The following is a 144,179-nucleotide window of genomic DNA, read 5'->3' as shown; positions in this document are numbered from 1 at the left end:
AAACAGATAGAGACAGAGACAGAGAGAGAAAAAGAGGGAGAGAGGAGGAGAGAGGGAGAGAGAATGAAGAGGTGATGTTTGTTTGATCTTTTGAGTAGCCAGAATAATTTGTATTTTATGCTTTCAAAATTTAATATCTATAATACACAAAGTATTCTCACAAATTGAGAAGGAAAGTACTGTTAAACATTTTGAGACAAATATAATATTAATACATATACTAAAAAAATGAAACCAAAGTTATTATGAATATCAATCCATTGTAAAAAAAAAACAAAGAAAAATCTCCCAAAAGATTTATCTATAGTAATTTATCTAAAAAAATCAGGGCAGCTAAGTGATGCAGTAGACAGAGTACTGGCCCTTATGTCAGAAGGACCTGAATTCGGCCTTAGACAGTTAATACTTGCTTAACTATGTGACTTTGGGGAAGTCATTTAACCCCATTGCCTTGCAAAAAACAAACATAGAAAAAAATATTTTCTTAGACTCATTAGATTTACCCTGGGGTTGTAAGGATGGAGGAATCAACTTTAGAAAGGCAGTTAATATAATCACATTAGAATTGAGTCTTAGAAAACAACATGATTTTATTAACAGATACAGAAAATCCCTTTAACAAAGTACAACACTACTTTATGCAAAAATCCCTACCTACAAAACATAATCATCAACAAAGCATTTTTAATATAATAAAAATACCTACCTAAATCTAAATCTTAACATTATATGTAATGAGGAAACATCAATGTCCTCAATAAACAACTCAGTGGAGAAGAATTCTTTCCCCACTGTTATTTGACATAAATCTGGAACTACTTTTCTAAAGAGGTGATGAGGAAATAAAAACCATGATTATTTGGTGATGATGTAATGATTTACTTAGAAAATCCTAAAGAATCAGTAATGGTGCTATTTGAAACAATAGCTTTAGTAAAGTTAGCAGAATACTAAAAAAACCCTATAAAAATCAACAGTATTTCTATATACGAATAAGAGCATGGGGGGGGGGACTATAGAGTGAGAAGTTCCATAAAAACCAACTATAAATTGTGTAAAATATCTGGAAGTCATTCTTCTAAAAGACCATCAACACATTTATAGATACAATAACAAAATGTTCCTCAAAAGAATAATGAACAATTTAAGTAAATGGAGAGAGCTTCATTGCTCAAGAATGTGGCAAGACAATGGTAATGCTCCCTAAATTAATGTGTAGATTTAGTACTATATCAATAAAATGTCTGAGGAAATTTTACAGAGGTAAACAAAATAAAAACATCAAACTTTATTTGGAGGAACAAAAAATGTAGAAGGCCAAGGGAAACAATTAGGGAAAGTAGGAATCAAGACAATAATAGCACTTCCAGACCTTAACATCCATTTTAAGTAATAATCATCAAAACTTTTTGGGTTTAGTTATGAACTAGAAAAGTAAATCAATGTAGTGGACTGTATAGGGAAGAACTAAAAGTTATTGAATTAAATAATTCAGTATATATAAATCCAAGTCATAAATTGCTTAGGAAAGAACTCTATATTTGATAAGAATTAAAGAGAAAGCTGGGAAGCATTCCAGTAGGAAGTTAGGTTTGGAGCAACATTTTATACTAAATGCCACAATCAACTCAGAACAGATATGCAACATGAATTGTAAAAGTAATACCATGAAAAAATTGAAAGGTAACCTGATCAAGTACTTTTTTAAAAAAATCATATTTTGTTTTATTCTATTTTCCCTCTTGTAACATGCAAAAACTCAAGTACCTTTTAAAGTTGTGGCTAAACAGTGAATTTTTAACCAAATGAGGTACAGAAGTGATTACAAAAGATAAATTTGAGTTGGGTTTTTTTCACCTTATAGAAAATTTTAAGCAATAGACAAAAAAAAATGCTTTGCATAAGATTTATATAACTTAGGATAAGAAAGTAGTTAATTTAGGGAAAACTTTCTTTGTTTGTTTTAAAGATCTCTTATAAAGAGCTGATATTCAAGATCTATAGGCAACTAAGAAAAATAGTCCAAAAATCATTCTACCACCTATACATGGTCAGAGGACATAAACAATTTTCAAAGGAAGCAGGAGAAACTATTAAGAACCATTCTTTTCTCCCTTCCTCCTAATCCTCTTTTCTCCAGGCTAAACATTACAGGTTCCTTCAACTGTTCCTCATGGGATAATAAATTTAGTTACCTTACCCATCTTTCTTGCCCTCCTCTGAACACTAACCTTCCTATGGGTGTCTGTTTCTTTTTTTTTTTTTGCAAGGCAATGGGGTTAAGTGGCTTGCCCAAGGCCACACAGCTAGGTAATTATTAAGTGGCCACACTGGAACTCAGGTACTCCTGACTCCAGGGCCGGTGGTCTATCCACTGTGATACCTAGCTGCCCTGATGTCTTTTTTAAGAAAACAAAAAACAAAAAACTTCTCTGATGTTTTGCCACCCAACTGTCAAATTGGAAAATTTGAAAAAAAAGTGCAGGAATAATAAATTTTGGACAAGTTCTAGAAAGACAGGCACACTAATATATTGTTACTGAAGCTCTGAATTGATCTAATCTCAGAAGCTTTTTGGAACTATGCATAGAATGACTAAATTCTCATACCTTTTGGCCCAGGCATTTAGCTACTAGATATCGACTAAAGGAGGTTGATGCTGAGGATGAGGATGATCCCTATTGTATGCTAAGCACTTTACAAATATTATCTCACTTGATTTTCACAACAAGCATGAGAGTGAGGTGCAGTTTTTGCCCACATTGCGCAACTGTAGAAACTGAGACGAGGGGAGGTTAAATGACTCGCATAGGATCACACAGTTGATAAATACTTGAGACTAGGTTAACACTTTGGTCTTCTTGACAACAGACTCTACATTATATGTAGCTCCCTTCATTATCATTGCTCATTCATTTCAGTGCTGTCTGACTCTATGACCCCATTTGGGGTTTTCTTGGCAGAGAGACCTAAATTGTTTTGCCATTTCCTGCTCTGATTCATTTTACAGATGAGAAAACTGAGCCAAACAAGTGAAGTGACTTGCCCAGATTGTCTGGGGCTGCATTTGAACTCAGTTTCTCCTGACCCCAGGCTCAACACTCTACTGCACCCCGTGGCTGCCCAGAAGCTGCTGTATATTTAAAAAGAAAAGACTCAAATACAACAACATATTTGTGATACTTTATGGAGTAAGAAAGAACGGGAAACAAAGTTGATGCCTGTGAATTAAAAAGTAATCAAAGAAGTTGTAGTACCTGAATGTAATAGGATGTTTCATGTGCTGTTAGATGCTGTCAATGTGACGAATATAGAGATATATGGGAAACCCTTATATGAACTGATCCAAATTGGAGTAATCAGATTCGGGAAAACAATATATACAAAAACTAAAGTAATGAAAATGGAAAGAATAACATTTGAAAAACCATTGAAACTCATTGCTTTAAAATTGTATTGACAAATTTGTCCTCAAAGAAGAGACAAAGTACCTCTCGTTCTCCCTTTGTCTTCCTTCTTTGCAGAGGTGAGACTTTAGGTGTGGAATATAGTTATTATGTCAGACCTTTCTTTTTTTTTTTTTTTTTTTTTGATGTGCTGGCTAGTTTTGGGAACTGGTTTTTCTCCTTTTTTTTCTTCTTTGTTACAAGAAATGGTTCTCTGGGATTAGGAGTTGAAGTATTATGCCAAAGAACATAGGTTATTTATGTATGTATGTATGTATGTATGTATGTTTCTGCAGGGCAAACGGGGTTAAGTGGCTTGCCTAAGGCCACACAGCTAGGTAATTATTAAGTGTCTGAGAATGCATTTGAACCCAGGTACTCCTGACTCCAGGGCCGGTGCTTTATCCACTGTGCCACTTAGCCGTCCTGACATACGTAATTTAAAATTGAAATCTATCAATAGCAGGTTTTAGAGAAAGGTGGGAGGATAACAAAGAGAATGGTCAGTTGGACTCTTCTAGAATATCCAGAATAGTTTATACTTCAATGCTTTCATTCTTCCCATTTGATATTATAGTTCCTCTGAGAAAGGAATAGAGAGAAATATGGTTAATATTATTAATCAAGCATGGGTCAGATTCTCATTTTTTCATTCATTCCCCCATATCTGCTGAAATCATATTAACTTAAAAGAATGTTGCAAGTACAGACAAGATCTATAGGAAATAGAAAAAATAATCTGACCCTAATTTAATTCAAAATGCTGTTAATATTAAAAGGAATGGCTAAAAAGAAAATATATCCCCTCTCTATCAAATATGAACTGTTTTGCAAATTATACAGGTTAACCATGTGAGAAACAAAGCCCACACTGTGACATTCCTTTGCTGTCCAGTCTCTTGAAAGCTCTCTCCATTTTTTTGTCATTCAAAACGAAAACAACAAAATCCACACCCTCATCAAAGCCCCAATTTAAACACTTCTCATCCTCCACAAAACTTTCCTTGATTCTACCAGTATGAAATGATTTCTTTTTCACTTGTGTTCATAACAATTTGTCTTCCTTTTAAATACTATCTTTGAAGTCATAGTGGCCTAGATCTGTAATTTATCTTCTTCAGTTGTGTTGCATCCTCCATAAGATCTGAGTCTTATTTATTTTTTTAATTTCTCAGAGTTATCTTTGTAATTTTCAGAATGAAAGAATTTCAAAATTGGAAGTACACTCGGATGCCTTGTAGTCCAGGTCATAGCTGAAGAAGAATCCACTCTCCTACATACCCCAAAGTGCACATTCAAATATTCCTTGACACTCGACAATGGTGAAAAGAACCCACTACTCTCTGAGGTAGTTCAAAACTTGAATTGTTGCTTAGGGTTTCCTTTTACCCAATCTGCTTTTTTCCTTTTTGTAGCTTTTCCCTATTCTTCCTCTTTCCAGCCTTAGGGCTAATAGGACAAATCTAATCCCCCTTCCAGAGAGAATCTCTTGAATACTTGAAGGCAGTCATCCAGTTTGTCTTTTCCAGGCTAAATACCATCAGTTTCTTCAACTGCCATTCATATGGGATGAACTCAAGGCCCTTTATCATCCTGGATGCACTCTAGAAATTCCATTTAGTTCCTTCTAAAAATGTGGCACTCAGAACCGAGCCCATTGCTTTTTGAGTTGCTGTGAATAGGATACAGTGGGACTATAATTCATTTAACCCTGGACACTAATATCTTTCTTTACATTATTTTAATTTGCTGCTACATTATACTGTTGACTTACAGAACTTATGGGCAGATAGGTGATGCAGTAGATTGAGCAGTGGACCTGGAGTCAGGAAGATTCATCTCAATGAGTTCAAATATGGCTTAAGACTTAACTACCTGTGTGACTCTGAGCAAGTCATCTAACATTATTTGCCTCAGTTTCCTCATCTCTAAAATGAACTAGAGAAGGAAAAGGTAAACCATTTCTTTCCAGTATCTTTGCCAAGAAAACCCATCATAAGGTCATGGAGAGTCATGCAAGACTAAATTGACATAACAATTGACTAAGCTTACAGTCAACTTAAAACCCACAAGATCTTTTTTCAGATTAAATTGATGTCCAGTTATACTCCTCCCATTTTGTAATTCTTATGCTGATTTCCATATATTCTGAGACTCCAAGGGACCTTAGCATCCATCTAATATATTTCATATCTGAAACTAATCCATACTGTAACATATCTAACAAGTGATCATCCAGTCTATTCTTTAAGAACTTTAAAGAGGGGCAACCCACCACCTCCAAAGGAAGCCCATTCCTTGGACTTGAAATATTTAATCTGATTACTTTTAGTAAGTTTTTTTCCCTGACATCAAGCCTACATTTAACTCCTTATACTTTCTATACATTGTTCCTGGTTCTGTTCTCTGTGGTCAAATAGAATCAATTCTCTATATGATACTACTTCAGATGCTTGATAGTAGTTAATCATATCTATCACCCCTTCTCAGTCCTTGCTTCTCCAAGCTAAATATTACCTATTCCTTCAACTATTCTTCATATAACATGGACTCAGGTCTCATCTTGTTCGCTTTCATCTGGGCATTCTTTATCTTATTTATCAATTTTCTAGAGTGGAACATAATATACTAGATAATATACCAGATATCTGATGAAAGCTATCATCTCCTTGTTTCTAAAAATTAAAGTCCAATCTTTTTTCTGATCTATTATCTACTTATACCTCCACCAACTTATACTTGTGAAATTAATTTTTTTTTACCAAAGCATACAATTTTACATTTAGTCCTACTGAATTTTATTTTATTAGATTCACTTCAGTACTCTAGCCTAATAGATATTTGGATCCTGACTTTATTGTCCAGTATGCTAGCAACCTCTGTCACACCCCACTCCCTCCTCAGTTTTGTGTGAATTACAAATTTGACAAGCATGTCATATATATCTTTATCCAAATGTTAAACATTGCAAGACCAACCATATTCCTGAGTTTCCTTGGATATTTCTTGCCATGTAGGTACTGAATCATTAACTACTCTTTGAATCTAACCATTCAATAAGATAGGTTATGAATCCATCTAAGCTGTATTATTGTCCAATTCACATCTCTTCATTTTCTCTACAAGATAATAGGAGATCCTTTATTGAAAGCTGTGCTAAAATCTAGGCAAATCATTTATCTCCCCCTCTACTAGTTTGGTAATTCAGACGCAAAAGGTAAAATGATTAGTCTGTCATTACTGGATCCTGATGAAGCCATTGTGGGTCTCTGTAGCTATTTTCCCACTGTCTCTTTAATGATCCATACTTTTCATTTTGTTTGGAATTGAAGTTAAATTCACTGACCTATTGTTTGATGATTGTTCTCTTTCTTTTTTGAGAATTAGAAAATTTACCCTTCTCTAGGATTGTTCTGATATCGCTGCAAAAGCTTGGTGATCACATTCACCAGTTCTTTCAGGATTCAAGGATTTAGTGAATCTGGCATGGATGACTTGAATTCTTCAAGGGCATTTAGACTTTCACCTATTATCTCCATACTTATCTTAGATATCAACTCCTCAATCATTTTTGTCCTTTCCTTTCCAACATCACCTCTTTGTAGGAGAAAACAGAACTAAAATGAGTGTTGAGGAGGAGTACCTTCTCTCAATTGATAGTTATCATTGTATATCCCCCCCCCTCCATGTAAAAATCTCATCTCATCTCACTTTTGATACTCCTTTTTCTGGTAATATGGCAAAAACAAAATTCTTTTTCTTTTTTTTTTTTGGTGTCATTTTCTTCTCTTGCCAGTTTCATTTCATTTCAAATCTTATAATTCCTGACAGTTTTTTACAATAACATATCAGTGAGGCACCACAGGAACACTAGGCACAACAAACCACATCCATAAGGCCAAAGACTCCCACAGCATCCACATCACTAGAAGCCCTGTTTTCTATCAATCAGGCCAAAAGGTGAAACGGTTCTGGAAGAGGCAGTGAGAGGGATATCTTTGCATAATACTACCACATTATAATAAATATAATGTTCTAGTCAGATGACATGGTCATTTTTGAACATGAAAGACAACTATTATTATTATTATCATCATCATAGCATAATTTATTCTTATATTCAACTTCTTTTACCTGGGCTTGTTTTCATCTTCTCTGAATTTCCTTTTAAAAATCTAATTTGTTTCATGAGTTGCCTGTGCAGCCCCATCATTCTCTTAGACAAATCCAATTTTTACTCTGAAATGAAATTTTTTTTCTCTTTGTGCCTCTAGAATTTTGGTTTTAACATTTCCTATCCCTTTGAGGTTGATATCTCCTTCATGTATAGCATCTTAGTACCTAAGAATTTAACTTCTATTTTCTTTGAGCCCTTTAAAATTGGTTTTCCCCAAAGTATACATGGTACTTGCCAGTCTATACCAAAATTTCCTCTCAGCTATCACAAAGTCTATCAAGCAGTGATCCCTTTACCAGAGAGTACCCATAATTTCTATCTCAGAAACTTCTTTTTGAAAATCAAATGTAATAGAATACCACCTTATTGGTTCCTCTACTTTTTGAAAGAGTTCCAACAGATTTAAGGTTATTTGTTCCTCTTCTTTGACCAACACCACATCATCATTAAGATGAGCAGTAAGGGGGGGGGGGCGGCTAGGTGACGCAGTGAATAGAGCACTGGCCTTGGGGTCAGGAGTACCTGGGTTCAAATGCGGTCTCAGACACTTAATAATTACCTGGCGTGTGGCCTTGGGCAAGTCACTTAACCCCGTTGCCTTGCAAAAAAAAGAACAATAAGAACAACAATAAAAAACTAGCATGAATGTATAATTCTTGAAGGTTCGCATTGTTTTATATGTATATGTATATGTATATGTATATGTATATGTATATGTATATGTATATGTATATGTATATGTATATGTATATGTATATATATAAAATCATATTTGCTTCTTACAGCATTCCTGTGAAGTAGGGTTTTATCCCCTTTTGACAGATGAGAAAACTGAGACTGAGAGTGGTTAAATGACTTGTTCAGTATCAGTAATTATCTGAGCCAGGATTTGAACTCTGGCCTTATACTCCCTAGTTGCTACTTCTATATTATGCCTATTTGCCAGACCTGTGATATTTTCTCCAAACTCTTCCTCTATTTCCTCTTTCTATTCAGATAGTTTATACCATACTTCAATGACAATAATTTGTTTTTCCCTCCATTTATCTTTTCCCCAATAGTTTTCTATCATCCTTTTCCTCCAGATTCCTGCATTTCCTCATGAATAGAGGCACTCAAGAGGCAGTTAGATGGCTCATTGATTCCTGAGTCCAAATGTGTCCTCAAACACTAGCTATGTGATCCTGGACATGTCATTTAACCTCTGCTTGCCTTAATCCACTGGAAGAAGAAATGGCAAGCCACTGCAATATTTTTGCAAAGAAATTCCCATACACAGTGTTGATGTGCTATGATCTGCAGAATTATGAAGTCCACACAACTGAACAACTACAGCAACAATCCCACGATGCCCCCTTTTACATTGCCAGTTTATTTAAAATAAGGTATACTCTTCTGGAGTCAGGGTCTAGTTATGATAGATTCCAATGACACTGATCAGCTGAAGGTTACCTCCTTGTGGCAGATTGTGTTATTTCTTTTGTTTATTGCCTTATCTGTAGGGCTTTGTATTTATACATTTGAGGCTATAGATTTTACTGTGGGCTTTTTTTTTATTTTGTCAGCTGTGGACTTCTGGTTGTTTCAAATTCTATTTCTCTTCTTTCAAGGTAGGTACTAGTTGTCTGTCTTCCCAATCTATTTTTACGTAAAAACCCTTTTGATTAGATTTGCAAGGCTCCTGGCAAGTACATTCCTACCAGTCTTTGTTAATTGTACTTCATTCCTGGTCAGAATCTGTCATTCATATATGTTATGACATGTTCCAGAAGTCAAAATGCCTTTTACGAACACCACCTTCTTAACCTGCTGTTGACCCTTCAAATTAATTTTTCACTACTTGAAGAGTCATAAAGATTTGAATCTGAATCCTGTCTGAGATGCTTATTAATTATGTGACCCTAGAATGTCACTTACCCTCATAGTTTCAATTTCTGTATCTATAAAATAGGGATATGATTATGGAGCCTACTTCACACGATTGTTGTAGGGATTAAAGTGTGCTGCAAAACCTAAAGTACTAAATAAATCCTAGCACTTATTATTGCTGTTGTCGTCATTGTCATTAGCAACAGTGGGGAAAATACAATCTGTACCCCTATGTGTTTTTAAGTTTCCTTCCCAAGTCTTCATAATTATTGACAGTGCTATGGAGGTGCCTTCTGGCAGTATCATTTGTGCCTTAAATGAACCAGCAGAAGTGGGTATTTATTATCCATTTTGAAAAGTCTCGGGATATTTCCTGTTATGTCTTGGATACGTGCCCCAGGAAGGCAACGGTTCTCCCTAATTGTTGTTACCAGGTTGCCAAATATCACTCTGTCCTTTCCACAGAATAGCATGAGAAATTGCGTCAATTGCTTTACTAAAATCTGGGAAATAGTATCTATAGGATTTTCTTGACCTTCCAGTCTGAAAACCCTTGATTAAAAGGGAACAAGGATTGTCTGAAATGAATTGTTCTTAATAAAGCCCTGCTGGTTCTTTGTGATCACCACATCTTTTCTTAAGCCTCCCTAATTAGATTTCCAACCATTCAGAAGAAATCAGCCTAAAATTCCTCACAGGAAAAATCATTTGGAGAATGCCCTTTGCCAGGACCATGCTATACAGTTGGTTGGATAGCCCATTGAGTTAATCCATATCACTAAACAGATACTACAAATTGACAACGAACTGGGAACAAAATTGGATGCAAAGAAGAGACTGAATTGGCATTTGGGAAATTTTCTCGTTCTTTTCATGATTCTGGGGTGCTTGCTCTCTGACAGAAAATCCTGTTTTGTTTTAACCCTTGTGTTTTTCACAGTTAAATATGAAATCATAAGACACCAGATTCTGAAGACTCAAAATGGTTGGTACCCACTATTGGTGTGCTATATAGTATTATTACCGACAGTGACTTGAATCCTAAGAGTTGTATAAAACATGTCACCAGAGCTATGTGACCAGAAGAGGAAGTGGGCAAAGAGATAGCAGATGAAGAGCCTGACACAAAATACTCCAAGAACTAGAGGATAGTCTTCATTGATTAGTTGGATCGGTATGGAGATTTGTGGAAGAATACATCCCAAAACTGCTAAGCGGGTGATTGTGCTTTAGGTAGTGATCTCCAGCATTGGAAGACATGTTCATATCAATGAAATCATGTATCAATTGCATAACTGATTCCCCAAGACCTTCTATAGTACCTTTTAGAGGTTTAATTCATCACTTCCAGAGTCTATGGTGTACTTTGCTGAGTCTTTAATCCATGATGCAGATTATAGACAGTAACTGATTTGGTAGATGATTTTAGCTGTTGTCACTGAAAATTCCATCACTCTTAGGCCAACTTTTTCATCAGGGTGAACTTTTACAAACATTTAGCCTGGTCTCTAGAGGAACAATATAAATATTCACTGCTGGGCTCATGATTAAACCCTTTCCATTTTGTTAGGACCTACCAGAACTCACACTCCTTTAGCAATGTCTTCAAGAACCCAGGGTCATTTCCCTACTTTACAAAAGTTTCAGACTTTAGGTACTTAAAATTTGTTCTTTGGGTGGATGAATGAATGTCTTTTGAAGCATTAGAAACAAAAGCTATTTGTCAATCTAGGACTGTACTGTGGATGAATAGAATTTAGTAGGGTAGTTCCTAGATCAATTTCTTGAGTTTGTAGGGAAGTGATCAAGACCAGTCTTCAACACTGAAGAATTAAGGTTGTCTTAATTTTAAACTACTTGGTATTATTCCTCCACAAGGCTTCTTTTGGATCCTCCATTAAGTCTCTCATCACATTTTAATGCATTGTTGAATATATTATACTAGGAAGGGTTAAGACCACTCTGGTAGTCCAGTGGGTCATGTTAAATCATAAAGTAATTTTAATTATTTTTAAATTATGTTAGTGTATACAAAAATTGTTTGACCCTGAAAGAAGGGAAGTTGTTGATCTTATTGTTCTAAAGTCAGAAAAGACTAGATTTTCAATTATGGAAGGTGGAAGAAACAATTATAGAACAAAGGAAAGACAGGTTATTACTCTAGTTTGTGAATGAGAATGAGAATTCTGAAAATATTTTAAATGAGTAATTCATTTAACTAAATGGAGAGTAATCTATTTAAATTGTTTCTTTTTGTGTTTTTCTAATACATTGAAACTCTAGTATAGAAAGGAATGAACTAGTTTTCATTGATCATTTTATGACTGGTGGGAAGAAGGGTCTTTTACTTTAGTATCCATATTCCTTAATCTCTCTTCCCCACTCTGGATTTAAACTGAACCTAGAATCGCTACAATTCTCAGGTTGGCACATGCTGATGATGGAGTTGCTTTTGAAAGAGACTGGATATTTGGCATTTTCCATACAATGGATAGTATAGAAATTCCAAAATCTAAAGTATGCTAGCTTAAGCAGCTGCAAGAATATTTATTTTCCGCACTTTTCAAATGGTTTGGAGTTGACTCCCATCTAAAAAAGAAGGAAAGGGCAGCTAGGTGGCATAGTGGATAAAACACTGGCCCTGGAGTCAGGAGTACCTGGGTTCAAATCCGGTCTCGGACAATTAATAATTACCTAGCTGTGTGGGCTTGGGCAAGCCACTTAACCCCATTTGCCTTACGAAAATCTAAAAAAAAAAAAAGAAGTAAAGTTTATTTTTTAAGTGATTAGTCAAATTGCTGAATTTACCATTTTGATCTTCAGAGGATCTTGTTCTCAGCTGCATTCAGTTTTAATATATGATATGAGAATCTTCATAATGATCCAAACATGATTGAATCTCAGACCATTGTTTCAGTGCCTTAAGAACAAGAATTGTTTTATGTTTGATTAATCTCTCCCTGAAAATCAAAACTTTTCTTTGCTCTCCGGTGGAAGCATGAGGAATCAGTAAACACAGAGAAACACAAAGATTTTAGAATTTTCATCTCTTATCCTTAAAAGAGGATTTAAAAAGTCTGAACTGTTTACACCAAAGGAAGGCAACTGTTCTCTGTTGTAGGCAATTTGAATTGTTTTTCCAAAAATTTATGGTGATGAGTTATTAGGAACTAGTCATCTACTCTGATTCATTTTCCAAGTAACCAAAAATGTGCATTGTCAAAATCCTGAGTTATGATTTAGAGATCCAGTCTGATCAATAATATGGTCACAGAACACATGAAATTAACTGGCTGCTTATAAGGTGTGAATATAGACCTTAGCTTGTATTTATGCTTTCATCGCACCCAACTGAACAGCTCATTAAATAACTAGTGATTTAGCAGTATTCTTGATAATTCAGGCACCCTATTCCTCTTTAACTCCACCAAAGAAACCAGGCATATTCATATTAGACACATGATAAATATTTACTAATCAATATTAGATTTTGCGATTGGCATTTTTAAATGGGCCATATTTGATAAGTAAAGTACAATAACATTCCCAGTTGTGTGGCATTCAGCTGTCTCAACTTAACCTTGGTAAATGTGAAACATGGAAAAGACTTCTGAGCAAGGAAAATAGCTAATATAAAGCTCATGCATTTTTATATTGAAAAGTGAGACTTTTTTCTATATATTAAAGTCTATTGAAATAGAAATGTACACAAAATGTAACTGATTCAACATGCTTTTTTTTTTCCTTTTGTTGTCAGTAGGCAACATATTAGGGAACATTTGTTCAGAGATGCTAACACTAAAAAGTGACCAGTACAGTGAGGAAAAAAGTCTGAGGCTGTTGTTCCCACACCTGTGTAATCCCCAAAGATATTTAATGCAATGATATTTAGCACAGTAGGTGGCACTGATTACGTGTCACTTGTGTATCTGGAGAACATTTAATTATATTTATTATACTCTAAAAAACTTAGACAGTTAGATGTTTGTTAGATTTTAGATTTTCATCATTAATTTTAAGGTTAGTTACCTAAAAAATTCTTTTATATGGAAGAACTCATTCCCTGACCATATCAGCTTGATGAAGTTTTTACCATCCGCTCTCTCCTCCCCATGGCAGTGAACAATCCAATATAGGTTGTACATGTACAGTCATATTTAACATATTTCTATATTAGGCATGTTGCAAAAGAAGAATTAGAACTAAGGGAGAAAAAGGTCATGAAAGAGAAAGAAAGTAAATTTACTAAAGATACACATACATCTGTAAGTGTGTATATGCGTATGAATGTATTTGCTAGTAGTGGTGGAGAGGAATATATTTTATTCAGCATGTATTTTCATTTGAGAAACACCCACTCATTTCTAGTAGCAATAACAAGAGCAATGTGGAAGTTTATCACCAAGGTTGAATGGGTTGTCATGATAGCTGTTACTGTTTCAGGCATGGTTGTGCTGATAGTTTCTTTACTTCTGGGGAGATAGTACAAACACAATCAGAGACATCATGTGTTTCATGACGTCATTTAGTCAGTATAAAAGTTGCCATGGGTCCTATAAAGTAGAATACAATTTTATAGCAATTATGTGTCAGAATTAAAATCAAGAACCATTTATATAGATATGATGGAGGAGATAAAGATTTAGAAAAGATATAACCTCTGCCATATTTACATTTACATACATACATATATATATATATATATATATATATATATATACATATATATATTCTGTAACTTTAAGATTCATGACCTTCTTAGTGTCATGTATTCCTGTCTTTGGCAGTCTGATGTAGCCTATTGACTCTAGAATGGTATTTCTTAATAATATTACCCCCTCAATTAGATGTTAAAACAACTTTTGATACTTATTTTATTTTTAATTTTGAGTTTCAGATTCTATCCTTCCCTATTTCCTTTCTCTAACTCTTCCTTGATAAGCTAAGCAATCTCATGTAGGTTATATGCAAGCATGTAAAATGTGTCTATATTAGTCATTTTGTACAAGAAGACAAGCCAAAGAAAAAGAAAGAAAGAAATATCATGCTTCAGTTTATATTCAGATAATAACATTACTTTCTGATAGCAGGTTTCATCATTTTATCATGAATCCTTTGGTATTGTCTTGGATCATTATGTGACTGAGACTAATTATGTCTTCACAGTTCTTCAACACACAATTTTGCTGTTACTATATACAATGTTCTTCTGGTTCTGTTTACTTCCCTTTATATCAGTTCCAGGTTTTTCTGAAATCATCCTGCTTGTCATTTTTTTTTTGTTTTTGATATTTTAATTTTCCAAATTACACGTAAAAACAATTTTAACATTATTTTTTTAAAATTTTTGAGTTTCAGATTTTCACTCTGACTCTTTTCCTCCCATTGAAAAAGCAAATAATTTGACATAGATTATATATGTATAGTTGGGAAAAACACATTTCCATAAAAGTCATGCTATGAAAGAATACATAGAGAGTTCCCACCGCAAGAAAATAAAGTGTCTGCCTTCAGAATTTTCTTATATTATATTGTATTGCTGAGAATAGCTAAGTTATTCTCCATAGATCATCTTACAATATTGTTGTTCTTGTTTACAATGTTTTCCTGGTTCTGCTCATTTCACTGCATCCATTCATGTCTTTTGTCTTTCCATTTTTTTTTCTTTTTTTACAGAGAGTTTTCAATATTCATCCTTTTGCAAGCTTTTGAGTTCTTCATTTTCTAGTACCCTCCCCTCCTTCTCATGGAAGTGAATAATCTGATATAGATTGTACATGTATAATCATAATTAATATATTTACATATTAGGCATGTTGTAAAAGAAATAGAACCAAGGGGGAAAAGATTATGAGAGAAAAAGAAATAACATCTAAAACCTTTTATTTTCCTTCATCCTATCTTCCCCCATTTACATATTCTTTCTCTTTTCCTTTTATCCCTCCTCATCATTGTATGTTTTCTGATTACTGCTTGTCCTTTCCCCTTTTCTCTCCTACTTCCCTGTAGGGGAAGGGTAGGGTAAATTTCTAAATCCAATTGAGAATTTATATCATTCCCTATTTGAATTAAATCTGTTGAGAGTAAGAGTATAAACCTTCTTTCATCTTTCCAACTACTGTGATAGTTCCTTTGTGCCTCTTCATGTAGTGTTAATTATCCTGTAATGCTTCCCATTCTTGTCCCAAGATAATATTTTTTTTATTTCTCAATTGATTTATACCTGTTATGTACCCCCACTCTCTGTCAGAGTATACTCCTTTCAACTATCCTGATAGAAGTACAATTCTCAAGAGCCAGAATAATTATCACCATCATGATCAATTTATACACATACTCTCTATTTAAGCATATTCTCTTCAACTAATCTAGTAGAAATATGACCCTCATGAGAAAAAATACATAACTTCATGATCAATTTATATCTATACCCTCTGTTTGAGTACCCTTCATTCCATTGTCCCAATAAAAATGCAACCCTCATGGGCTAAAATAAATCATCACATCATGAACAGTTTAAACTCATACCCTGCATCTAAATGTGTTCCTTTCAGCTATCCTAAAAGTAATAAAATTCTCAAGAGTTAGAGGTATTTTCTTCTCATTTAGTCTTATGGAATACTTTTTTTTCTGTTCACTTCTGTTTTTTTTAATGAAATAACTTTAAATTTTCTCTGTTCCATTGAAAATTCATCTTTTCCCCTGAAAGAGCATGCTTAATTTTACAGGGTGGTTGAATATTGGATATAATCTGAGCTTCTTTGCCCTCTAGAATATGATATTTCAAGCCCTTCCATCCTTTAATGTTGAAGTTGATAAGTCCTATATAAGCCTGATGGTGGTTCCCTAGTGTTTAAATTGCTTCTTTTTGGCTGCTTGCAGTAAAATCTCCTTTAGCTGAAAATTCTGAAATTTGCCTATAGTATTCCCTTTAAGTTTTTATTTTTGGATTTCTTTCTAGGGTGTGATCAGTGGATTCATTCAAAGACCATTTTATCTTCTTGTTCTAGGGCAGTTTTCCATGATAATTTCCTACATGATATGGTCCAGGCTCCTTTCCTGTTTGTGACTTTCAGGTAGACTAATAATTTGTAAATTATCTCTCCTGGTTCTATTTTCCAGGTTGGTTGTTTTCCTTAAGAGATACTTTACATTGTCTTCTGTTTATTTAGCCTTTTCATTTATTTTGAGGGAATCTTGGATTCTCATAGTGTCATTAGTTTCCATTTGCTCAATTCTAATTTTTAGTGTTCTGTTTTCTTCTGTTTGAGAAATGAGGCCTTTAACAGATAAATACTGGAAAAATTTTCCCTTGGTTTTCTGCTTTCTTTTTAATTTTGGTTGCATTAGTATTGCTTATACAAAATATTCTAAATTTTATATAATCAAAATTATCAATTATACATTTTATACTGTATAATTTATATTTGGTCCTAAATTCTTCCCTGATTCATAGATTTGCCAAACTATTCCATGCTCTCCTAATTTGCTTTTAGTATTGCCTTTTATGTGTAAATCATGTAACCCATTTTGAATTGATATCGGTATATGGTATGAGACACTCTTCTATATCTCATTTCTGCCATATTGTTTTCCAGTTTTCCCAGTAATTTTTGTCACATCAACAGTTTTTTTCCTAAAAGCTTTGATTTTGGATTTAACATGGATTAGATTATTACGGTCATTTATTGTAATATCTTGTGCATATAATCCATTCTACTGGCCCATAATTCCATTTCTTAGCTAGTACTAGATTGTTTTGATATTTATTGCTTTATAATACACTTTGAGAAGACTTTTTGGATGGAGCCAAGATGAGGGTATGAAGCTAGGAAGATCCTGGAGCTTTCTCAAACAACTTTAAACGAAGCCTCTAAACAGACTAAATGTACAGAACCAGAGTGAAACAACTTGTGAACTCAAGATATTGTGGAGTAACATCAGAAGAGTTCACTCTCATGTGGGTAAAAGGGAAAAATATAACCCAGCATAGGCAGGAGAGCTAGGAACCCAGAGTGAGGCTCTTAGTCACAATACAGTTCAAGGTCCAGTTCAGCAGTTTAGACTATTGTAGCAGGTGGGACTAAGTTGGGTTACCCTAACACAGGGCACAAATTGCAAGTACCTTAGAAACCACAGTAGAAAGCCAGAGAACAGACCCTTGGACTCCAGTACAAAAAAAAAAACAAAACTTTTGACTATATACCTCCTATGCCACAGGAGCAGAACTCAACTATCAAAATGAACAAAAAACCAAAAAGAGTGCTAACCACAGAAAGCTACTATTCTGATAGTTATGAAAATGCCATCTTAGAAGAAGAAATCAGTGACAAAATATAAATATGTGAAGCCTCAAAGGGGTTCATGAATTGGTCTCAAATTTAAAAAGACCTGCTATGAGAACTCAAAAAGGATTTTAAAAAAACTTATTTATTTAAGGCAATGGGGTTAAGTGACTTGCCCAAGGTCATGCAGCTAGGCAATTATTAAGTGTCTGAGACTGGATTTGAACTCAGTTCCTCCTTACTCCAGGGCTGGTACTCTATACACTGTGCCACCAAGTTTCCCCATGAAAAAAAGATTTTAAAAATCAAAGAACGGAGCAAGAAGAAAAATTGAGAATAGAAATATGAGTCATATAGAAGAACTATGAAAAAAATCATTGAAGAAAACAATTCCTTTAAAAGAAAAATTGGCTAAATGGAAAAAGAAATCAACTCCTTTCAAAGTAAAATTGACTGAAATAGAAATTGAAAATATTCCTTTAAAAAATTGACCAATTGGAAAAGGAAGGCAATTCATCAAAAAATAAAATTAACCAATTAGAAAAGGAAACACAACAGCTAACTGAAGAAAATAAAACTGGACAATATCACACAGGAAATTATCATGGAAAATGCCCTAATGTTCTAGAACAAGAAGACAAATTACTCCTTGAAAGAATCTATTGATCACTCCCAGAAAGAGATATCAAAATAAAAATGTCAAGGAATATTATAACCAAATTTCAGAACAATCAGATAAGGGAGAATATATTGCAAGCAGTCAAAAAGAATCAATTCATAGGGCGGCTAGGTGGCATAGTGGATAAAGTACCGGCCTTGGAGTCAGGAATACCTGGGTTCAAATCCGGTCTCAGACACTTAATAATTACCCAGCCGTGTGGCCTTGGGCAAGCCACTTAACCCCATCTGCCTTGCAAAAAATATAAAAAAAGAATCAATTTAAAAATTAGGTAGCCACAGTTAGGCTTATCCAGTATTTATCAACTTCAAAATTAAAGGATTGTAGGGCTTAGAATATGATATTCCAGAAGGCAAAGGAGCTTGGATTATACCAGTGTTCAACCACTCTGCAAAATTAAGCATACTCTTTCTGGGGAATAGATGAATTTTCAACAAAATGGAGGACTTTCAAAATTATCTGATAAAAAGTTCAGAACTGAACAGAAAATTTGATCTTCAAATACAAGATTCAAGAGATGTGTAAAAAGGGAAATGGAAAGGAAAAAAAATAGTCAATAAGATTAAACTAGACAGTTTATCACTACCCAGGAGGACAATATTTACAACTCATATTTCTCTTAGGAACGTTGAAAGCAGCATACTTAGACAGAGGGTGTGGGTATAGATTGATTATAATGTGATGATACTTTAACTCATGACCACTGTGTTTCTATTGGGACAGTTGGAGAGAATGTACTTGGACAGAGACTGTGGGTATAACGTGATTATGATGAGATGATGCTTATCAATCAATCAATCAACACTTGAGAATTGTACTTCTAAGAGATCAGATGAAAGTAATATACTTTGACAGAAGGAATGTGTACAAAGCAAGTATAAAACAATTAAAACAAAAAGGGTAATGCTGGGAGAAGAAGGGAGAGGCATTAGTGGATTAAATAACACCACATGAAGAGGCACAAATGACCTATTATATTAGCCAGAGAGAAGGGAAATTGTGAACACTGAATAAATCTTACTACTAGCAGATTTACCTCAATGAGGAAACATTCCCAATCGAGATTAGAAATTCATCCTAGAAATAGGAGAGTAATGGAGAAAGGAAAACAAAGGACTGAAAACATGAGGGGAAAAGTAAAACTAAGGAAAAAAGTTAAAGGGAAAAGGTAGGAGAAAAAGGAAGTGGGCTGAGAGATAGGACAGATTGAGGGAGCAAGTAATCAAAAGTGAAACATTGGTGAAGTGAGATCATGGGAAAGGAGAAAGAAAAATACAAATGGGGGAGATAGGATGAAGGGAAATAGGAACTTTAGTAATCATAATTTTGAATTTGAATGGGATGAACTCTCCCATAAAATGGAAGCATTTGCATTTGCCCTAAAGGATTTTTTGTCATTTTTTGTTGTAAGATGTTAATTTTTCTCTTGCATTTCTTTTCCCAACTTTTACATTTGATTTTTTAACCCCTTTCTGCTCTCTTCTAAGAAGTCTTTCTGGACTAGAGACTGATTCATATTCTCCTCCGAAATTTCTTCCTTTCTGTCCTTTTCTTTCTGTTCTCCTTTTCTTAGCTGTATCCTTATCTCCAATGTAACATTCAGTAGGCCCTGATTTGCATTGACCTTTCTTCATTTTGGGGTCTTATGTTGGGGGAGAGGCTGGTTTGCAGACCTTGGGTGTTGAGAGTTCTAGAGCCTTTGCTCACATCCTGGCCTTTGGGGCAAGGTGTGAACACTTGGGACTGTTTCTGTATTTGTGCTGGAGAAAGTCAGACTTTCTCACAGGAATAATGAGGACTCCAGCCAGAACCTGGGGGACTTCAGTGGCTGGAAACACAGGGCTCACAGCCTGGGCCTTCCAGACCAGCCAGGTCAGCCAGATGGGTATACTGGACAGCCATACTGCAGCTTTCTGCAGAGGCTTCCCATGCCTTGGTTCTCAGGTCAAGTCCCCTGCCTCATCCTAACACTGGTGTTCTGGGTCTCTGCTCTCTACCCTGGATATGCCCACATTCCCCTGTGACAGACCTTGCTAGGAGATATTCCTCTCTATTTTTCTGTGAATTCGGTTAATCCAAAATCTATTAAGAGGCTTGAGTCATGTCAGTTCTGAAGGAGAGTCGGGAGATCTTAAAACAGTGCTTGGTTTCTCTCCTCCATCTTGGCCAGAAATCCTTTTCCAGTTGTTTAGATCTGACTTTAGTTTTGTGAAAAAGTGTTTTGTAATTGTGTTCATAAAGTTTCTGCGTTTATCTTGGCAGGTAGACTCTCATGTATTTTATTTTGTCTACCATTATTTTTCATGCATGACAAAATATTATTTTAAATGTATAAAATAAATTACACAGGATTTAAAAAGGAAATCAACTATATTTAAATGTGATTATCAGTCAGTATTTTTAAAGTTTTGGAACCTCAGGTTAATAACTTCTGTATTAGAAAAAGTATTATGATTTAATTTGGGATTAAAAATAAAATAAAACCTCTTTGTAGTATTATGGTTAAATTCAATTGACTTTATACACTGAATCTCACTGTAACATCTATTGAATATAATCTGCTGTGCTGCAATATTTGAAAAATGTGTTATTTAATTGTTGTGGGTATTCCTTCCACCAACATATATTTCAACCCTATATATTCTTTAAGAGGTCTTATGGCTTTAGAGATCCCTCATCGTGAGAACAGCCTCATTGTTAGTCTCATTCACAGACAACTGGTACACTATCTCTCCTAGGACCTCTATTCAAAATCTTTCCAGCTTGGTAGATCAATGGGAAATCTTCCTGGCTTTTGTTCAGTAGATTCCTTAATTTCATAAGATGTCTTGAAATTCCTAGGTATGACTAAAGAACTCTCAGTTTCTCTGTGTTAGGGATAGAATTTCTAGTAAGGACAACTATATAATGAGTTTCACATTTGTAAGATTTTGGTGAAAACATCATTTGTAACTCCCCCCTCCCCCAGCACTTCTTGCAGGGCTCTAAATCAACCAGATATCGAATGAATATTTATTGATTTCTTTGTTGACTAATTGTGTCACTAAGAATCACCTTTCATTGTAAACATCATGTACAGTGCTCTCTGTTTCAAGAGGAATTTGCAAAATCAACAAGAAACATCCAATTAATAATGATTATAATTACTTAAAATATACAGCACTATATAGTGTTGAAAGTATTTCTCCACTCATCATTTCTTTAGAACACCTGGATTTCATAGGGAGTGAAATTGCAGTTTTTAAAGTCAGATTATATACTTCCCCCAGTGCCCCCCAAGTTTGGGAATGTCATCTTCTTGTTCTACCAGCTACTTACTGGCATGCCAAAAACCCATGCAAATGCATGTGAGAACTGCTTTTCAACAGCATAGAGTATTTTCTGCCACCAAGTTTCCAGGCCAAATTGCAGGTATCTGTGATATCATCCCATTTCCCACTTCTCCCTGATACTCATTGCTGCTGCCCTTTGTCCCTATCTGCCTTACTCCTGGAATCTAGAACAGAAAGAGGAAGCTAGATGCTGCAGCGAATAGAGCACTCTAGCCTTGAAGTCAGGAGGACAAGAGTTCAAATCCAGACTCAGATACTTTCTAGCTGTGTGACCTTTGACAAGTCACTTAACACTGATTACCTCACATCCAGGGTCATTTCCAGTTGTCCTGATCTATATCTGGCCACTGGACCCAGATGTCTCTGGAGGAGACAGTGAAATGGTGCCTTAACACAGCACTCCCTCATTCAAATCCAATTCATGTGTTTGTCATGGCATCACCTTCCTGCTGTCATGGTCTTCTTCAAGAATGAAGGACAGGGGGCGGCTAGATGGCATAGTGGATAAAGCACCGCCCCTGGAGTCAGGAGTACCTGGGTTTGAATCTGGTCTCAGACACTTAATAATTACCTAGCTATGTGGTCTTGGGCAAGCTACTTAACCCCCGTTTGCCTTGCAAAAACCTAAAAAAAAGGACAAACATTTGAACAGAAATTACTGTTTTGTGTCATGGATACTTTGAGCAGTCTGGGGAAATCTATGGATCTCTTTGCAAAATCATGTTTTTAAATATATAAAATAAGATTACAAAGCAAATCAATTATATGAAATAAAGGCATGCTATATATATGCATATATATGCATGCAAGTCCATAGGCATACATACATGTAAATTATTTTTTTATGTTGTTGGATCCCAGGTGGATCTATTAGAACAGGTGTTTCAATCTTGTAATCTTATTTCATAAAGTTTTCCAAATGCCATTACTTTCCAAATGAGTAGTATGTGATAATGGTACTATATCTAAGGTTATTCCTGAGAATAAATCAGCAGCATAACTCATTCTAGTCTAGGTAACTCTGGTTTCCACTATTGCAGGCAATAAAAAGTTCTAGGTAGTCAACCATTTTAATAAAGCGCTAGAAGAAATGTAAAAATTGCTTCCTTTAGAGCACTCTACTTGAATGAGGTGATACTGATTGTCATCCACTACAGCCTGCTGTCTGGGTACTGAATTTATCTCTTTCTGATAGATAGAAGCCAATGAAAATTTCATTTTTGCTCAAATGAATAAGTATGTGTGCATGTCTTATTGTTTTAAAGATTGGACAAACTTGTTTATTTTTTTTACCATTTATGTTTAACTCCAAAATTTGTAATAATAATAAAACTTTTCATTCTCCTGTTGACCTTACATACCGGGAGACAGTTGCCAGTATTATGATTCACTGTGCATAAACCTTAGGAAGCTGTTGTAAAATCTCTAAATCACTGCTCGTCATGGCTAAAAATGAATAGTAGAGCAAAAATGCAAGGTTATAAAAAAATACTATCAACAAGTAAATGTCATGGAAATAGAAATTATTTTTCACTGAGCAGGAACACGAATAACAGAACATATAATAAATAACTTGTTACGATAAATTCAGTACAATAAAATAATTCATTGAAAGCTTGCGATAAACTATTCAGCACAGACCATACATAAATATACCTTAGCACGGTTCAAAATATCCCTTTACTTTAATAACAAGACATGTGAATTGCCAATACCTATTTGGATAACTCTAGAGGAAAACAGAGCTTGAGGCCTCTGCTATTACATGATGATATTTAATTCAAAAAAGGGAAAGTCCTGAATTTTAAAATTATGAATAATATTTTTGTTGTCCCCAGCATTATTCCTGAATCTGATATATAATCTTATTGTCATTACCTCACTGAGAAACAAGATTTCAAAACAATGACTGCTTGCTATTTTTCTCCTGCCTATAACAGAATCTTTTTAGGAGACATAGAAGTGGTGATTAGGTCTTTAAAGTGGTTATATGATTCAGTTTCCTGGTTTCTTGGAGTGGTATCAAAATCATGATCTATATTCACAAGACTACATAGGGATTTCATATTATATATATATATATATATATATATGCATATATGTTTATGTATATGTGTATATGTGTGATGGATGTGTAGGTGTGTATGTATGTATGTGTGAATAATCACTGATGTATTGGAGACTGTAAAATTTCCATCATTACTTTTTTCTGTTTTTGTTTTTGCAAGGCAATGGGCTTAGGTGACTTGCCCAAGGTCACTCAGCTAGGTAATTATTATGTATCTGATGCTGAATTTGAACTCAGGTCCTCTGGACTCCAGAGTTAGTACTCTATTCACTGTGCCACTTAGCTGCCCCTCCATCATTACTTTGTGAGAGACAGAAAGAGAAGAAATTAGTCAACATGCATTTATTAAGCTCCATGTTTGCAAGGCAGACAGGTACTAGAGATACTAAGAAAAATGAAAAAAATACCCTTGGCCTTCAAGAAGTTTACCTTCTGTGTGCGTGTCTGTGTGTGTGTGTGTGTGTGTGTGTGTGTGTGTGTGTGTGTGTGTGTGTGTGTATGGTGAATGAGAAGAGGAAGGGAAAAGGAGTTGATAGGGACAGAAAGAAAGTGGTGGGTGTGTGTTGAGAAGGGTAAATGTATACAATAGGGAAACAACTGAGTAATTGTTGTTTTGTTTAGTTGGAAAGTCAATTTTGCGATCTTTAAGACTCTTTGTGACCTCCTTTGAGGTGTTTTTGGTAAAGATACCTAAGTAGTTGGCCATTTCTTTCTCTTCCTCATTTTACAACTGAGAAACTGAAAGAAACAGGATTAAGGGACTTGCCACAGTCACACACAACTAGTAAAATTTGAGGAAGTATTTGAACTCAGGAAGAGGAGTCTTCCTGATTCCAAGTTTAATGTTCTATCCATCTAAGCAATTTAAATGCCCATACGTATATACAATGAATCATTATTTAAGGATAACCTGCATTAACAGCTAGGAAGGCGGGAGGATATAGTGTTTGCCAATCAAGGAAAGAAAAATGGTCTTACATTTTAGAAAGCTTTCCTACCAGGAAATTTGAAAGAAAAAAGGCTTTTAGTTCACCCTCATGTCTCTGGATTATAATTAATGAAAACTATCTAATCAAACCACTTGGGCAATATTTTCTTATTGGAGCATGGAAGAAGTAGATTTTCGCCTCTGATCTATTGTTATACAGCTACTTGCTGACTCTCCCCTTATTTTTTGTCCCTTAACCCCTGAGTATTTGGAATCCTAGTGGGAGCAGACAGATGAAAGTACAAGCATTTGACCAGGTCCTTTCAATACCAGCCTTGAAATTTTCAGATTAGCTCTGCAATCAAGGTGTGAACAAAGCACATTAACTAATCCTTGCAGTGTCTGGTTTCTCTGGGCCAAGCCTCTGGGTCTCTCATCTGGTCCTAAGGGAACAGTAAAAGACTGAGTACAAATTTTATTTTATTATTTCAATGACAAAATTTTTCTGCTGTGTAATATTTTTAATTGAGTTATATTATTTCATTGATTTATGGAAAAAGCAGCTTGTAAAACTTCTAACTTTAAAATAAGTGATTCTTAGAGAAAATTTTGAATCTTCCATTTTTATTTCCTATTTCCTCCTAAGTTTCTTATGAGACTCAAATATGCCTATATAGATGTTAAGATTATGTGAACAGTATATTGTATTTGCTCAAATATACTAGAAAGTTATAGATCAATTGTTCAATTAACAGGCATTTATTATGTATCTACTACATTTTAGGCACTGTCCTAGAAGGGTAAGTATACTAAAAAAAGGGCAACGGTCTCCATTCTCATGGAGCTTCCATTTTAATGGGACAGATAAAAAGTGCATATATAAATATATTCAGAAGAAAGATAAAGGGAATAAAAACAAGTTATTTGGGGTGGGGGTTAAGGAAGACATATAGAATGTAGTGCTTCTGTGAGATTCTGTGAGGCAGAGGTCAAGAGAGAGTACATTCCAGTCTTTGGGGCATAATCAGTCCAAAGGCATGGGGATGGCAGATGCGGTGCTATGTGAGGAATAGAAGATTGGTAACAGATTATAGTTAGCTTGGGGTCACATTATGAAGTGCTTTCAAATCACATTATTGCATTTTATATTGGGGTTTTTGCAAGGAAAATGGGGTTAAGTGGCTTGCACAAGGCCACACAGCTAGGTAATTATTAAGTGTCTGAGACTGGATTTGAACATAGGTACTCCTCACTCCCAGGCCAGTGCTTTATCCACTACACCACCTAGCTGCCCCTGTATTTGTTCTTAAAGACAATAGAGATCCACTGGGGTTGGTTGAGTAGAGAGGACTGATAAGGTTTGATTTGCACTGAGGAAAATCACTATGTCAGCTGTGTTGAGAGTTGATTGGAGAAAGAAGAGCCTTGAGGGCAGGAGATCAATTAGGAGGACATTGCATGAGGCCCTGTGAGAGGTAGCTGTGTGATGGAGAGTCAGTGATGGTATTTGTCCTTCATTCTCAAAGAAGACCATGATATCAGGGAGGTGATGCCTTGACAAATATGTGAATTGGATTTGAGTGAGGAAAGGCTATGCTAAGTCACCAGCCTCACTTTTTTCTCCAGAGGCATCTGAGTCCAATAGCCAGAATGAATTAGGATGACTGGATATAGCCCTGGATGTGAGGCAATCAAAGTTAAGTGACTTGGTCAGTCACACAGCTAATAAGTGTCTGAGGTCGGATTTGAACTCAGGTCCTTCTGACTTAAGGACCAGCTCTCTATCCACTTCACCTGAAGGGAGAACTCTTTTAGAGGTCAAAATGAAAATACTGGATAACAAATTGGTTATGTGATGTGTGGCAGAATGAGAAGTGGAGACAAACTTCTAGGCTGGGAACCAGGAAGACTGGAAGAATAGGGATACCTTTGGCAGAAATAGGCAAGTTTGGAAGAAAATTAGGTTCAGAAATAAACATAGTGTATTTTGTTTTGTTTTATTTTTAATTTGAGATATTTCTGGGTTCCCTAATTTTAAATATCCAATATGGTGATGTGGGACTGAAGCTCAGAGAAGAGACTAGGTTAGATCTATAAATCTGGGAGTCATCTGCATAGAAGTGTTAATTATGGAGACTGATATGGTCATAAGGAGAGAGAAGAGAGCCCTGGAGGGAAGCTTGGCAATTCACACATATTTGAGGGGCATAATGTGGATGATGAATTAGCAGAAGAGTCTGAGAGGGAATGGTCAAAGTAGGTGCCCCTTGACTGAGGAATGACTAAATGGATTGAGGTTCATGAATATAATGGAATATGACTGTCCTGTAAGATCAATGAATACAAAGAATACAAAGAAGTCTGGTGAAGACTTCTATGAGGGAGATTAATATAAGCAGAACCATTCAAACTATATGCACATAGATTACAATGTAGATAAATCCCCATGGTTTCATGCTTAATGTGTGATTATAAGGATGAAATGGAGCTTCAAAAAAGAGATAATCTGAAAAAAATACCCTTATCTCCCTTTTCTGTACTGGTAGGGGACTATGGGTATGAATTGTTCAGTTCTGAGGAAGTGATTTTTCCCTGCTTTTTTTTTCTTATTCTTACAAAGGATAGCTCATTAATTAGGGAAAGGGGAAGAATGCATTCAGAAATGAAGGCAATGTAAAAATAAGATACTAATTAAAATCTTAAAATTCAAATAAAGGTAATTCAAGTTACAAAGAAATCAGTAAACATACACACATATATATTTATATACATCTAGATATATAGTATATAAGTAGCTGTACTATATATCTTTTTATATCTGTATATCTATTTAGCTAACTTTTCAGAAACATGGCCACTACATAAAGTTAAATATATTTGAATGCTTCTTAAAGCATTTTCCCAAAAACTATTATCAATAAATAAACAAAAGAAAACACTGTGGACCAGAATGTAAAATTAGACAGGAAGAGACCCCCATGCACATGGAAGTTGTTGCCCCATATAGTAGTAGAGATGATTCTCTAAGAGGTCAACTTTGAATGAGGGATAGATCACACTGGTAATACAGATCCTCCTTTCCTAGACTTGGCTCCCCACCCCCTTTTTAAAAAACTTTATTTAATTTGAATTTTACAATTTTCCCCCTAATCGCGCTTCCCTCCCTACACCCCCCACAGAAGGTAGTCTCTTAGTCTTTGCATTGTTTCCATGGTACACATTGATCTAAGTTGAATGTGGTGAGAGAGAAATCATATCCTTAAGGAAAAAAAATAAAGTGTAAGAGACAGCAAAATTACATAATAACAGTTTTTTTTAATTACATAACAGTTTTTTTCAGACTTGACTTTTATAAACTTTACTTGGACTAGGAGAATAATTATTTGTTATTAATTTCTTTGATTATAGACTCTCATGTTTATAGAAACTTGTACTTTCTTAAGGGTTCAATTTCAATGTACCTCTACTATCTGACAAATAGGAAATACTTCAAGAAATCTGTAGACTGACTCTTTGCATTGGTAGCTTCTGAATGATGTCACTGTCTGCTAGTTCTCTTCATGGTCCTTAGTCTCTTTGAAATCATCCCTTTACCCTAATCGAAATGTTCTTAGGAATTTACTGTTTTTAGTGTTAGACTAGACTAGCTCCTTCTAGGACACATATATCTGCTGGCAAGCTGTGACGGGAAGGTTGCTTTGCTGCTGGGATTGCTGCTTCCAGGACATGGTGTTTTGGATGAGTTGATCCTTTGGGCTTGGTATTTCATGGGCAACCCTACAACAACATCCTCTCTACAGCTGCCAACTTTCACCTTGGACAGGTTACTCTTTCAGTTTGGCAGAGAACGACTTGCCCAGCTCCGGCAGAAGCCTGAATCTGTCACCTCAAGAGGTCTAAAATAGAACTCATTTTCTTCTATTCCATTCAAGCCTCCCCTTGTTTCAACATTCCTATTACTATCAAGGGCACTGATGTCCTTGGAATCACCCAGGTTCTCATCCTCGGTACCATCCTCATCTCACTTTTACTGTCCCTAAGCCTATTATAGTCTCTTGTCAAATTTGTCATTTCTACCTTTGCTACATTTCTCTTGGATGGCTCCTTCTTTCCACTCACATTACCACCATCCTAATATAGGCCTTTTTCTTTTACCTGGACTTTTTGCAATAACTTTCCTTGATTTCTTTACCTTGTGATGCCTCGCTCCAGTCCACCCACCAGTCATCTTCCAATGAGATTTTCCTTAGGGGTCTAAGTTATCGTCCCCTCCCTACAACTCAGTAAAGTTCAGTGGTGTCTTTATGTCCCCAGAATCAAATATGAAGTCTAAACCTATCCATAGAGTGGCTATGGAAAGAGGTAGCGAAACAGCCTTTGACAAGTTCATTTTCTTGGCTGGCCTTTTCATAAGCAGTAGTTTCTCAAAGCCTCCAATCACCCGAAAGGGCTTTTATCCTTACACCTTATTGGCTCTATGTTTGCCTCTTCAAACTTCAGCTCTGTTGAATTCTTTTTTTTTAGGTTTTTTTCTTTTTGCAAGGCAATGGGGTTAAGTGGCTTGCCCAAGGCCACACAGCTAGGTAATTATTTAGTGTCTGAGACCACATTTGAACTCAGGTACTCCTGACTCCAGGACCCATGCTCTATCCACTGCACCACCTAGCCGCCCCCTCTGTTGAATTATGATAGGGACATACTTTCCATCTAACTATGGCTCATCTTTTTTTGCCCATGTCCTCTCAAAGTAGCCCCTTGTCTATCATAGATATTCAGATAAATATTTAGTTGGACAAATGGCTACATTATCTTCAAAAAGTAAAATATCCACAATTTCTATCATTTTTGGAACTTAGTATTCTTTAAAAACATTTCAGGGTTTCTTATGGTCACTGTAACTGCTTGTAACCCTGCAAGGTCAGCTGTTCATTGTTAGAAATATTTAATTCACAAACAGTTTAACTTCCCTAAAAGCTATATAATGTTATTCATATCTTTTTAGTCTTTTGGATTTGCAAACCTCTGACCTTAGCCCACTCCACCTGGCTGGTCTCCTGTTGCTTTGCTAACTATAGTTCTTTCTGTTTTACAAATGGGTGAAATTGAGTTACAGACAGATTGAAAAGGTGTCTGCATCTAGCACAGCCAGTAGAGACCTGGAGAGAATGCCAAATGATTCCCTGAGCTTGGTTCCAGCTATTAACCAAGACGGAGAGTAAAAGAGTAAACCTATTTCCAAAGTGAATCAGAAAATTAAAACCTATCAGGGTGTTCAACTCCAAGTGGAATTCTGTGCCTCACCATTGTGGAACCATCTGAGTTGAAACATTTGGATTGTTCAAATGCATTGCATAGATCTGTATTTACAAATATAATAAAGGTCAAAATGGTAAGTTATTATCAGATGTCATTTTATTTGAACAGTCAGAGGAGAGTCTCTTTATCTTATTGAGCCTTTTTGCTAATTTGCTTTCCTGAATGTGGAGTTTGGAAGGAGCACCATTCTAACTACAGCAAAAAGGAGCTGACAACTAGGTGTTGCCATGTGAGAGTGCCTCTGGGTTGGGGTGGGTTCATTCTTTGAGGATAAACTGTGAATTCATTGTAGTTCTTATAAATTAAGTGCCTATTAGCAATGTTATCTTAAGCTGTACTCTACAGAACCCACATGTTCCTTATAAAGTAAATAAGAATGATAAAGGAAAGTTTAAATTTGAGCAATACTTCTAGAACACATGTTGTCCTTTCATTTACATTGGTCATCTCGCCCCCGGCCTGCCACCACTGACCTTTTCCTCTTCTCCTGAATTAGCACCCTCCATACTAGATCGTCTGGAATCCAAGTCCTCCTTACCTAAGAGAATCAGGACATTCTTGGCCTAGGCCCCAAACAAGTTGATTGGTAACTGGATGCAAAGGAACCCAATTAACTCCCTTTATCTACTGGCTGAACTTTGACCCTAAAAACCATTTTTCAAATTCACATCCTATATAGCCATCCACTCAGGCCATTTGCTTACCATTTGCCATAACTCTGGACCTATTCTCCCTGCCCTAGAACAACACTCCCTTTCCTGGTCACTATTTCCTAATGCCTATGGTTTCCCACTATTGAAATATCAACTCTTTGAGGTCAGGGACTGTCTTTTTTGAAAAATGTTTGCATCCTCAGCATTTAGTACAGTATCTGACATAATAACAAACATTTTATAAATGCTCCTTCATTCCTTCATGCTAAATGTACTAATTTTTCATTTTGAAATTTGATTTGGGATCATAGGCTTAGGATCATAGAGTTAGAATGAAAGGAATCTTCTGTCTTATCTAATTCATCTCTCTCATTTTATAAGGGAAGAAACTGAATGCTTGGACAAATGACATGTCCAAGGTCACATAGAGTATAAATGGTAGAATAAGGCTTTGTACCCACATCTTCTAAGAATTCCAAATCCAATTCTCACACTACTCTACCACAGCCTCTCTTTTTCCTAGAACTTTTCAATTCTTCCTTTATTTCATTTTTATATTTATATTCCTATATATATTCCATTATTTCAGGCATATTCCATTCCCCCAAATTCTCTTGAGCCAAAACATAAAACTTTTATGTTTTAAAAATATTTCACAACCAATAGTGTTTATACCTTAAAGCAGAAGTGTCAAATTTGGTCTATTGGCATTATATAGCACACAACTTTAAGTATAGCCTGAACCAGATTAAAAGGTAATGAAAAAATATTTAACAAAATAGAGAAGAATACAATAATAGGACATAGATAATGTTAACATGTGGTTTTCTAGGTCCGTCTGCACTTTGGGGATTCTTATGTAGTATTTATTGTCCCTGTTTCTATTTGAGTTTGGTGCCACTGGACTTTAGAGGATGATGAGAATATGAAAGATGTTTCCCTACTATGAGATGTTACCTGTTTAACAGCATGCATTTTCATTTATATGTCAGATCTTCGATTATATTTGGCAGGAACACCAGATGTGACTCAAGATCCCAAGACAAATGTTAGTAAATTTTTAATTTTTTTAACATAATCAAAAAATCTTTAACACTTATTTTACATTTATATATAATGAAAATATCAGAAATCCATGGGGGCTCAGTTCCTATGGCTCAGGCTCCTTGTCATTGACTCCTTTCTCTGGGTGGCACCAGTTAATGTTACATGCAATTTTAAACAATTTTTATAAGGAGCACAAGTGGATGCCCTAAAACTAGAAACAAGAAATATATTTATATACTATTTTGCACTTTTCACATTATTGTCCTCTCAGTATCTCTGACATATGGAGTGCAAATAGCACAAGATTTGAAGAAGTTCTATGACTCACCAAGGGTGAGACAAATAAGTTGGTCTTAGTGCCAAGCCCACGTCTTGGGTACTCACTTTCTGGATTCCTACAGAGAAAACAATCCCCTGAAAAAGGACCGATATCAAACAAATAAATACAAAATGAATCCAAGTCTTCTTCCTCCATGTAACTGTAAGGAAGCATAATTAGGGCAAGCAATCTAGAAAAAGAAAACTGCCACAGAATTTGATTTGATTCATCAATATGCATTTCAGAAAGACTCCAGGGAAGTCACCTATTGCTTACATGCTTGTGTTTCTCAGCAGAGAAAAGCCAGCTTCATAAATTTGACTGAGAATTTCCTTTTGCAGCTTGGACTGTCACTGCACAACTTTCATCACCCCCACACACAGTCACCAAATTCTATGTCCTCCTATTGCCTACCAAATAAGCACATATTCTTTACCTTGGTAATCAGTTCTTTCCATGACCTGGCTCCAATCAACACTTCCAGGCTAATGTCCCACTACTCTGCTTCCCATTCCAGTCAATCTACATTACACAGCATTCCCCAAATGTATTCTCTTAATTTCTGACTTCTATGCCAGGCTCCCATCTTTATTTCCATTTAGCATCTCACTTCTTTTTGGCTTCCTGAGCATTTGTTCACAGATGGAATCATTCATGCATTTATTCCATTCATTGTTTTAATAGGTAATGATGGTGTTCTTTAAGATGTAATAGTTCCATAATTAGATTCAGTTACTTACTTCAAATTCAGTTTCTTAGCCAGATATCAGGTGATTAACAACTTTGATGATTATCCTGATTTTCAGAAGAGTATGACTGTCTAAAGCTTCAGCTCTTTACAGGAAGACTAGGTCACTGATTTTAAGGTTCTGTTGCTACCCTCTTTTGCTTTGGTTATTTGGTAGCATTAGGAAAAAATAACAAAACTCTCAGCAAATAAGAATCCCAATCCTTGACTCAATCAGGAAAGGTGAAAGAGAAAGGTGTTGAGCACATGAGATCATTGAGCATTTTGAACAGCTTGTGTAATAATGGGGTATTCTGTGGGTATCTGTTGTCTTTATATAATGTCTTCCAGTGACTGGAGCATCCATAAGTACAGACTAGTGAGTATGAAGTGGAAGACATAGCAAGCATTCATTTTTACCAAATGTTTGTTTTTGCACCTTGTAGCAGGGTAGATAAGAAGTCAAGGGGAACAGCCCTTGTTTGCTCTTGGTAGGGATACAGAGTTACAGAATCTCTCAGGTTTCTTACAACCCTGAGATGCTTCTACTTCTGAATCTTTCCCCGGGACCTAAACATGAATCACTCCTATGATCTATTTGTCAAGAGGTCCTCTAGGCTATCTCCCAAGGCCTTGAATGAAGATGAACTTGATCCCTTATGGGGCAGTTTCAACTGAGGAACTTTCCCTTTGTAACAGGTCAAATTTGCCTGTTTCAGTTTCCACTCAGTCTTCTGTGGCCAAGGAGAACAAGTCTCATCCCTCTTCTGTTTGATAGCTCTTCAACAACCTCATGATAGCTATCAATAACAGTCCAAATTCCTTCTGTCCATTCTCATATGGTATCATGTTACAGTCTTTCATCATCTTGTTCACTTGTGTTTGGAAACACTCTACAATAACAGGGGAAGCAAAGTGGTGCTGTGGATGGAGTGCTGGACCGGGAGTCAAGAAGACCTGAGTTCAAATCCAGACTCAGACATTTACTAGCTTGGTGACCCTGGGCAAGTTACTTAACCAGTGTCTACCTGGGTTCCCTCATTGGCAACATGCAGCTAATAATAACAGCTACCTCCCAAGGTTGTTGTGTAAGGGAACTATGCTTGCTTCTTTGTACCAGTTGGTCATATTATAGATGGCATAAGTTGCATTTTTAACTGATTTCCACAAGTTGAGGTGAGGACACAAACAAATTGGCTAAAACTGTTTGCAAACCACAGTAAATACTGACATTTAGATAATTAAAAAAAATTTTAATCACCCATTTTGATGACTAATTTCCTCTTCCAGAAAGTTACTGCTAGTGTGCTACATGGTGCCCTAGGAATCCTTGGAAGTAGTCAATGTTTAGGGAAGATGAAGAAGGGGGACAAAGCAAATAGTTGGAGAGCAATTTGTCATGAAAATGTGATAGCATATATATATATATATATATATATTTGCGTGTGTGTGTGTATACATTATAGAGTATTCACATCTATTCTCATGGTAATATGAAGTACTCTCAAGGATACCTCTTATTCTTTCCAATTTGAAATTTTGAAATTTTGTTATTTACTTTCATTTCAATTACTTATACTTTTTAAGTTTTGTTTTCAGCTGTTAAGACAGACTTATGTCATGTCAATGTCAGCTTAAAATTCATTCAATCTTTAGTGAATTTACATAGTCTAGAAACTTTCTGGATCTTGAACCTGAGGTATATGTAACAAAGAAGGTGGGACCTTTATTCTCCAGGGAACTCTAAGCCTCAAATCCATTGGGCTTGTGTACAAATACCAAGAAAGTTCATACTGGAGGAACTCAGGCAAAAATCTGGATGCCCACTTGTCGGGGTAGTGGAAGAAATCTTTGTTCATCTTTGATATGGATGAGATGACCTCTGAGGGCTCTTCCATTTCTGAAATTTTTCTGATCTTGTATTTGCCAATAGTCTTTTAGGATATGCTCAAATCTGAGTGAGAGAAGCTTAGCTCCCTTTCCTAATTGGCACATTCTTCTTCTGTGTGCATTGGTAATGGAATAATTTTTTGCAGTTAAGTTGTCATCATTTTGATCAGATTTAAAAGTTTTAGTACCTTGTCAACTTTCATGACCTATCTATAGTGGTTAAAAAATATTATATCTCATTACAACTATTCTATTGAAGTCTTATTTAGGTATTCCTTTTTGAATGAATGAATATGAAAATTCCAACTTTCAAAAGAGAGATAATTTCTCTCTTTCAGTAACCTTTGACCCTTCATAAATCTGCATGAACTAAAAAATTCAGAACTTCTCATTTGCTCTACTGAATTAACGAGCTAGAATTTCCTTTCTGACTAAAACACCTGTGTCTCCTGACTACATCCTCTACAGTTATTGGTATCTCAACATTAACCATCTGTGGACTGTCTGGGGAATAAATACATCTAGTCATTATTTTTGCAGGAGGAATGGGAGCTTCACTTCTTTTTTGGAATTGTTTTCTTCTTTTCTTTTTCTTTATTTTATCTTATTTTCTCCTGTTTCCATGTAAAAAGAAGTTTAAACATTCATTTTTTAAAACATTGAATTTTGAATTTTCTCCCTTCTTCTCCCCCAAGTTCCTCTCATTGAGAAAGCAAGTAATTTGATATAAGTTAAAAATGTACAGCCATGCAAAACATTTCCATAATAGTCATGTTGGTAAAGAAAACATATACCCCCCCAATAAAGAAAGAAACCTCAAGAAAAATAAATTTAAAAAAGTATGCTACAATCTTTATTCAGGCACCATCAACTCACTCTCTCTCTCTCTCTCTCTCTCTCTCTCTCTCTCTCTCTCTCTCTCATTCTCTCTCTGGAGATGGATGGCATTTCTTATCATAAAGTCCTTCAGAGTTGTCTTGGCTTAAAGCACTACTGAGAAAAGCTGTCATTCACTGTTGATCATCCTTCAATATTGCTGTTACTTTATATAAAGTATATTTCACATTACATTGGCTCATATAAGTCTTTCCAGATTTTATTGAGAGCATCCTGCTCATCAGTTCTTATAGCAGAATAGCATTCCATCATAATCACATATTGCAATCTGTTCAGTTGCTCCCTAGCTGCTGGGCATTCCCTCAATTTCTAAATCCTTGCCACCAGAAAAGAGATAACATAAATATCCTTATACATATAAGTCCTTTTCCTTCCTGTTTTTCATCTCTTCTGGAATACAGACCTAGTAGTAGCACTCTAGGCCAAAGGGTATGCATGGTTTTTTAGTCCTTTGGTTATATTTTCAAATTGCTCTACAGAATGGTTGAATCATTTCACATCTCCAACTTTGAATTTTGTGCATTAATGTTTCATTTTCCTTAAATTGCCCTCCAATATTTGTCATTTTCCATTTCTCTACTATTAGCAAATTCAATAGGAATAGGGCAATACCTTACAATTCTTTTAATTTGCATTTTTCTGATCAATAGTTTTTTAGAACATTTTAATATAGCATTGATATAAGCATATAATATGGCATTAATTTAAGATAGCATTGATAGTTTCGTCCAAAACCTGTTCATGCCTTTGGGTCATTATTAATTGTGAATCTCTCTTTTTTATAAATTTGACTCAGTTCTTTTTGTTTGAGAAATGAGACCTTTGTTAGAGAAGTTTGTTTCAATATTTTTCCGTGACAGTTACTGCTACTAACTGTATTTTCCTCCATCCTATTCCCCTCTATCCCTGGTGATTCTATTCTCTTTCCTTTCACCCTATTCCTCCTCAAAAGTGTTTTGCTTCTGATTACCCCCTCCCACAATCTGCCCTCCCTTCTGTCACCACCACTCCATTTCTCCCTTGTCCTTCCCCTTCTATGTTCTTGTAGGGCAAGATAGATTTCTAAACCCAATTATTCCCTCTGAATTGGCTCATACTCACCTCCCTCCTTCCACTCCACTGCAAAAGCATTTTCTTGCCTCTTTCATGTGAAATAATTTACATCACTCTTTCTCCCCCTTTCCCTTTCTCCTAGTACATATTTCTCTCAGCACTTAACTCCATCTTTTTAATATATTATCCCTCCATATTCAACTCCTACTTATTTCATTCAGGAATATAAACAATGCAATATCATTAATCCCTTATGATTTCCCTTTCCTATTTATTTTTTTATACTTCACTTGAGTCTTATGGTTGAAGATCAAATTTTCTGTTCATCTCTGGTCTTTTCATCAGGAAAGTTTGAAGGTCCCCTATTTCATTGAATGTCCATCTTTTCCTCTGAAAGAGTATGCTCAGTTTTGCTGGGTATTGATTTTTGGTTGTAATCCAAGCTCTTTTGGGTTCCAAAATAGCATATTCCAAGTCCTATGATCCTTTAATGGATAGGTTGCAAAATCTGTTTCTTTCTAGTTGCTTGCAATATTTTCTCCTTGCCCTGGGAGCTCTGAAATTTGACTATAATATTCCTGGGAGTTTTTATTTTGGGATCTCTTTCAGCAAATAATTAGTTGATTTTTTCAATTTCTATTTTACCCTCTGGTTCTAGAATATCCTGGCAGTTTCCCCTGATAATTTCTTGAAAAATGAATCCTAGGCACTTTTTTTAATCATGCAGTCCAATAATTTTTAAATTATCTCTTCTGGATCTATTTTTCCAGATTAGTTGTTTTCCAGTGAGATATTTCACATTGTCTTCTATTTTTTCATTCTTTTGGTTTTATTTTATTGTTTCTTTATTTTTCATAAAGTCATAAGCTTCCCTTTATTCAGTTCTACATTTGAAGGAATTATTTTCTTCAATTAACTTTTATACCTCCTTTTCCATTTGGTCAGTTCTGCTTTTTAAGTCATTCTTTTCCTTGTTGGCTTTTGTACTTCTTTTCCCATTTGTTCCAGTCTGGTTTATAACATGTTATTTTCTTCAGTATTTTTTGTGTCTCTTTCATCAAGCTGCTGACTCATTTTTTATAATTTTCCCATTATCAGTCTCATTTCTTTTCCCAGTATTTTCTTCTATCTCCCCAACTTGATTTTCAAAATCTTTTCTGAGCTCTTTCATGGCCTGAGACCAATTCATATTATTCTTGGAGGCTTTGAATATGGGAGCTTTGACTTTGTTATCTTCTTCTCAGTGTTTGTTTTGTCCATCTTACTAACTTTCTCTGGTCAGATTTTTTTCTTCTGTTGTTTATTCATTTCCCCAGTCTATGTCTTGATTTTAATTCTTTGTTAAGGGTAGAACGCACATTGTCTCAAGCTTTTGGGTTTTTTTGATAACTTTTCAGAAAGACTTCTAGGAACCTTCAAATTTTCAACTCTTCCAAAATAGTGTGATCTAAGGAGAGGGTTTACTACTGCCTGTGCTCTGGTCTGTAGGGGACCACAAACAGTCCTTTCTGCCCTGGAACTGTGAGGGGGGTACCTCTTCCCTCAGGGCATCAAGCTCTCTTGTGCTATTGCTCCTTCTCTTCCTGGGACTGCAACCCACATCTGGATATGGGCAAAGCAACAGACTCCTGCCTCAGTGGTAGGAAAGAGACCCCTGTCATCTCCGGCCCAAGAGCTCTGGAAGCTGCTGTCACTGCCACTGAATAATAGCTCCCAAGTACTGCTGTTGGTCCTTTGGGGCCAGGTCTGCACTGCTGAGGCCTGTACTGGACTGTGCTTCACTCTCATGTGGGTATGACAGACTTTTTCCATTGACCTTCTAAGTTGTACATGGCAGTCTCTGGGCTGAGAGGTCTGGAAACCCTCTACAACTGCCACTGATTTGGCCCCCCTGAGCTGTCTGTTCCTGGATTGCTGGGCAGAGTTGGAAGGGGAAGCGGCTCCAGTTTGTTGGATGTGGCCAAAACTGCTCTGTGCTTCTCCCATCCTGGGGCAACAGAACTTTCCTGCTTTTAAGTTGTCTTTGGTTGGAAAATTTTTCATTCTATCTTTTTGTAGGTTCTGCTAATCTAGAGTTTGTTTAGAGTCATTATTTAAAGATATTTGGAAGGGATTGGGGGAGAACTTGGACAGGTCCCTGCCTTTCCTCTGCCATCTTGGTTCCACCTGGAGTTTCACTTCTAAAATATGACTTGTAGTCTTTTACCTTTTAGACTTGTCACTTAAGAGATGCATATCCACTTCAGCAAGTGAAAAGCAATTGTGATTATGCTATTACAATAACTCTAGAATGGGCAGGATCTTGAATTTGTTTTCCAGAATCCCTTCCTGCTACATTTGTTCTCAGCCATGCTTAGCCCACCCTGCTGCATGAGCCATCTGGCTTAATCCAAATGATAACTGACCTTTATACAGCATTCCAATTTCTATTGTGTTTACTCACATGGACTATAACATAAGGAGTTAGACCAAATGACCTCTGGAGGCCCTTTCCATTTGAACATTATCTGGTTCTAAAAGGCTCTTGCTCCATGAGAGTTTGGGGTATCACCACAGGATATGCTATCACTCTTTAAGGTACCTCCCATTACTCTATTCAGTTCAAGTTAATGGAGCAATGTGATTATCACTGTTGGTGAAAAGCCAGGATGAGAGAAAATAAAATCTTAGTATTTTTCATTGAATAAAGCATTTGTTGAATAAATGCTCATTGACTTGATAATGTTTTGTTAATTGAAAAAGGAAGATGAATAAAAACCATACTGCCCAAGTGGCATAATATTAACTTCTTTCAAGAAGTTCTAAGTTCCTGAGAACCTAAACATGGAGCTAGAAGGGACTTGAGGGACCACTGAGTACAAGACCCTCATTTTACAGTAGGGAAAACTAAGGAAAAGAAATGACTTTCCTAAGGTCACATAGGTAGTAATTTGCAGAGCTGAGATTTGAATCCACATCTCTTGTTAACAGCACTCTTTCCACTGAACAATATTGCCTCTTGAATTTTTATTTTAATTTACTTTAATTCTCTTAATACTTCTACTGTACCATTCAACTTTCTGTCTAAGGAAGGTGAAAAGGGAAAGTATAAAAAACCCTCTGATTGGTCATAATTCATGAGGCCAAGAAATCAAAAAACTTGGAAGCAACACATAAAATCAGATTTCCTCAGCCAGGCTCCTTTTTCTCACATAGCATCAATTGGCTAATGTCCTATCAATAAGCAGCAAATGAGATTGAGAATGTTGCTCCATCAGCTGACAGAAGATTAGTATATGTTTAACTCCACAAACTATTTTCAAATAATATTTGTTGAGACAACAAAGTAATTGTGTTCCCACTGCTTTGTTGTTTTGCTAACATCCTCTTGGTTGCATAGATGGTCAGTAAAAGAAACATAAGTCAGTAAAAGAAACTGAGGAAATCTGATTTTATGTGTTGCTTCCAAGTTTTTTGATTTCTTGGCCTCATTATTATGTTAGTATTAGATTATGTTAGTATTGTTGGCAATCAAAAAAAACATGGGTGGCAATCTGATTGAGCACCACCCAATCAACTTCTGATCTGTTTTTCATTTCTGTGTCATTCAACTGACAGCTAACCTGTTTCTAAAAGTATTTCCTCCCCTACTGCCCCTACATCACAATAAACTATAAATCTCTGTTTGCTCCGGCTCAGTGAGTGGAGACGTGGATTCTCAGTTCTGACTCTGCTACTCACTCCCTGTTTGACCAAGAACAATCTCTTCTCCTTGGACCTAGGTTCCACCCTCTACAGAACCAAGGGTTTGGAATGCATCTGTCTTTAGGGATCCTCACAAGTCTATGACTATGGATAGGCTTTGGACCTGTGATTTAATTAATATTGAGAATTTCCAAATGAGGAAATGCCCTCCACCAATGAAATTTGACACTTTTTCTGTAACTAAGTCTCAGAAAGTAGCCTAGGGCACTGAAATTGGTTTCTTCTTTCATCTCCTATGCTGTTTTTTCTTTCATGTCATACTCATTTACTGTGGATGTCTCCCAAGGCTCTGTCCAGGCCCCTTTTCTCTTCCAGCTATCTTATTTGTTGATCTCATCTGTTCCCAGGGATTCAGTTAGCATCTCTCTGCAGATGATTCCCAGATCCCTATATGGAGTCCTAGTCTATCTCCTTGGCCCCAGTCCCACATCAGTAGCTGATTAATATGATAGTATTATCTAGATCTTGTTTAAACCTTTTATCCACTGTTTGCTTCTGTAATTCCACCAAAGAGACTTTCTACCACATAAAGATAGTAGGCCATGGGGCATTTCAGTTACACACAATGAGCTCCTGGAGGATGGGGCACTCCCTTATAAAACAAGTCTTTTTTGCACTTTTACATATATTTTTGTTTTTTCCCAACAACCCTAGGAGGTAGGCAGATATCACTGTGCCCATTTTACAGATGAAGAATCTGTGATTCCAAAAAGTGGAATTTGATGATTTATCGAAGGGTCATATGGTGGACCTTGGGGTAGAATTCAGGCTTTTTGATTTTATGCTAGCAGGCCATAGAATCAACAAAATGAATTGGAGAAGGGACTGGATTTGTGCTCAGAAAGATCCTGCTTCAATCACTGAACTTCTCTCACCACATTTCCTCCATAGGTCAAATGGGAATGATAATAGAACCTCCCTGCTGTTTGGAATAGGAAAGGAAATAATATGTTTAAAGTGCCTTATAAACATTTAATTGATTCTTAAACGCCAGTTGCTCTTGTGTTTGTACTTGATTTTTTCTTCTTCTTTGTTTCTGCCCTTGCTTCTCCATTAGACTTGTTAAGGGCAGCTAGGTGGTTCTGCAATGGGTAGAGTCAGGGCCTGAGTTCAAATGTGGCCTCAGACACTAACTGTAAGACTCCAGGCAAGTCACTTAACTCTCCTTGTCTCAGTTTCCTCATCTTGTAAATGAACTGGAGAAGGAAATGGCAAACCAATCCAGTATCCCCAAATGGTGATATTGAACCCCCCCCAAAATATCTCTCCTTGATTCTTTACCCTACTTCACTATAGTTAGACTGAGGTGGAGTAATTACAATTCATGTTCCTGATGGAACTTGGAAAGGGGTTGGCACATTTCCTCCTCACAATCTTGTGGAGATGAGTGATCCTGCACCTTCTGTTCACCTTAGGGTCCCCTGGATTTAATAAATGACTCTTCATCTTATCTGGTTATGGCCCATGGCCTCTAAACCACTTCCCAGCAACCTCTTTAACATGGTCTTACTCTTCATTCTCTATCACAAAAATCCCAGAGCCCTTTGGAGCTGAATGATGAGACTTAGCTTGCCAAGAGTCGGGCCTCATCAGCACTTCCTCTGCTGTCCCCTGCTGGGGACCTACCTCCTCTGCTTTTCAGTTCTTCCTAATATGTTATCTTCAATAGAATGTAAGCTCCTTGGACCCACTAGATGGTGCAGTGGATAGATCAGCTGCCCTGAAGTTGAGGACCTGAGTTCAAATGTGACCTAAGAAACTTAATAATTGCCACTCCTTGAGAGCAGGGACATCTTCCTTCTTTTCTTTGTATCCCCATTATTTAATACAATGCCTGACAGGGTGAGGGATTAATAAATTCCCTGTCTTATCTATCTAGATACCTGTATATTGCATCTCTCTTCTCCTTTCTCTCTCTCTCTCTCTCTCTCTCTCTCTCTCTCTCTCTGTGTCTCTTTGTCCCCTCTCCTTATCTCTCTTCATGTTACTCTCTGTGCCTGTTTCTTTCTCTCTGTCTCTCTCTCTTCCTCTGTCTCTTTGTCCTCTCTCCTTATCTCTCTCTCTTCTCTCTCCATGTTACTCTCTGTGTCTGTCTGTCTCTCCCTCTGTTGCTTTCTCTCCCTGACTTTCTACCTCTCTATCTCTTTCAATCTCTCTCTCTCTCTCTCTCTCTCTCTCTCTCTCTCTCTCTCTCTCAGTTCCTCCTGTTTTTCAGCTAGTCCCCCCAGATCCTGTTGGGGCCTGCATGAGCCCTCTTCCCCTGGAGACTCTAGGTCATAATCCATCTGAGGACACTTGAAGAGGAGAGTCTCCTCTCCCTTCCAGCCTGAGCCCACTCTTAGGCAACTGAAATGGCTTCCCAGTGGGGCTATCCCAGCCTCAATCCCCAATCCCGACTGTAGTCCTTGTAGTCCCCATCTCTTCCCTGTGGTCCCCGTCTCTCCCTTGTAGTCCTGTCTTCTGTTGAGGAATCCTGTGAAGCTGCTTGAGCCTGGGAGAATTTAAGGAGTTTGCCCAGAGTCCCCCAGCCAGTGGGGGAGGTAGAGGGCAGGCTGGGGATTCTAGCTAATAATCACGTTTGCCCTTCCTTCTCAATGGGGAGCATGATATCATGGAGGTGATGCCATGACAAGCCTGGGAACTGGATTGGAGTGAGGGGTGCTGGGGACAAAGTCCCCAGCCTTGCTTTGTTCTCCAGAACCATCTGGGTCCAGTGGTCAGATAGGAATCAGAACAACTGGAGAAGGCCCCTGGATGACAGGCAATCAGGGTGAAATGACTTGCCCAAGGTCACACAGCTAGGAAGCATTTGAGGCTGGATTGGCACTCTCATCCTCCTGACTCCAAGGCCAGTGCTCTATCCACCTAGGTGCCCTCCAGTTACTCCACCAGACTATTTCCACCTGAATGTGGATGTGCCCCTGCTACCTACTTTACTTGGGTGTTTGAAGGCCTGGAAACTCCCTTTGTAGATTTCCTAGGACAACTCAATGGCAAAGTTAGCTTCCAGATGTCAAATGATTTATCCAGGGTCACCCACTCGATAAGTGGAAGAGTTATGATTTGCACTCAAGTTTTCTTGACCCCAAGGCAGGTCTCTGCCCACAGTGTTTCACTGTCTCTCATCTGAAGCCTATGAGAGAAAAAAGAATGTTCCTTGTGTATGTCAAGCAGCAATTTGTTAGCAAAGGGAAGTTTCTGGCTCCGTGTTAATGCCTCCTTACCTGACTTAAACTGAATTCGGCCTCATCAAAGCAAAGCATTGTTTGCTTTCAGGGAGCTGTTGGAGTGACAAATTGGCCTTGTAAGTTAGAAGAGGTGGGATTTCACTGACATTCCAGCTGTTGTTTGTCAGAGGAACTTGACTTCCCTGTTGTTGAAATGAAGGTATTTGTTCCCAGCTGTGTAATGTAATGGGCAGAGGATGGTGGAAATCAAGTAGTCAGAGACAATTTATGACTGCAAGTTTAAAAAAAAATCTTTTTTCAAAAATAAAAAAATCTTCTATTCATTCTGCCACACAAACACATAACCCACACAAGCAAATTCAAAGTTTCTTGCAATTGAAGGAAGTTGTCGAGTGGAGGAATAAGCCTCTTAACAAGATTGCGTTTGCTATTGTGCATGTTAGAAGCTGAACAAACAGAGATTGGACCAGGCTCTGCTCATTCATGTGCCTCCTTGAAAAAACAAATACCAGTTTAATATAAATGGAAATGAGGGCAACATTAGTGGGAACACAAATCTTGATCCATTGTAACCTAATAATGAAAGCCATACTTTTTTTTGAGGCCGGATGAATGGATAAAGTCATACTCTTTGGATTCGGATGCATCACTGTTTTAGCAAAGATTTGCTTCTCTTCCTCATTTTCCTTTGGCTGCCAAGATGTCAGGGACTGTCAGGATTGATGGGAAAAATTGTGAAATTGGGCTGAATGTGCCTAGCAGCCCTAAAGTCCAATTAGTCATCAAACGAGAAATTTGTTCAGTTTCACAAGTCAAACCAGAAAGCTGAGGTTACCCCCAAGGTTTCTTCAAACTCTTACTCTACGATCTTATGAGGGAAGGTTTAATAAATGATCTAGCTCTTATCTATCTATCCGAATGATTGAAAAATCATGGATTGAGTGTGTGCCGGGTGTCAAACCCTGTCCTTCTCCTCTGGATATACAAAAACACTAGCAAGAAGAGCCATGTGCATGCTAATGCCGGCAAGAACAAATACAGAAGACTGGTGCCCAGTCTTTTGGCTTCCATGATTATTGGGATTGGTGTTTGAAGTCCACTGGGGAGTAGATTGATACCCTATCCAGTAGCAGTGACAGTTTTGATTTGATTATGTATCTGGGACTGTAAAGGGGAGGGTAGATGGGAGAGACACAATGAATGGTGATGGAAGACTAAAATGGAAGAGTAAAATGAGTAGCTGGCTCAATACAGTGGGCCAAGCAGGAAGCAGTCGGATATACACATTTCCCTGTTTTATCCGATCTCTGTCAAGAGAATGTGGGCAATTGTTCTCTCATTTCTTTCCCCACATGAAGCAAGATTATTACCAAGTAATGTACTGCTCAGAAATATTCCTGAATTGATTAACTGATAGACAGATCAACTCTTTTGAGTTACAGTTTATTCTCCCTTGGTGCTTTACTAAGAATTTTGTTAAATGTGCATCCAAATGAATGAACTTGGTAAGAATACATTTTTTCTTAAACTTTTTTTTTAATGTATGATACCAACATCAGGAAACTTGAATTAAAAAAAAAATTGGTTTTGACTTTTGCATTAAGTAAGGCTATCAGCTCTTTGGGGGGGAAATGGAGTATGTTTAATAGAAGAGTTAAAGACTACTGGGAATTTGAAACTCAAATAAATAGTTGAAACTAAGATATCACAGTAAACTGAAATTGGCAATATTCATTTAGAGTTTAATTTTCCCAAGGTTCTTGATGTCATCATTGTAGACTATGCCTCTAAAGAAAGATAACAGCTCCTCTCTACCTATTTCATGAAGGAAGGCATATTTATTAAATATATCCTGTGTGCTAAATAGCTTTATAAATATTATCTCATTTGATCCTGACAATCCTGTGAAATAGGTTTTACTATTATCTCCATTTAGAGATGAGGAAACTGAGGCAGACACAGACTAAGTGACGTGCCAGGGTCACACAGCTAGTAAGTGTCCTGAGGCTCAATTTCAACTGAGGTCTTCCTGCCAACCAGGCCAGCATTCTATCTGCTATGCCATCTAGCTGCCTCTAGTGAGTTGTACAAATAACAATACCCCCAAATCACTATCTGATTGATTGATGGCAATCTGAAAACGAGCTTCTCCAGACCTCCAGTAATTTATACAATCTGTTGCAAAGCCCTTGGAATCTTTCCAGTTTGGTAGAACTTGCCAGAAACAGCCTTTGAAGACTTTGGGTCACCTCCATCCCATATAATAAGGCATCAGAGAGGGATGCAGTGGAACTGAGATTCTAAATAACTACTGAAATGAGAAGATGAATTCTCAGAGCTTTTCTCCAGCCTGGATGCACATTGGATTTAGGGATTTCCTTTTTTTTTAAATTGTGAAACACTTCCTCATCTCTAGGTTTTGAACTAGGGCTGAATTTGAAGCCTCTTTGAAGTTATACCTTTCTTTTCTAGTAATCTGAAAAATAATGTATATGTCTATTAGGGTAGTAATGTATATATCCATTAAGTAATTCCTATCACAAATAAAGTCCAATCTAAATATGAAGTCAGTCTTTTCAGAGTCTTGGTAGGAGAGAGTTTAAAAATAATGTATCCATTAACTCTTTTTTATTTTATTTTTTTGCAAGGCAATGGGGTTAAGTGACTTGCTCAAGTTCACACAGCTAAGTAAGTATTAAGTATTTGAGGTTGGATTTGAACTCAGGTCCTCCTGACTCCTGACTCCAGAGCCAGTACTCTATCCACTACACCACGTAGCTGCCCCCATTAACTCTTTGGAGTTGAGAGCTTATTATTTATATTTGGGCCCCCAAGCCTCTGAGAATTAGCACTAAATTTGAAATGCAGTTACTGAAGCTGCCTTCTTATCACAGACTCAAATTTTCCTGGAATATCTTGTCCTTATCACATTAGGAAAAGGAATACTGGAGAGACACACCCACAGACAAACTTGTTCTTCTCCAGCTGCCTCTCCATGGCTTAGCATATTGGGAGGAAGCCCAAAGATTTATAAGCATTAAGGGAATTTCCCCCTAGGCATCTGGGGTAATGCAGTGGTACCCTTCCCTCATCAGTTTTACTGGTTTCCTTCTAGACTCCTACTTATTCCATGAACAATCCAGTTTGCCCCAAAACCCAACAGTGGGACAGCCTAATTAATTTTGTTCAGTCTAGTAACAGCCATTTGGTAAGTATCTTTAGCATGACCTCTTCTTCACATGGCTCTAAGTTTGGTATTAACTACACAGAGCTGGCTATGTAGCTTTCCATCAAGTTTTGGGCTTGATGCTGATGCACTGAAACAGAAATGTACAGATAGGTAGCCTTTATGAAAGAGATGGCAAACCTATGCTGAGAAAGTAGTTCATGGCTTTGGAGAATAGAGAGGAATAATAGTAGACAAGATATCTTTCACTTCCTGGAACTATTTTGAAAACTAAATAATACTTCACCATAGTTGGATTCCCTAATTTTGCACCCCAGTAGAATGTGAGGGCCTTGAGGGCAGGGACTTTTGTTTTACATACAGGAGACACTTAAGAAAATTCCTGTTTAATTATGTTAAATTAGATCATTGCTCTTCAGCACCAGGATCTCTAAAGAAAAGGAACAGTTCCACACAACTTAAACCAATAAAGGCTTTATTGATAGCTTTGTTTTGACCATGATGAGTTTGAAATGTCTTCAGAACATTCAGTTTGAAATATCCAATGGGCAGCTGGTATTTGGGGACTCAATCTTAGGGGTGAGACCAGGGATCAAAATTTTAGGTCTGGGTGTCATCTGAAGAGAAATAATAATTAAACCCATGGGAGTTGATGAGGTCACTTAGTAAGAGAATATAATTAGAAAAGAGGATCCGGACAGAGTTTTAAGGACTCATTCATGGTTAGCGGCTTAATATGGATGATGATTTGGCAAAGGTTAGATACTAAGGTAGTCAGACAGGTAGGAAGAGAACCAAAGGACGTAGTGTTACACAAATCTAGGAAAATCATTTAGAGATGAGGAAGGAATACATTCCAGACATGGAGTCAGCTAGTGCAAAGGCATGGAGATGGAATATAAAGCTGTACACACAATTTCTCTCAGGAAAGTGGATTGATCCAGATTATAGAGCTCTGATTATTAGATGTTGTATGTTTTTATATAATGACACATAAAGGGATCTGGGCCCAATCTAAGCACCTCTAACTATAAATAGGCAGTCCTCCTTTCCTCGTTCCTGCTTCCTCTACTCCCACACCCCAATCTAGTTGCCTTCTGTACTTAGATGAATCTATGATCTCCTGAGTAATTAGGAAATCCTTCATTAAAATAGGTGCTCCTGAATTCAAATCCCACCTCAAACAATTAGTAGCTGTATAACTCTGGGCAAGTCACTTTGACCCTGTTTGCCTTAGTTTCTTCATCTGTAAAATGAGCTGGAGAAAGAAATGGTAAACCACTCTGGTATCTTTGCCAAGAAAAAGCCCAAGTAGAGTCTCAAAGAGGTAGACACATCTAGAAAGCTACTGAACAACAACAGTAGCAACCATGATATATTCAGCTCCAAAAATGATGCTCTAAAAAAGTGAAATTAGTGGTGTACTAGATATTCCCCTTTCTACATTTATGGTAAGAATGATAACTTGTACATTTTCGAATGCAATGAAAATTATGGACAAAAATAATACAGCCCTTCCCCGTAACAGGGTCTAATTGCTTCTTCAAATGGATGTATTGTCAAAGAATTGTTTTTGTGTTTGAATTGCTTATAAATTAACTATAGTTGATTTGCATTATTATTAAATAGATTTTGTACTTTTAATTTTGAACAGTCATTGAAAAATTATTTATTAGGCTCCCACTAAGCAAATACCATAGCTACTAATGCTTTAACTCCGTCCTGACTCTCTACAGAAGGAGTGGGAAATCTTTTTTTCTGCCAGGGGCTTTTTGGATATTTATAGCCTCACTTATGGGCTATATGTGGTCAAACATTTAATTAATTTACCCCTCAAAGGCGGCTAGATTTATTGAATTTCAAGTCCCACCTGTGGTTGCCTGGCAACATCACACCAAAGTTCCTGGCCCCTGTTCGATATCCTCTTTGGAGACCTTGTTATTTGAAGAAAATTTTTTAATATTATGAACAAACACACCCTATTCTCTCATTTCTGTGTTCCATATTTGATGTTTTAAGGTTTTTGACCCAGTTGGACACTCAGTGGGTACCATATCAAATGATAGACTTCTTGACTTAAGTGTCTCAGTACCTTTAAAATTACAATGGGAACACACTGTTTTCTACTGTCCCACCTCTTCTATCTTCCAGAGCCCTCTAAAAGGACTGTCTGTCATTTTAGGGAAAGTTTCCTAGACCTCTTTCCATTCAGTGGCTTCATGGATATCCTTCTGGCTCATTAAACATATTTTTAGTAAATTCTCATCTTTGGGGATTTTCTCTTAGCCTTCTCATTCTTTACTGATAAATCTTTCATCCTCAGACCTTATGGTCCTCTTGGTTTAGTCCTTCTACCTAATCCTTTTTTAAAATTTTTATTTCTAGATTTTATTTTATTTTACCACAGTTACACACAAAAACAAGTTTCCACATTCACTTTTAAAACCTTTCTAACTAATCTTAATGTCCTTTGGGTCATTTTAATTGATCTGCATGGCCCTAATACTCCCATAAGCATCTCACCTACAGCAGATAGTGTCAAATCTTTATTAGTACTCTAGCTAACAAAGTCATTTGATTATGTCAAGTGATAAAACACAGTAATACACCAACGAGAGAAGAGAGGATTTGTATGACGGGCCAGTAGAGCAATTCATGGACTTACATATGTTTAAAAAACAACAAAACATATGAGGGAGAAACTGCAAGGAAGTAAATTTTTTTTAAAAAGAGAAAATTCAGCTTATTTAGTCCAGAATAGCAAAACTTTGAGAAAAGAAGGTTAATGCAGTCTCGTCTCCCCAGTCTTCCTATCCTTCTGTGGATCACTATTGCATATTACCATGAACTTCCCTAATAACTGTCTAGTCAGTGAAACTCTTTGTCTGAGGATTCTATTTTCTTCATTCCATCACAACACCTCTCTCTCATGTCCCTGCAAAAACATTTCAGAATGATACTGTTCCATTCAATTAAGTTTTTTCCTCATCACCTTCTTAAGTTCTCTCTAAAATGCTAGACTTTGTATTCCAAATAATGTCTTCCGCTATCCAATAGGTCCTAAATACACCCCAGTGGCCCTACCTTTGGAATTACAGCTACAAGCTGAACTTTGAGTTCACAAAGCTGGACTTTGAGGATTTTTACTTCTGACCTCAATGAGTTAACTTTTTTGTTCATGGCACTGCTTCTGTACTTATTTAAATGAATTGAAGGTTAGTTCAAAAATCTGAAGAAGGATTATTAAGGAACTGATTAAGTCAATTAAACTGCTTGGGGATTCCTGGCTGCCGTGTTGTTGTTTGCAAGGAACCATAATAAGACAATTAGGATTAATTAAAAATCAGCCTGATTGATTAGGATATGTGAACCTGTACGTGATGTTTCCAGCGAATGCTCTGGGATCATCAACGTTGCCTCTCTGATCAGCCCTTGCCCTTGAGATTCAAGTTGATGGTTCATGCTAAGATAAGTTACATTACCTTTTTTGATTTTTCTACTCCAGAGATTTCCCTGACTTACCTCTGGAGGTAGAATGCTAGCAGGCTCCGGTGCTCCTGATTGTATGAGTTGCGTTTCTACTCTATTAACAAGACATATTTGGTCACATGTTTTCATTAGGATCTAGAGTAAATGTTCATGCAACAATGCATTCACCCTTGCTTCAGGATGCCTACTAAATGAAAGTAAATGAAAATTTAAAAAAAATCCTTAAAACATTAGGCAAATGGCTTGATGACTTCCTTACCCAGTGGCCTTAGCTCTCCTTGAAAGAATTGATCTATATATTCCTCTTGCAGTGAACATGAGTGAATTGAGGGACTTCATACTTTTTTTTTTTAATTTGGCTTATATCTCACTGATGTTAATAATTTCTGCACCCCATCGAATCCCTTTCCCTGAGGAAGGGATCAGTTTCACCCCTTTGAAGAACTGTAGAGTTTGTCTTTAGTTTTCCCTAGTTTCTATTTTAGACTCTTCCTTGGACTGTCTGGCCCCCTTAGTACACTCTTACTCAAACTTTTTCATGAAATTTCCCTTATTCCTGTTTCTGTGGATTATACTCACTGGGTCCAACTCTCAAGGCTGGAAATGATAAATGATAAGTTGTGATCCTTCAGTATTTTAATATTTCAATGGATCTAGGAATTCTTCAATAGTAGGAACTAACATTTACAGCACAGATGCCCTTTCATCCTCTTCTCCTCTTTCTGTGCCACTCTTGTCCCTCCCGATGTGTTAATGGAGAGTAATGGTTATAAACATGTCCATTCTGATCTGTTCACATCAGTTATATCCAGCTGAGACAGGTTTAAATTAGTTCAATCCAATACTCGATGTTTAAACAAGGTCATCTGCCCCAAGCCAAGTCTACCTGGTTCCGTTCAGTTCCAATCCATTCCAAGCATTTCAGAAAGACTCAAATTGGTTCTAATCAGTTCAAACCATTTCTGACCATTCTGAAGCAGTTACAGTCATGACTTTTGCCTCGACCTCGCTTAGTTACTTACTTCACATGAATTCAGGTACATTTGATCAAATGAGATCAAATCTCTTTGCTTTCCTTAAGTCATTTTCTGGGTCATTTGGGGTGCCTTTCCTTTATTTCCAGCTTGGTTCTCATTCTCAATGTTTGCTCCTTCAGTTTCTGCCTTTATTCACTTAATCCTTTGCCTGCTTAACTTGTTAGCTCTTCCTGCAGTCATAGGATCTGAGATTTGGACCTGAAAGAGAATATTATTGCACTTTGTAGATGAATAGACTGAGACCCAGAGAAGTAGAGAGTCCTTGTTCAAGGTCTCACCATTAATCAATAGCATTAATCATGTAGATTATTTATCAATAATTAAGCTCCAGATCTTCTGCCTCCAGATTCCCCTAGAATAGTTTCTAATTTTCTTTGTTAATACTTTTCCTCTCCCCTCTCCATTAGTTACATATCTAACTTGTCTGCCCTGCCCCCACGTAGTGTTTTTCCTCTCAGTAAATGCATATGCTCATCCATATTGTGGATAAACACACACACAGGGACAAAACTCACATTTACATTAAGTACATCTAAGATGATTTCTGTTTACTGTTATCCATCACAGCATACCTAATAGGCACTCAATAAATATTTGTTGATTCCATTTGATTTAATGACTATATGACTCTCCAGAGTGTTTTAAAATTAAATTGTTATTTCTTCCCTGAAGGTGGCCATTTCCTCTCCCCCACCCTTTTTCTTTTTCATTAATAGAACAGTGCTGATAGCACAAAACATTGGTTATGGGCTTATCTGGGGACTGGAGAATCTAGACTATCTAGATGATAACCCAAGATTTATATTTTGTGTTTATTTTTATTATCTCAATGACCTAAAACAGGGTAGGCACTGAAGACAATAAATACATGTTTAAGAACATGGATTGGATGGATGACTCTGTGCTCTTCCCTTGCCAAATAATAGAAGATAGGGGAATGATCCTGGGATCTAGGAGGGCTCATAGAGGGGTGTAAATGAAGTCAAACCAGTCAACAAAACAACTGGTCAGGGAGATAGGATGCTGCCAAACAAGCCCACATCACTGCATTCCAGAAGAGTAAAAACAGGTACCTACATAAATTTCCAATGGTGTTGCATATATAATTTTCTGGTTCAGTTCATACATTTTGGATATGTGAAAAAGAAACAAAGTGTGTTTGTGTGTGTGTGTGCATGTGTGTGTGAGAGTGTACATATGTGTGTGAGAGTATATATGAGAGAGAGAGAGAGAGAGAGAGAGAGAGAGAGAGAGAGAGAGAGAGAAAACAAGAGCACAAAGAGTGACCAAAGAGGCTCTTGTCTTTAGACAAGATTGAGAAATAGCCTGGTTTTTTCATATGCTTTTTGAAATAGCTGCTCTTTCTGAGTACCCTTTAAAGAAAAGATGGAAACTTTGAAGAGTCACTTTACAGGCTATGGAAAAAGTCCAGGGCTATTGGTAAGTGAAGTATGTTCTATATTCTGGAACATTTACAAATGCCTGTTGAATCCAATGGAAATTTTTATTTGTGTGAATTTGCTTGGAAAGTGAGATCACACTGATTAGATTGGAGAAGATTCATTTTCATTTATTATGTACTACTTATGGTAATTAACAAATGACAGGCATCAGATTTGTCAAAGATAGTCCTTTTCCATGACGACATCACATTAGATTCCACTTGTAGTCACAACACACAAATCTATAGTGTTCAGAAACCTTGATCACATAGGAGTGAAGGCATTTGGAATAAACTATGTATTGCAACAGAAGGCTTAGGAGCCTGCACATCTCCTTCTAATAAGAATTTAATCATCACTTGCATTTTTTTTTACTTTCTTGCTTGTTACAACACTGAACAATCTGCAAGAATGCCAAAAGAACTGGGAATGTTGGTTGAATCTTCATCAGCTAGCCTGCCAATTGGAAAGCTCACCTCAAGTGACATCTGCAAAGTAAAAGCAAAATTAATTAGAAACCCTCACTTCTGGAAGGTAGACAAACATGTCTTTTCTTATCTCGTCTCTCTGTCAACCATCTGCCTTCTGTATGTGTACGCAGGATGTAATGAACGGCAAGCTAAAACAAAAAATGCAGAGGCTTTACTATGAAGCGACAAGTTAATTAGAAACTGTTTATTTTGTTAGGGTATTTTAAGGGAAATTTATTAAGACCTGCTATGGAAAAAGCAGTTACCACTGACCTAAAATAAATGATGAATGAGGGGAAAGGACTTGCATGAAACCCCAATCCTACATAGTTCTGAACTGCTTCAGTCTTTAATTACTTAAGACATAGGATTCTGTCTTTTTTATAATATCATCTTCAGAATTCATGAAATTGTTGAGTTACTTTTTAAGACTTTGAGCAGACCAAGCAAAAGTTCAGGCTAGATTGAACAGAGAGCTCTATTGATGTGGCCTAGAATCTCAGAATGTCCGAGTTGGAAGGGCCCTCAGTGAACATCTTGTCCAATCTGGACCTGATGAAGAATTGCCTCCTCTCTCCAACATATCCAGAAAAGTAAGGTCTAGTTTTGCCCTTTGTGAGGGCTAGAGGGCAATTTCTGGGGTGGATCATTTTTTTTTTTTTGCATAGCTCTAGTAAGAAATTTCTCTTCATGCAACACTCATTTTTATCTCTTTGCAACACCTATGGGCTTAGGAGAACTATTCAAATCCCTGTTCCCTTTTCTAGTACTTTAGTGCTCCTGAGAATACCCCTATTATTTTCTCTGAAGCTAACCTCCCTCATTCTGTCCTAATAAGCAAAATATAGACAGCTCTCTTATCTGGCGGAGACATGAAATCAGTTTTTCTCTTCAATCAGGTGTTCTAGCTAATAGAGACTTACTGTAGGTGCCATATACCATTTTAGAGTTTTCAAACAAAGGGAAAAAAATCCAACTAATTTAATAGAAATCAGACTGAACATAATTCACGTTTTCATTGATGGTTCCAAGGGCGTATCAGTATCTTCTCTATGCCACCTCTACATAAAAGTCCTCTTATGACTGGCTCCCATTATTTTCTAAGCTCAAAGATTTACGTTTTGCCATTTGATTCAGTGTAACTTACTAGAAAAAAAAGGTAGAGGAGACTTAATGAAAAGGCCACTGAATTTGGAATCCAAAAGTCAGAAGTATTGAGTGCTAGTCCTTTTCCTCCAGCTTGTGAGCAAGTCCATTCATACCTCAGTTTCTTCACCTGCAAAATCTGGACATGGAATCTGATAATCTCTAACTGAAGTCCATTTCAGCTTTAATATTCTATTGATTTCTGAAGTTTTGTTTATATGTAAGTTGTTTCTGATGACCAACTTCATATAGAGAATTTGGTCTTTTGGTCTAAAGCAGTCCCAGCTCTCTCAGTCTTACTGCTCTTTGTCAGTCTGATCAAGTTTACTGACTAAAATCAGGAATCATGCCCTCTATGTCCTTTGGCTAATTTAATTCAAAACACACACACACACACACACACACACACACACACACACACACACAGACAGACTTCATTTTACTAAACTCTGACTTTGTAAACCCTAGTTCTACAGATGAGGCAGCCATGTTGCAACAGAGCTGCTTTTTTTTTCAGTTCTCTTAGCTGAAGCATAGGTAGTATTTTTACTGACTCATTTTCCTCAGGCCAGGAAATGTAGCTTGCTATGAGATAACCATGGAAACAGTTCATGCTGTGCATTCTTAGAACTCTGAGTATGTTCAGATATCATTCTGTTTTACCTTTCTAATCTCACATTTGAGAAGACAGGTGTATTTTTTAATTGTTGTTCCTGTTTTTTTTCTTCTGGCCAATGACGTCTTATTGCTTAATTGACATCCAAACTCGGCATGTCAAATCTATGTATTTCAGGTCTCTCAGAGTGAGTTTTAGTTTGGGGTAAATTACATTATTGATTTAGTAATTTGGTTTTAATTAGTTGTATTCACTTAATTGTTTCTCTGTCTGTCATGACACTTAAAAATAGGGTTGTGACAATTTATTTCACATGTTTGAAGTTTCAGTAGGTCTCAGTTTGAAATAAAAGTTCATTACTTCTACATGGAAACTTTGTCTAGGTATTTTTGTTTAAAAAATACTGCCCAGATCAATTTTTACTCAGAAGTCATTTTGGAGATTTTGCCCTCTAGAGCAGGTAGTCAATGTTAGTAACTAGGGGCATGACGGTACATATTTACTTTGATCATTCTTCTAAACATTGAAAAGACATCTATGATGAAGGAACTAAATGTTGATTAATATAAACTCCTCTTGAGATTCTTCAAATGTCAGATGCTCATTTCAAATATTAAAGGTTTTAGAATGATAAGCGTCATAGAAGAATTTAAAGACTTATTGGATTTTTTAAAATATTAAAACTGTTTTCCATTATAACTGTGTCAAATATTAACAAACAAGAATGTTTCCATATATGAAGAATAATAGAAAAATAATTATATATGAAACAGAAAATCATTTTTATATATAGCTTTTTTAAAAAAACATGATTGCCATGTACCACAATGGTGCCAATCCTTCTGCTTTGCTGGTCTGTGCCCTTTTTGAACTTTCTTATGCTCTATCTCCAGTATGTTTGGATCTATTTCATTGACACTTTTCTTTCTTTTTTTTTTTTTTTTGCTTTGGCCATCACCGTAACTACCCTTCCCTCTACCTCTCCCCACAAATCCCTTGCTTATAAAAAATATACCTTTAGTTAAGCAAAATAGAGCCACACACTGATCATGCTGACAAATGAAGTTTCATTCTCTAGCTTTAGTCTATTATTTCTCAGCCAGTAGGTGGGAAGCAGGCTTCAACATATTCATTAGTTTTCTGGAATTAGGACTAGTGATTGCATTGATCAGAGTTTTTAAGTCTTTCATATTTCCCCCCTGTTATAGTATTGTAGTCATTGTTCTCCTGGTTCTGCTGACTTTACTAATATCAGTTCAGAAAAATCTCCCTAGATATCTCTCAATCTCTATCCCTTTCTTTCCTTTATGTGGTGCAATATAATATTCTGTTACTTTGGTATGCCAAAATCTGTTCAACCATTTCCCACATGATAGACAAATATTTCATTTTCAGTTCTTTGCTAAAATGAAAAGTACTTTTATTTGTATTTTTATTTTTGTGCATTTTGTTCCTTCCCCTCTTCCTTTGCCCTTTTGGGGTATATGATCAGTAGTGGTATCACTGAGTCAAAGAGAATGCACAATTTAATTATTTGGGGCACATAGTGATTAAGTCATTGCATAGCTGCAGCCATAGTACATTAGTGGGTTCATTCAGTTATTGTCATTTTCTTTTTGCCAATCTGATGACTATGAGGTAGAACCCCTGGGTTGCTTAAATTTGCATTTCTCCTATTGGTGATTCAGCCTTTTTCCATCTGGATATTAATAGCTTGTCTTTCTTGTTTTTAGAACTGTCTTTTTGTAACTTTTGCTACTTTATTATAAATTTATAAAAGAAAGTTTTCTATAAAACTTGGCTTTTATCAGAGAAATTTATTGTAAAGATGGTTTCCTCCCACTTAACTGTTTCCCCTCCAATTCTAAATTCTAACTGATTTTAACACAAACATTTTGTATTAAATATTATGTGATTTAAATTGTTCATTTTTCTCTATTACTCTGATTGCTCATACTTTCCAAATGAACTTCCAGAGGCCATCCTGGGAGAAATTCTCCCGCTCTGCCCTGATTTCCATATGTTTATCCTCACTTCTTACTGCCTCATTTTTATACTTACTATAAACTGTCCTACTCATATCCCATTTCCCCTCTCGTGGAATGGCCATCTCCTTCTCTGATAATGTTAATCAAATCACCAGCACTAAAATGATCTCTGGACACAGCAAGTTACTTATTCTCTCTGTTGTTCTAATCACCTTCTTGGATCTTTCCTAGACCCTATCTCCCACCATTCTCAGATCTGTGTTACTTTCTCCATTAGAATGTAAACTCCTTGAGGTCTGAGATGGTAACACATCGGGATTTGTATCCCCAGTTTTTATTTGCGGTTTGACACATAATGCTTTTGACTCATCCATGTATTCTCTCATGATTTTTTCTATCTCTTTTGCTTAAGAAATTTTCCCCTGTCCATAAGTTGGGGAAGTTATTGATGGTATGACCCTCTGTACTGGGATCATAGGATTTCAAGTTAGAATGGACTTTAGAGATTCTGGAGTTTCATGTTAAAAGGCTATGTTTGTCCTTCATTCTTGAAGAAGACCTTGACATCAGGGAGGTGATGACATGACATGCATATGAACTGGATTTGAGGGAGGGGGTGGGTGAGCTAGGTCACCACCCTCACTTTCTCTTCCAGAGTCATCTGGATTCGGTGGCCATGTATGAATCAGGACAACTGAATGCGAGGCAGTCAGGGTCAGGGGACTTGCCCAAGGTCACACAGCTAGTAAGTGGCAAGTGTCTCAGGTTGGATTTAAACTTGGGTCCTCCTGACTCCAAGTATAGTGCTCTATACACCTAGCTGCCCCTAAGAGCCTATGTTATAGATGAGGGAGGTGATGGCTCTCCCAGGGCATAATTCTGACCTAGTGGTGTCATTATCATCTTTGACTTTCCCCCAACCACCAAAATCGTTGCCTCATGCCTGAAGTAGGACCAGTCTGTGTCATTACAAAGTACTTTTAGGTAGTTTCTTGTGGGTACTATGGAGAGCAGGGTACTCCTCACATGGGGTCCAGGTTGGCAGGAGAGCAAGCATCAACTCTAGAACCTGAACAAGGCTATTGGCTGCAGATGCCTGAGATTCAAGGCTGATTCAGCTTGTGGAGTATAGGAATTCAGAATCAAGTAATCTTCCTAAGATTAGGAAGTTAAAGTGCTGAGTTTGGGGGACTTGATGATTTGCCACACTCAGGCTGATTTTCTAAAACCTTAGGATTTCCATTGCATGTGCTTGGGTTCCTGACATAGTAAGGATCTACCATACCTCTCAATTTAGCATGGCGAAATGAAATGGTGTCTCATGTTGATGCCCCTAATCAACACCTGTCAATTTTCTCCAGATTGTATTTAGGAAACTGTAACCACTTCCAGTGATAATCTAAATCCCCACTAGTTCAAAGATGCCATCATGGAATCATAACATTTGTGAGTCAGAAGGTAGCATCTATTTCAAGTTGTACCAAAAAGAAGCCCTCACTATATTGTATCAGTCAAATGATTGCCCAACCTCCACTATGAACCCCTTGGGGGAACCAATGCCTCCTGGGGCAGCCCATCTCACACAGAACAGCTCTCACAGCGAGGAACTGTTTTCTTAACCCCTGGGCTAAATTTGTGTCTTTCCCATATCCTCCCATCATTCCTGATTCTGCTGTCTGTGGTGAATCAGAACAAGTTTAGTTCATCTTCTTCATGTCAGCTCATGGGATATTTGAAGATAGTTAGCATATCTTGCCTAAATCTTTGTTCTCTGGGATAGGTATGCTCATTTCCTGCCACCTGATCCTCATATGTCACCAACTGTGTTGCCCTCTTCTGTTTGTTGTCCAGCTTATTCAATGTCCTTCTTAAATCCTAGGGTTCAAGACTGAAGACAGCATGCTAGATTAGGGCAGAACAGAGAGATTCTCTCACCTCCCTCTTCTGGGAAACTGCCTCTCTTTATGAAGCCCAAGTTTGGATTAGCACATTTGGCTACCCTATCACCCTGCTAACTCATTGGATTCTAAGTCTAAAAAATCCCTCAAGTCTTTTTTTTCTGAAGAAGTTCTGGCTTTGGGATTTCTAATACCAATATCCTTCCAATGCCACTGGGTATCATGGAATCCAATGATTTTTGAAAGAATTAAAATAATGGGGGCAACTAGGTGGCACAGTAGATAAAGCACCAGCCCTGGAGTCAGAAGTCCCTGAGTTCAAATCCAGCCTCAGACTCTAGCTGTGTGACCTTGGGCAAATCACTTAACCCCATTGCCCTGCCAAAAAAAAAGAAAAAAATGACAAATGGACTCTAGAGAGATACAAGGGGAGCATTAACATACCTAGCATTTATATATTCTATTTAAGGTTTACATAGCAGTGTTCATGTCATTTCATTTGATCCCTGAAACAATCCTACAAAATAGGTTCTTTTATGATCCTCATTTTACAAATGAGGAAACTGAGACTAAGTAAAGATAATCATAATCATAACTACCATCATGTACCAGACATTTTGCTAAGTATTTTACAAATATCCCATTTGAGTCTTCACACCAAATTTGGGAGATAGCTGCTATTGTTATCCCCATTTTTGCAGATAAAGAAACTGAGGCATGTAGAGGTTAAATATCTCACCCATCAAGGTCACACAGCTCGAAAATGTCTGAGACCAGATCAGAATTCAGGTCTCTTTGATTAGTCTATTACTTTTATCTACTGTGCCTCCTCAGTTAAAGGTTATATTATGACATGGCATTAACATGACTTGTGCACAAGAAATGATATAAAAGACAAATATAACTTATGAACAAGAGAGAAGAGCTAGACAATCTGAATGGTCTACTCATAATTTCCAAAATACATTGAAGAAAAATGAGAGGAAATCTACTATATGGCTTAGATCCCATGTGGAATACCCCCCCCCAAAAAATAGTCAAATAATGAATAGGCTGAAAAGGCAGGAAAATAGACTTCATCATTTTCAGGAATCTTGACCTTGAAAGAACCATAACTCCACCAAAAATACCATGGTCCTTCCATCCTCCATCAAATCTCCCATTTCATGTATCTACAATCTCTTCCTTGGCAAGATTGAGAATGGACAAATTCAAAAATGATAGAGCTGAAGAGACTTTTTAGAGATAGTTGCATTAAACACTCTCATTTTATAGATGAAGAAACTAAGGTCAAAAGAAATGAAGTAACTTGACCCATATCACATTTCACTATACCATGGCTACTTACCCTACCATTATCACCTTTTCTATTATTTTCTCTATACTTTGCTATCTTCCTTCTTCACAAAAGACTACACAGCACAAGGGGAATTGCAAAATGGACAATTATCTAGTGGATGAGAACTGTATAGACAGGTCACAAAAAGGTCTATACATATGAGGGATGAGGAGAAGATTGTTTATGTTTTGTTTTATATTATACAGCTAATCATCAGATCTATCTAGAAATATGCAATTAGCAATTTCTAGAGAATTTCTCTAAGTAGTATATAAGATATTTGAGCCTACTCACTTCGCAGAGATGATTCAGGTACTATTTCTCTTTGGAGTTTTCCTATTAATGAATCTCTTTAGCTCTTGGAGCTTTCAATTGTTAATATTTTTTGTATTCCCCTTATATAAAAGATATTAGTTTGGATATTAGACTCCATATTTTCCCTTAAAAAACCTGTTGTAATATGCATACAGTTTCATGGCAGTGAGCTTATATTAAGGCATGTTATATATTCATTTGGCTGTTTATAGCCAAACAAACTACCCAAATCAGCTTCTGTGTGTGATTACTGCTTGTAATCATCTCTCTAAGGCTATGTACAGCTAATGATTAGAGTCACCAGAAGTCACTGGCATCCCTGGGAAGGGCATTTGGTCTGTAATTGGGGTGGGGGGAGCACTTTTCTTCTATGTATTCTCTTTTCTGTTAGCACACTATAGAATCACACAACCCTGCCTTTGGAAGGCTGATGAAAGATCTAGTTTGTTTAGCAGTTTCTGAGGCAAAGGGCAGTGTCAAAGAATAAAATAGTCCCTCCAAACAGAAATGAATGATACAAAAAAAGACAATATTCTTCACAGTTCCAAATGAGTAGGGCGACCTTCATTTGCCTTCACAGTAGACTGGGAAATAGGCAGCTACAAAAGACTCAGGCCTCAAGGCAAAGTTTCTCTGCAGCCAGAGTATACACGGAGAGACTTCAGTGCAGCCAGCATTGACCTTGTTGCTTGGTGACTGCTCACTCCAGTGTCTGATTCCTGGACATTCCCATTGCTAGCCCAGCCTCTATGGCTCTCTTTGCCTGGCTTGGCTGCAGTTGCTGGCTCCTCATTTTGACTTAGTGCTACACTGTCTCATTTTTCTCTCCCTTTGTGATCAACAATCCAGGCAGAAATCTCCATCAAACCTCTATCTTCCGGTTGAGAAAACTTATCTACTGGTCACCAGTTCCCCCATGTCTGCATAATGAGCCTCTCTGAGACTAGATTCTAAGAGGTTGGCGAAGTTACACTCAGGTTGGAGTCACTGATCACACTTATAAAATCAGTAGCACTGATCTAAACTGGCCAAGTTGTGTTGAAACGCAGTCTTGGGAGAAAACAAAATGAAGACAGCCTAGTGGAGCATATATTGGGTGTAAAGGGTTAAAGAGCACACCTGTTTCAGAAGGGCTTTTAGTCTTCCTGCCTCATTGCTAGCCTTCTTGCATTCTGGGCATGCCCAATAGCTAGAAGAAGTGAAACCAATGCAACCAATAGCTAGAAGAAAATGACAGAAAGGGAAGCACAGTTGACAAGTGATCAGACACTTGTGGCCTGAAGAAAGGAAGATTGAAAGGTGAATGAGTGATGGTCTTTACACCCTTGGAAAGTTGCTCTATAAGGGCTGTGATAGATAGTTCTCTATCTTCTCTACCAGGGGAAAAACAATCAAAACAGTGTTTCATTCTGAACACCTGGGATTATAGGCTTGGGAAAAGAGTATTTCCTGAGTTTGCTATGAACTTATTGGGGGAACTGAAGAATCTCTCCCCATGGTTACCCATCCAGAGTGGTTGTTCTCTCTGGCCAAGAAAGAAGGGAATGACTTTCCTTTCCTGAAGCTAAGTTATTACAAAAGTACACTTAGTATGTCAGATACTCTACTCAGGACTGGGTTTGCCAAGAAAAACAAAGCCCTGGGTCCAGTCTTTGTGAAACCACACATTGTATTATGTGCTTTTAAAGCAAAGAATATTTAGGATTTTGTGAATGAACAAATATGACTGGCAAGTCCAAGGGTAGGCAAACTACCTAGAAATGGAAACTTTCATTGAAGATTTTTGTTTGTATTTGGACAAGACCTATGATTTCCTTGCAATTGGGAACGGCTCTGTCAGAAAATCATCTCTACAAATATAGATAAGTATGTCCCAGCAAGATATAAATGCCTGGCCCTGGTTCCTGAGGTCAGGATGGGCCAGAAGTTAGACTTCAACTTAGATCTTCATGACTTTGAGACCAGTTCTCTATTTTCTCTATGTCACACACTCTCTCCAGGAAAAAAATGCTAACTTCCCTTTCCAATTTTTTAACATATGCCAATAGACATCATAATTTTTAGTTACTGGTCTCTCTGTTCAGTGCTGCATTCCTATAGTCCTAAAATAATGTCTTTTTGGAACACTAGGCATAGTATTAGTAATAATGACTGCTGACATTTATATGAGACTTTATTTAATTTGGTCCTCATAAACCCCCGATGAGTTTGCACAGTGGAAGTATTATCTCCGTTTTACAAGCGAAGGAACTGGTATACCAAGAGGTTAAGGTGGACCTTGCTTAAGGTCATATGGGAAGTCCCAGAGAATATTGAGTGCTGAACAAAAAAAGCGCTATGCTCATTACATCTGCAGCTGGAAGGTAGTTTTGGTGCCAGCTTAGTCCATGCCCCTCATTTTCAAGAGGAGAAAAATGAGACCCCAAGACAGGAAGCAACTTGTCCTAGTTCATTCAGGGAGTAAGAAGCCAAGCTAGGGTTTTGACTATGATTTTCCCATAGTTATAGCCAACGGTGACAATATTCACTATAGGGTAGACTTCAATGTAGCCTAGGTCCCTTAAGAAGCTCATCTAGGAGGGATAAATTACTGAAAAAGATGTCATTAGAAGGTGATTTCATCTAGAAGAGTCTAAAAGCTTAGACCCTTGGGCTAGTAGCAGAAGAAAGCCCTGATACAGTATCATTTTGCAGTAGAATTGAATCATTTAAAGGGTTTCCGCTATAGCACTCAAATGAGAGAAATTTGGCGAACTTCACACAGTAGACTTCAGGGTCTCATCTGAGTTAGCTTATGGAATCCCTCTGGTCTATTATAAACCTGAAAGGCCTGACCTTCTCACCTTGGCCACAGTAGTTGGATGCAGGCAAGAAAACATTGCATTATCAAGGTCTTTGCTATGGCTCTACAGACTCTTCCTCCTTAATGACAAAAAATGGTCCTGGAAAAAATGAATTATTTGGTAATTTTTGCCGTAGAAAGGTCTCATTAAATGCAGTATGGCACACTAGAAAGAAATCTGGATTCACAGTCAGAGAAACTGAGTTAAAATGTTGTTTTTGCCACCTTGATATAGTTACTATGCCATTCTGGGTCTGTTTCTTTAAATCTAAAATGTGAGGTTAGTCCTAGATGACAACTAAGGTCCCTTTGTAGGTCCAAATATGTGATTCTTTTACTATTTTTGTTTTACTATTTGAAATATTTTTACTGTTTGGTTTTATTTTGAATAAATTTTTAGTTCTTTTAAGAAATAATAACTAACATATAGTACTTTTGGTTTGCAAAATATATAGATAGGGAGGAACAAGCAATCTATTATATGCTAGGTACTGTGCTCAGTTCTTGACAAATATTATCTCATTTGATTGTCACAATTCTGGGAGGTAGATAATATAACCCCATTTTACAGATGAGGAAACTGAGGCAAGAAGAGTGATTTGCCTAGAGCTACATAGCTAGGAATTGTCTGAGGATGGATTTGAACTCTGATTCCTGTCTGCAAAGCAGCCTCTCTTTAATTTACATGTTTTCTTTTATAAGTTTAATATCACAGATGAGAATGATGGTATCAAAGTCATTTATTCTGTTCTTAGCAAAATTTTTGATGCATCACCTCATAATAAGATGGAGAGATATAAATGAAATTACTAGATTCCTAGCTGGTTGGAAGCCTGGTCTCTTATAGTTCCAAATCTAAAGTTCAATGTTAGCTTGGCAGGAGATTTCTAGTGGAGTGGCCCAGGGATCTGTGCTTAAAATTTTTGACATTTTGGCTAAAAGGTGTGAACAGCATATCTTGCTGTCTCTCTGTCTCTCTGTCTCTGCTTGTCTTTATCATCTATCTATCTATCTATCATCTATCTATCTATCTATCTATCTATCTCTATCATCTACCTATCATCTATCTACCTATCATCTATCTATCTATCTATCTATCTACCTATCATCTATCTATCTATCTACCTATCATCTATCTATCTACCTATCATCTATCTACCTATCATCTATCTATCTATCTATCTATCTATCTATCTATCTATCTATCTATCTATCTATCTACCTATCTATCTATCTATCTCTCTCAAGGAAGTTCCCTTCCTTCACAGTTATAGGAGTATCAGTGAGGGTTTTGGGGAAAGGAATTCTAGTACTGTATAGCTTACAAATTCCCACTGGTCTGCTTCCCTTCATTCATACTGGTGATACAATTTAGTCAGCCATACTTAAGTAGTTTTGAGAAATAAGTATTTATTATATGGTAGTATAAGGAGGCAGCCAATTGCTCTGTGGATAGAGTGCTAGGCCTGCAGTAAGGAGGACCTGAATTCAAATTCAAATCCAGCCTCAGTTACTTTCTAGCTGTGTGACTAGGCAAGTCACTTAACCTCTGATTGTTTGACAAAATGGAGTCATTGGAGAAGGAAATGGCAAACCAATCCAGAATTTTTGCCAAAAAAATCCTAAATGGGGTCATGGAGAGTTAGACATGACTGAAATGACTAAAAAATAAAATCTATGCCACATTCCCATGAACACATACAGAATCCAAGAAGTGAGTTCAACTCAGATAGTACATTTGTCAAGGGTGTAACTCCCAACTCTTGGTTTCCTGTAGGGTTTTTCTTCCCTCTCTGGGAGGCTCTCAGGAGATTCTCTTTCTGATGGAGCTTTTTTTTTTTTCATGGCTCTTTCTAGAATTTTGGATCTTCCTTTCCTCATTGCCTCTTGTATGTTCTTGGCTTCTGATGCAGACATCCCTAGCAGCTGCTACCATTCTGGGGATACTGCTAGGATTTGGATTAACAATTCTAAATGGAAATAGTCAGGTCTTGTTTTTCTCTCATTTCCAGTATTTGGAAATATATCGATACCCTTTCCACTCCAGTCTCCAGTGTTTATCTACCCAGAGATTTCCTGTTTTTGACACAAAATGTGAAGAAAAATATGTAAATTGGATGTGCCAGTTCTTTCAGTTCAATTCAGGAAGCTGTGATTAAGTGTCCCATGGACCAGTCACTATCTATACAAAGATATAAATGAAGCAGTTCCTGCCTAAAAGTGCTTATATTCTAAGGGGTTGTACCCCAAATTTTGGAAATAGTTGGATTCAGAACTGTGCCTCACAAAGGTTTTATAAGTGTAGGAGATATCCTTCAGTGTATTATATTTTTAAAACTGCATCATCTTTATTATTAACTTTTGTCTTTGCATTTTTAACAGAAAACATCTGTGAAAATTTTGCTCAATTACTTCAGTATATGATGCAGGTATGGCAGAATAGAAGGAGGGCTAGAGGAGGGGAAGAGGCTGGCTGTGGGTGAGCATGGTGATTACACTTCATCACTGGGAACCATTTGAACTGGAATAAATGAAAGAAATTGAAAAAAAACTGGAAACAAAATGAGGAACTTTATTTATCGAGTGTATCTGCTTTATGGAGCAGAAATAAATTGTCTTTATTGTGAGGAAGATTTGAATGTCATTTCTTTTAGATGTATTGGTTTGTTTTGATCTAACAGATGTGTCCCACAAATATTCAAATGCAGTATATCCTCTCCCCCCACTAAAAACAGATTAATTCATCAGTTATTCACATAAGGTCAGATGTTCTTTAAAAGCAGTTCCTGCCCTTAAGAAGGTTACATTCAACTGTAAGGTAACATCCCTTCATGAATGAAAAGGTGAAAAATAGTGAAATGTTTCATGATGAAACGTTACATGATAAATGAAAAGTAACTTTTTAAATCTTTGCTTATGATTGCATTAATTCTTTGGACTACATAATAATTTGGGGGTTCTTAGATACCCATTCATAAAACTCCATTTAAACCAGACTAGAAGGGGGCAGCTAGCTGGTGCTGTGCATACATAGTACCAGCCCTGGAGTCAGGAGGACCTGAGTTCAAATGTGACCTCAGCCACTTTAATACTTACTTAGCTGTGTGAACTTGGGCAAGTCACTTAACCCCATTGCTTTGCAAAAATATGAAATAAAATAAAATAGACTGGCAATGCATATGAAAATGTGCTAAACTTTTCTCCCCTTTTCTCCTGTCTGGAAAATCTAAGATACATAGAAGGGATCTCCCTGAAACTGACTTGACCTCTGGTAGGTCCTGTTGGATCTCTTCCATATGTCCCTCCTTCCCCCGCCCCCAAGCATTTTCAAGTTTTAGAAAGCATGGCCTCTTTTCTCTTCTTCTTTGTTATTCTTCTGCTTTGCTATTCTCTAAGTGTTCTGGTAATGATGGAAGAAAACTGGAAACAAAATGAGGAACTTTATTTATCAAGGGTATCTGCTTTATGGAGCAGAAATAAATTGAGGTGACTACTCAAGAAATCATCTGTTAAAGTAACTCCCAAATTAATGATAAACCAAATTGCATTTTCATGAGGAAGCTTTTCCTCCAGCTGTATGTACTCCATGGTAAAATGTAGTCATCAAAGAAAAATTTCTATTAATTTCTAATTCAGAATGATTTTCAGAAGCAATTTCCAATTAGGTGTATAAAATTTTTTGATAACTTCCTGAATCTTCACAAAAGGTTCAAATCCCCGGCTGCATGTACCTGTTACTTGAGTCCCCTACCAATCTCCACTTTACACTTCCCCTTTGGTGAAAGAAATGTTGATTGAGTTCTGAATATACACATATTTGATGAGAAGTAGCAAGAGTGGCCTTTCCACCTGAACCCAAATCAAGCCTCCACTGGCTTGGTATCTTGCCAGAATTTCCCTTCCTCAGCATTATTCCTTTTGGTTAAGGCAGGGTTATGCTGCTAGAAGGCCCTTAAAATTCAAATGTGTCACCTAGAAAGCCTAAAACATTCCACTTTGGGCATGATTAAACTCTTTGAATTTCCTGACGGTGGCAGGGGATCTTAGATTTATAACCGACTTGGATATCACAGACTTGGAAGGAACCTCAGATATCATCTAACTGATTCTACTTTTGTATAACCTGGGTAGCACTTATTAATTGTTAAGATTTTTTCCTGACATTCAGCTTAAATATGTCACTGCAATTTTCCCCTACTGCTAATCATTTGATCTCTTGAAGAGAGACAGAACAAACCTAGTGTCTCTACTACTGAACATCCTTGCAAATACTTGGAGAATGTAATCCCATTCTTTTTCATACCCTTTTTCTTCCTTTCTCCTATGTCCAGTTCCTTCAACTGTTCCACCTATATCATGATCACATGGTCATGCTATCTTCTTCCATGGAATGCACATACTGTTTTGTCGTGTCATTGTGTTTCTAACATTTGGGGGTTTAATAAATGCTTACTGATTGATGGATGACCTTTCATCATCCTGGCCGTTGTATTCTTGACTTTCCTTTCATACAACCCCCACATATTAGAGGTCAGGAAACACTAAAAGGAGGGAAAATGAATTGTTCAGAGTCATATAGGCAGCAAGGACCCAAGCTAGCACTTAAGTCCCCTTATTGTCAGAGACACTGGGGTGAGGAAATGTATCTGTGGTTCATTTTGGGAGTGAAGAACTTACCAATCTCTGATTTAGGGAAGTAAGAAAGGCCTAGACTTTAATTCTCAGGTGGCATAAAGTTTATAAGTTACTACAAAAAGGTTGCAGGTTAAGTTCTTTGGAGAAGCAGAGACTCTTCAAGGTCAAGTTGATTAGCAGAAGTTGAGGTTAAGAAAAAAAAAACTAAAGTGCTTAATACGAAAAAAAAGGAAAGAAAATAAGCTTAGATCAATATTGATACAGCTGCATGGAACTAGTGCCATATTGGACCAGTCAAGTTAAAAGATAAAAGGGAAAAGAAAAGCTTAGATCAACATATGTAACTACATGAAGCTAGGACCATATTGGTCCAGCACCATGTACCAGACCAAACTCAGATCCAACTTAGAGAAGAGGAGACAAAGCAACCCTGCAGGGAGTCAAGGAGAAAAGGACTCCTACTAGGGTGAATTTTTGCTAAAATGCATTTCTTTAGTGGGTGGGACAAGGTGGTACTTGAAGAGTGGTTTGGAACCTGGCTCCAGGTATTCTCCAATGCACATGCCACAGGAGTAGTCCCCAAGGAGTGGCTAAGACAGAACTCACTGAGCATGAGCAGCATTCTATGCACTGCATCCTCTTTTTTTTTTAGATTTTTTGCAAGGCAAATGGGGTTAAGTGTCTGAGACCGGATTTGAACCCAGGTACTCCTGACTCCAAGGCCAGTGCTTTATCCATTATGCCACCTAGCCACCTGCATCCTCTCTTGCAGGAGAAGAACACTCCCCACTGTACAGAAAAGTTTCTAAAAGATGACAATGTTTTTGACCCTGATTTGAAATCTTGTGCTGGGTTCAGTCCACCAGGCTGCCTTTCCAAGCTTGCTTAAATGATATGCACGCAAGTGATTTGGATAGAATGATGCTGCAAATGGAAGACTTGAGGGATTATTTCAGCAGCCCTTACAAAAGTTAAACCCTTGCCAGCTTACCTCTGTGCATGGACATTTGGAGTTGGTCTGTAACATTATTGAGTACCCACGATGTGGAGAATACTGTCTAAGGCATTTAATTAATTCTCTGTAAAATAGCCAAATTGCTTGAATCATCTCAAATTAATCCATTCTACTCACAGTACCTGCTGTGCATGGCAGTTTTACCTATAATCTACTTTGCTATGTGTGTGTGTGCCCAAAATAGAACTCTACTGAGAAAGGTACAAGAAGCCATAACTATAATTCGGCATTTATGCATGCATTTGTTAAAATACAATGTTTTGTGATTAGTGACCTACAGATCATCTGGTGCTTTCCTAACTGTCTCTTTGCCACTATTCCTTTCCTCTCATCTGCACTCAATTTTACCATTTTGTTCACTTCTGCATTACTACTTCTGGGTAACTAATCAATTTTTAGTCATCTGAAAGGAGCTACCAGGCAATAAGGTAGTTTTGTAATGAAAGTTTGTTGGGTTTTTTTGGTAATGAAATGAAAGTGCTTTATAAACTTTAAAGTGCTAGTGAATGGAAATTATTATCAACACTATAATGTTCTCTCCTACCTGAGTTAGACATTAATCCATTAGTCAACTTTTTAATGGAAGACGCTACTTATATCCACCTTCCTCCCATATCCTTCTAGTTCCTGGATATTTCTCTCAGATGTGTCCCCTTTTCTCCATTCATAACACAACTTCCACCTTAAGAAAGGACCTCATCTCCCTCTTTTTTTCTGGTTTTATTTTGGTTTTTGCAAGGCAATGGTGTTAAGTGGCTTGCCCAAGGTCACACAGCTAGGTAATTATTAAGTGTCTTATGTCAAATTTGAACTCAGATTCCCCAGTCTCCAGGACCAGTGCTTTATCCATTGAGTCACCTAGCTGCTCCACCTCCTCCCCTCTTATCTAAAATACTACAATGGCTCTCTAATTGGTTCTCTTGTCTTTCCTTTCCCAAATGGCAGTTGATCCTTCCAGAAGTCTATGTCAGACCAAGTTGTTCCCTTGATCCAGAATGTTCATTCTCTTCCTGTTGCCTCTAGAATAAAGTTTTATTCTTTTTGGCATTGAAAACCCTTCAAAGGGTAACTTCAGACTTCCTTTGCAGGATGATCATACATTATTCTCCCTGCAATTCTTGATTTCTCAATATACAACTTGACATTCCTTCTCCACTATTTGTGACTTTGCTCAGGCTGGCTCCTGGCTCTGGACAACTTGCCAACTTCACTTATGCCTCAGTTTAGCTCCTTTCAAGACTCAATTCAAGTGCTACTTCCTTTGAGAGCACTTTCATGATTTTACCTTCCTGGTGGTTACTTTACCCCCCCCCCCATCTCCAACCCTCCAAGCAAAGGAAATCCTTGAGGACAGGGACTGTCTCATTTCTGTTTTTGTATTTAGGGGTCTTAAGCAATGATTTTTGGTGCATTGTTTCAGAGGGATTGACATTTGATGTTTGAGATTTCATGAATTTTTCAAGATGATTTATTTAGTTCTATACAACTTGGTTCATTTTTAATATTTTTCTGTGGACACAATTAATTATTTAATCTGAAGGCATAGCTCATCTCTTCACTTTTATAATAATTAACCCCATTGAATATACACTAAAGGACAGAGGAAACAAAACCTCTATTGTCCATGAATAAAGACTCGTATCTTTGGGGTATACACTTTAGAGAAGATCAAGGCTCTTTGTATTTAGCCAAGAGCAAAGCTATATACTGACACTAATTCTTCAAAATCTACTATTGTTATGGTCAGTTGACTGAAACAAACCATTGATGATGTCTATGAGACTAATGGTATTATTTCTATCTTTTTTGATGCCATTATTGTGTCATTTTCTCTTTCAATCTAAGGCATTAATGTTTCAAGTTGATTAAATTTTAACATCTAAATTGCTCTTTTATGTTATATACCAATGCTAAACTTGTATCTTCCAATCAGAGCTTAGCAACTTTAGTTTCTTCCAGGCTTGCAGAAAATTCATGAAATACCCACAAGCACCTCAGAATTGAATGATTTTCTCTTTTTTCCCTTTTCCAAAGATCTAGGAGAGTCCTTTTGCTAATAGGATAGTTCATATAAATCTGGAAGGCATTTCAGGGACTATCTAGCCCCCCATAATTTTATAGATGGAATAAACTGAGACCCAGGAAGGGGAAATAATTTTGCCAAGTCATAGAGATAATAAGTAGAAAAGCCAGACTTTACACCTAGATCCCCTGATTACAAAACCAGCACTCTTTCTTTCCATCGTCCCATATTGTTTGGCTATTAAACATATGCTCCAGCAAATTCTACCATGTTGGAAAAATCTTTGCAGATAGCCCAACAATATACTTTATCTTCTGAGTATCAATCTAGCTACCTATGGAGAGACATTATTAAAAGGCTGACCACTTGGAAATCATTTTGGGGGGGTGCCATGGAATTCCACTAGACAAGGAAAAAATATTGACCATCAGTCCTGTATGAATTCCCCTATTATGATGAAATAATGTGGCAAAGTGGTGGGAAAGTAGATGTGGGTGTTAAGAATGACATAGTTTTTGGAACATCAATAAATTTCCGTTTGACTCTTAGTATTATGAAGGGGAGACCCTTGTCAAATGAGCAGTGAGTGGGCATATTACTGATTCAGCAATCTTAACATTATTGCTATAAACAAAAAAGAGAAGAGAGAAGGAAGTTACAGGATGGATGACTTGCTTGTAGTACTTGAAGAGGTAATGTTTGACATTCAAAACCCTTTATAGCCTGGCCCCCTCCTACCTTTCCAGTCTTCCTACTCATTATTCTTTACCATATATTCTTTGAGATCTAGTGGCCCTGGCCTCCTGGTTATTCCACAAATAAGACTATCTCTCAGCCTTGGGAATTCTCTCCTGCTCTTCTCCATGCCTGGAATGTTCTCCCTCTTCTACTCTGATTACTTACCACACGACTTCTTTTGAGTCCCAACTAAAATTTCACCTTGTACCAGAAGCCTTTCCTGACTCCTCTTAGTTCTAGGGTATTCCTTCTTTTAATTATTTCCTATTCATCTTGTATATAGTTGGTTTTCTGTTTATTTGTTTTCATGTTAGATTGCCCTCCTTTAGGGCAGGGGCCATTTTTTGCCTCTTCTGTCCCTAACACTTAACACAGGGTTTGGCACTGTAGGAGCTTAATTAATGTTTATTGGTTGACTGTTATTAACAGTGTTTTTTATTAAATGCCAAAAACATAGCAGGAAGCATTATTTCTTGGAATATTTGATCATCATGTATTGTTTGGCTAAAGATAAGTATTTGCAAGATGACTGTCATGACCTTGTTACAATATAGATTTTATTTGCTGAATGTGAAATGATAGAAAAGTTTTACAAAGAACTCAAGAAGGTCATCTAAATTAAATGTCCATCCACTTTGAAACTTCTTGACTTCATTATAAAGATGGGAAAAGTTAAAATGGGAAGGAAATATATAGTGATCAAAGATTTGAGGAACTGAAGACAGAATACAGAAGCCTCAGGATACTTTTCTTATGAGCACTTTGAGGATAGAATTGGTAGGTGCTGGAAAAAAAGAGCATGAAATGCCCCTGTAGAGAACAAAAAAGGTTATATTTTTAAAAGGAAAGATTTGTTATTGACGTGGGAGTGATTCATGAGTCAGCTTTCTGTGTACAGTCAGACCATGGACTCATCAGAGCTTTGATCAGAATTAGTAAAAGCAAGAAGAAGGAATTGTAATGAGAAAGAAATATGGCATACCATTGAAACAGTTTAATACTTAAATCAATGATTTGAATTTTTTAAGGGGAAATGGATAACAGAAGTGAAATCAATACCAGTTGGATGAGAAGATACATATATTATATATTATATATTATATATTATATATTATATACTTACATAATATATGTATAATATATATATATATATATATATATATACATATGAGACAGGCAATACAAATGAACAAGTTGGGCAAAATGGAACAAAAACAGGAAACCAGAGGTAATTACCTTTGAGAAATTACAGAGATCCTTTGCTGACCCCAAGTTTCCTTTACAAGCAAAAGCCCATATTTTTAATAACATTCTACCAGTATTGCTACATGTCAGTCCAACTTGAAATGTACCTTCCTCAGAAGAACTAAATATGACTGTCACACAGGAGGCAATGGAGTTTGTGAGCAGGTTGCAGAGCCTGAGGAATAACAAAAATAAAATGGATCATCAAGGATTTTTGTCAGAGGAAAGAAAGATGGACTGGTCATGTAGCAAGAGTGCACATTGACAGGTAGACATTCAAAGTACTTCACTGAGATCTCCAGAATGTTGTATGTATCACTTATGATCTGCTTCTAGGAGGATATGAGGAAGAGCCACATAGACTGATCATATACTGATGGGCTTTTGATCTGTATAGGCTGAAGCCTTTTCCAAACTGATATTGCAGATCATTTTAAGTATTTCTAAATTTCCTTTTCCTTTTTTTTTCCTTTAGAATACTGGCAAGCTTTTTAAATATATATATATACAAATAAGACTCTCAGTGTCATATTAGTCTGAATATAGTTTAGCATTTTCCATAAAATCTGGGCTGTATAAAATGCAAATGCAACACCATGTTATTTTATATATGTGTCTATATACATATAGTATATGAACATACATGTATATATGCATGTTTACCAGCTCTTATATATTTGCATATATATTCATACACACATACATGCATACACATGTAAACAGTTTGAATTTCAAAGAGCTTTTCTTTAGAAATGGGGCTGTCTTGGGAAGAACTTTGGAACCATCATAGGCACTTGATAGGATTTTTACATAATAATGTGTCTGACTTTCTCATTATATTCTTGCAATTATCCCCATTGGAAGCTGGAATTGAGCCTTCTTTATCCATTAGTTAATGATTTGAAAACAAATAAGTAATTCACTCAAAAGCTTAACATTGAAAGTGAGTCACCTTGTTAATGGAAGAATACCTTTGTAATGTAAATATTTGTCACTATTATAAGTTTGGGTTTTTTTTAAAGAACCCACCTAGGGTTTGACTTGCTTACATTTATTGAGTACAAAAGGGAATTGTAAAATGCTCTCATTTATCATGTCTAATTAAATTCAATTTGACAAATATTTGTTAAGCACCTATTGTAGGTACTTTAATTTACTAATGTTGGGGATATTTAAAAAAAAGAAATAATCCTTTTCTGCAAGAAGCTTATATTCTAAGAGAGAAACATTCCTCATTTCTTCAATTAATTTTTCTTTGAAATCCCTTCCTAAGCCTGGGCAGTTGGCTCAGGAAATTTTTATATCTGGTAAATAATCTTCCACCTATTCCCTACCTTACCTCTTTAGAAATTGGAGTGCTTTCTGTAGGGAAAAGGGATGACTTAAGATCTACAATCATTTCAAGAGATGTGTGAGGCATGAGATTGAGAGAAGTGGTAGTAAGTAGTGCAGTGTTTAGAGCCCTGGACCTAAATTCAGGAAGATCTGAGTTCAAATCAACCTCAGACACTTCCGGCTATGTGACCCTGGGCACTCTGGGAACTCTGTCTACTTTCACCTAGAAAATAAAGATGATATTAACACCTTCCTCTCAGAGTTGTTGTGGGGATAAAATGAGATGAAGCTTGCAAAGCACTTTGGATACCTTAATAAATTTTATTATGTTTATAAATATCAGCTGTAGCTGCCCATGGCCCCAGAGGTAGGATTATTGGAGTCCAGATCTCTACTGACTACACAATACTGTCCAGGTCTCTTTGTACAACACTCCACAGACTTCTTACCAATAGGAAGACATGTGTTGTTCTGAACATGTACTCCTATATCATGGGGCTGGTGATAAAGGACTAGCTTTGAAGTAAGGCAGACTTGGCATTTAATTTGGCCTCTGATCCACACTGACTGTGGGACTACAAGGCTCTTTAAGCCCCACTTTCTTCATCTATAAAATGGGAATATTCTTCCCTGTCCTGTCTACTTCCCAGGGTATAATCTAGGTAAAGTGTTAATCAGATGCCAGCTCTTAGGACTGATAAAGTTCTGTAGTCAGGGCTCAGGGCCTGCAGGATGCTCGGGAGCAGAGGGCTTGTAAGCCAATTCAATTCATCAGATGTGTATTAATCATCTACACTGTGTAGATAACTCCTCCAGGTGCTGGTAAAACCAAGAGAGAGAGATTGATATAGTCCTTGACTTTGATCAGTTTATAATCTTTAGGACTTCTTAAACATAGGATTGCTTTTATAAGATTTTGATGGTTGTAATTCAGTATAAATGGTTTATTTTGTAATCCCATGTATTTTATTTTATGCATTTAAAAACCTTATTGTAGGGGCAGCTAGGTGGCATAGTGAATAGAGCACGGGCCCTGCAGTCAGGAGGGCCTGAGTTCAAATCCAGCCTCAAACACTTAAACATTACCTAGCTGTGTGGCCTTGGGCAACCACTTAACCCCATTGCCTTGCAAAAACTAAAAAAAAAAAAAAAAACCCCAACCTCATTCTGAGAAGAAGTCCCTGGGCTTTGTCAGATTACCAAAAGAGTTTGGGACACAAATTTGGTTAAGAACCTCTGTCAAGGGGGGATATAAAGACAAAGCCAATGTATCCAGAAATGAAAGGCAGTAATGCCTAGTAGGTAGAGTTGGCCTCAAAATCTCAAAGCCCTGGGTTTGTCATTCAGTCAGATAGTCAATAAGCATCTGGCATGTGCCAAAACACTATTAATTGCTAACTGTAATGCCTACTTGCAGCATGACTCTGGGCAAGTCATTGAGTCTCACAGGCTCTAGGTGACTCTGTAAGATTATGGATTACAGAAAAGTCACCATTTTGCATTGGCGGAGGGATTTCCTTACTTAGGAGTTCCCTGTAACAATGAAATCTCAACTCCCTCTTGTGTCTTCACTGGCAGAGGGAATTTTTGCACCTAGGAAGTTCCTATACATTAGTATAGGTAATGGTTGTACCAGTCTATTGCAAGTCAGAAAATTGAGAACCTCTTTTTTCCCTGGTGCTTACCTCCTTCAGCCAAGCTCAGCAAGAAGGATTTAAGCAGCTCTAACTAGTTGTAAAGAAAGATTTTTCATGGATTGAGGGAGGATGAGGGAGGAAACAGTAGTAGAATGGGGAGGAAACCATGTTAACAAATTGCTTTAGAAAGAAGTTGTAATTAGTATTCTAAACATAGATTTGAGTTTCTTAAAATTGACCATACCCTGAGATTTCTACAGTGCATCTTGGAAAGTAGGGTGAACTCAAATTAGAGGATGTGCCATTTGGGGCCCAGATTTGGCAGGTGATTGAAAGGAAACAGCTAAAAGAATATGAACACCTGAAACTAATTTGAAACTCAGCATTGAGAGTGTACCACTTGAAAATCTATTTTAAATAATAGATGAAATAGACAATTTCTCACCATCTAGTCCATTTTGCCAGGCAAATTATGTGACTGGGAAATATACCAATTCCATTTCTGTTTCCCCCAAAAAACTTGTTTAAAATTTTGGAAAATAATTGTCTGGAGTTCCGTGAGCACTATGATTGATTGGTCAGGAGCTTAGACTGTGGTAGAAGAAAAACAGTCAGGACCACTTCTCATTACAGCTTTTTGAAAACAATCTGCCATTCCAGGATTAAGCTTCAAACTCTACTTTCTATACCTACAGACGTTCTAGCATTTTGCCATGGTAGAAAATATCTTTCCACCTTTGTTCCATAAGATCCCTTGTATTAGAGTTAATTATGAGAGAAGAGTGCCAAAGTCAGAGTCTTGTATTCAGGACTCAAAAGAGGTGGGACTAAAAGGAGATCAGAAAGATACTGTCTTTCTGAATGCTTAGAATTACAGCATTTTAGGTAGCATCAGATTATCTTTATGTGTCTATTTCTCATGAAGCTTTACTTTTCTTGATAGTCAGTTCAGCATTTTTCACAATTTCAAGATGTGGTCTATTGGAGCTCTCTCATCAATTTCCAAAAAGAGCAGACAGGAAATGAGTTTTTCCTTTTATTTATAATTGTTATCTTTTCATGATCAGTATGCTGTTTCCAAAACAGTACAACAGCAGATATTGCATTAAGCTCCCACATATTTTCATTCATTATTAATGTTAGGTGACATTCTTAAGGTTCATAAACCACTTTTAATCCTGATTGGAACCTATGAGATATTTCTATAGGTGCTATTGTCTAAATTTTACAAGGGAGGGCATGAAGTTCAGAGAGGTTAAAAGACTTGCCTGTAGTATCACAGATGTATATGACAAGAGGCAGGAATTTTTTTCTAAAACCAAGAGATTGTATTCCTTTATCTTTTAAATATATCTTATTTAGTTTTTAAATACTGCTAAGTCACATGTAATATATATATATATATTATATATATAATATATAATATATATATATATATGTGTGTGTGTGTGTGTGTGTGTGTGTGTGTGTGTGTGTTTTGCAAGGCAATGGGGTTAAGTGGCTTGCCCAAGGCCACACAGCTAGGTAATTATTAAGTGTCTGAGGCCGAATTTGAACTCAGGTACTCCTGACTCCAGGGCCAGTGGTCTATCCACTGCGCCACCTAGCCGCCCCTTCATGTAAAATATTTTTAACATTCAGTTTTTAAAAATTTGAATTTCGTCTGAAACAACTTTAAACCAAGCCTCTAAACAGACCTTAATGTGACAGAACCCACAAAAAACCAGAGTGAAATAAGTTCTCAACTCAAAATTGTGGAGGAACTTTAGTAAAAGTCTGTATCATGTGACTAAAAGGGGCATATAGTCCAGCCTCAGCAGGAGAGCTGGAAAGACAGCAGGAGACTCTTAGTCTCAGCTCAGCTCAGGTCCCAGATCAGTAGGCCAGTGGTGCAGCAGCATCTCAACCCCAGCTTGGAAGACAAAGTTCAAGCCCTTGGAAAACTGGGGCAACAGGTGGGACAGGGTTGGGCTAACCTAATACAGTGGAAAAACTGCTAGCACTTGAAACACAATAGGCAATGCCATAGGTAAGAAGTAAGCCAGGGACCCCTGTTCCTAGAAAAGAACTTTGCCCCAGGAATAGAGCTCAACTATCAAAATGAGCAAAACATCCAAAAATGCATGAACCATAAAAAACTACTTTTCTGAGAGGAGAAAAGTGGTGACAAAATGCAAAATGCAAAACTGTTCTTCACTTCTCTCTCTGGTGACAGGATCTGAATACTCATGCCACTGTCTTATACTTGCCCAGTCACATCAAATATTTGCCATTGCTGTGCCCATCACCTTTGTGGGTGAGGATGGGCGCAAATGAGAATATGGTAGGGTAGATATCTGTGGGGTCCACTGTCTCATTGGGGGTAAGTTCTCTGTAGAAATTGCACAGAACAGGTGGCACAGTGGATCGAGCCCTGGCCCTGGAGTCAGGAGGACCTGAGTTCAAATTCGACCTCAGACACTTAATAATTGCCTAGCTGTCTGACCTTGGGCAAGTCACTTAGGCCCATTGCCTTGCAAAACAAACAAACAAACAAAAACCAAAAGAAATTGCACAGAATCCTAGCCTTCATTGAAAGTGGAAATCCGTCATGTCCAACTTTACATAGGAAGCCACAGCTCTGCTTGAAATAGGGGTAGGCCTCAGAGTATTTCAAGGAGACTCATTCTATTTTGGGACTTTTTTTGATTAATAGTTTTTTTTCTCTTGCTAAATCTAAATCTTCTTTCCTGAGACTTCTACACTTTGTAACTGGTCCAAACCGAATGATTCTGCTCTTTTTGGCACACATGCTAACCCTTCAGATCCTTGGAGATAATTACCATCCCCACATCCCAACATACATGCACTTCTCCTAGGATAAGGATTTTAATACAAAATACATCCTGCTTATGTCTTTGAGGGAACTCCTTGGACAAGACATACCACATACCCACAAACACACATTTGAAAGAATTGTGGCTGTAGATTATGGTGCCTTTGTTCTCTAGAACTGAATCTCTATTTTCTTCCTGAGATCTGAATTTGTTCCTGGCTCAGTATGTGAATAGGACCCACTAGCAACTGCTCTTCTCCATAACTGTGATTTTTTTTCTTGAATTTCCTGATCAAAATTTGTTCTGATGTATTTTCTAGTTCATTATGGAGGGGGTTGGATTGGGGATCTAGAATAAATTTCTTCCTACTACTCTGCCATTTGGACCTCATCTCCTGGATCTTACTTAGTCTAAAATATGACTTAAAGATCATTGTCTGGACAATTTCCCAGATCTCTGAAATTCTATCTCCCAGATTATTCTCTACTCAACCTTGGCGGAAGGCTGACTCTGTCCAGGTGTCTCAAATACATCTCTGAATGCCTGACATGCAAGAAGAATAATTTCTTCCAGATGAATGTAGCCTATTACTTCACGTATGTTAGATCACATTCCTATTTGTGAGTGAAGACAACTGCTGTCCCTCTTGAAGTTTATTCTTCTTAATAGTAAAATGGATCTGAATTTGAAGTTTTTGATGATATTCTCTGGAGTATAAAATATATATGCAGAAGTAGTAGTAGTAGTAGTAGTAGTAGTAGTAACTATGCTATTTGCAGCTGGTTTCTTGTTTGACCCTAAAGAACACAATTTTAAAGTGAGAAATATACTTATTAAATTATAAATCACATTTACAAGTAGGAACTAAAATTTAGTATGAAAAATGTATGTATGTATGTCACTCTCCTTAGATTTACAATGATTATTTAAAATGATTTTATAGGTCTTTACATTTATATTAATTTAATCTATGCACAATGGACATAGTTTATCTATTATTCAAGGTATTAAAATTGGAATCCATGGACAAAATGCTGATTTGCGTAATGGGTCAGCCAAAAGTGATGTAGGAGCCCATTCAGATAAAACTAGGTGCTGTGATATTATCCCAGTGTATTATGATGAAAATATCTCTATATGGAATTGATAGGCAATACGCCTTCAGCCAGGAGCTAGGAGGCCATTGAATTCAACTCCATTCACTGAACAGAGAATGAAACTGACATCCAGAGAGAAAAAGTACTTTTGCAGGGTCACAAAAGTCCCAATTCATGTCTTCCATTTGCAGATCCAATGTTCTTGTCATTGAGTCACAAACATTGCCTTTAGTTTCCTTTTCAAAGGAATGAATAGATAATAAAATAAATAATGACCATAATAAAAATTATTTCCCACATGTAGACAAATATATGTGTTCTCTTCTTTCCCTTTCATGAATATTTAATATTATTACTCATAATTCCCTTAGATTAAAAAATGATCTTGCATCTCGTCATTCCAGTTTTTCATACATTAGAGGTGGAATGTAAACAGAGGCTACTCTGAAGGGTGACTCACCCCCATAGTTCCCTTCCAATCAGGAGTTGAAAGAAAGGAAAAAGAAAGAATCTGTCTTCTGAGTTACCTTTGGGATGGATTTTGGAAATTCTCAAATTTTCTCTTTCTAAATGCTTTATCTGTCTTTCTGTTCAATTAGGCAAGCGTTAATTAAACATTTACTTTGTCCCCCAAGTGTATTTTGGGGGTGCAAGGAATAGAGTGCAAGGGCTGAAGTCAGGAAGCCATGAGTTCAAAATCTGACCTTAGACTCTTATTAGCTATGGGACTCTGGGCTAGACATTTTACCCTATTTGCCTCAGTTTCCTCATTTGTCAAATGAACTGGAGAAGGAAATAGCAAACTCTATTATCTTTGCCAAGAAAACCCCAAATGGGGTCATGATGAGTTGCATATAACTCAAGATGTCTGAATGATAACAACAACAATAGATTCCTAGACTTTGAAGATACAAAAACATGTCAAAAGCCTGAGGCTAAGAGAAGAAAATATAATTGTGAGCAAGTAGTCTTCATCCAAGTCCACAGTTTTAGTCTTAACATTCCTTTTCCTGCTTCCCATTATTTCAGCAAGTCTGCCTGGGATTCCCATTCTAACAAACTGTTTTAGTGTTAACACATTGGGTTAGGAACCCCAAGCCTCTTTCTAGCTTGCGAGGCTTCACTTAAGAGGGAAAATTAAGAAAGATTTGTATCTATTTAACTATTTATCTATTATATGTGTATATATGCTTGTTGACAAAATAAAAAATTTTCGTCTGCTTCTCTCTAATATCGACTATAAATCTTTCCACTGTATCAATACTAACATCATGGAGAGGTGATCCCCATGCTTTATGAAAGTCTGTAATGTAGCTGATAACGTATAATTATTCTCAATGAGGAGGAGGCACACCTCCTCCCCAAAGGAATCCCTGACAGTTGTGACATGAAACAGACATCTTGCATCAGGAAAGGAGACTAGATATATGTTGTGACATCTTTATAAAAGAATATGACATTTCATTGGCTCCCTCCAATATTTTTTTGTTCCTTTTTCTAATTTCTATAAATATTTGCCCTAAAATTTCACTTTGGGTTAGCTGGACCCCCATGCATATGCATAAACAGCAAAACCTAGATAAACATATGTTAACTAACTCCATTTGTTGTTTCTTAAGAACAAACTCTGGAGGCTGACACAAGTTGGCCTAGTTCTGTTTGTTCCTTATTGGGGCAAATTCTTGAGATTATTACTTGTACTTTAATTCTTTATTAGGGTCAGACTCATGGAGGTTGTCAATGGATATGGATATGTGTGTCTCTGATTGTGAAATATAAATAAAACATTCGCACATTTTTGTTGTTGCTCAGTTGTGTTAGACCCCGTTTGGGGTTTTCTTGGCAGAGATACTGGAATGACTTGCCATTCCCTTCTCTAGCTTACTTTATAGATGAAGAAACTGGGGCATATAGGGCTAAGGGATTTGCCCAGGGTCACATCTGAGGTCAGATTTGAACTCGGGAAGATGAGTCTTCCTGACTCCAGGCTCCTCTGTGCTATCTAGCTGCCCAAACACATATATGTGTCATGTACATCATATATGTATAGGTATATTATTATGAGTACCTTAACTGCTCTTAGACCTATTTGCTTGAATATTTCAGGATTAATTCTTGAAAATCGTTCCAGTCCATTTTTTGCCTTTAAATGGGTTTTGTTCTTTGATAGCAGGCCTCAGAAGCCAGTTCTCTTTTGAGGGCATTGATTACATTTTTCTGGTATGTGTGGGGGTGTGGGTGACAAAATAAAAAATTTATTGGATTGGGGATCTCACCATTATAGATATTCCTTCCAGAGATGTAGATCATTACCTGTGAGTATACCTGTGGAGTATTTGGGGCTGTCCTTGCATCTTTCAAAATGATCAATCCATCTTCTTTTGTTTATACAATTTTCTAATGACATCTCCTGCTCTTTTAAGACTTGTGGCCCTGCTATGAAAATAACTTCTTTACACATGACACCTGAAGGCATTTATAAACTATTCCACTCTTTGGAAAAATGTGACCAGGTGATTAGCAGAGGTGGGGTGCTCCTGCCTGTCTAACTGCCTGTCTCAGAGTGGGGTTTCGCTCCTTAATGCTAGGGAGATAGAGCATTCTCTTTCCATTTTCCATTTTTCATCATTTCTTACAGCCATAGACATTTGGGACCAAGATGAGTCTGATGAATAATGGACAAGATTTTTTTTTAACGTTAAAACCATCTCAATGTGTCAGCTTCCCGAAGACTGGCTTTAATAAGTCATTATGGATCATTTTTCCAGGGCCTTTACTTTTCCTCTCTAAGCTTTACCTGGTCCCAATTGCTTTCTCCAGGAACATGGAGGCTACACTGGAGCACTTGGAAAAGCTGGATCAGAGGAGGGTGAGCTTTGGCCCCATCCTACCCAGGTGGAAGAGATTTGTGATGAGTAGGTCCACGTAGTCTGTAGATCTGACTGAACTCTTACCAGCAATTGCTACATTCAGCATCTGCTCACCCCAGAACTGACAACCTTGTTGATGAGATGAGGACATTTTTCTTCCTTTGCAAGTCACAAGGACTCATTTTCCTGAGAATTCTACTGTCCCCAAAAGGTTCACAGGTACATTATCCTTTTGAGTGCTCTCTCTATCCTCAAATATTCCGAGGGCACTTTCTTTGTTCTCTCCTATGACTCCTTCACTCCCTGCCTTATATTAGAATGCTCTGTGTGTGTTTTAGGTATTTTTTAAAAAACTACCTTTCATTGATATCTTGCATTTTGTTCCCCTTCATCTCCCACTGCATTCTATTTCCATTCCCTTCCAGAGAGGCATCTATTATAGTAAAGAATTTAAGAAAGAGGAGGAAAAAATCAGGAAAAATAAGCAATATATAGAAGAAACCTCTGACATTAAAGGCAGTGCCCCCCCCCCCCCCCCCCCCCCCCCCCCCCCCCCCCCCCCCCCCCGCTTCCCATCTCAGCAAAGAAGGAGCCATTCTCTCATTTCTTATTTGGGGTCAAGCCTTGTCATGGTTAGATTCATCTGGGAAGGACAGAACTGCAGATCTGAACTTGTAGGGAAAAAGCTCTGAGTTCAGATGTGGCCTCAAGATTCTTAGTGGGTCTGCGTCTCTGGGTAGGTCATCAGCCTTTATCTGCTTCTTTTCTCAAACTGGAAAATGAAAATAATAATAGCCCTGTTTCCTGCCCTCCTTTCCCCCCACCATTGCCCACAGGGTGGTTGTTAGGATTAAGTGAGATAATATTTGTAAATCATTTAACCTATTAAATGGGATTCCCCTCCCTCCCTTCTTCTCTTCCTCCTTTTCCTTCTTCCCCCTCTCACTCCTTCCCTTCCTCTCTCCCTCCCTCCCTTCTTTCTAAGCATCTTTTGGGCTGAGGTAGTTTTGTGGTGAACTTTAAATTCTGAATATTCTCCCCCCCACTTGAAAATAGAATCCTTGAGAAAATGCCTTCCTCTATTTGAATACAGACGTGATATTTGTCATTATAAAAAGTATTTGAATTTTAAAAAAGAATAAAGTGGAAGAGTATGTCTGAATTTTACTCATGAGATAAATAAAATTGATAGTTTAGATGTAAGCTTTCTTGGGGAGAAATGTCCTTCCTTCTCCCTCTCCCCATCCTCCAGGGCAGTAGCCACTCACAGGCCCACCCCACTGCTGCTCCACCCACTTCTTTGGACTGGCTCTATATCTAACTTGGCCTGGTTTTCTCTTGCTTAAACTGCCCCCACCCAAGACTTACCAACTGTATTGATACTAAACTTATTGCAGTTACCCTCTCATCTTGGTCTTGTGCATTTCAGAACTCCTGAGCTCAAGAGATGAGACTAGGATCCCTGCAAAATGGAATTATAGTCTTGCAACACCCTCCCATTCTAGATTAGATTTTTTTCAACCAGCTGTGTTCCCCTTTTAGCATTTGCACATTGCTATATGGAGTGTTCCCATTCATGGGGTGGCTTTCTGTGATTTGTTTTCCTTCCAAGGGTTGGAAAACTGTAGTAAAGTCCACAGTAAAATGACTTCTCCATCTACAAAACTTATATTGACTTTTATGCGATGTTTTCATTTGGCCCCAGGTAGCTAGCTTGGCGTATCCCTAAAGTTGTGTGCATTGACTTTTATCCTGAGTTCTTCAGTAATCTACCTTGAGTCAGTATGAGAACTCTGGTGGTTTACCGGCTCTCCTGGATGAGATGAAATCAGACTTCTGAAGCACTTCCATCTTTTGCAGTAGCTTATTGACTTCTTATATGCCCTGATATTGTTTATTGTTTTATATAAAGACACATTCCAATTTCAGTTGCACTACATTCAAAACAATTAGTTGGGATTCACAGCCCCCCCCCTTTATTTTTATTTTGCCTTCTGCCCCAGGTGCTGAGAGTGTCAGTGGAGACACAGTTGGAAATGACTCCTTTTTGGTGGAGAAAGAAGGGAGCAAAATAGTTACAGGTGTTTTAAAGTGGCTAATAGATATCAGAAACATATTAAAAGAACCTGAGATCAGGGCATCATAGGACTGGAAACCACTGGGAAATAACATGATTCAACAGATGGAATTTGTAGTTGTTTTAAATGAATTACCAATCTTGATTGTTGAATGCTCCCCTTAAATGAGGTTCCTCAAATCTCCACCCAGTGTTTAATTTATTTTCTGTTTCTCACTATAACACAGAAAAAGGAAATCAATACTGAGTTGCTATCTGCCATCCCTTAGCTAAGATTATTTTCAGTAGAGACCAGAAGAGCAACAGTCTGCTGCATCTTATTCTTAGTAAATCATGTCTTGTTTGTAGGCAGTAGGGAAAGTGGTGAAAATAGATGATCAAAACAATAATGAAAATGTCCAAGAGAACACCATGAGCCGATTCTACTGAAAAATTCGGCTGCTTTAAGGCAAAGGCAAAACTAAATGAGAGAACTTTAAGTCCCTGGATCTAAGATCTTGATATGGAGCTTATCATCAGTAGTCTTGATTCGAGAACTGTGAATAACTTTAGACTCTTCTTTATAGTACAACCTCTGAACTTCTAGCATTGTTTGATTCATGGCCACTCTTAACAGAATCTCCTCCATTTTCTGCCGACTGTTTATTTGCTAGCCAAAGGAACCTCCAAAGTTGGGCCCACATGGAAATGTCTTTTGTAACCCTCCTCCTCGAAGTAGACTTGGCATCATGTAATGTATTGAGGGAAGGAGTTTGGAATTCATTAATGAGGGTTCTGTTTGTAGTCCTATTGTGAAGGATCATCATTTATTAGCTTAAATAATATCTTAGGCCTTGATGAAGACTGTCCTTCCGGGAAAATATTGACTGAGGTTGAGCCTCCTGCTAAGAGATGTAAACTTATACACTTTATATAGGTACTTGGGAAATTCAAGCACATTATCTCTTCCTGACAAGTAGTAATGACTATAATAAACTAAAGGGACTTGAGTTTAAACAAACAATGATTCAAGTTGATGATAGAGACACAAATGTGTCACTAATTAATTTGTAGCTGGTCTAATAGTGCTATGCTATTCCCACACATTATCCAGAATGTGAAGCAAGCCAGGGCCACCTCTGGTAGCAAGATTTATCTGCATACAGAGTTTGGATCAAGATATGTAGCCCTATTCCATAACTAGGGAGTGTACCAGAGAACAGACCATTTCTACACTGGACTCTCAAGTTACAACCTGTCTTAAGTCCTATTTTTATTTACTTCTTGGAACCTTCCTTCTTTTGCTGATCTCCCCCTCCATTGGACTCTCTACCCCCCTCCCCCCAGACTCACATTACAAACACTTGGAGCTGTCTCAATCCCTGTTTTTCATTAATTGACCTGAGTCACAATAATTCACACATTAATTCACACCTGATTCACACATTAATTCACAACAAACCACACCTGAAGTCTTTCATGTCCTCAATATGAATGGTGATCAGAAGGAAGTGTCTCAAGCAGCTGATGGCAAAAATGGAGAGACTTGGAACCATGGAGAGGGCTCATAGAGGATTGAACAGAGTGGAAAAGTTGAAGGAAGTTTGGGAAAGGGGGGAAGTTGTGAGAACTATGATTTTGCTTTGGAGTTTGAGTGTGATGCAGAGCCAATATCTCCCCTATGCCAGGAAAGAAACCCCTGGGGAAGAGTCATAGGAAGGAAATGGAAAGTATGGGAAGAATAGGTCATACCGTGCTAAAGATCACTTAATTTCTAGTTTTTAATGCCTATTCTAACATTTTGTGATCCAAACTTTGGCCAGCTATTATGAACATCACTATCTCTCTCAACTGAGGACCTTGCCTCCTACTTTACTGAGGAAACAAATCCTTCACATAAAATTCCTTTTCTTTTCTCTTTTATCCCTTAAGCACTCGATATCATCCCCATTACTTTTCACCTTTTCTCTAGTCTCCAGTCTCCCTTTCTCCCAGCCAGACCCTAGTCCTCTACATGTGCCCTTGACCCCATTTCCTCCTGCTTACTCTAGTAGATTTCATCCTCATTTATCTTCCCTCATTTAACTATTCCTATCTACTGGTTCCTTCCTTATTCCTTCAAACATACCCAAGTCTTCTCCATCCTTTAAAAAATAAACATTCACTAAATGCTAATATCATTTCAAGCTATTTTCCCATGTCTCCTTTCTCATTGAGAGCTTCACTAACAGCTCCAATAACAGTGCCTTGCTGTGTCTATTTTCCCATAATCCCTCCAACAATTGTCAAATTTCCTTTTTTCATTATCATTGCTAACTTGATGTATTTGAGGCAGAAATTCAAAGTTCTGTTAATGTGCATTTCTCTTATTAGTGATTTATAGCATATTCAAATATCTATCAATACTTTGGATTTCTTCTTTGTTTATATCTTTTGGCCACAGATTAAGTTACTTGTACATCTAGCCCATCAGATCTTTGTCAGACATACTCACTAAAAAGATTTTCCCCAGGTTACCGTTTATATTTTTATTGTAATTGCATATTTTTGTAGAATTCTTTTTCAATTTTATGTAATCAAAATTATCCATTTTATAGGATGCAATCATGCAGAACCAATGACCTCTTAATTGTTAAATGTGATGTTCTTTACTCAATAGTCATGACCTTTCTTGAGCTGTTTGCTGCATTTGCCACTGTTGACCATTATTTCTTCCTCTATGCTCTCTTATTTTGAACTTTAAAAAATTTCTCTCTCCTGCTTCGTCTTGCCCTTTGACCATTCCTTCACCACTTCTGTTGCTACCTCTTCATCCATGTGTTGCCTCCTAATTGTGGATATATTCTAAGGTTCCTTCTTATTCTAAGCCCTCTTCCTTTCTTGGTACATTTTATTGATTGGCATCTTCATTGGAGTACACAGGTTTAACTATCATCTCTTTGCATGTGACCTACAATTCATATTATCTAGCACCTGAGTTTTAGTCCTGAGGCATCCATTGTCACATGGAGATTTCAAATTAAATATCTCAGAGACATCTCAAACTCAACTTGGCAAAACTAAATTCTTTATCTCTTCCTCTCCCCCAGCCTTCCTCTCTTCTATACTTCCCTATTTCCATCTAAGGCATTACCATCCTTCCAAGTACTCAGTTTTGTAATTGGCATTATCCTCTATGCCTCATTTTCTCTTACCCCACCCATCCAATCACTTGTCAAATCTTAATGTTCCTACTTCTACAAGATCTCTTGCATCTGACTCCTCTCTATTCCCACAGCTCCATCTTTGTTCATACTCCATCATCTCTCACATGGATTATTACACCAGCCTCCTCATTAGTCTTCCTGTTTCAAGTCACTTACCCATCCCACTTAGTTCATCCTCTGGCATTTTAATTAAACCCATGTGACTTGATTCTTGTTGTGGCCCTGCAGGTCTGTGCCATCTTGCACATAGTTGCTTCCATCCTAAAAAGGTAGTCTCAGCACATGCCCATTGTAAGGAAAATGAAATGGAATTCTTATTTATTTTGCTGAGAACTCACACTTTGAAAATGATTTATTGTTTACACCACATTGAGGAAGTCTGTCATAGCAACTAGTATACTGGTCCTAGAGAGGTCAGGAATATCTAGGTCCAAATCTGACATTTCTTAGTTGTGTGACCCTGGACAAATTACTTCATCTCTGAATGCAGCAGACAACTCCATAGGGTTTATTTACCAAATCATTAACTGGTTGAGATCAACTTTGGTCATGTCGGTGCCATCATTCCCATTTTCCATATTAGGAAACAGAGCAAATGACTAGTCTGATAACTCATTTTCAATAAAGCATGGTAAATGGACACCTTGATTCTCTTCCCTCCTCTGGGGCACTGTGAGCCTAGACATGTCTTCAGATTTTCCAGTGTTTTATTTTAAAGGCAAGATCAACAGACTTTCCATATCTTGGAAATATTTAAGATATCTGCAAAACACTTTAGAATAGTTTTAAGTTTTCATACTAAAGCTTAATTGCATGTGGACAAAGACATAATGGGAATGAAAAAGACTTGGTTCTGATGTTATGTGAATAGTAGTTTTCTTTACTGACCTAAAAAAATGACCCATGATCTAAGGCAGACACTCCTCTTAGTGCCAAGAAAATACTGTTTGGGAGGGAGAAGTTTCAATGAATTTATGCTGGCAGGAGGCATTGATTTTTAAGTGGATGATCTGTTTGACGCAACTTTTCCCCAATTGTCTCTAAATGAAATTGGAATTCACTGATTACCAATTCCAAGGCACAAGACTGTGCCATTTTGGGCCTTAGACTTGTGCAATGGCCATTAGACAAAAGGCAAAGTACTCTTTGAAAGCTTTGCTACATCAGTATAGGAAGATTGCAATTCTTAGGACACCCAACTGAAGACCTAGAACTACCATTCCCCTCCCCAGGAGATGCTGCTGTTAAAGTAGTAGCTTTATAATGGGTGCTTGCCTTGATGTGAGTGCTCATAAATCTAAGAAATGAGTCTGTATTTGGATGCAGGGTGAACAAGGGTTCTTCAATAAACTGGCCTTCTTTTAAACTAATGCAGTGCATTTGTATTGAAAAGCAATTATTAGAATTTTATTTTTTCAGCGAGGAGGATTAATCACCTACTTGAAATGATATTAATATTGGGTAATGAAGCTGCTGAAAAAATAGATGACTTTTTATAAACTCCACATCCTGATTTTATTATTATTTTAGTCAGGAGTCATTGTGCTAACATTTGCCGAGTAATTCATCATTATTATTCATATCCTTCATCATTGTTATTTATTCATTGAGAGCTGGTGTTAGGCCCAAGTCTACAAAATCTGCAAGACATAGTCCAAAATCAAAAAGGTTAGTTTAATATTTTATTCTGTGTAATCTAATTTAAGGGAATTGTCTGTAGTGAACAGCAATGTAATTATTGTATATGCGTATACATCTATGTATAGACACACATATATTATACATATACAAATATAGATACTTTGAGTTCCTATTTAAAATGCATCAGTGACAGGAGAATTACCATTGAAAATGTTTTACTTTCATTGGAGACTAATGCACTATTTTAACGATGCTTTGCTTTGTGACCTAATTAAGATATGAAAAAACCATAGAGGATCAGAGGCTGAATAGAATATGAGGGTTAAGTGTCAGTAAGGTTGATAGAGGGCCATTGATAAGTAGTATCAGCCTGGGGTACAGAATTAATTTTGTATTGCTGTAATTTTGTAGAAATATGTGTGTGCTAGATGAGTTTTTTTTTCCCCCTCTCATATTCTTTTTTATGAGTGACATGTTCTGGGAGGGGTTAGGGGATAACCATGAAAAATGATTGTGATATGAAAATAAAAATAGCCATAAAAATCAACTTTATAAAAGAAGACTGAATATTACTTTTCAGAGTATGATCTGAAAAGAGACTAAACTAAGCATATAATTTATTTTAGAGAACAGGAAAGGTCTATGATTAGAACTCATACTTCAGAGCATCAAGGAATCCGTCACAGGTGGTTTCACCACTAAGTCCCATCTCGCCAGTGATACTTCTTGTCAGTCATTTTTGGCTTGCACTATTCAGTCATTTTTCTATTCCTAGTGATCATTGCAAAATTTCCTCCATCATTATCTACTCATCACACTTGCAAAATAAGTTATAGATTTAATGGTTAGTGCTATTGAAATATTCTGTCAACTGTAAAGTTTTGATTTAGTGATGGTCTTTGGGTATTAGGAACAGGCAGTGAGGATCTTTCTTGTCATGGGCCATACAGCATGGCTCCGTGGCTAGTGGTTAAGGATGATTCTTTTAAGTATTCAAGATTAATTTGAAATTCTTCCTCTGCCCTCTCTTATACCTTTCATTGTTTAGTACTCATCCAGTTAGGTAGTGATTGGGCTTCTGACCAAGAGATTCACTTCCCTTTGAGATTGAAATATATTACATTTAGAATAATGAGATGCTGAGCCCATCCAAAGTGACCTTCAGGGTTGAATAGACCCTGTCTATTCAGTGATCAGTTTGAGTTTTAGAACTCATAAGATCTTAGTCTTGTATTTTAGATAGAAAGAAATTGAAGTTCAGAGAGAAACCCCAAAACCCCAGAAACATAAGTTTCAGGGTCAGAATTTGAACCCAGATCTTAGGATTACACAAAGAGTCCTTTTCCCATAGCACCACTCTGTCAGGCTTAGGGGGAGGCTTAAGGATTTTTTTGGATCAAACACCTCCCTGTCTGGTCAGGACAGTCAGTCACTGGCTGAATGTCTCTGACAAGCGTCATCCTCTGATTGATACTGAAAGAATTCTATTGACCAAGATCACACTAGGTACAGTGGAAAGACCATTGGATTTAGAGTCATAGCAAAAAAAAAAGGAAGAAAAGCATAGAATCATAGCAACTGAATTTGAATCCTAAACCTGCTATTTAATATCTGTATGACCTTGGGCAAGCCCCGCCCCTTTCTGTAAAATGAGACACTTCTGTAAAATGAGACAGTCTCAACTATCCTCCTATTAAAAAATTTTCTGTACTTAATTTTCAGCAAAAACTCAGATCTACATTTCAAATTATTTACATTTAAAATGAATTTATATGTACAGCATGTCCATAATATCTTATAGTAGTTTTTTCTTCTTGAAACCTCTCCTCTATTTTTAGTATTCATTTTCCCTTTCATAGTAGTAGTCAGTGTAAATGCATATAAGCTACTTCTTTGTATTATTTTTATGTCTTCCTAAATCTCTTTGTATTCCTCAAGCTTTATATTCCTCAAGTACTGGCATTAATATAACATAGCATATTCAGTCATTTATAGTATTGACCCTGTAGGATATTCCAAGTTCTTTGAAATTTCTTCTTATGCTAAAATTTGTGTATGTAGCTCTCATCTTTCCCTTAACATTCTTAGGATAAAGACCTAGAAATGGTATTATTAGATCAAAGAGAATAATAATTTTCTTGCTGTTTCCAGATGGCCCTCCAAAAAGATTAGATCAGTTTGTAAATTACACCAGAAATGTATGTGTGAACAGTTTTCTTTCTTTTTTTTTTTTGTGAGACAATGGAATTTAGTGACTTGCCCAAGATCACACAGGTAGTAAATGGGTCCTCCTGATTCCAGGACCAGTGTTCTATCCACAGTACCACCTAGCTGCCCCCTTTTAGAGTTTTTTCTACAACTGTGTCAGCACTGAATTTTGTCACTTGCAGCAATTTTAGACTCTTGTGTAGGTATAAAACAATTTCAGTGTGTGTTTTGCTGATTACTGGGGAAAGAGTGAACATTTTTTCAAGAAATATTTTTTTGATTTTCATTGTACATATTTTTTGTCTGTCAATCCAGTGGGCATTGTCAATGAACCCTTCAATGTTTTCCCTATAAATATTCATATATAGACATATTTTTATTTTTAATTAAATTATTTTCAAAGGTAGATTATATTTTTGAAAATTTGAAACCTGTTTTCCATAAATATTTTTAATTCTCTTTTCTTCTTACTTTGATTTAACTGCTTTTTGTCGTACAGAATTTAGTCTCATATAATCGAATCAATCTACTTTGTTCCTAAGTCTTTATTCTTTATCTGTCGGTCTATGACAAATTCCCAAGTCTCTCCCAGAATGTATTCTGGAGAAGCAGGATGAAGATAACTAGGTAGTGCAGTGCCACTTCTTGGGGACAGTAAGAAGACTGAGTTTAAATCCTGTCATAGATACTTCTTAGCTTTGTGATCCTGGGCAAGTCATTTTGACCTCTGTTTCCTTAGTTTCCTCATCTCTAAAATGAAGATGGTAATATCACCCACCTCCCTGAGTTTTTGTGAGAATCAAGTAATAAGATGATGTTTGTAAAGTATTTTACAAATATTAAAGCACTACAGAAATGTTTCTCCTCCTCCTCCTCTCCTTTTCCCTCCTTCTTCTCCTCATCCTCATTCTCCTTTATCCTCTCTTCTTCTTTCTTCTATTGCTATTATTATTGTTGTTGTTAAGCCTCCTTTTTATTTCTCCCTTCCAGCTTCTTGGAGGCGTTCTAATACTACTGCTCACTTGTTACTACTTGGTGTATAACTCCTGACTCTCAATCAACCAGCTAACATCACCCCAGCAGCAGTAAACAAATTAAATTCAATTAACTTTTATAGAGGGATATTTACTGAGAAAGTAAATGTGGACTGAAGTACAGTAAATTTCCAATCTGGTAATTGTCTCTTCTTTCTGTACACTTCATTTCCTGGGGAGAGTGGAATCACTCTTAAAGTTGTTACTATTAACATTTCCTCTTGGGAGTCCTTTTTTTTTTTTTTCCTTCAAGGAGCCCCCACCAGGTTTACTTGTGGGTATGGAATAGCCAATGGATGAGTTGCTCCCTTGTTTGCAGCACAAGGTTTTGAGTTCATTTGCATTTGATCGACTCAAACAGGTCATTCCTCAGCAATGAAAGGGGTTTTCAGTGAAAATCCAGTCCTTCCAGAATGTGCACTCACAACTAGTAGAAGACCCTTTCATTGCTTAGAAAAAGAAAATTACCCAGTTAACAGAAAAGAGATGATTTTCTTTCTTTTAGTTTGAATATTGTTTCTTTAATTATATTTAGTGATGTGAACCAGTTGGAACTTATATGCTATGAAGGGATCTAATTTATCTTTACCTTATTATTTGTTTACTTCTAAACCATCGATTTATTTTTTTTGGAAAAATCCTTTTCCTGATTTGTATTGCTTAAAGGTTTATCACACATCATTGCTATTATGTATTTGTTGTTATGGTATGGAAATTATTCTACATTTCTTTTTCTTTTTTTATGCCAATTAACAAAGTTTATATGAGTATTGCCTAAAATATATTTTAATACCTCCTAATCAAGTTCATTTTCATTGCCTTTTAGCATGTTAAAAAATTAACCATTGATATTATTCCTTACTAGGTACATAAATTTCTTTTGTTTACAAAGGAAACATGTATATTTTGATTGCTATATCATTAAATCTATAAAATATTTGGTGGCGTATTGTCAATTTTCCCATATTGATCTGAAACTTTTTGTTGTATATTTTTGCAAGGCAGTGGGATTAAATGACTTGCCAAAGGGCACATAGTGATTACTTAACTCTTCCTTAATTTCTGTTAATGGACTTTTCCACATTGCAATGAATAGTGGATAGAGAGCTGGCTTCAAAGCCAGGGAGACATAGGTTCAAATCTTGCTTGTGGCCCCTACTGGCTTAGACCCATCAATTAAATTCCTCAGTGCTATGGGAAACTCAAAGACTCTGAATTGCTGGCAAAGTACTGACTAGTATTAGTAAAAAGGATCTTTTCCTCTTTGAAATTTTTTATGCCAATGGAATTACAATCCCCATCTCTCATCTTTATAAAAGTCATATCTGTGTGTTTTCATTCACAGACTTTTTGTTATAAATGAATTTTCTTTTTCATAATGTTTCTTGATCTTTCTTGATTTTCATGATTCATATACTATATTTCCCCATGTATAAGATGCACTTTAATTTGGGGGCCCGAAATTTGAAAAAATGTATTCCATAAAGTGATTGAATTCAAGGTTTTATTCATCATGGAATTCAAGGACCTTCTGCTCCTAGCTTCCAGGCATCTTTTGGGGTATGGTCACATGCTTAGTCCATTCCGGGTCATGAACCTGAAGCACCAATTGTGTCCTCCTTGGAAATCAGTCCCTCCTTTTTCATCACAATTCTTCTGGCCTCCTGTTGAACCATCTTGGTGGACACAGGAATTCCAATGGCTCTTGAGTCTCCAATTCATTTCTTCAATTCCCTTTCAAACTCAGTCCATTTGACTGACTTACCTCTCATGACCTTCTTCTGCCCGGCAGTTCTCAGCCCCATTACTTCTTCCTGGAGTGTCTCGAGTTGTTTTTTTTTTTTTCAGTTGGGGAGGACGAGACTGACATTCAGCAGCACGATTTCCATCCACTTTGGCAAACCGGATCACTTGGAACTTGAATTCAGCACCAGATGAAAATCTTTTCTGAGCCATTTCTGGGCAGATGTGGCAAAATGTCACCTAACATACCAGTAACAAATGCAAAACAATGGGCGCACAGATAACAAGTATAAAAAAAGTGGGAAATGCAAGGAAAAAAATCTACAACCACTGTATAAGACACTCCCAGTTTTTAGACCCTACCTTTTTTGATGAAGGGTGGGTCTTACACATGGGGAAATAACGTTTCTGATTTCTCTAGGCTAATACTAGAACTTTTGACTATTGTCAAATCTTTGGTATTCTAATTTAAATTCTAGGTAAGTGATAATGTCATTTGCAAATAATTATATTTTATCTCATTTTTATATTTATCTCTTTATTTTTTGCTATAATTGTTGACATTACTGTCAAAAAGAAGTGCTATTATTTGGTACCTTTTTGGGGCTGATGTTATTAGGAGAAAACATAAACTTCTGTTTCTCTGAAAATGATTTGCTCTCCCCTGCATTTCCATATAGAAAAAATGTATTGTGTTGAGGAAACCTTTTCCCTATTTATCTTTCTTGTAGCAATTTTTAAAATCCAGAATGGATGCTAAATTTTGTTGAAGTGCTATTCTATATCTTTGGATAATATATTTTTCTACCTTTTTTCTTACATTTTACTTTGCCTAATATTAAAGTGTTCTTGTGTTCCTGGTTTACATACTGCTTGGTTGCTTTGTCTGTGCTTAATGTTTTGTAAAATATCAGGTTGTTTTTTTTTTCTTTCCTAGTGTTTCTTTGTCTATTATTTGTTTTTCATTTGTCTTAGTTCATTAGAGGTTCTTTTGTGGACCTTCCAAAGAAGTAGACCTTTTATTCTTTGTACATTTTAACTCAAAAGAGAAATTTCTCAAGTGGCCTAGGAGGAATTGTGAGAAACAGGGAAAGAGAAGAGGGAGCAAAGAATATAGCAGTGGCACCTTAGCCGAGTTAAAACATTTCCTAGCAATGCCACTGTCTCTAAGTTTTCACATGGAGTCTAAAGCTTCTCAGTAGCCACAGTTACCTGAAGAATTGTTAGGCAATGCTCAGATCTTTGGAGGGTTTTGTTCTTGAATGAAGTGATCTTGAGGGGACAGCTAGGTGGTGCAGTAGATAGTGTACCACCCTAGAGTCAGGAGGACCTGAGTTCAAATGTGGTCTCTGACACTTGATACTTACAACCTGTGTGAATTTGGGCAAATCGCTTAATACCATTGCCTTGCAAAAAATGGAAAAGCAAAAAAAAGTAAAAGTAAATAAATAAATGAAGTGATCTTCAGACTTGGCAAGGAGTCAGGGAGGGGATGATTCATAGAAGAGGTACCTTCTGATGAAGTCAGACTTTGAGGAACTCCTCCAGTTCTTCATACAGAAGAAGTAAACTGTCCCCTTCTGTGGAAGAGTGCCACATATTTTATAAATTGGAATAGAGACTTTGCAGCATTTTACTGGTTTCCTATCCCAGCGTCCCAAGTAGGAGTCCCTCCAGTTAGAAAGGAAGCATAGGATATAGAAATTTGCAGAAGGAAAGATTCTTGAAATAATGGGATTTGAGAGAATATTCAGTGCAGGGATAAAAGCCAGGAGAAGGAAGCATCTTTATAGCACAGGCAGTCTGTCAGAGAAAGACCAATCCCTCAAAAAAACATAGATTTTTGCCTACCACGGCTTTCTTCCTTTTTATTAAGATTAGCCCATAGGGTGGCTAGGTGGTACAGTGGATAGAGCACCGACCCTGGAGTCAGGAGTGCCTGAGTTCAAACCTGGCCTCAGATACTTAATAATTACCTAGCTCTGTGGCCTTGGTCAAACCACTTAACCCCATTGCCTTGCAAGCAAAAGATTATTCCATAATTTTTCTCTTATCTTCTAGTGATTTGCTTTTCAATTTCATTGGTATATTTGTAAAAAGAAAGTTCTTCATTTTATTACTCTTTAAAAAGATTAATTCATTTTGTTTTTTTCTGTGCACTTTGATAATTGACCACAAGAAATGCTAGCGAGAATTCTGGGACTTCACTCAAGTATGAACTGTATCATGGAAAATTTTTTGCAATGACACACTTAAGAGTATGGGGCATTTGTCTTTCTTCTGCGGTTAGGTAATTGCTGTCTATCCTTGAAGTATGCTGTTACCAAGGAGAATTAAGTGCTCATTTAAAAATATGGAAAGTCTTCAACGTGAAGACATCTTCACATGTTGTGAAAAATAGATTTCATTTTAAGAAGAAAAAAGCAATAAGGGAATCTTGACCTATGTTAAAAGGCTGACAGAAGAGTGTAATACAGTAAGGAAAGGGAGCGAACTCTGAAAATAGGAAAAAAGGGAGTCCTTCTGAGGGAGGAGGCAATCCCTTCTAGGGAATGAAAATGTGGGTCTGTAAGAACCATCAGGATTTGCTGTTTCGTTTGAATCCAAACGATATGTCTGAAATGAATCTAGAAGGCATTTCTAAATTTTAAGAAGTCCTGAGCCAAAAATGGAAGGCACTCGTGATATGCCTGAGAATTTGTCTCTGCTGCTGATGTGAGGTTCAGAGAATTTCAGGATCAAAATGCAGTTTTGAGGATTGAAGAACTCCCTACCAAGGTAGCATTTGGAACTTCATTTGGATTTTTATACTACAGCTTAAAATAATAGGATTGATGGGCTTTTGGTCAGGGTTGTGGTCCATATAACAAATGTTAGTCAAAAAAAAGTTGTTCTTTTTTTCTGGAATTGCAGATTCATAAAATGGGATTTAAACTGTTTAGGAAAGAGGAAGGAGAAAAGTGTCTCCATAGAATAACTAAAATTTAGGAAGAAGAGCAGCTTAGATACATATAATCAAATTCCAGAAAGAAAAATTAACACTAGCTCCATAATTTAGGTCCAAATGCAAAAAGTATGTGTAAAATGGAAGGTAAGGTTATCTTAAGATGCTAATGCAGGAGGATGGTCAGTAAATTTGACTTCTTAATGACCACTAAATCGTGGTGGGATTATACTTCTAACCAAAATATAGCTTAGAAAGGTTAGATTAAATAAAAGGGGTAGATGTGTCAGAGAAGGGGATGCTAGTATCGCATATGAAGAATTTATAGTTATATGAAGATATACAGGAAGCAGATAGGAGAGACATGGTGGAGAACATTGAAGTAAAAGGCAGAAAATGGCATCAGCTCTGTTATTTGTGTATACCCCAGACCGCTTTGACAGGAAGAATAGCATGAGCAGTTGGGCAAGCAGATCAAGTGTCTTGACCGGAAGCAGTGCTATATTACTATTTAAGAACTTCAATTATCCAGACATCTACTATAAGTCTACATCTATCAAAAAGCAGAGCATCTACTCATTTCTTGGTTGTCTTATAATTTGTTATTTCAGAAGGGGAAAGGAATTACAAGAGAGACCTTTTGGAACTAATTCTGAACAAGAGAGAGAAGCTAGTGGCTTTGGTAGAAATGATGGGAACCCTAGGGGAAGTGTCCATTTCCTCCTAGTTACTGATGTTAAAAGAGAGCAAATCCAGGCATAGTCTGACATGAATCCTAGATATGGGGAAAATAGTTTTCAAAGAAAGGATAGGATGCCATGGGCTAAGATACTACAGAGTAAGAGAGGCTAGGAGGGATGGGAAGCTCGTAAGAATGAAATTATGAAAACACAAAGAAAACCAATACTGAGGAGGAGGAAAAGGGGAAGTTGTCTAAGGAGACTTATGGAAGTAAGGAAAGGAAGGTAATGTTAGCTGAATACAAAAGTGTGTCACAGTCCTATAAGATAGTGATAGAAGGACTAAATCTCAGAATGAACTGAAGATGAGAAAAAATACTAAGGGCCAACAAAATAAGGTTGGGGAGGGTTTTTTGGATGAATATAAAAAAATATAGCAAAACCCTATAAGAACAGCATGGATAGGAATGAGATTAAGGAAGGGGTAGAACTACTGCTTTTGTTGGATGGAAGGATGTTAAGGGATGAGAGAATGAAGACAGGAATACTACACTTATTTTCTTTCTTCCTTCTTCGATTTAAGTGTGCCCTGGAACTAATCTATTGCAATTGGTGAGTGAGTACATAAATGAGTGAGTGCAAACTCACCAAATCCAATTTGCAAACAAATGTCTATCTGCCCTAGATATAGTTGTTTCATGTTGTTTGTCCTTTGTTCTGGAAGAGGACCATGACGTCAGGGAGGTGATGCCATGACATGCAAGTAAGTTGGATAGAAGTGGGGGTGGGGTGGGGAAGTGTTGCAGAGTAACCAGCCTCACTTTCTCCTCTGGAGTCATCTGGTTCCAGTGGTCAGATAGGGATCAGAATCTCTTTACAACATCATAATCACAGATCTGGACTAAATGGTCTATGTTATTTAAGTGTTTTTTTATGAGAATTCTCACCTGAATAACCTGAGGTTCCTTTCTATGTTTCATGGGAAACTTTTTTTAAATAACAAATTATTTGAAGTTTTTTTAATGGCTTTCTGCCTTCCAAAACCCCAAACATTTTGATTGTAGATGAAAGTTACATTTGTAAAAAAAAATGTATCTGTACTTTGATCACCTTTGCATTCTTTGAATGTTCATATATCTCATAGACCTCATACCAACTCCTACTCTCACATGTATGTTTCAGATCCTAATAACATAGCTTCAAATCCCCCTTGGGCCTCTAGGGGTCTGCCTTTAATGCTAGAAGTCTCTAGTAGTATGTTTCTTCCCAATATTATTGTTTGAGAATTTTAGTTAACCTTGTGTAGCTTTTAAAAAGAACTATTTCCCAATAAGGTTTAGTAAGAACAATTGGTTTCTAAATATCCCCTTGAATATCTGTGGCACATTCTTCTACAAGAACATAAGAGTTCAGGGAAAAGAGATATCAGGCATGAAGATCACATGTGACAGTGGGATCTACCACAGTTCTTGGTCACTAGAAGTTCTTTCATTTGTTGAGTGTTAAAGAAGTTCCCCTTTAGGATTGGTATAGTTCTTTGTTATGCTTTTCTTAGAGTTGTGACTCTCCATCTGGTTTATCCTTGACTTCCAGTGCATTCATTGTCATTAACTGGTCCGTGCTGCTAAGATACGTCAATCCTAAATATAGGGTTAAAATAAAAAAAAAGAACAGCAAAATATAGATTAGACATGAAGGTTTATTCTGTCTCTGGGCTTTACCACCCTTAAGATGGAGGCCATTTATATACATACATACACATACACACACACACACACACAGACAGAGAAATACTTATTAGCAACTCTTTTCTAGTGGCAAAAAATTGTAAATTAAGGGGATGTCCATCAGTTGGGGCATGGTCCAACAAATTGTGGTATGTTATTATGATGGAATACCATTCTTTTTTTTTAGGTTTTTGCAAGGCAAATGGGGTTAAGTGGCTTGCCCAAGGCCACACAGCTAGGTAATTATTAAGTGTCTGAGACCGGGATTTGAACCCAGGTACTCCTGACTCCAGGGCTGGTGCTTTATCCACTGTGCCACCTAGCCACACCAATACCATTCTTCTTTAAGAAATGATTAGCAGTATCCTCTGAGAAAAACCTGGAAAGATATGAACTGATTCAAAGTGAAATGTATTGTGTACAAAGTAATAATGCCATAAGATGTTTAGCTATGAATGACTGTTATTCTTAGCAATATAGTGATCCAAGACAATTTTGAAGGGCTTTTGATGAAAAATGCTCTTCGTCCCAGAGAAAAGAACTGATGGAATCCGAAGGCAAATTGAAGCATCTTAGATGGAGGCCATTTCAAAAAGAAAAGACCACATTTAGACTTAGATTTACTTTTAAGTAACAGCAGAGAATAGAGAAAATCATTAATCTTTTTTGTGACCTAAGCTTGAATTGTTGCACAATATCTCTGCCTAAAACTGCTCTTCAAAGATTGTCATCCTTATGCAATATTATCAAATCTTTTGTCTCTTTCTGGCAGCATAATTCAAGGATCTTGCTAATTGTCTTCCAAAATTTGTAATTAACATAGGGAGCAATACCTTGGAATCTTAATTTCTAATTTAGTAACTGATATGTGAACACTAAGTACTCTCTAAAGAAACTAATCTTTTACCAAGAAATATAGCTATGAGAAATGATTATACTTCAACGGCTACCAAAGGGAAAATGGTTATTCTAATATTTTCTAGAATAGATCTTCAAAGGTCCCAAGGTTCTTCTTTACCCCAGGGCAGATTCAGAGCTGGAATGGGTGAGGAGGAGAGTAGTCCAAATTAAAAGCCAAGGCCTTTTCTTCTTCCCTCCCCACTCTTTCAGACAGTTTCTCAGTGTTTTAACTCAGTTACCCTGCATATTCCCATTTGTTTGAATCACTCACTTCTCATGTCATTTGATAATTTATGGATGAGTCCTATAGTATAACCAAGTTTCCTCAGTTCATTGAACCCTTCATTCTGTTTAATATCACTTCAAGTGTAAGTAATTTTCAAGCTTCATCTAAAGACATTGCTATATTAATCTATAATTTTTATTTGGTTAAGATACCAGAATATCTTATCATTTATTTCAAGTGGTGTTAGCGTGGTTCAATGAAACAAATCAGTCAACCCCACTCTTTAACTGAAAAATTTAGGTTTGTTTTTTTTTGCAAGGCAAATGGGCTTAAGTGTCTTGTTCTAGGCTACACAGCTAGGTAATTAAGTGTCTGAGGTCGGATTTGAACTCAGGTACTCCTGACCCCAGGGCTAATGCTCAAACAACTGTTGCACCTAGCTGCCCAACTGAAAAATTTAGAAAGATTCTGATTGGTACTTTATATTACATAATTTCTTATTCAACTCTTTGTCTTTTTTGGAGGAGTTATCTTAATATTAAAATTTAATAATTGTGTTTCAAAGAGATGTGAATTTTGAATTCTTTCCATGCTGGAGTGCTGTGAATCCTTTCTACTTTATTTTGGTGAGAATGCAATCTACTTTGATTTATTTTGGTAAATTATCTCCAAATTTTTCTATTAAAACAGTTACTATGTCATCTGTGAGTCAAATTAATGTTTAAACTTCTTAATGTTCAAAAATAATTTTCCAAATTTTTTCTTCAGTACTTATTTTGCCAGTTTCATAACTTTTCAAAATTGTTCGCATTTATATTTTATTCTCATTGCTCAGTAATCTTGACTCAATTATATATATGTGTATATATATATATATATATATATGCATGCTGCTTTTGTCTTCTTCCATTGTTGTTTTAAAATACTCTATATTGTTTTGCATTTATAGAGGTTCTCAGAATTCATTTAAGAGTGTAAAAATAGATTTGGAGTCTTAGAATTTGTGTGGAAGTTCTGCAATTGTTACTTATCTTCTGAGGGGTTGACCAATGACATTATCTTTCTGGCACATAGTTTTTAAGACTGTAAAAGGAAGGGCTTTTATATGATCAGTTTGTTTTTTTTTTTATTTCAGGTTCTTGGACCCTTAAATGATCTGTGGATAAATTTTAGGGACTATTTGAATTTGGATGGAGATAAATTGCATTTTGTCTACATAGACCTTTTAAAAATTTCACATTTTCTTCAATTAGGAATTTAAAAAAAATATTTTTTGAGAAAGGGTCCAGACTTCTAAAAGGGTCCCTCATGCAAAAAAAATGAAGAACTCTTGGACTAGATGGTCCCTAGAATCCCTTCCAGCTCTAAATTTCTTATGTTTTTCTTTTTAAAAAAAATTGGAATCTTTTTTTTAGCTTTAATTTCCCAAATGCCCTTATTATCTTTTCACATTTCTTCCATTACTTTTACTTAGATCTAGTTTGAAATTCTTCATTAGCTTTATCTTTTGCTTGCTTTATTCTAGAATTTCTTGGTCAAGGTACTTTTTCTTTCATTTGCTCATTATTTGGACTGCTGACTTGTTTCTCCTGTCTCTTTACTTTTCCTTTATATGTAACAATTTGACTGATGATTTTAGGTTCAGGATGAGATACCTCCTTGCCCAACCCCTCTCTTCCTCACCCCCTCCTCCTTATGCAATTGTGATGATGAGTACCAGATAACCATCTGGTCTATTCACTTCTGCTCTATATGATCCTCAGGTGGGAGAGGAGGGTGAAGCTGAGATGATTAATTACAGTCAGAAGTTTATGGTCCTGTGGTTGTTGCCACCCTTATGGGATATCACTTCCTCTATAATTTTTGCCTCCATCTAGTCTCAGTGCACCCATCCCAGTAGTGTGACAGCTCCTCTAGTTTGCTCTGTGTCTCATTTCATCACCATGGAATTTATGATGGGGCTAAGGGAAATAGGGGATTTTAGCAAATATACAGAGGTGGCTTCCATATTGTAGTAAATGTTCTTATTTTTCCCCCAAAGGAGGAATGAAGTATAATTTAGACTAGATGGTCTCTGAGTCCTCTTTTGAAGGATAATCAGAAGGATTGATTACCTACTATGTGCCAGGTACTGTGCTAAGTGATTTTACATATATTACCAGCTTTGATTCCTCCAGACTACTCTAAAAGATATAGGTGCTTTGGTATCTCCATTTTACTGATGAGGAAACTGAGGCAAATGGATGTTAAGTGACTTGTCTAGTGTCACACTTTTGAGAGCTTGTGATTTTTTTATGTGAAGTTTGAAAAATATAGGTTACTGAGTTTGGCTTGGCATGAGTTATCCCAATCTAATATTAGCAAAAATGTTCCTGAAATTTTAGGTCACTTTAAGAAAGGCTTAGTGTAGAAATATGATGTTCAGTTGTGATTGCCATACTTTAAGCATTGAAAAATTGAATGATGTACCGGAATGATAATAGGTATTGACATCATTCCATAGGAGAACTGGTTAAAGGAAGTATGGCAGCAAACTATCTTTAAGAGTAAAGATATAGGGAGCAGTTAGGTAGTTCAGTGAATATACAGCACTGGCCCCAGAGTCAGGAGGACGTGGGTTGATATCCAACCTCAAACACTTAATACTTACTTAGATGTGTGACTTTGGGCAAATTACTTAACCCCATTGCCTTGCAATAGCCAAAAAATGAAAAAAAAAAGAGTAAAGATACAGGAATTCCAAACCAATGGAACCTTAATAAATTTCTGTCCATCTTCTGTGACTTACCACTGCAATGTCCCTTCTGAGAAGGAGGGGGTAATAATAGTTAACATTTATATAGTTCCTACTATGTGCTGGAACTCTGTATGCTAGGCACATGATAAGTATACTTATGTCATTTGACCTTTACAAAAGTCCTGGGAGAAAGGTGCTTTTATTGTTCAATTTTTACTGATGAGGAAACTGAGATTAAAGGACTTGCCTGAGATCACTCAGACAGTGTCAGAGGCTAGATTTAAACTTAGGTCAACTTGACTCCAGGTGCAGTACCCCATTTTACCATATAGCTATCTATGGGTCTACTCTACCAATTCCAGAGAATTTGGAGATTTGTGCTTCTAAACATTCTTTCAATATCAAAGTCATCAAGGGAAAAGAGGGAACTATCTCAATTCCTCCCAATCCTACTTGGCAAATGAGTCTCTGTCTTGAACTCTTTTAATAACTCCTTTGGAATTCATATGCCTTAGTAGTTGGCTATCACATGCTTCAACAAACTTGAATCACTGTATTGTCAATGCCAGAAAGTAACCTGAAGAAATGCTCCTGTGCCCACTTCCTCCAGGAACATATACATTTGCTGCAAAGATCAAATAAATACACTGGAAACAAATATTTCAAAATATTAAGTAATTAAGGCTGAGATTGGAGTTCAGAGGAGTTATTGTAATTCTTTGAGTTCCCTCACCTCTTTTTGAAAACACCTCCATCTTTAGATGGAGATAGCACTAGCATACTAGTTACCTTAGAGAGATATTAGAAAGACGAATGAAGTAACCTTTGTAAATGGTTTTAAACTCACAGGGAGGAAGGCACCGGAGTAGTAAACAGAAGAGGAGAAAAGTGTAAATCAGGGGAGGTTTGGTTATGAAGGAAAGAGTAATAAATCATTCCTTTGTTTACTTGCATTTTCTTCTGTATTTAATGTGAAAGTTTTTATTCCTTCTTCCATTTCAAATACCTGGTGTTTAAGCTGACACAAATAACAGTAAATTACACTGAATTATCCTATTATGTAGGACCTTTAAACAAACACAGTAGCTATTTTTAGCCTGGCCTTTATCTTTAAAGGGTCTTAAAAATAGAATAAGAAACAATTCTTAGCTTTGGGCCGTGATAATAAAGGGGAAAACTCTGGGATTGTGTATTCTTTAGTCACTGCTTAATTTCTAGTATATATGCGGCAAAGCATTCTTTGTTAAAATGGGTTCCATTCTACTTCATTGAATTATGAGTCACTGAAATAACTTGTCCCTTAATATACCATTGAAGAGGATAGAAACAGGACTTATTATCTTCTTGGTTTAATGATCCTCCAGGTGAGGAAATGTTCTCAGCCCTTTTGTTGTAATTCGTTGTTATTATTCTCAAAGAATTGCCAATGACATCATGAGGGTGAAGTCTAGACTGGGAAATGAATTTGAGTCCACAGTCTCAATCTCTCCTCCAGTCATCAGAGTCTAGTTACAAGACAAAAGGGAGGACCCCATCTTTTCCATAAATTACAGTTTTAGAGAGTTGCTAGCATACTGAGAGATCAAGTGGCTTGTCCAGGATCATATAGTCCAGTATGTGTCAGAGATAGGATTTAAACCCAAGTCACAAAATGAAAGTAATGTGATATGTCAGAGAGTTTCTGAAATCTTGTCTTCTTTTTAACTTTGGAGGGTATGTGTGTATGTATGAACTGATGGTGGGATCGGAGGATAGGAGTCATATTAATAATGACAAAAACAAAATTTATCAAGTACCTTCTGGGGCAGCTAGGTGAAACTAGGTGAAACTGCAGTGGATAAAATTCTGGACCTTATCTTCCTAAGTTCAAACTGGTCCCAGATACTTTATGGCAATGTGACCCTGGGAATGCCATGTCACCCTGATTGCCTCATTTTCCTCATCTGTAGAAGGGAAGAGTAAGCTATTCCAGAATCTCTGCCAAGAAAATCCCAAATGGGATCACAAAGAGTCAGTCAAGACTGAAAACCACTGAGCAACAAAAAGTCATCTTCTCTATACCAGACACTGTGCTATGCTCTAGCCTATCAAACTATTATATTAAAGGAGAAGAAAAGAGAGCTCCAGACAAAACCTTGACAGATAACTATGATTAGAGTGCATGATCTGGAGCAGGATCCTGCAAAGTCATTAGAGAAGGAATGTTCATATTGGTAGGAGAAAAACCAGGAGAGAGTAGTGTCCTGAACACGTAGAGGACAGTTTCAAGGAGGAGAAAATGATCAAAAGTGTCAAAGGCCTGAGAGGTTGAGGAGAATGAGGAATTAGAAAAGACCATTGGTCTTGGTAACTGAGAGATCATCAGTAAATTTAGAGAGAGCAGTTTTAGTAGAATGATAACCCTAGCAAATTACACCAGATTTGATTCCATCATGGCTTCCCTATTGTTTGAACCTTGCCTTATCGTGTTTGCTCATTTGTTTGTTGCTCTTCCAGGCTAAGCACAACTCTGACAATGGAGCATATAACTCGGAAAGTTTCCATGCAGAGCTACAGTTCTGTTCCTTTGTGCTTCCTAATGGTCAGTCAGCCAATAAACATTTCTTTAGCACTTTACTATATGTCAGGCACATATAATAGATGAAGATGCAGACATATATCTTTGAGTCCAGGAGAGAAAAGCTCATAAACCAAAAGAGCTAAAGGAAATCATGGACAAGTTGGGGAGATTCATTTCCTTTGTCTGTTAAAATCTCAAGAATCCATTTCAATTTTTCTCCGCTTAATCAGAACTATACCCAAGAAAGAGAACAGTGGATTTTTGTGACTGGAAGGATGATTTGACAAATAACATGAGCAAAGCACACTTCAACATAACTGTGGTCTGTGGTGAATATTCGGCTCTACTGTTGGCTCTACTCATTAACAGACTTAGAGCACTCCAAAAGTAGTGAGTGCTTCTAAATATCTGGAGAGAAGGAACATTACAAAAGTTAGTTCTTTATACTCCCCACAGAACTGAAATTCAGTTATCTGATAGAAGCAGAATGAAAATTGAAGTATCCTTGAAATCATGCTTGTATAAGGGGTTTTTAATTGAATTCTCTTTATTTTTTGTATTCCTGAAAAATGTCAATTTGAATCCTTGGGCTCAAACATGATTGTCCTAAGATGTGCAAATCTTTTATTTTGTTCGAGCTGGCCAGCTCATAAAGCCGCTACTCAGAAAGTCACAGGACTAACTTATTTCAGAGAAACCCCTTGTTTTGACACTTAACAGAGTACAATCTTATTCTACTTAAACAAAAAGTAGGCGAGACAAACATCCTCTCACTCAGAATTTGACTGAGCGAGCCACAATTCCTCCAACAGGCAATATATTTATTATGTGTAAAAACAAACAAAAGAAAAATCTTTCTCAGTGAAGCTTCTTATGGGTTTTTCAATCCAGCATCTTCATTTCTTAGACCAAACATTTTATACAATTAACTTTCTTCTTCATCTCTTTTAGGGGAGGAGGTCAATTTAATTATTTCAAAGTACCCTTGGAATTCAATGAAAATGAAACAACTGGATATTAATTTAACTATATGAATGATGAAGTTTTTATGTTTTATGTAGAGCTAGCTAGCTAGATGAATGGATAGATGTGATATTAAAACTGTGATGAAATTAGACCCAAGAGGGAAAAGGTAAGAGAACAATGCGAGTACTGATTTTAATAGTTACACTATTTTATCTCTAACTTTTTCCACTGTCCAATACCTTTTGGATATGGGAGAAAATGAGTAGAACATTTTTAATACTTCAGAGGAATATGATCAAGAATGATAAATACCCACATTCAGAAAACATAAAAATAAACCGTGTGAAAAATAAATTTGCTAAGAAGGAGTTTGTGTAGAATCTTTTCTGCCTTAGATGCAGTATGTTTTAATATCGAACAGCCCCACTTTCTCTAGAGCTGGTAATACACAGTAGAATGCATTAACTGTTATGATTGTTTAAATTGATTTTACTGTTTATCAGCTCTTATTCAGCAAATGGCAAGGATGCTGATACAGCAGGGTCCTGAAGGCAGATTCATCCTCACAGATGCTATCAGCCCTCTAATTCTGGGTAGGTCTATCATGGAAGTTTCAATATTTAAGCCACCCCCCCCCCAAACCCCTCCAAATCCAACAATTATAGTAGATAGACGTGTGTTTGTGGTTTTGTATATGGGGGAAAGTGAATGCCCGAGTAAAATGCTAATGTTATTATTAAAAGATACAGAAAATAAGTTCGTATTCATTGGCAGAAGTATTCAAGGATTGTCCTCTATTAATAAGAACATGGAGGCTTAAAGATGCCTCCTATCTTGGCTAACTAAATATTACTTGTTATTGTTAAAATTTGCCCATATTTATAATTCATGACAAGTTCCTAGAGAGTCATAACTAAGAATACTGGAACACACAGTAAGTCTGATATAGAGGACAGAAACTATAAGAAACCTGGAGGTCTTTTCACCATAGGCATAGCATGGACTGTACACTTTGATCAGGTGCAATTATGCTGTTATTTTAGAGGAGTGAGGGCAGGCTTTTGGCACTAAATGGTCATCCTCCATAACTCATAGTTTGTCATCACACTCTTTGTCATCTGATATGCCTTCTGTGGGCTGGAAGTTTTGCTTTTTCTAGGATGTTGGTGCCAGAAGAGGATGAAGCATACCCTCATAAATGTTTGCACTTGGAAACTAAGCCCCAGTTGCTTCATGCTAGTCATTGCTCTGGATTTTTTCTTCTTGTAGGAAAAAACATTTCATTTATGAATGCATTTTTATGTTGAGTGCAATGTTTTCCATACCCTTTTGTCTTGGATTTGCTTTCCCCCAGTCATTTTTCCTACCATCTATTTTGGCCATACTAAATTTGAATTTGTATGAGTCTCATTTCTTCCACCTGCACAGATAATTGAAAATGTGCTCTAATATGACTGCAGCTGATGATGTAATATTTGGGAAAATTACTGCTTTCTTTTTCTTTGTAAATACTGACCAGGTTTTTTTGTCATTAAGTTGGTTGTTATATGACTAGTCAAAATCTATATACATAACTACCTTAATAAAGGACATATACCATATACCTTAGGCCTCAAATATATATATATATATATATATATATATATATACATACATACATACATACACATACACATGTGTGTGTTTTTAATTCCTGACATTTTAGAATGAAATTAATGAGTTAATCTGACATTACTGTGTGTGTGTGTGTGTGCGTATGTATGTGTATGGTATATGTGTATGTGTGTGTGTGTGTGTGTGTGTATATGTGTGTGTGTGTGTGTATATATATATATATATATACATATACATACATATATAGACTAAGATTCTTGAAGGCAAGGGTCATATTTTATTCTACCACCATTATTTTTATATATTTTTTCCTATAAGGCTTTCATTGAGAACATTCTGTTTGTCATTTCTTCTAACAGTATAACTTTTCATCATCACGTACCACAATTTATTCAGACATGCCCCAATTGATGGGTATCTCCTCAATCTCTAGTTCCTTGCCACCAAAAAAGAGCTGCTATAAATCTTCTTATACATATATATGTATGCCTTTTCCTTCTTGTTTTTCATCTCTTCTGGAATATAGACCTAGTAGTGGCATTGCTAAATCAAGGGGTAGGCATGTTTTTATAGCCCTTTGGGCATAGTTCCAAATTGATTTACAGAATTGTTGAATTATTTCGCAACTCCTCCAATAATGCATTAATGTCTCATTTTCCCTATATGCCCTCCAATGCTTGTCATTTTCTCTTTCTGTCCTGTTAGTGAATTCAATAGAGATAAGGTAGAACCTTGCAATTGCTGCAGCCTTCATTTCTCCTATAGTGAATTAGGACATTTTAAAAAAAATGATTTAAATAGAAAATATTGATAGCTTCATCTGAAAACTTCACATCTTTTGATCATTTATTAACTAAGAATGACTCCTCTTTCTCATAAATTTGACTCAGTTGTCTTTGAGAAATAAGATCTTTAGCAGAGAAACTTGTTTCAATATTTTTTCCCACAGTTCCATTGCTAACTGTATTTTGCTCCATTCTATTCCCCCAACCCCATTTATTCTATTCTCTCTCTCCTTTCACCCTGTCTCTCCTCAAAAGTATTTTGCATCTGACTGCCCTGTCCTACAGTCTTCCCTCCCTTCTATGACCTCTCCCATCCCTTTTCTCTGCTATTTTTCTCTAAGACAAGATAGATTTCTATACCCAATTGTTTGTGTATGCTGTTCCCTCTCTGAGCCAATTTTGATGAGAATAAGGCTCACTCACTTTCCCTCCCATCCTTCCTCCTCCATGCTACAACAAAAGCTTCATCTTGTCTCTTTTATGAGAAATAATGTTCACAGTGAAATAACTGTTCTAGCTCCCCCTTTCCATTTCTCCCGGTACATTCCTCTCTCATCCCTTAACTCCATCTTTTTAATATATTATCCCTTCATATTTAACTCCCACCTGTGCTTTACCTATATATGTTTATTTTTCTGATTGCTGTAATAAATGAGAAAGTTCATATGAATCATCAGTATCATCTTCCCATGCAAGAATGTAGGCAGTTCAATATCACTATGTCCCTTATAATTTGCCTTTCCTGTTTACCTTTTTATGCTTTGAATCCTGATGACGATCAAATTTTCTGTTCAACTGTTTTTTTTTTAATCAAGAAAGATCAAAAGTCCTCCATTTCATTGAATGTCCATTCTTTCCCTGAAAGAATACGTTTATTTTTGCTGAATGGTTGATTCTTGGTTGTAATCCAAGCTCTTTTGCCTTCTGGAATATCATATTTCAAGTCCTCTGATCCCTTAATGTTGAAGCTGCTAAATCTAGTGTTTTCCTGACTGTAGCAAACAAAGGACTCATGATAAAAATATGTTATCAACCTCTACAGAAAGAATTGATAAATTCTGAATACAGATCAAAGCATACTTTCTTAACTCTTCCTTTTTCTTGAATATTTGGGGGAAAGAGTTCTGTGTTTTCTTTGACAGTTTGAGTAATATAAAAATATATTTTGCATGGCTGCAGATGTAAACCCTATGCTACCAAACTGCTTGTCTTCTCAGTGAGGGTGGAAGAGAAGGTTAAAGGGACAGAATTTGGAATTCAGAAATTTTAGAAATGAAAGTTAAAATTTGTTATCGTGTGATATATATATATATATATAAAGTTTCACATAAAAAGAAATAAAAATATGATTAATATACAAAGTAATGGAAAGTTCTGCATGAACTCGTAATAATTGAAGCAAACTGATCCGAGGAAAAAAATATACACAATAATTACAGCTTAAAGAGAAGGAATAATCACAAAGCAATCAAGAAAAATTTGAAAAATATCAAAGAAGAAGCATGGTCCCAAATATGACATGTGAAAAGAAACTATCTCCTTCCTCCTTTGCAAAAGTAAGAGGTTTATGGTTTTTGGAACATTGCATTTATTTTCAGTCTTTTTCAATGTATTAATAATGCCCCCAAATTGGATAATTTTTCTCTTCTTACTCTGCTGAGAAGAGCTAAGTCATTCACAGTTGATTATCATACAGTGTTCCTATTGCTGTGTACTGTGTTCTCCTGGTTCTACTTCAGTATTCATGAGTTCATAAATGTTTGCCCAGTTTTTGGAAATCATTCTGCTCATCATTTCTCACAGAAGACTCACGGAAGGAAAATCCTAAAAAAGTTAAATATATATGGGGTTTTTTGTTTTATTGCTGTGCTTGATTTACAGTGACTTTATGAATATTAAGCAATTCATTTTTACTGCATCTTTATTTGCACATTTGTTCTTAGGTTGCCTAAGTAATTTAAATACAAATAAAATGAGTGTAGCAAAAAATAAAGCAAATGCAAGGTTACTTTTCAAATAATGATATGAAGCATTTCAGCCCTTCTCCAGAGTATATTGACTGTTAAAACTTTGTCTTAAAGAATACTTTGCCACTGCAATCATAAAGATATACACATTGAGACTGTATATTCCACAGATACATATGGTATGACATGTAGCATCTATGGGACATCTGTTTTTACCACAGTCATTGAGTACTCCAACCGTAAAAGTATCTGTAGTAAATATACCTGTGGCTGGAACCAATTATCCCTTTATTGCCCACCATGACAAGTGAATATGTAGGCTGATTCTTTGCTTAGACATGGAAATTGTTTAAACACTGGCCTTGGGATATCACAATGTACCAGAAGTACATGTAAAACATGTATTAAAATTCCATATCCCCTTAATGGTCACCTCAGACAAAAACAGATAACTCTTCATATTTTAATTGGTTCTACATACCATAAAAACATGGTAAATAGAGAAATTCAACTAGAAATAACATAAAGCTGTCAAAAATTGTAAACAGAAACTATTTGTGTGATAGCATGGATGATGAATGCTCTACTACATAAATTTTAGAATGAGCCAGACAAATGTTATAAGACTGATCAATTTTCCCCTCCTCCTTTTGCTTCATCTTCGTATCTTTGGGTGCCTGAGGTCTACCGTGTCAAGTTGTCTCCCAGTTATTGCATTATTAGTGTGCTGTCTTTGTATAATTCTTCACTTAATGTAGCAAGTTCAGCAATGACTTCATCAAAAACTGTCTTTGCAAGGGATCAGACTTTCTTTGGAGAGTTCAGGATTTCATAATAGAACACAGAGAAGTTCAGGGCCAGACCCAATCTTAAAGGATATATTGGTTTTGCTGATTTTATGTGCTTCTTGATATGCTTATTGTGACTGATCTACTATTGCTTTCTTATCACCACTAGCAGCAGCCTCAGCCAAATAATGGTCGTAGTCTCCTTTCATTTTCAAATAGAAAACTTTGCTTTTGTGGAGCATTAGCAATCAAGAACTTTTCCAATAGAGACAGTACATCATTGCAGATATCTCTTATTTCAGCATCAATTTTCTCTCTATATCCTTGGACCATCTGCTGTTTTTTTTCTTAACACCTTCCTTCTTTTGTTCAATAAGAAACAACCCTCCACGATGACCTTTGGAGCTCCTATGACATTTTTGTAAACAAGAGAGAAAGGATTCCTTTTCTCATTGTATAATTCAGCTCCTTAGTCAGTTACCCATTTCATGCAAGCTGCCATGTCATCATCTCTCAGGCTGCTCAGCCAATTTGGCCCATTGCACCAGCTCATTTTTATCCATGACTGAAAGTTCTGTGCCAAGAGTGAGTGGTGGCAGTGGATGGACAGACAGATGGACAGGGGTTTAGTGGTCTCTGGGCAGGGGCCTAATTCATTGTTTATTCTCAGTTTATTGTGCACAGAGCCCTTAGAGCGTAATTTAATAACCCTATTTAACTACTTTTCATCAAGGCTCTCTTGCTATTTTCTTGTTTCAGACCTTGATTGGTATCTTTGATTTTCTTTTAATTCAGCTCCTTAATTTTTAGTGTTATCAAATATTTTATTTTACAATTATTTTAAAAATACCTGTTTTTGGTATCTTATATTTCTACATAGTCTGTATTTCCTCCCTCCTATCCCTTGTATTCCTTCTTTTCCACTTCACAGGGGATCATCTGTATTTACACACACACACACAAAAGAGAAAAAAAGTCAGCAAATCTAATAAATACAGTAAGTAATTAGTATATGCAATGTTACACACCCATGGACATCTTACTTCTACAAGGAAGTAGAAGGACGTGTCATTTCATATTTCTTTTGGGTCAAGAACCTTCTTTTTAATGCTTTTAGCAATCATTATCTTTCACTTTGTGATTATTTTTTCTTTCCATTTATCTTGTTGAAATTATTTTGTGCATTGTTTTCTTGGCTCTTTTTACTTCATGTAAGTTATTTCATGCTTCTTTTTATTAATCATATTTTTCATTTCTTAAAGCACAATATTACATTATATTTATATATCAAAGTGTGATTATCCAACTGACAGGTATCAATTTTGTTCCTACTTTTTTTTGTTTGTTTTAACCACAAAAAGTGCTTTATGGTAGTACTTTTCTTGGTATGATTGACCTTTTGGGGGTATATGTCCTCTAGGGAAATATGAATCAAAGTGTATCAACATTTTAGATACCAGTAAGGTATTATTAGTGTGGCCATCCTTTCAATACTGATTATTCTTATCTTTTACCATCTATATCAATTTTGTGGGTGTGAAATGAAACATCAGGGTTGTTTTGAGCTATATTTCTCTTATTACTTATTTAAGGAATTCATCCATATAATTATATATAGTGTATAGTTCTAATTTTGAGAACTGTTTGTTCATATCTTTTGTTCATTTAGGTATTGGGGAAATAGCTTCTAGTCTTATATTTTCTTATATATTTCTTTTGGATATCTATCTATCATTAACATCAAACCCTTAAATAAACACTTGATTAAAAAGATTTTTTATTTCAATTCTTTTCTTTTTGTTTGTGCAAAAGCTTTTGAATTTAATATAATCAATATTACCTCATTAATGTATTTTTAAATTTTTAATTGCTTCCATCTATTGTGTGGTTGAGAACATATTTTCTAATCCAGGGGTGGGGAGCCTTTTTTCTGCCAACGGTCATTTGGATCTTTATAAGATCATTTGCAGGCTATATTTGGTAAAGTATTTTAATTAGTTGAACACTAAAAAGCTAACAGATTCATTGAAATTCAAGTTCTTGGCAATATCAGACTAATATGGCCTGCAAGCAAGAAGTTCCCTGCCCCTGCATACTGTAGCTGTGAGAGTTATATTCTCTGCTTGCCTTCTAAGTTTTTAAATGATATAACATTTATTATCTGTGTTGAATTTATTATAGAATATGGTATAAGGTATTGACATATACTTAATTTCTGCCAGTATGTGTTTCCATTTTCTCGGCAGATTCCGTCCAATGGAGAATTCTTTACAATGCACTTTGTTTCTCAGTTTATCAAATACTGGATTATTCAGTTCCAGTATTTCTGATTCTTTCTTGTCTATTACGTTGATCTTCTCTGTATTTAAAACTTGAATTATATGGTTTTAAGTCTAGAAGTGCTATTCCCCCTTTAATCCTACTTTTTCATTATTCCTATTGATATACTAGATTTTCATGTACTCCAAATGAATTATATTATTATTTTATTGATTTTTGTAAAATACTTTCTTGATAGTTTGATTGAGATAGCACTAAAATTGTAAATCAATTGATAGTATTGCTCTTTTTTATTATCTCAGCATGACCAAGTATGAGCATATTAAGTATTTCTCCTATTTAAGTTCTCTTTTTAAGGAATACTTTGCAATTGAGTCTATACTCTAAAATTATTTGGCAGGCTTTGATAGATTGATTTTCCAATATTTTATGCATTTTATAGATATTTGGGATGCTATTTCCTTTTTTGAATTGCATGTTGGATTTTGTTACTATTATATTGAAATGTTGTTATTATTTATTTATTTATTTATTTATTTTGTAGCCAGAAACTTTACTGACATTATCTCATTAAGTTTATTCTCTAAAATTTTCCAGTTTAAGCCATTATCTCATTAGTAAAATATGATATTTTTATCTCCTCCTTGCCTTTGTGTACATCTTTAATTTCATTTTCTTATCTAATTTTATGGTTGAAATTTATATAACCATATCAAGTATTATCAGGGAGAGTGGACATCCTTAATTTCCTGCCAAATGTCCTGGCAAGGTTTTTAGTGCATTGGTATTACTTATAATTTTTACTTTTAGGTAAATAGCTTTTTTAAAAAAAAAACTATCAACTTCATTCCTCTATGCTATCAAATATTTTGTTTTAAGCATAATTCAATTTCTTGGGTAAATATTACTTTATTTCATCATCACAAAAACCCTGTGAAATACTTTATTTTATTTTACAAAGGAGTGGTTAGAAATCCGAGAAAGGTTAAGTTGTTTACAAACTATGGTCATATAGCTAGTATGAATCAGAGGTAAGATTTTTCCTGATTATAATTCTTATACTCTAGCTAGTATGTCATCAGGCTGTACTTTTAGGTCTATTTTTCCCTAAAAATTTATTTAGATTTGTGTTTTATCCTTTTGTTTATATTTCTGTGAAATTTGTACAACTTTGAGATGTGGATACTAAAGTCATCTCCTATTATTATTGCATCATCTAGCCCACTTTTAAACTCTTTATAAGTCTTTGTATTTCAAGCATATTTCTTTTTTTCCAAGGCCATGGAGTTAAGTGGCTTGCTCAAGGCCATACCGCTTAAGTGTTTGAGAAGGGATTTGAACTCAGCTCCTCCTGACTCCAGGGTTGCTGCTCTATCCACTGTGTCACCTAGCATCCCCTTCAAGTGTATTTTTTAAAAACAGCATATGGTTAGATGCAAGTTTCTAATTCATTCTATTACTCTTCTCCATTTTTCACATGGATTCATTCCCTGGATGTTTATGGTCATGGTTGTTCTTATTCTTTTATGCTTTTCTTTTTTCCTTTGTCCCCACCTCACACTTTACAAAGAAGAGAGTGATGAAAGACAATGTGCTCAGTCATAATGATCTATAATGAATCCAGTCTGCTTTTGTCCATGCTTCATTTTTCTTTCCCTCACTTAGCCCTATCACAGATTTTTGACATTTCTTTCCTTTTTTACTTCTTCTTCACATTTATACACATGCAAAATTTGCTTTTCTTTTGACAAACTCATCCATCAATCTTGCCGATTCCTTAATCATTTTTTATCTTTACCTTTCTCCCCTTCCCGAGCTCCCTTTCTCTCCTTTTTTCCCCTCCCCATTTCCATAATTTAACCTTATTTTATCTAGTTCATATGATAGTATGCCCACTGATTCACCCTTTACTTTGTTAATCTTTTTCAAATTTACCCTATTTATGTTAAACAGAAACTTTCCCACACTTGTCTTTTTCTTTTAGTGTCTTATTTTGCCCTCTCTTTCCATTTTTCTCTTATGACAAAAATTCCCAAATTTCTAGGTTTTCTATCTTATTTAGTTGTTATCTTAAATATATAAGGATTCTGAAGGAATACTTTTTTTTTTCTTGTGCTATTAGTATATAAACATAAAAGGGCAGCTACGTGGCACAGTGGAGAGAGCACTGGTCCTGGAGTCAGGAGGACCTGAGTTCAAATCCAGCCTCAGACACTTAATTACCTAGCTGTGTGACTTTGGACAAGCCACTTAACTCCACTGCCTTAAATGAATAAAATTTTAAAAAGTATATAAACATAAAATTAGCCTGTGGTTCCTTCTAATTGATCAAATTTATTGACTTTTCTGTGTTTGTCTCTCTTCTTTTGTTTTCATTTCAGATTTTCTACATGGATCTGCTCTTTTCATCAGGAATATTTGAAAGTTGTCAGTTTCATTAAATTTCCATATCTATTTCTAGGAGGATTACGCTCAGCTTTTCATGGTAAGCTATTCTTGGTCATGAGACTGTATCTTTTCCATTTGATATATTATATCCCCAGCTCTCCTCTTCTTCATATCTGTCAAGTTTTCTGTGATCTTGACTGTGACTTCTGGCATTTTAACTCTTTCTTTAGGAATATTTGAAGTTTAATTTTTTTTCTTTAACCTATTGGACTTTGGTTATTATGTTCCTTAGAGTTTTTATTTTTTTCTTCTATCTTGATCCATATTCATTGTACTGATCTTTTGACATCCTTGCCTGCATAGGTGTGTGCAAACTGGACCTCCATTTATTCCACCAGGTTAGCCAGAACCTGCCGTTTTGCTTCTCAGAAAACTAAAGAGATACCTTAGAATTCTGTGGCAAGAACAATTGATTGACTCATGTATCTGCATATCCTTCTTTGTGTATGCCATCAATGGTTGGTCTCTCATCTGTAGACCCTGAATGCTTCTATTCTGAGTAGTGTGTAACGATTACCTTAAGATCCAGAAGTAGATGAATTAATTTTCTTCTGACATGAGATGATCTTCATGAAACAATATACTAATCTTTCTTGTTATTAATCTGAAAATTTTACTTGACTAGGTATAGTAAGTATGTTATTATTTAAGGTGATAAATTAGTTATCTCGAAGGTCCCTTCTAGACTTAAATCCTAAGTAAAGACTTTATCTTTTTCAATCAAATCATTTCTAAAGATTTTTTCCACATATGGATTGTCAAAATTTTAATTTATTTTTCAGTAATGAATTTGTTTTGACCTATTATAAAAAAATGGACATTGGCCAAAAATATAGTCATTGTTGAGATAAAAGATTTAAGATTTTCTAGAAATATTGTTTTCTAAATTGGTTCCCAGAAATAACTACTCTCTAGCTCTTTGTGATGTTTAGATTTAGGTAGGTTTAGTGCCCAAGAAAACTTTTTTGATCTTTAGTTTCTGTATCCGTTTCAGATTCTATGTAAGAATTTTATTATTTATATTTTATTATTACTTATGATAAGTCTGATTCAGACTATCAGAAATATAAGTAATATTAGTTACTTGATAGCAAACCCACTCATGCAACCAATCCCATCCATATTATTCATTAAATATGTCCATCCAACTTTAGCTTGAATAAGCCTCTAATAAGAATAAAGGGACTATATACAAAGACTTCATTTTTCTTTGGTATATCACTAATAATTAGAAAGCTTTTTTTTCCTCAATCCTATTTGCAACTTCTACTTCTTGTAGTTCTTTCCAATGACAAGCAGAGCCAAACTAATCCTTCCCACACATAAATCCTTCCCCGTGAATAAATGAAAACACTTCTCATGCCCTCATCTCAGTCTTTTCATATCCTATTCAAATACCCCATAGTTCTTCATTCTCTCTCCTATTCATGGACTCCAGTTCTTCACTATTCACTCTCTTCTGCCCACACTGCAATTTATTTATTTCCTAAAATAAATTCTGTGTCTGACCTGACTAGAATTGCAGAGTGGAGAACCTCCCTTGTCTCAGGTACTGTCCTTCAATGGTGTAAAAGATCATATTAGGGTTTTTTTTTTGGTTTCCCATGTCACAATGCTCATTTTTACTGAGTTTTCAGTTCAATGAAACTCCTGAATTTTATTTTTCAATTGTGAGCAATTATGGAACTATTACTCTTTTATCTTGTACTTATGAAGCTAGGTTTTTAAAAAGTCAAATGTGGTGTTTTATGTTCTTTCCATTAAATTTAATCTCATTTAACTTAATCCATTGTTTTGAATTCTGATCCTGTCTTTCAAAATATCAGAAGACTATATGGAATAGTGAAAAAAATGTTGGGCATATAATCAGAAGAGATATTGGTCATATACTGTCTCTGTAACCTAGTAGTTATATATAACTTCTTAATTTCTCCATTTCCTCATCTGTAAAATGGGAAATGATTGTGCCTATAGTTTTTACCTCTTAGGTTTGTTACAATAATTGCATAAGAATATATTTAAAGAATATTGAAAATCTTAAAATTTTATAAAAATTTCAATTATCATCATTAGCTATCCTTACTGTCTTCATGTGCTTTTCACATTTGATAAGTATTTGATCTTTGTCTTCCTCTAAGACATTGACAAAAATGTTGAAGCATTGAACAAGGGAAGATCCCTAGACACTCTCTTAGAGACATTCTTCTACTTTATGTCATCCATTAATGAATACTCTTTGGGACCTATCATTTAACACTTTAAAATCTAGTTCACAACTCTTTATCCTGTCCAAGAAGAGGAGCACAGAGGAGTCTTATAAAATGCCTTTTAATTCTTGATATGGTACTTATTTAATATTCCCATGATCTATTAATCTTGTCAGGTAAAATAACTTGAATTGTTCTTGTTGAAGTCACACTAATTTTAAGTGATCACAGCTTCATTTTCTAGAATATTTCCTAGAAATTTGAAGCAAGCAATAGAGTTTTCAAACCCCTCCTACTTCTTTTTTGGGGGTGGGATTTGGTTGTCGTTTTCTAGCACTTTCTTTTTTTTCTTAGTAATGTTTCTTTTTAAATTTTTTTTATTATTTTTTAAAATTTTGTTTTGTTTTTCCAATTACATGTTATGAAAGTTTTTTTTTTCTTTAGCATTCATCCACTTGCGTATTTATAAGTTACATTTTTCTACCACCCTCCCTTCCTAGCTCCTTTCAGTGGCTAACAATTGGGTAAAAGTTGTACATGTATATTTGTGTGTAAATGTTTCCATATTAGTCATTTTGTGTATGAGAAATTAGGACTAAGGGAAACAAAAGAAAACTATGAGAAAGGAAGGAAAAATATGAGCAATTTTTAAAAAGTGTTCATAGGATTAATTCAGATTCTGTTTTTGTTTTGTTTTGTTTTTTTGTTTTTCCTCTGGATGTAAATGACATTGTTCATAACAGGTCTCTCTAGGTTGTCCTAGCTCTCTGAACTGCTGAAAGGAGCTGCATCCATCATGGTCGATCAACTCACAATGTTGTTACTGTATACAATGATCTCTTGGTTCTGCTTCCTTCATTCAGCATCAGTTTATGTAATTCTTTCCATGTTTCTCTAAAGTCTGATGACCATTCATGGTTTCTTATAGAGCAATAGGACTCCATAACATCATATACTAAAACTTGGTCAGCCATTCCCGAAATGATGGGCATTCCTTCATTTTCCAATCCTTTGCCACTTCAAAAAGAGTTGATATAAATATTTTTGAACATATGGGACTTTTCCCATTTTTTATGATTTATTTTGAACATAGGCCTAGTATTGATTTTGCTGGGTATGAACGATTTTATTGCCCTTTGGGCAATATTGCGCTTCACAATGATGGAATTAGTTCTCAACTCTACCAACAGTGCATCAATATCCCTATTTTCCTACAACCTCTCCGATATTGATCATTTTCCTTTTTGAGTCATTTTAACCAATCTGATATGTGTGGGATGATACCTCATAGTTGTTTTAATTTGCATTTCTTTAATCAATAATGGTTTAAAGAGAGCATTTTTTCATATGATTATATATAGCTTGAATTTATTCATTTGAAATTTAATTTTAATTTTGAAAAAATATTTCATTCTCCCCCATCATATGTAAAATAATTTTTATCCTTCATTTTTAAGAATTTTGAGTTCCAAAATCTTTTTCTTCCTCCTCTTACCATTCCTTGAGATGACAATTAATTTGATATGGGTTATATACATCTGTAATCATGTAAAATATATTTAAATACTTCTCATGTTTGAAAGAAAACAGATGAAAAAATCTCATTAAAATAACATGAAAAAATAACATGAAAATAGTATGTTTTGATCTTTATTCAGACTTCATCAGTTTTTTCCTCTGGTGGTATGTAGCATTTTTCAACATGAGTCCTTGGAATGGTCTTTGACCAATGTATTTCTGAGAATAACTAAGTCATTCACAGTTGATAATTGTTTATTACTTTACTCTGTACAGTTTTTTGGTTCTCCTCACTGTACTCTGCATCAGTTCCTTTAAGTCTTCAAGTTTTTCTGAAATCATTCTGTTTATCATTTCTTATAGCACAATATGATTTTTTACCTAAGCTTGTTAAACCATTTCCCACTTGATAGTCATTCCCTTAATTTTCAATTCTTTGCCACCACAAAAAAGATCTGCTATAAATATTTTTGTATGAATAAGTTCTTTTCATTTTTTTTTGTTTATATCTTTGGGATAGAAAACAAGGAGAGGTCTAGATCAAAAAGTGTGCACAATTTTATATTCCTTCTGGCCTTATTCCAAATTGCTCTCTAGAATGATTGACCCAGTTCTCAACTGCACTAATCGTACATTTGTGTCCCACTTTCCCCACATTCTCTTTTGCAAAGTTTTTCATTTCCTTTTCTTTCAAAGTCAATCTGATAGGTGTGAGATGGTACCTCAGAGTTGTTTTCTATTTGCATTTCTCTAGTCAATAATGTTTTAGAAATTTTTTGTGTGACTACTGATAGTATTAATTTCTTCTTGTGAAAACTGCCTTTTTATAGCCTTTGATCATTTTTCATTAAAAAAAACCTTCTTCTGTTAATTTGAGCAGTTTATCTTTTTGTAAACATTTCACTTATATTGTCAAATTTGTTGGCATATAGTTGGACAAAATAGCTCTGAATTATTACTTTAATTTCTTCCTCATTAGTGGTGAGTTCACCCTTTTCAGTTTTGATACTGATAATTTGTTTTTCTTCTTTAAAATCAGATTAAGCAAATATTTATCTATTTTATTAGTATTTCATAAAAATAACTCAATTTCATTAGTTCAGGAGCTTTCTTTAAATTTTATTAATTTCTCCTATGATTTTCAGAATTTGTAATTTAGTATTTAATTGAGGGTTTTTAATTAGTTCCTTTTCTAGTTTTTTAGCTATATTCCCAATTCATTGATTATTTCTTTATGTACTTATTTATGTAAGCATTTAGAGATATTAAGTTTCCCCTAAAAACTGCTTTGACTGCATTCCACAAGTTATGGTATGATATCTCACCATTATAATTGTCTTGGAAGAAATTGTTGATTATTTCTATGATTTATTGTTTTATCCATTCATTCTTTAAAGTTAGGTTGTTTAGGTTCCAATTTATTTTTAGGTTTTTTTTCTTTCCATGACCTATGTAATTTTATTGCATCATGATCTGAAAAGGATGTATTTAATATTTCTGCTTTTCTGAACTTGTGAGACATTTATGGCTTAGTACATAGTCAATTTTTGTTTAGGTGCCATGTGCTATCCCCATACAGTTTTCTCCAGAGATTTATCATATCTGAGTTTTCCAAAATTCTGTTCACCCTCTTAACTTCTTTCTTGGTTATTTTAGGGTTAGATTCATCTAATTCTGAGAGGGGGAGGTTGAGATCCCCTAGTATTATAATTTTGTTATCTATGTTTTCCTGTAACTCATTTAGCTTCTCCTCTCCTCTAAGAATTTTGATGTTTTAGCACTTGATGCATATATGTCTAATATTGATATTATTTAATTTCCTATGATACCTTTAAGGAAGATGTAATTTCCTTCCTAAACCATTTTAATGAGACATATTTTTTCTTTTTATTTTTCTGAGATCAAGATTGGTACCTCTGCTTTTTTTTAGTTCAGATGAAATATGATATTTTCTGTTTTAACCTTTTACCTTTACCCCCATGTGAATCTCTCTGCTTCAAATTTGTTTCTTATAAACAACATATTGTAGAATTCTGGTTTTTAATGCATTCTTCTATCTGCTTCCTTTTTATGGGACAGTTTGTCCCATTCACATTTACAGCTATGATTACTAATTCTTTTTTCCCCCTCCATGTTAATACTTTTCTCTTTTCTTTCCCCTTATCCCTCCTTACCAATGTTTTGCTTCATACTGCTGCGTTTTGATCAGCCCTTCTTTCTATCTGCCCTTTCACCTTTCTTTTCCCATTCCCTTTTTACTTTTCTTTTCAACTTTTACCTTAATTTTACATTCACCTTTACTTTTACTTTTACTCTCCCTTTTATTAGTTCTTTCTTTAACCCCCCCCCCCCGCTTTCCTTTAGGGTAGGGTAATTTTTTTAAATTTATTTACGGCAATGGGAGTAAGTGAGTTGCCCAAGGTCACACAACTAGGCAACTATGATGTGTCTGAGGTCAGATTTGAACCCAGGTCCTCTTGAGTCCTGGGCTGGTGCTCTATCCATTGCACCACCTACCTGCCGCAGGTTAAATTTTTAAAACCTTATTGTGATTGCATGTTATTCCCTCTTTGGGCCAAATCAGTGCTCACACCCTCTCTTCTTTCCCTCTACTTTTACAGGTCTTTGTGCCTCTTCATACTGTATCATTTATCTTCTAATGCCTTGACTTCTCCAAGTATAATCCTTCATTTAATGTCTTAATTGTTTTAAATCTGTCTTGTGCCCACAACCTCTGTCCTGAGTGAAGTACAATATTTAAGAGTTGATTGATTGTTTGTTAAGCCTCATTACCTCATAGTCACTTCATACCTACAGCCTCTGTTCAATTATATACCCCTCAACTGTCCTATTAGAAATATATTTTTCAAGAGCCATCAGCATCAGCAAATTATAATTAATTTAGACCACACCCTCTTTCCAAGTGCTTTCTATAGAAATAAAAACATAATGTGTTAAAGTATCATGTAATTCAAAATCACTTCATGATCCATTTATACCTCTCCAAGGCACTCCCTCTAACTCTAGCTGAAGTATCAATATCAAATATCAATTAAATCACTTCATGATCTTTTTATGTCCAAACCCCCAAGAACACTTCCTTCCTTTGTAACAACAGAAACACATCCCTCATTAGCTACAGTATCACATAAAGCAAAGACACTTCAAGATCCATCTATACCAACATCCTGTAAGTATACTCCCTCCAACTGTATTCATACCTCATGAGCTAAAGTATTAGCTAAAACATCATAACTTTCATGACCATTCTATACCCCATACTCTCTCTCTAAGTATGCATCTTTTAACTAATTGAAAAGAAATACAATTCTTAAGAAGTGTGTTGTCCTCCCATGTAGTGATGTATACAGATTAATGTTTTTGACTAATGAATTTCCCCTTTCTGTTCACCCTTTTATGCATCTCTTGAGTCTAGTATTTGAAGATCAAATTTTCTATTCATTTCTGCTCATTTTACCAGATAATTTTGAAATTCCTCTATTTCACTGACGAAAGTTCATCTCCTCCCCCCCAAAAGAATATGCTGAATTTTGCAGGGTAGTTGATTCTTGGTTATAATTCAAGCTCCTTTGTCCTTCAGAATATCATATTACTGACTTCTGATCTTTTAATGTTGAATTTGATCAGTTCTGTGTAATCCTGACTGTGCTTTCTTGGTATTAAAAGTGCTGTTTTTTGGCTACTTGCAGTGTTTTCTCATTTAACTGAGAATTCTGAAATTTGGCTACAATATTTGTTAGAGTTGTTATTCTACATTTTCTTTCTAGAGGTGATCAGTGGATTCTTTCAAGGACTATTTTGTCATCTTCTGGGATATTAGGACAGTTTTCCATGATAATTTCCTCCATGATATTTTCCAGGTTCTGCTTTTGATAGAGGTTTTCACATAGATCAATAATTTGTGAATTATCTCTCTTTGATTCATTTTCCTGGTCATTCCTTTTTCTTATGAGGTACTTTACATTCTCTTCTATTTTTTCAGCTTTTTGGTTTTGTTTGATGGAATCTTGATGCCACATAGAATCATTCATTTCCATTTGTTCAATTCTAATTTATAGGGTTTTATTTTCTTTAGTTGACTTTTGTATTTCCTTTTAATAGTAGGTTAATTTTTTTAGATTTTTGCAAGGCAAATGGTGTTAAGTGGCTTGCCCAAGGCTAGGTAATTATTAAGTGTCTGAGACTGGATTTGAACCCAGGTACTCCTGACTCCAGGGCCAGTGCTTTATCCTCTGCGCCACCTAGCCGCCCCTAATTTTGTTTTGAGATGAGTTGTTTTCCTTTATTAGTAGTTTAACTTTTACTTTTTGATTAGTTATATTCCCTTTCGAATTGGTCAGTTTTACTTTTGGATGAGTTATATTCTTTTTCAAGTTGGTCATTTTTTATTTTATAAGGAACTGATTTCTTTAGTCAGTTTTTCATAATTCTCCTGCATGGTTCTCATTTCTTTTCCCCATTTTCTTCTCCCTCTCATCTTTGTTTTTTTAATCCTCTTTGAGCTCTTCCAAGTGGTCTTTTTGGATTTGAGGGCAATTCATAAATTCATTTCAGTCTTCCTATATAGTCATTTTGTCACTGCTTTCCTCTTTTGAGATGACATTTTTATTATTCCTCTCATAATAATAGCTATAGAATAATAGCTATCTATGTTTAGTGCTTTTTTTCTTTTTTCTTTTGCTCATTTTGAGAAAAAGTTATTTTCCTGGGGCACAGGGGGCTATAGTCTCAAGCTTTTTGTGCTGATCCTGGCTTATCACTTGCTTATGTAGCAATCTGTTCACTCCTTTAGGATAGACCTGGTCTTTTGCTTGCACATTGTGCTTTCTATGTAGCGGTTTGGTCCCTGTATTAGGATAGTCCAACCCAGTCCTCTCTGCTGCACCAGTGTTCGACAGGCTCAAACTAGGTCTTGTAATTTGGGGTTGGGATTATTGCTGTTGGTCTCTTGTACCATTGACTTTGCTGAACTGGGTGAGCTGCAGTATGACTAAGAGCTTCCTGTTGGCTTTCCAGCTTGCCTGCCTACACTGGGTTATGACTCTTTTACCTAAAAGAGAAACGTTTACTGAAGTTTCTCCAAAATATCTTGAGTTGAAAACTTGGTTCACTCGTGTGTGTGTGTGTGTGTGTGTGTGAGTGTGTGAGATCTGTAGCTCAAGGGTTTTGTGTAGAGGCTTCATTTAAATTTATATCCAGAAAAGCTCTGGAAGCTTCCTAGCTTCATGCCTCCAACTTGGCTCTTCCCTGGATGTATCTATCAGATTGTGTTGATCATTAATGCATAATAATGTAGTGTGAAATATGGTATGACTAGAGCACGTTCCTTTACAATGCTTCCATTGATATTTTTGATCTTTTTTCCAGATGAATTTCATTGTCATTTTTCTAGGTCTGTAAATTGATTTTTTTGTTAGTTTACTTGGTATTGTACTCAATAAGCAAAGAAATTAAGGTAGAATTGTCATTTTTATTATATTGGCTCAATCTACCCATGAGTACTTGATATGTTCCCAGTTGTTTAGATCTGACTTTATGTGAAGAGTATTTTGTAACTGAGTTTATATAGTTCTTAGGTTTGTCTTGGCAGGTAGACTCTCAAGTTTTTTTTTTATATTACATGCATTCATTTTATTTTGTTATATATTTTTTGCAAGGCAATGGAGTTAAGTGGCATGACAAAGGCCCCACAGCTGGGTAATTAATAAGTGTCTGAGGTCAGATTTGAACTCAGGTATACCTGACTCCAGGGCCAGTGCTCTATCCACTGTGCCACCTAGCCACCTCTAATTGCATTTATTTTAAAGTAGAATTTCTCTTTCTAACTCTTGCAGGTGGACTGTTTTCTATTACATAGAAATGCTGGTGATTTAAGTGTTTTTATTTTATATCTTATAACTTTATAAAATTTGTTACCTATTTCAACTAGGTTTTTAAATGAGTCTCTAACATTCCCTGTTATTCAGCGGAGTGAAGACTTTGTTTCCCTGTTGCCTATTCTAATTTATTTAATTTCCGTTTCTTCTCTTATTCCTTCAGCTAACATTTCTAGTATAATATAATATATATCTATAATAATATAATATATAATAATAATAACAATTCTAGTATAATAGAGGTGATAATGGGCATTCTTACATCACTTTTGATCTTACTGGGAAGAGTTTTTCTCCCCTATGCTTGATGATGGTTTAAGGTAAATATTACTTAACATTTTAAGGAAAATTCTACTTAGTCATATGTTCTCTAGTGTTTTTACTAGGAATGGGAGCTATTTTTTCAGCATCTATTAACATAATCATATTGTTTATATTGATTTTGTTTTTGATATAGTCAATCGGGCTGATAATTGTCCTAATAATGAACCAACCCTGCATTTCTAATGTAAATCCCACCTGTTCACAGTGTATTGTTTTGATTTTCCTTGTCACCATAGTAACTTTCTTTAGTCAGGCTCTTTTTTGTTGTTTGTTCCTTTTTCTAAGCTATTTCATGACTTTCAATTTTTTGTTAAATTTAGGTTCTGCTTCTGGGGTAGAGAAGGCATTTGTCCCAGATTTCTTGCTGTAAAGGAGGCAAAGTCTCTCCATTTGCCTATTGGGCTGGAACTTTGGGCTTATCTACTGACCTGTGGTGGGACTTGGGACCATTCTTCTGACTGGCCTCCATCTGACAAACTGCTGGCTTTCCAGGAAATTAACTGCACTGGATTGTATTCTTTTACCTGAGAGGCACAGGCATTTTCTGCCAAACATCTAAATTGTCTTGGGATGGAGCATTTTTTCACCCTGGTTTTTTTATGGATTCTGCTGCTCCAGAATTTGATTTGAGAGATTGTTTGATGGTTGTTTGGAGGTTAATTTGGGAGCATTCAAGCAAGTTTTTATTTTTATTTCTCCATCTTAACTCTATCTACCCTCTGTGTGATGTTTTAGAGATGTTCTCTGAGTGTACACAATTTCAATGCCATATCTGCCATTTCTTTCAGTACTGTAGAATATAGTTCATATCACCAGACCTAGACAAACTTATCAAGGGCAACTAAGTATTTCCTCTCTTTCACCATCTCACTTTTCTCTTCCTCATCCCGAGTACTTCTCTCTTTTTTCAATTTATTTTGAATTTAATGAATTTAAAAAAAGAACATTTCTGTATCTAGAGTAGAACAGCAGAGGAGAATTAGATGGGAAAAGATGAGTATCATTTGTATCTTTATTCTTTTTCCATACATAAGAAATCCATCATTTTATTTTTAAAGCTATCATATATGTTTGTCTTTTATTTTGAACTTCCTTGAGTTCTTTTCTGTGAATTTCTGTGCAGTGCTTTGATGGCCCTCTTTTTTTGTGTAGCCAGCCCTATTATCAGTTTCCCCTCCATCAGTAACAAAAATAAAATAAAACTCTTGCGAAAAATAAGCACATTCAAACAAAAAATCCACACATTTACCTTATCCAAAAATATCTATTTCAGTCCGTAGCTTATGTGCTTGCTTAATATCTAGTCTCTTTTAAACACTTTTGTTCAATTTTCAGTCTAACATTATTCTTCTTGACTGAGATATCAAGCAAAATGGTTACAAGGTTTGATTTCTTGTCATTCCATTCACCCTAAGTCCTAGCCCTATTTTGATACTGCTTTTGCCTTCATTATTGTCTAGATCTGTAATTTAATTATTATAGTGCACTGCCTCACAAGAACTCTCTCTACTGTTGCAGTAACTATTTGTTCTAGAAAATTTCCTGGGATACTTGAGATTAAGTGACTTGCCCAGGGTCATATAGCTAGGATGATCAGAAGGAAAGACTAGAACCTCTTATAGATCTTCCTGACCATGGGACCAAATCTCTGACTTTTATAGCACCTGGCCTCCCTTCACTTCCAGTTAGATGCTTATGAAAACCATTCTGTTTTCCTTTGATTTCTTCACAAACCTTAGGTCTTTCTTACCTTCAATACTCTTGACATTTTCATAGAATGGTACCCTGCTTTTATATTCATTATTCATGATCTGCCTTGTCTTCCATCTTCTTTTTTGATCTTCAGAATTTTATGTTAACTGCTGAATTCTCTTTCAATGAATTCAATGTATTCACATTGGCAATTTTTTTTAAAGATTTTATTTATTTTGAGTTTTACAATTTTTCCCCTAATCTTACTTCCCCCCCACCGCAGAAGGCGGTCTGTTAGTCTTTATATTGTTTCCATGGTGTACACTGATCTCAGTTGAATGTGATGACAGAGAAATCATATCCTTAAGGAGGAAAAATAAAGTATAAAATATAGCAAAATTACATAATAAGATAAGTTTTTTTTTTCCAAATTAAAGGTAATAGTCATTGGTCTTTGTTTAACCTCCACAATTCTTCCTCTGGATACAGATGGTATTCTCCATGGCAGACAGCCCAAAATTGTCCCTGATTGTTGCACTGATGGACAGAGCAAGTCCATCAAGGTTGATCATCACCCCCATGCTGCCATCAGGGTGTACAATGTTTCCCTGATTCTACTCATCTCACTCAGCATCAGTTCATGCAAATCCTTCCAGGCTTCCCTAAATTCCCATCTCTCCTGGTTTCTAATAGAACAATAGTGTTCCATGACATACATATACAACAGTTTGTTTAGCCAATCCCACTTGTAGAGTTTTGGAGTCTCTGTCTTCCTGTAGCTCTTTCAATTACTCTATTATTTTGGATGCTATACCATTGGGTATGTACACATTTAGTACTGAAATTACTTTATTGCCTATGGTACCTTTTAGGATGATACAGAGTCCTTCCTTATCTCTCTCTCTTTTTTTAGATCTTTCAAGGCAATGGGGTTAAGTGGCTTGCCCAAGGCCACACGGCTAGGTAATTATTAAGTGTCTGAGGTCGGATTTGAACCCAGGTACTCCTGACTCCAAGGCCGGTGCTCTATTTACTGTGCCACCTAGCCAACCCCCTTCCTTATCTCTTTTAATGTGATCTATTTTTGCAGCTGCTTTGTCTGAGATAAGGATTGCAACCCCTGCTTTTTTAACTTCAGTTGAACCAAAATATATTTTGTTCCAACTTTTACTTGTATTCTATATGTACCTCTCTGCTTCAAATGAGTTTCTTGTAAGCAGCATATTGTAGGATTCTGGTTTGTAAACCACTCTGCTATTGGCTTACATTTTAAGGGAGAGTTCATCCCATTCACATTCACAGTTATATTTACTAACTCTTTGTTTCCCTCCATGTGACACTTTGGTATCTTTTGGCAGCAGTTCCTTTTTATTCCACATCTGAATTATCAGAATTTGTTAGCACCTTCAGAATTTCATTTTTTAACCTTTTCTTGAGAGTTTCTTGCAAACCTGATTTCCCATAACAGTTTAGTACATGGAATCCCACCTGTCCATTCTCTGTGCTCTGAAATTGATTATTTTTCAATATATTATTTTTATCATATTTTGTCTGGTTTTACTCACTTCACCTTTCATGTAAGAAATCATGAGTCTCCTCACCCACATGATTCTTATTGCTACTACTTTACAAACCAGATCTTCCTTTTTTGTCACAATTCAGTTCATAACATTTTCCCTTTTCATTTGTTCTCCCTTCAGAAGACTATGTCAATTGCTCTTTTGTTACAGGAATAGCTCTTGGAGACATCTAGACAAACTATCTGTATTCCTACGTATTTAGAATTCATTTCTTCTATTTGCTTAGGTGGTCTATAGCAGAGGTATCAAACACAACCATTTCACCTAAACCAGATTAAAATGTAATGGGGGAATATTAACAAAATAAAATACAATGGAATATTAATTATGTTAAATGTATTTTTCTAGATCAATATATAACCTGCGTAGATTCTTATATGTCATTTAGTAATCTCAGTTTCTGTTTGATTTGGATACCATTAATCTTTAGTATACTTATATGACATTTACTGAAATAATTTCTTCCAGAAACTCCCTGTTCCGGTTCTTGGATTTCCTCACATAGTGGGACTATATTTCCCTCCCTCTATCAAATCTTTATTGATTGTGTTCCTTTTTATTAATGCATACCTTTCCAGAACTGTATTCCAGTCATGAATCCCATTCTTTCATACCTAAGTGTTACTCACAAGACTGAATTTGCTTTCTTTCATCAAGATCTTTAATTTTTATCTTATTCATTGTGTAATATTGGGAATTTGTGGATAGATGCTTAAAATCATAGGGTTTCCCCCCTTTCTTGTCTGTTGTATATTGTTATTCTTATCTCACAGGGTCACTGTCTGGGTTGGCAGATGCATTTTGATAGTTTTCGCTTTCCTTTTCCGGTTTAATTTCTTTTTAATCAGGTTTGCAAGAATCTTTGAAAAAGATTTTTTCAATTAGGCTTCTTTAACAAAGGCATTTTCCTTCTCTGTATATATTAGTAAGCTTTTTCTATAATAATATCAACTAAATACTAAGAGTTATTATGCAGGTTATTACATAGCAGAATAATTCATCTTCTGTTCAGAAATATACTATTCTATTATCATTGAGCTCTCCTAAAACATCTTCTTGTGTTTGTTTTCTAGCACAGTCTCTAAGGCAAATGGTAAATTTCATGGGTAGTGAAGGAGATAAATTGACCCGATTTTAAATAATTTTCTGAGCAACTCTCATCATCTCTTTTATATGGCAAATTCTGCCTAAAATAGGTTGAGTACTTATTTTGGAGAACAACCCATTAATTGTACTGACTCCTTACTCAGTTAAGCAAATAATATCCAAAATTATCAGTACTACCTTCTTTTATCAAAGCATGGCCTTTACACAAACTGAGCAGTAGAGTTTTATTTTAGCCTTCAAGAATGATATCTCTATAGATATCTGCCCTTAAACATTAATAACTTTTATTGGAAACTGTGTTCATTTGGATTCTTGAGCTAGATGCATTTTTATTTATTGACATCAAATTATGATCTATATATGTTTCCTCATCCATGAAATATGATCATTTTAACCTATGACTACATGATGAAGTATTATTAGAATGATTCTATTAATGGTAGAATAATTCAGATTTTTTTCAGTGTAACTCATAGTCACTTTTCTTTAACAGTATTGATATCCCAGGGCCCATATTCCTTTTAGAATACAGTACCATTACTGTAATGATTATTCAGTTGGTAATTCCCATAAATGACTCTTTTTTTGGTCTCTTCTACACATTTCACTACTACTCCTATAAAAGAGCATTAAGAAATCTGATGACTGTCCTAATACTTTGCAGGTAAACATTTAATATATATCACTTATTCATAAACTAACTGATCCTTCTGTCTCCCTAAACGGAGGGGTGCTAGAAAGCATCGACGGTTCTTTTATTCATTTGGATAAATATTATCTACTTTCCTTTTGGTTACTTATCATGCTTTATAGCATTATAATGAGAATAATTCATAATTAAGGGTGGCTCCTATTCTATTACATTCCCTTTTCAATTCAGTGGCAGATCTATTTGTGCCATTTGCACAACGCGATTTAGGGAGAGATATAGATAAATAAAGATATAGATATACCCATATGCATGCACACACACATCCATATAGCACTTAAATAATAATTTATAAATGAGAACTAGAGCTAAGGTGGTATAATGGGAGCATAGTGGTCTGAGTACTGAATTTTCAGTCATTCCCCTCAGTGTTCAGACCCTTATTTTGCTACTTATAACTCAGATGACTTTTGAAAAATCACTTCTCTATGTGGTCCAATTTCTTCCACTGTAACATGAGGAAGTTGGTAAGCAATGACATCTGATATTTGTTGTGAAGTGTTTTCCTTAGTAGCATTTGACACTTACCAAAACCCTATACTTCCTCACATAGTGGGACTGCATCTACTGAAATAATTTCTTTCAGAAACTTCCTGTTCCATTGCTTGTATTTCCTCATCTGGTGGGACTGCATCTCCCTCCCTCCATCAAATGGTATGCATGCATATGGATGAGGATTATTACCACCACCACCACCCCACCCACCCCAGGTTTGGTAATGAAATAACTGAGACCCAATTTGATTTAGTGACTTCCCTATGGTCCCCCTTCAACGGAGTATCAAAGACAAGATTCAAACCTGGGTCCTCCTGCTTCTATGTACAATACTCTTTGATGGTGTATTCATGACTTCTCATTATAAATCAAAAGTAACATTGTCCTCCTTACTGTATTGTGGTGCCACAGTTTTGAGTAATTCATATTCTTAAAATTTAGTTTCTACTTTCAAATCCATATGCTAATGGGAAATGCCATTATGTGATTAGGGAAGCCATTTCATAAACTGTTATTTAACCTATTTGATCTTATTTTCTCCATTCATTTTTAAAGTCAGGTTCACAAAGATTGATAGCAAGTATGAGAGCAAGAAATTGTTAATATTGTGATGTCCATTTACTTTTCTGCCAATATAGATTGAAAATATGTAGACAGAGAAATACAAAACACATTTTGTTTTATTAAGAGGAGTTTGGAAGAAATTTGTGTAAAGGTCATTTTGATCTTTAGCTCCAGTCAACCCTGAAACTAGCAATTCCACTTATACAATCTGTAGTGAAATGAAATCTTCACAGACCTTCAATTGGAGGAGCCTACTGAGACACAGACCAATATTTAGCAAAACAAATAATGACCCAGTTAATCATTCTATCATTTTTATGTGCTGTTGCTCAGCAGCAGAGGAAGCTTATTTTACCTTTAAGTTAGAATATCATCTCACATAGCACATTGAGTTGGCACTCCTCTCTTTTCTGAAAGATTTTTAACAGTTTTTTAAATGGAAAATTATATCTATAGATAATAGAAATTCTGTCATTTTTTTCAAGCAACTATTAGATGCTTGTGTTTTCTTGCAACAAAAAGTCAAAATCATGAATAGTTCATTATTCTTGATTTTTTTAACTGAGGAAATGATGCCCTAGAGAGTAAGTCTAAAGACTAATTATGACCTCTACATGGGAAGTAGACATTACAGAAATAGGGCAAACTTCATCCTGATTGGGTAGCCAACATTCATCAGCACTGATTAAAAGAAATTATTTCCCAACATGAAGGATGTTTTTGACCAGGTACTCATCACCAGCTCTTGAAGTCTTTGGATTAGTAATTCTGATATGTGAATTTCTCTGTCCCCAAGATAGTAGTCTGTCTTGCAAGGACTTCTTCCTTTAAAGAATGATGTGCACTTTTCTTTCTTTCCCAACAATTCTATTCTTACTTTAATGAAACTCAGACATTATTGAGCATCTGGAAAGAATAATCAGAAAGCAATTTTAGTTACACTGTCATATTCAGTTCATGGATAGGGTTGGATTGCTCATGATGCTGAAGAGATTGAACCACCTTCTTCATAATTTGCATTTCTTTTCTTCTTTCCTCCTCTGCGTTGGAGGCCCTCAAGAGCCTGCTCAAAGTCTTAGGTCTCTGATATCAATAAAGCCACATAATTCTTACAAGAACATTTGTTATGCACATTCTTACAGGGTTCCGTGTCAATTTAAATTCTTCAAAGTTTTTCTTCTTTTCAGAAGTTGGTAGAATGACAGTATTTTCAATGATAAAAAAAATTCTCTAGATATGAGAAGGAAGTTTAATAACATGCTCCAACAATGATAAGAATTTTATATCAAGCACTGCCCTATTCTTGCTGTCAAGCAATAAAACAAAAGAATCCAGTTTAAAAAAAGAACATTCATGTAAAGTTGTTCTGATGTTGAAGAATAAAAATACTCTAATGAGTTCCATCTGGTTCTGTTTAGTTTTCTCCATTTGCTCAATGAATATGGCATTGAATTCTGACAGGTGATTCAGATATGAATTCAACTGTCTAGGAGATGACTGTTATTCCTGCCATCCCCCACCTCTCAAGCCTTTGATCTGGCAAATAGTCTATCCAGGTTTTACATCTAGTTTAGTCAAAGCAAACATTTATGGACATTTATTACTATGTTCCTAATATTTCTTTTAAGTTTTAATCATCACTGAAATTAACTTGGATTTATAAAGGCAGTTTTCATCGTTCTAACATTTAAAGTTGCACTATTTCAATTAAACAATTGCTGATTAAAAATGTTCTAAATTGGACAGAGAACTTTGGTAGGTACTGGGAGAGATGGTTCAAAGATTTGCGTGAGTCCTTTCACTGGTATAGATCACATTCCTTAATAGATGGTTTTATGAACTTTTCTATGAACTCACTAGAAATGAATTTTTCACATTTGTCTTAGGCTATATCTGAGATTGGTACCACTCAACCCATAGTCAGGATGAAAGAATATTGCATTTGGAAAGAACTGCAAGCCATGTATTAAAATTTGTCCTTCATTCTTAAAGAAGACGCTGACATCAGGAAGGTGATGCAATGAAAAAGCACAAGAATTGGATTTGAGTGAGGTGGGGCTGTGCTAATTCACCAGCCTTACTTACTCCTCCAGAGCCACCTGAGTCCAGTGACCAGATATGGATCAGGACTACTGGAGATGTCCCTGGATTCAAGGCAATCAGGGTTAAGTGACTTGCCAAGGGTCACACAGCTAGTTAATGTCAAGTGTTTGAGGTCAAATTTGAACTCTGGTCCTCTTGACTCCAAGATCAGTACTCTAACCACTGAATCACCTATTCCAAAAGTATCAGAGGTAGCTCAGGGTCTTTTGCTGAATGAGATTAAAATGTAATTGAGAACTGTTAAAATAAAAGTACCCTCACATCTCTGATTCTTACTTTGTGTGATTATCTAAATACATGAATATGAGAATATATTAGGTTTCATGTTTGAATCTATACCATGGCTTCCATTACATTCTCTGTAATTGTCTAGGGAAGAGTATAAAAATGATTTACCTATGCTCCTGTGACTAGATGACAAAGAACTTTATGTAGTTTTTTAAATAAATATTTATTGATGTATTTTTTAGATCACTATAGTTTTCCCCAGAGTCACCACATATAACAGAGCAATCCTTTCTATGCTTCTCTGTGTTCATCATATTCATCATTTCTTATAGCACAGCAATATTATATTATACTCATGTATCACAATATGTTTAGTCATTTCCCAATCAATGAACACCTACTTTTCAATTTTTGCTATCACAAAAAGTGCTGCTATGAATATTTTGGTGTATATGGAAACTTTCTTCTTACTAACGGCCTACTTGGATATAAGATTGGTAATGGAATCTCTGGACCAAATGGTAAGGACATTGTAATCATTTTATTTCCCTAATTCCAATTCCTTTTGTAAATGATTGGGATGCTTCACAGCCCCCAAAACAGTGCATTGTAATGCCTGTAATTCACACAATCGCTCACACATTTTGTATTCCCCGTCTTTTATCATATTTGACCGTTTGTTGACTGTAAGGTGAAACCACAGGGTTGATTTGATTTGCATTTCTCTTTTGGTTTTTATGGGGTTGTTAATAGTTTACAATCCTTTTGAGAATTATTTATTCATATTCTTTGACAACTTTTCTTTATCGATGAACAGTTTTTAGCCATATATTTCAGTTAGTTGCATATATGTCTTGGATACTAAGACCTTATCAGAGAAGTATAATATAAAGGTATGTTTTTTTTTCTATTCTGTCTTTTCTTCAGTGCATTAATTTTACTTGTACTGAAGTTTTTCAACTTCATGCAGAGTTATCCCTTTTATCTTTTATAATTTTCTCTATCCCTTATTTAGTTAAGAATAGATCTCCTCCCCAGAGCTGTGATAAATGATCTATTTCTTTTTCACTTCTAATAGTTTTTGGTATGATCTTTCATATTAAGGTCACATAACCATTTAGAATATGTTGTGGAATGAGGCATAAAGCTTTGGTCTAAGCTTAATTTCTGCCAGTTTGCTTTCTAGTTTCCCAGCATTTTTAAAATCAGACAGGGAGTTCTTTTTTATGTAATTCGTGATGTCTGTTTTTTTTTTTTATCAAAAGCTGAGTTTTTGAGTGCTATTGTTTCTGATTCTCTCTTGTCTAATCTTTTCCATTGAACTTCCCTCTTTTGTAAGCCAGTGTAAGATAATTTTGATGAATGTTACTTTATAGTTTATAATAGTTTGAGTTCTGGAAGTATTATCTCTCCCAACTCTTTAATGCTTCATCTAGTGATTTTGTGTACCTGTTTTTGTTAACTAGTTTCCAAACTCATTTTCTTCTTTGATGAAAAAGGAATGCAAATAAAATCTGCATCCTTTAAATTGTAGTGTACTGGATAAGGGAGCAAAACCTTGGTTTACCCTTCATTCGTTATTGGCCTGGAATCATAATACACATAAACTGCATTGAAAAAAAAATAATGCTTTGGAAGTCAACTCATCACATCCTTCAATGGGTTAGATTGTTTTTCATTCCTATATGGTTCTCTGGTGAGAAAAGTGACAAAAAATAAACTGGGATTCAGGGTTTCGTCCAAGAAACTAGCTCTTAGAGGATAAGTTGGAATCAGTGCATGCTCTCCCCAGGTATGAGTAATCTTTGGTGCCTGTGAAGTTTATGATATTAAAAGTATTGAATTGCTTTATTTTGAAATGTTGCGTTCCACCCAAGTATGAGTCCTTTGGAAGTCTTGTAAATCTGGACGTCTGGTTACTTACCAGCTTGTACACATTCTGGCCCCAGGATCCCCTTAACAAAAATCTTAATGATATTAGGCAGGAAATACGACATGTGATATCTGAACAGAAATCAAGTTAAAGGATTTGACATTTATAATATGGCAATGGAAAAATGTTCACTTCACCAAAAATAATGCTTTTAACTCATAACCTGTAAACAATGCATCTGTTCCAAATGAGGTACATTCAAACACTCCTACGTCTCTCAGGATTCACATAGCCTGCTTACTAATTATTTAACTCCATTGGAGTGAAGAACTCTCATTTCATTATATGTGACACATTGCCTCCAGAAAGATAGACCTTTTTCAATCAAAATGATATAAATATTCTTTAATTCCCTAATTTTGATGTGGGAAAAGAATATCTATTGTTCTGAACTCAGATAATTTGTTGTCCTCACATTTTTGGACAGAAATTTCTGGCATTTATTATGACAGAAACAATTGACTAAAAATCAAACTTGTTCAATAACATGGTGAAAATTTTCTCGGTTGTGATGCAGAGAAAACAAACTGTCTTTATTATGGAAGTTCTAAATGGAGGGGCTAAAATTAGTTGCATGGCTGAAAATTTATTCTAAAGCATTGAGTACACATTTGAGTGACTCTTTTGATGGCTAGGCATTGACTGCATGCATGATTTGTTGGGGCTGTTACAGTATTCGCACAAAAAAAAAATACATCTTGCCATTTGAAAAGTTAGCTCCATGACTCAGAGCTGAAGAAAAATCTACAGAAGGTGAAGAAACTAAAGTTTGAAAACATTTCACTGAATTGTCTTGTGTTAGAGGGGGAGGAGCCCTGAGTTTCAAATTAAAAAAACATGGCTGAAATTCTATATCTGCTGCTTGGATGAATCAGTTAGCTAGCATTTAAACACCTACTGTGTACCAGACTCTGTTTAGCACTGGGAATATAAAGAAGGGTAAAAGACCATCCCTGCCTTGCAGGAGCTTCCAATCTAATAGGGAGACAATATGCAGACTACTCTCTACAAGTGATTAATTTAGAGATAATATCAGACGGAAGATATTAAAATTAAGGCTCAAGGCTTCTTGTGGAAAGTGGGATTTGAGCTGAGAATTGAAGGAAACCAGGGCCAACAGGAACGGGGAAGAGCCATTGCAAATGTTTGGAGCATGGAGATGGTGTTTTGTGTGTGAACAACAACAGTAAGGAGAGTGTCATTGAATTGCAAAGTTCTAAAAGGCAAGTAGAGGATTTTATATGTGATCTAGACATAGGGAGTCACTGGAGTTTATTGAATTTTGAGAGACGTGACATGGACAGATTTTTACTTTAGTATGATTAATTGAATAGCTGAGTAGATGAAAGATGAGAGTGGGGGGAGATGAATTTGTGATCTTTAATATTAAAGTCATGTATTTATTTTGAATGTATTGTGAAAAATGGTATAGGATCCTGGTCTAAGCCTAATTTCTGCCAGAATAGTTTATGATTTTTTTTAGCCATAAGAGACTGTTCTGGTCCAGATCATTCAACTATTTTGGAGTCCATAACTCTCTCATTATTCTATAAGAATTATATGAGAGGTCTTATCAAATGTTTTGCTAAATTCTAGGTAAACAGTATCTGGAAGATTACCCTAATATCCTTGTGAAAAAAGAAATGAAAACCAAGCATTCTGCCTTTTCATTATTTTAACATTCTTTCCTCAGTATTCATTAATTAGCCTTTTAATAATGCATTCTGGGATTTTTCCAGAATAGATTTCAGGCTCAATGACCTTTACTTTATGGACTGCTATATTTTGTCATTTTAGAAAATTTGGTCTTTTGCCCTTCTTCAGTAATAAAAAAGTGTTCTATGTCAGAGATGCCACCTTATCAGTAAGTTTTCTCAGGCCCCTGATATGTAGCTGCTTTGCACCAGTTTACTTAAATCCATCAAATACTCTTGTGATTCTCCACAATTTATACTCATTACTTTCTATTTTCCTAGCAAAGAAAACTGAAGTCCAATAAGAGAACAGTAGTTTTGCCTTCTCTCAGTCCTCTGTAATGATCATTCTTTATACCTTGATATGTGGTCTTATCTATTCTTTGATCTTTTCTCCAATATAGTTTTTAAAAAAATCTATCCATTTTCATACTTCTTAACATTCCTATCCTGCTTTGACTCATTCTGACCTTTAGCCTTAGTGAACTATTCTTACTAGACTAGGTCATGTTTTTTCTTGTCATCCTCTATTATTGATTCTTCTGTCTTCATGTCTTTTAGAAATCCAAATTGGTTTTCAAGTTTCCTATACCTCCACATTGCTCTCTTCATAAAATCCCTTTTTTCATCCTCATTGATATCTTTCTTTCTGTCTTCAGAATTTCATCACTGAAATGCAATGGCAGGTTAATCATTTTACTCTTCCCTAATTGATTCTCTATCTCACACATCTCCCTCAATATTCCAAATCTTGTCTCATCTCTTTAAGCACCCTACATTTGTAGTTCTTCCTATTCTTAACTAATAATTTTGTTGCGGGGTCTCTCACTCTTTGTTGTGTCATGATACCCTTTTACAGACTGATGAAGCTCATCAATTTCTCAGGATCACGTTTTCAAATGCATAAATTAAAATATGTAGACTAGTAAAGGAAATGAATTATATTTAAATATTTAACCAAACTTCTTTTAAAAAGTTCCCTGGAATCCCTGATACTAGTCTAATCTTCTCATTGCTACAAAGAAGCAATCTGAATATAATAAATAATAAAATAATAAAAATGACAATTCTATCAAAACTAAATTGCCTGTTTAGTGCCCTACCAATCAAAATTCCAAAAATATAATTTAATGAGTTAGAAAAAGTTGTAATTAAATTCATATGGAGAAATAAAAAGTCAAGGATTTCCAAGGATCCAATGAAAAAAGGTGCAAAAGACAGTGGCTTAGCCTTACCAGATATAAAATTATATTACAAAGCATCAGTCATCAAAACTCTCTGGTATTGGCTAAGAAATAGAGTGGTGTATCAGTGGAATAGACTAGGAGCAACAGCAGGAAATGATTATAGTAATCTGATGTTTGATAAACCCAAAGAGTCAAGCTGTTGGGATAAAAACTCTATCTTCGATAAAAACTGTTGGAAAAAATTGGAAGTTAGCATGGAAGAAACTTAGATTAGACCAAAATCTCACACCCTATACCAAGATAAGATAAAAATGAACACAGGATTTAGACAAAAACAGCTTAATTATAAGTACACTTAAAGATCAAGGTGTAGTTTACTTGTCAGATCTATGTAAAGGGAAGCAGTTTATGACCAAGGGAGAGATGGAGAACATCAATAAAAACTAGATTCTTTTGATTACATTAAATTAAGAAGCTTTTGCACAGATAAAACAAATGTAACCAAGATCAAAAGAAATGTAGTAAATTGGGAAAAAATTTTACAACTTGTATTTCTTACAAAGGACTCATTTCTAAAATATACAGAGAATGGAGTCAAATTTTCAGTAACAAGCCATTCTCCGATTGACAAATGGTCAAATGATACGCAAATGCAATTTACAGATGAGGAAATCAAAGCTCATCCATAATCATAAGAAAAATTATTCTAAATCATTATTTATTAGAGAAATGCAAATTAAAGCATCTCTGAGATATGACCTCACACCTTTTTTGACTGGGTAATATGACCAGAAAGGACCATGATCAATATTGGAAGGGATGTGGGAAATCTGGGACACTAATACATTGTTGGTGGAACTGTGAACTCATCCAACCTTTCTGGAGAGCAATCTGGAATTATGCCCAAAGAGCAACAAAAATATGCATACCCTTTGACCCAGAAATGCCACTACTGGGTCTATACCCTGAAGAGATGATGAAAAACGGTCAAAACATCACTTGTACTAAAATATTCATAGCAACCCTGTTTGTGGTGGCAAAGAATTGGAAATTAAGTTAATATCCTTCAGTTGGGGAATGTCTTAACAACCTGTGGTATATGTATGTAATAGAGCACTATTGTTCTATTAGAAACCAGGAGGGATAGGAATTCAGGGAAGCCTGGAAGTATTTTCATGAACCGATGCTGAGAAAGATGAGTAGAACCAGAAAAACATTGTATGCCCTAACAGCAACATGGGGTGATGATCAACCTTGATGGATTTGCTCATTCCTTCAGTGCAACAACCAGTGACAATTTGGGGTTGTCTGCAATGGAGAATGCCATCTGTATCCTGAGAAAGAATTGTGGAGTTTGAACAAAGACTAAAGACTATTACCTTCACTTTAGAAAAAAAAATACCCTTTATCTTATTATGTTATTTTGCAATTTCTTATACTTTATTTTTCTTCCATAAGGATATCATTTCTCTCTCATCACATTCAACTGAGATCAAAGTATTCCATTGAAACAATGTAAGGATTAACGGAATGCCTTCTGTGGGGAATGGAGGGAAGTAAGAATGGGGAAAAATTGTAAAATCAAACTAAATACAATCTTTCTAAAGAAAAAGGGGGGGGGCATCTAGGTGGCGGAGTAGATAGAGCACCAGGCCGGGAGTCAGGAGGACCTGTGTTCAAATCCAGCCTCAGACACTCAGTAATTTCCTAGTTATGTGACCTTGGGCAAGTCACTTTACCCCATTGCCTTAAATAAATAAAAATTCTTTCAAAAATGTTAAAACAATAAAAATTCAGAGATTCCATATGTAGAATACCATGTTATTAGAAGAAAGCAATCAAGGTGGTTAAAGGCCTAGAGTTGTCACCACATGAGTACTAGTAGAGAAATTGAATATTTATCCTGGAGAAAAGATCCAAGAGCATCATGATAGCAGAGTTCAAGTATTTGAAAGGTTGTCATGTGCAAGAGGGTGATTTCAATTTGCTTGATGTTGTCACAAGAAACTGTGACGACAGATGAATGACTAAAAATATTAAATTAAGGTTTGATGTAATGGACAACTTTATAACCCATAAATATATTAAAGGAGTTTTTCTCTCATTCAAGGTCTTTAAGAAGAGGTTGCTAGGTATGTTAGGAATTCCTTTTTGGAAGTTGATTGTACAAGATAGCCACTGTAGTTTCTTCCATGTATGAAAGCTGTGATTCTTTCCTAATTCATATAAGTTCATTTAAGTGTTATAGAAAATGAAAATAATTTGTCTTTTTTCTTCCTCATTCTTGGTTCCAGATTTTTTTTCTTTCAGCAACTGTGTCTCCTTACTATGTGCACAGCATACTGCTATTGTCATTGTCATTGATACTCAGTAAGATAGACAAACTATTTAAAGGATTCTTTGTCACCTTGAACCCTATGACTTCAAGTCATCTGGGCCTCAGATACCTCTTCCAGTGGAACATCCCATTTTCTCTCCATTCTCACTTTCTTCATAGCTTTTGCAGCTTCATTATGTTGTTGCCTGTCTACATTTCTAATTAAAGAATCATGCATTTCCTCACCTTCCAAAGCCATTCCCACAAGGTGTCCTTACCCTCTTATTTTCTCTCCTTCCTATTTTCTAATATCAGAAGCAGTTTTGTAGCAGCAGAACATTAATGACCGCATGCAAACCGTAATGCTTTCTTTGGCTATGGTCTTTTGACATTGTAAAAGAGTGAAATATTTACTGTGTGTTGGCAACTATTAGCTAGTCGTTATTAGCACATTATTAGTTATTAGCTGTTATTTCTTCTAAAAGCAGTATCTTTTTTTTAGGTTTTTTGCAAGGCAACAGGGTTAAGTGGCTTGCCTAAAACCACACAGCTAGGTAATTATTAAGTGTCTGAGACCGGATTTGAACACAGGTACTCCTGACTCCAGGGCCAGTGCTTTATCCACTACGCCACCTAGCCGCCCCAAAGCAGTATCTTTTTAAATAATATTTTGACCTCATGATAATCCTTATTTTATAGAGCTTCTAAAGAACAAATCTAAGCATATGTTCAAGTAGAACTTTGGAAAGATAAAACTTCATGAGGTTTTAAAAGTTATTTTAACCACAATGTGATTCTCTTAGTGCTGTGCAGAAATAGCCTAAAATAATGTTTCTCTTCTAGAGTAAATCCTTTGTTTTGCACAGCAAGGGCCTTCTCTTTCATGTGTTCTTGACCATGAATCATATGACTGAAAAACAAACAAGCAAAGGATATTCTTATCTAAACTATCCCTTAAGATTGGTGAAATGAAGCTTAGTTTGTCTGTTCATCTATATTTAGTTGTGGTATAATCAAAATTTTCCAAACTCTACAAAAATTTTCTGGGATATATGTATATTTTGGAAGGAATTAAATGGAGAATAGTGAATCTGATTATTGTGGCCATCTTAATAGTACAGATCATCTAACCCCATCATAATACATCAGTCATGATAGAGGAGGGTTTTATGGACCATGCCATCATGACTTGATTATCTTCCATAGACATGATCTTACATTAAAGGAAATAAGGTTCAAAAAAGAATTGTCATCATCAAATGACCCAGACAGATTGCCTTAGATGATGCTAAAGTTGAGCTGTAACAACAAATAAA

General features: G+C 36.0%; 1 pseudogene; it reads right to left on the bottom strand.

Annotated features, from left to right (window-relative positions):
• Positions 1–112,422: 112,422 nt before the first annotated feature.
• Positions 112,423–113,143, bottom strand: LOC141502189 (14-3-3 protein zeta/delta pseudogene; annotated as a pseudogene).
• Positions 113,144–144,179: the final 31,036 nt, after the last annotated feature.

The sequence above is a fragment of the Macrotis lagotis genome, chromosome X (genome assembly GCF_037893015.1).
Source record: "Macrotis lagotis isolate mMagLag1 chromosome X, bilby.v1.9.chrom.fasta, whole genome shotgun sequence".
Lineage (NCBI taxonomy): Eukaryota > Metazoa > Chordata > Mammalia > Peramelemorphia > Peramelidae > Macrotis > Macrotis lagotis.
Note: the sequence above shows the minus strand (reverse complement) of the source record. Positions and strands in the feature narration are given on the sequence as shown.